This window comes from Nicotiana tabacum, chromosome 24 (genome assembly GCF_000715075.1).
Source record: "Nicotiana tabacum cultivar K326 chromosome 24, ASM71507v2, whole genome shotgun sequence".
NCBI classification, from domain to species: Eukaryota; Viridiplantae; Streptophyta; class Magnoliopsida; order Solanales; family Solanaceae; genus Nicotiana; species Nicotiana tabacum.
The window spans coordinates 8,250,729-8,394,907 of record NC_134103.1 but is presented as its reverse complement, the minus strand read 5'-3'; the positions used below and the strand labels follow the sequence as shown (position 1 = coordinate 8,394,907).

Here is a 144,179-nt window from a genome sequence, read left to right as displayed (position 1 = left end):
CTTCCCACCCCCCACCCAAAAGTCAAGAAATCGAAGCATCAATCTTGGCTTAGCTTTCATTCATTACTAAAATTAGTCTTCTTCAATTCATTCATTTTCATACTTTGTCTTACACCACCCCGCCAATCTCGCAATTCCTAACCCCCCCACCCCCCCACATGCAATAATCACACCCCTTTTTCCCTCCCTTATGTCCAAACAACTAAATTCACATTATCTCTCTCTTCCCTCTTTACATCAATATGTCTCTCTTCTTCTTCATCTCCCTTTTACCTTTTCTCCCTTCTTCCTCTTCTCTTCACTACCCTTTCAGTAAGCTCAACTTAAAACTAACTTCAACTTCATTTTCTCATCATTTTTCCCAACTGTTCTAATTTTAACCAACTAACTTAACTAACTTTCTTTTTCCCTCTTTTTTTTTTTTTGTTGTTGTTGTTGCAGATTATTCATTACATATAGATTGCGGAAGTCTTTCAAATTCAACTGACGTCTTCAATACGTCATGGCTTTCCGACCGTTACTTTACCGGCGGGTCAACCTCCGTCGTATCCGAGCCTCTCCACTTTCAACACTCACAAGAAAAAACCCTCCGTTACTTCCCCGTTTCCTCCGGTAAAAAGAACTGCTACGCAATTCCCAATTTGCCCTCCGCCGGCCGTTACCAGCTCCGTTTGTTCACCGTCTACGATAACTACGATGGGAAATCACACTCCCCGTCATTCGACGTCTCCGTCGAGGGCAATGTCGTCTTTCAATGGCGTTCCCCTTGGCACGAATCCATCTCACGCGCCGGCGCGTACTCCGATCTGTTTTTTACTATTGATGATGATGACGTGGCGGATGTTTGTTTTTACAGTATTGCCACTGATTCCCCCGTGATTGCGTCGCTTGAAATCACGCAAATTGATCCGGCTTCTTATTTAGTCAATGATAGTTCAATTTTGGTCAATTATGGTAGATTTTCCAGCGGGTCGGATCAATGGGGACCCGGTTTTAGTAACGATACGGATCGGTTCGGCCGGTCATGGCAATCGGACTCCGATTTTAGGTCTACGGTTGCGGGGGTATCCACTGGAGCACATATTAAGGCTATTTCTGCAATGAAAAATGTTGTTAATGTGGATAAAGCACCAAATTATTTTCCTTTGAAGTTGTATCAAACTGCAGTTACTGTAATTGGTGAAGGAGGTGAATATTTGGAGTATAATTTACCCGTGGACGCGAAATTGGATTACTTGTTGTGGTTTCATTTTGCCGAGATTGATGTAAGTGTGAATAGAGCTGGGAAAAGGGTGTTTGAGGTGGTGGTGAATGGTGAGAATGTGAGTAGAGTGGATATTTATGAGAAAGTTGGGAGCTTTGCTGCTTATGATTGGAGTTATGTTGTTAAGAATTTGAGTAGTGCTGAGTTGAATGTGAGGCTTGTGCCTGTTGTGGGTGCGCCTGTGATTTGTGGCCTTGAGAATTATGCTATTATTCCACCTGATCTCAAGACTCTTCCTCAACAAGGTATACTGATTTGAGTTTAGTTATATGCACTCACGATGTAAAGAGTGTAATTTCTCCTATTATAGAAGATTCCTTTCCATTTTCTTAGGGTTACCAATTAATGTTTGTATAGAGAATTACATGCAGTTGCCTTTTCAGCGAGTTGATGGTCTAAATATTTTTACACGTTCACTGTATAGAACTTAATGAAATTTAGTTTATTTCAAGAACTCGTCGCAGTTGTGTGTATTTTTGGTAATTATGTTAGTTGTGGAAGTTCCTTTCGGCAAAATTTGAACTTGTTCTTTTGCCTGTGTTTGCAGTTGTTGCTATGAAAGCATTGAAGGAGTCGCTTAGAGTTCCGGATAGGATGGGATGGAATGGTGACCCTTGTGCTCCTACTACTTGGGATGCTTGGGAAGGTGTTACATGTCATCCAACTAAGAATGGATCGCTTGTGATCTCCCAAATGTAAGTTATTCTTCTCTCTCTGTTGTACGTGGATACATGTTCAATGACGATGGGAGAGTATTTGAGCTAGCAGTTAGTGTCTAGCCTGCTTGGATATCTTAATGGAGGTCATAACTTTACTGCTAGCTTGCTACCTTTCATTATCTGATAAGGGGCACATACTAACATGTGGTGATAGCACGGCACAAGTGAGATAAGAACAATGTATAATGTGTGTGTTGATAACATTAGGGTTGGCTAGAAAACTGATGTAGAAGATCGAGAACAAAGCCATGTCTTTCTTTTAGTTGCAATACAGAGTCGCAGTGCACAACTAGAAGTGGACGGAGTTTTTGGAGCAGCTATCTTGCCAAAGTGAATTACCTATGTATGTATCTGTTCTTAACAAATTCTTGAGCCGAGGGGCTATCCGAAACAACCTCTCTACCTTCATAAGGTAGAGGTAAGGTCTGCGTACACATTACCCTCCCTAGACCCCACTTGTGGATTCCACCGGGTTTATTATTGTTGTTGTATCTGTTCTGAACAATGAAGCATAGCATGGGATATTGAGTTGAATGAAAAATGTAGAACTTGCTGCGCAAGTACCTGGGGCAGAAGATGTATGCCTTGCAGGTCTTTTGGCTATGGCTAGGTACCGTAGTGCTCTGCGGTCTTAACTCAAAAAGACATTTCGAAACATTGTTTCAAGCTTAAGAACCCAATTCCACAAAATTTTATTGAAATGCCGAGGCAAGGCATTTGGGTTTGGATGTCAATTCATCTTAATGAAGGAAAGAAGCGTCATGGAATTAATTCAGATTTCAGATCTACTAGTACACGAGCCCTTGGAAACCACTGTGGTTGGACTGTTAAAGTGTGAAATTTCCACAGCTCTTACTTGGCAAATGATGTAATCATTAATTTCAAGTTGTGTGTCAAAGAAGGAAAGAAAAGAAGTTTTCCCTGCAACGAATATCCCCTTGACTTTCTATTGTTTAATTCAATGTGATAAGTAAAGCACCACATGTATATCCTTCTTGATTCTTTTAGTTCTTTTCTTTCAGAGATCTTGGAAGCCAAGGCTTAAAGGGATATATCAGCGACCAAATTGGGCTCTTGTCTAATTTGGTAAGCTTGTAAGTATCAACTGTCAATTTCGCACCTCTTAACAGTTTATCTCTTAAATACCGGAATTTCACATGTTAATCCTCCTATGTAGTATCTAGACTTGCTCACTAGGTGGTCCTTATAAAATGATTAAGAGGTGTTCGGATACACTGAAAACATACTAGTATCTGCGTATGCTCATTATGGTGCCCGATGAATAAATACTTTCTATTGGATCATTTCAGCTGCACTATCTTCTTTTCTGCACTTTTACTGTTTGTTACCTGTGTTTTTATTTTGCCTTTGCAAATATTCATTCTACTAATCTTACTTTTTGCAACAGGAATCTAAGTTCTAATTCTTTGGGAAGTTCTCTACCGTGGGGATTGGGTCAGAAGTCTCTCGTGAAACTGTAAGACCATATATTAGCACTGTGTTCTTGATCGTGATTTTGTTTGCTTGAAATGGTCTGGTGTTTTGCATCTTAGAACTATGGGTTTTATCAAGTCCGACTTACATAAATTGTTGAATGTTATTGGAGTCCTGAATTACACGGATCCTGCCAGATTTTTCTGATTCACTCACTTGCTACTAGTTTAACAACTTGCCTCTTGTAAATTCCTTTTATTCTCTGGACCTTTTTTTGTTGAGATAAGGTCCTTTTATCCCTGGTCCTTAGATTGAAGTTTTGGTTATCAACTTTATTTGAACTAACAATGTCACTTTTTAAAGCTTGATCTTTGGACCCCTCCCAGCTATGTCTTATTGAAGTGTTTTTTTTGGGCTCCAATTTCCCTAAAACTCTCGTCTATCATAACTACTCTTGTTCAGAAATAGCCGTAAGGCCTAGTGTATTAGTCCTCTTTCTCTCTTTTGAAGAGCTAACCCCTTTTGTAAAAGAGAAAAGTGCTAGCCCCTTTTGTCAAACTGGTTTGCGGTTACATTCTTGGTACTTGAAGCTTGCAATTCGTCATTTGGAGATCTTTTGTGCAGGGATTTGTCAAATAACAAACTTACCGGATCCATACCTGATAGTCTAGCTTCGTCCACCTTGCAATTTGTGTAAGCTTCATTCTTGTTCTCCTTAATCTTTTCATGTATTTGTTGTTGGGTATTTTATTTTTTGTGAGGTACCAGTTGCTTATTGCATGATTGTTTTACAAAGCAAGATAAGTATTTGGGTTGTAAATCATTGGGATTGAACAACAACAACAACAACAACCCAGTAAAATCCCATTAATGGGGTCTGGGGAGGGTAGTGTGTACGCAGACCTTACCCCTACCCTGAAAGAGTAGAGAGGCTGTTTCCGAAAGACTTCTGGTTACTTCTAACAGTTTCACTGTTTTGCTCAGGTATTTGAATGGTAATGAACTCGAAGGCCAAGTGCCGGAGGAACTTCTCTCCATTGGGGTCCATGGTGGAGCTATTGAGTATGTCATGCTCTAATTTCTGGCTAAAGTAATTCCTTTAGTGGAATTTTAAGTTCTTCTTTTAGTAATTTTTTTTTATTTTCGAATCGATGCTACTAAACAAACAGAGCCAATTCAATGAAGAGTGTGCCTCTGCTGCTGATGTCATTAGTGCAAGAATTGAGATGCTTCCCTCTGTTAATTTCTAGTTTAGGCTGTTAAAATACCTTATGGCAAAATAGTTTAAGTTGGAGTTTGCCCTTTGTTTCATGACCTATAAAAGTAATTTTTCTGGTTTAACGCTATCGCCACAAGACTTTTTACCGATCTTCAATTATTCTATCATGCCTGCTATCTGTTACCGTAAGAAAGGACAATCTCTAGATATCTTAATTAGGTACAGGAATCATTAGTAGCTCAAGAATGTTGTTGTTTCCTTTTGTTTTTCTCTGTAATTTATTTTTAACATTTTGAACCTAGAAGCTCCAACTGATTAGTTTCTAGAGTTCACTGTCAGAATGCTTTTGTGGTTTTTAATTAGGAGGTAGCTCTGTAAAGGGGAGTCTGTTAGGAACTAGTCCTGAACTTTTTGGACTTTGTTCTAATAATCCTTTGTAGCAGCTAGTTGGTTAGTGATGAATTGTAAGATTGTGCGGGAGTGAGTTCAATATGCAAAATGGAAAATGGTTTTTGGAAGCTGAAGGGTAATTTTGTGGGCTTCATGGAATTAAAGTAGATCATAGAGGGGCAGTAGTGGAGTATCTTTTCTCCATGCAGTAATTGGTTAGACACCATGGTTGTTATAAAAAGAAGAGATGGAAGACTTCTGGTTTGATAGGACAGAGGAGGGAGAGGCGATTGAGAGATGGCCAGTACGAATATTCTTCGCAATTAGGGTTTTGCTGCACGCTTCGCCTTATAATAGAATGAAAACATCTTACAGGCTTAAAATTGCCAAATGACTCATATATTAGAAAATTTAAGAGCAAAAAGAGTAAACTTGCTCGGGGAAATATACACCCTAGAGAAAAGGTGTACGCCTTAGCCTAAAAACTCTGAAGGTGGCTATCTCCTGGGAGTCTTGCTAGGCGCAAGACATTTTACCAGAGTCTTGCCTAAAGGTGAACTGTGCATTGTGCCTCGACTAAGCCTTTGTTCCCTTAAATTTGGGAGATGGAATTCTACGGTCCATCTCTTTTTTTTTGTGTACTCTTTGGGTACTTGCGAAATTTAATAATCCAGCTTTGCATAGTTGCTTTTGAGTTTATTTATAAAAAAAGAGTTGCTCTTCGAGTTTCTTTGGAGTTACTTGACAGGAAATAGATCATATCAAAGGAGTTAGGTTGAATTCTACAAAGTTGTAATGGTGCATAAAGGGAGAAGAAGTTTATCAAATGTTTTTGACCTGCAAAATAGGACGGAATACTCAACTTTTTAATCTGTGCGAGGATTTAACAAAATTCTGATGATTAATTGAACTTGAGCTTTCATTAATGTCAAAGTTTGAATTTTGTTACCAGTTTGGTGACATATAAATTTCAGGAATAGATTCTACGAGGAAATGACACTATTATTCTGGGAAAGAAGATTTAAAATCATTAATGGTGTAGTTTGCTTTAGAGATTATTTTGCAGTAACTATGCTTGCTTGTCCTAAACAAGAAGAGTAAATCATAACACAATGGTGCCTTCTGACGAGGGGGGAGGAACGCTGGGGTTTTTGGGGGGGGGGGGGGTGGAAGAAAATAGAAACTGGTGTTAGCTACTTTTGGTTCAACTCCTATGTCCTCTAAACTCTATTAAGGAAATGTAAAACACGTAAAAACACTTTACTGTAAGCTTTGAGATCTTTGAGAAAATGATATAATATTGTCAAATTATTAGCTATTATAGTGGACGCCTCAGTTTAATTTTTTCTTGTGATAAAAATTCTACAAGGCGGGTTATTTTCTCGGGGTTTATATGTTGTTTCTTCCTTCATGTACTAGTAGTTTTACTGACAGAAAGCATATTGCTTCCACAGCCTCTCTGGTAATAAAGGGTTGTGTGGAGGACCTACCTTGCCGGATTGTCCACTATTTTGGAATAAAGATGGTCTCTCTACAGCCGGTAAAGCTGCAATTGGAGTATCATGTCTAGTATTTGTTTGCGTGGTAGTTTTGGTGGCGTACATCTGCTACAAGAGGAGGCAGAATGATTATGACTTTGGTCTTCCGCACGAACTAATGTGTAAGTGGTTTCTGGGCGATTATAACATGTTATTTTTTCCATATTTTCTTTGTACTTTTAAATCTGCATGAAGAGAGTACTTACCTGTTAACTGATTATAGAGCTACTTTATGTGACATCCTGTTTTTGAGGTCAAATTTACATTATTCTCCGTCATCAAATCTAAAAGTTGCATGAACAACATGTTTAACAAGATTGCGCTGCATCATGATCAGGATAATACGAGTTCTTAGGCTGTAGCCCAAGTAAATGTCATGCAGTACCTCTGCGTCAGCTAAAACACACACACACACAATGATGTGTGTGTGTGTGCGTATCTTCAACTGAACTGTACTTTTTTTACGGAATAGCATAATATGGTATTTCTTCAATGATATATCATAGTCATAGATGTTATTGTCATAGATTGTCTGGAATATACTTTATATAATATGGTTCATATGATGTCCACTTGTTTGCCACCATTCGTCCCCATATTCGGCTCTTTATCTGCCTGACTAACTTGAAAATGTCCAAACTTAACCAATAGGTGGCTTTTATTAACTATACTGTGGTAATATTTGTTCTGGCTTATATACTTTACCTTCACAAAAAAAAATATCTATCTTATGGCTGATGATAGAGATTCAAGTTGGTTTTGTGAGGTATGATATTTGAAGCTTTATGAATCATGGCTCTGCTCCTTCACATTTCACTTTGTCACAGATTTGTATTATCATATTCTGAGAGAAATATGCACATTGTCAATTTTGTATCTGTTACTAAAATCTTGGGATAGCAAGTTTACAAGTATTTATATTTAAAGTCTACTCCCTCTTTTTCAAATCAAATTTGTAGTTACTGAGGGTCAACTGGAACTGGACTAAGTTTTCGAAATTAAATTGAAGGATGTCTGATTTGTTTTCTTAACATGAAATTATCTATTTTCCTGTTGAATATGGTGGATGCTAGGTAATTTACTTTCTATTACAGGTTGAATTTTTCCTTTCTACCCCTTCCCTTTTTCCTTCCTGAGCCAAGGGTCTACTGAATACAGCCTCTCTGCCTTTGTACCTTCCCCGGACCCCACTTGTGGGACTACACTGTTTTTTTTATGGTTGTTGTTGTTGTTGTTGTTATACTGTTGTCTATTCTAGATTATGAACTAATCTCTCCACCTTCCACAATTCGTCTTAACAGCATTAGCTGCAAAGAGGAATAGGTATCAGCGGCAAAAGTCGCTGATGACTCTAGAAATGGAGAGCCAGCATGCCAAAGGATTTATACCAACATATAATGCAACATGACATAGCTTGTACTTGTGGGAAGAGAATGTGAATTTTGATGGTGTTCAACTTGCCAAATAGAGACAGATAGAGGACATTGATTGTGTCCAATACAAGGTGCTGAGGATAAGGAGCTTAGGGATGGGCACCAGTGCCTTAAATGATATGACTAAGGAGGAGCTTTTGACAAGGGGTCTCTAGAAATGCAGATTGTTTTGTAGAGTTCAATGTATGCTAATTTGTTAATGAATCCACCAAACAGATAGGCAAATGCCTCCATTGTATCATACCCAATTTTGGGCATTTGACAAACGTATATGATTGTGACTCAGCATTGTAATGCACATACAGATAGAGAACTTTTCTTTGTTTGGTTGATCCCATAATTGACATTATTGTGTACTGATGATATTGATTTTTACTCAATAGAAAATTGTTTGAGTCGTAAAACAGAACTTCTTCCAAATACAACAACAAAAACATTCCAGTAAATGCGTACGTAGACCTTACCCTTATTCCAGAGTGGTAGAGGGGCTGTTTCCGATAGACCTCCGGTTCAAGAAGACGAAAAGAGACAATAGATCAGTAACAACAACATAGGTCAGAAAGATAATAATACCAGCATCGTAAGAACCAGAAAATAGATGGAAAAAGCAATAACAATGAAAAGGTACTATAACGGAGGACTTCTTCCAAATGCTCAAGATTAATGAGGAAATTGTCACTAAACAGACCTCATGGTTGGATTTGTTCTTGCTTTATCTTGAAAAACATCCGTTGAGTCAGTAAAATGACCAAACCATATTAAAAGATATGAATTAGAATTGTGATTTAGGCCTAACACTTGGAGGCTAATTAATTACACACCATTATGTATATTAGGGGTGTACATGGACCGGGTTGGTTCGGTATTTATTACAACTAAATCAAACCAACTATATCGGTTTGGATTGGTTTGGTTTTACCGGATTTTTCAGGTTTTTTGTTGCATAAATATTATTTCAATCTTACTTTGTTAAATTTTTGATAAGTAAATATATATTTAGTAAAAATTAAAAAAAATGACAAATGTATGATCTATTAACATATTCTTACGGGAGAATTTTCTTAGTAACATATAGTTAATTTTTTAGTCGTATGACAATATATAACTTTTCGTTGATGTACACTTTCAAGGTTAACTGAAATTACTAATTAAACATAAAATCAATATGATACTTATATAATAATATGTTCTATTTAATTTTAAATTATCAAAATACCACTTCAAATTCGAAAAAAGATATAAGAATGTAATAGATCTTGACATATGAATTTGGGAGAACAAAGAGATTGACACATTTCACTAACACTTGATAAGAAAGTGATCATACAACCCATTATTTAAAGCTAATAAAGATAGAGCACTTCATATTTTACTAAATATTACATCCCATAAGAGAATCTTAAATATTTCTAGACATTTTCTAAAGAAAATTCTATGAAAATTTTTAAAAGTATATATTTATATATTGGTTTGGTTCGGGTTTTTTTACTCAATACTAAACCAAATCAAACCAAACCTAGTCAGGTTTTTTAATCGATTTGGTTTGACTTTTCGGTTTGATGCGGTTTTCCGGTTCGATTCGTACACCTCTAATGTACATGTGTTATTTGTCTCTCAAAATACAAGGCTGCCAAAGAAAATGTTTGTTTTTTATACTTTACTTATTCTTTTATTTTAAAAATGTCACTAGTAAAAACATAGTTGTATAAAAGCTCTCAATCTAATTTCTCATATTGGAGTAAATCCTGATTTCTACCTACTATTAACCATCATAATTCACTTTATATCTAATCAATCAAATATTTATTGCCAAAATGTTTTTTCCAGATAGAAGAAAACTTAGGGAATTTGTCAGTATATTAATTGTTCCATCAATTAAAATTATCCACCCATGGAGTAAAAACTCTTAAGAATATACAAGAAATTACAGAAATAAAGGACAACTAAATATCAATCATGTCACGTGAACAAATCGGTACAGTGAAATTAAGTTTTGAGACTAAACTACAAACAGTAAATTAGACTGTAGTTTTCAGAAACCAATGGACGAATATGAATAAAATAAGAAAAACAAGAATAATACAAAAAACAAAAAGGACTGACATGACGGAAAAAACGCGTAATGAGTTTTCAGACTCCCAAATGATATTATTGAACAAAATATTTTGGACTCCCATTATGGAACAAAATATTTAGACTCCCAAATGATTTTATTGAAAAAAATATTTAGACTTCAAATTGATATTATTGAACAAAGACTTCAAATTGATATTATTGAACAAAATATTTGGACTCTAAAATGATATTATTGAACAAGTAATACTACTGTTGTTCGGAGTGTACATAGATCAGGTTGGTTCGATTTTTATCAAAATCAAACCAAATCAACTATATTGGTTTGGATTGATTCGGTTTCGTCGGGGTTTTTCAGGTTTTTTGTTACATGAATATTATTTCAATATTACTTTGTTGAAGTTTTGATAAGTAAATATATGTTTAGTAAAAATTAAAAAAAAAAACAGATGATCTATTAAAAAATTTTATGGGAGAATTTTCTTAGCAACACATGATAGTTATTTTTTTGGTCGTCTAACAATAATTTTTCGTTAATGTACGCTTTCAAGGTTAACCGAATTTAATAATTAAACATAAAAATTAATATGATACCTAAATAATGATATGTTCTATTTAATTTATATTATGGAAATACCATTTCAAATTCAAAAAAGATATAAGAATTTAATAGATCTGACATATGAATATGGAAGAACAAATAGATTGATGCATTATTTCAATAACACTTGATAAGAAAGCAATGATAAAATCTATTATTTAAAATAAATAAAAATGGAACACTATATATTCTATTAAATATTATACATCCCATAAGAGATCCCAAATATTTCTAGATATGTTTTGTCACGACCCAAAATCCATTAAAGGTCGTGATGGCGCCAGACACCGCTGTCAGGCAAGCCAGAAATAAATACTTAATTTGGTTCTCAATTTAATATTTTTGAAGTCATATTTTTCTTCAATTAAATAGTAAAAGGTAAAATTCACAGTGTAAATAATAATATTCTTAAAAATTTCAATACAGATCAACCCGTAATCACCCCAAAACCCGGTGTCATAAGTGCATCAACATCAACTAGGAATGTAAAATAAAATACAACATCTGTCCGGAATATAAATTTGGACAGGAGAAATATAAATACTCTGAAAGAGACTTTGCCGACTGCGGGTCGTAATGTGGAATGCACCTCACGTAAGTCCCCGCATGCATACGCACCCTTGCTCGCATAAGTCCACTAGTCACATATGTACCTGCACAAAAAATGTGTAGCAAGTGTAGTATGAGTACGTAATCAATGTGTACCCAATAAGTATCTAGCCTAACCCCGGAGAAGTAGTGACAAAGAGTCGATATCGACACTCACAAGGGGTCAAATAACATCAGGTATAATAAAGAGGTAAGTAAGTATGAGGCAGAGTAAATAAATGAGATAAACAAGTATAAATCATGTGGTACAAATTCCCCCTCTTTACGAGGAATTCAAACTCTCCATTAGAAATTTCCTCCTTAACCGGAGCATATATATAGATATAGTGGATCTCATTAGATAGGTTTGTCATAACTCAAGTCGGGAAAACTCACATATACACTGGCTTCTTGCCAAATATTACGCACGATTCCATGAGGATATGATATAGGAAATGCCGAGGCGCATGACCCGATCCAACATAAATATTTAAACTGTGCACTGCCGAGGGCCGAACGACACGAACTATAGATACATCTTTCAAACTGCCGAGGCGAACGGCCCGCTCCCATGAGGGTGTGGTACATAAATCCTACCGAGGCAAACTACCCGATCCTATAAGAAGTAAAATACAAATTCCTGCCAAGGCGAACGCCCCGATCTCATAAGAAGTGAAATACAAATTTCTGCCGAGGCGAACGACCCGATCCCGTAAGAGTGAAATACATAATCATACCGAGGTGAACGGCCCGATCCCATAAGAGTGAAATACATATTCCTGCCGAGGCGAGCGACCCGATCCCATAAGAGTAAGAAGCTTTGACTGGTCCTTGACCCCACTCAAGAATAAATATGTGAGTTGTAATTAACAAAACCCCTCAATGAAGTGTATATATGTGTGTGTCATATATATATATATATATATATATATATATATATATATATATATATATATATATATATATATCACAGAAACATGCCGTAAGAGGAGTAAAGTTATTTGGTGACTATTCATGAACTCGCGAAGTCTCTATAATAGCAAGTCTAGTCTCAAGTAGAAAGATAAAATAAATAACTAAACGAGCAAGGATAATCCCTATAGTACAAGTACAACATGGTGTGAACCTAAGTCTACCTGGACAATAACACGAATCTAACTACGTACGGACTTTCGTCACCTCATGCGTACATAGCCCCAACAACAAGTTGTACACATCAATATATCACTTAGGGGTAAATTCCCCCTCACAGAGTTAGATAGGAGACTTACCTCGCTCTGAAATTTTATAACCGGCTCCAAAGCCTCTCTAACACCTGAAATCGATGCCCGTCGCTCCAAAACTAGTCAAATAAGATGCAACCCAATTAAAATATACTCTAATACTCATAATTAATCAATTTATAATAATTTCCAACTCCGCTCGAAAATCGATAAAGCAACCCTCGGGCCCACGTGCCCGGATTCCGAAACTTTTCGAAGACAAACACTACCCATAGCACTACGAACTCAAATATATAATTTATTCTCAATTTCATCCTCAAATTCGTGATAAAAATTCAAGAATACCAATTTCTAGGTTTTTCTTCAACATCCAAAATTTCAACAAATTTTCATGCTTGAATCCATGTATAAATCTTATATTTAACTCACAATATGCGGGAATCACTTACCTTGACATAGATGATGAAAATCCCTCCTTGAAGCTCTCCAAAAATTACCCCAACCAAGTGAAAAATGAGAGAAGAAGAGCCAAATCCCGCTCTTAAAACGATTCTGCCCAGCGATTTTTCGCACATGCGGTGCCTTGGCCGCATCTGCGGCAACATCCTCGCATGTGCGCATTTCCCTTACCTGGCCAAGCTCCGCATCTGCGGACAAAAAGGGACCGCTTCTGCGAGCCCATCCGCTCCTGTGACCACTGCTCTCGCACCTGCGGTCAAGCAAGTGCGCCAAAACTTCCGCACCTGCGGTGGATGGGCTGCCTTCACTCTTTCTATTCTGCAGCTCGTAGCTTGCACCTGCAGCTGGCCAAGCGTAGGTACAATTATGACAGCAACTGGGAGCTTCAGCTGTTGCTCCTAATTTCCAACTTGGTCCGAGCCTCGTTCGATTGCTACTCGAGGCCCCCGGGGCCCCGCCTGATCATACCAACAAGTTTGGAGTCATAAAACGGACTCGCTCGAACCCTTGGAACGCCCGAAACAACATTAAAACTAAGAATCGTACCCCAATTCAAGCTTAATGAACTTTTGAACTTCAAACTTCTACCCTTGATGCCGAAACCTATAGAATCACGTCCGATTGACCTCAAAATTTGCACACAAGTCATAATTGAATTACGGACCTACTCCAACTTCCGGAATCGGAATCCGACCCCGATATCAAAAGGTCCACTTCTGGTCAAACTTTCTAAAAATCTTTCAATTTCTAACTTTTGCCAAATGACCCCGAAATGACCTACGGACCTCCAAATCCACTTCCGGACGCGCTCCCAATGCCAGAATCACCATACAGAGCTATTCCTAGACTCGGAATCCCAAACGGACATCAATAATATTAAAATACACTTCAACCCAAATTTATGAAATTCTTTCAAAATGCCAACTTCCATAATAGGCGTCGAACCGCTCCCGGGTCATCCAAAACCCGATCCGGACATACGCCCAAGTCCAAAATTATCATACAAACCTGTTGGAACCTTTAAATCCCGATTCTGAGGTCGTTTACTCAAAATCACACTTTAGTCAATTACTCCAACTTAATGCTTCCGAAATTAGAATTTTCTTTCCAAATTAACTCCGAATTTTTCGAAATTAAATTTCGACCATGCATACAAGTCATAATACCTGAAGTGAAGCTGCTTAGGGCCTCAAACCGCTGAACGGTGCGCTAGAGCTCAAAACGGCCGGTAGGGTCGTTACATTCTCTCCCACTTAAACATACGTTCGTCCTCGAACGTGCTAAGAACTGCTCCGAAGTTGTCCGAAATCACTGATCAATACCTCGTGCACCTACCCGTGCTACCACAACCCAGTTGAGCACATTAGCTCGAGAAAACCTGAAAATCCTCCCTTTTATTTAGTCAAATAAGCCTTAGAGCCAAATTCCAACATCTAAAATTCTCTACCAGGTCTGTTTCCAACATACGAACACCGTATCCATCACTACATGATGTACCAACACATAATTGTATACTCTTACCGAATTCACACAATGCATCGCATTATTCACATGACCATAATGACATCCTTTGACAACAATAGCCGAACTCCCACGAATCTGATGCCCACAATACACCTCATGAGGCATATAAGTACTGTTCCAACTCTCGCAATACTGCCACGATGAAAAAGACGGGTAAAACTCATAACCACCTGCCGAATCAATGATTCGTGGAGTCTCTCCTCCGGACAGAAACCATTACCTCATTCGGGACTAAATATCGATATTTACTTTTTAATGTGCCTCATATAAATCTGACCGCATTGATCCCAGGTTCAATAATCTAGTCTCACCCAGTACAAGATGCTCAAGCAATAAGCTACCGCAGACACTACCAAAAGTCTCATATAATACCATAATGTGCCAACAAGCTACAAACTCGAATGTGATACATAAGGAAACGAACTCTGGGAAGAACTACTTAACCCATGCTCAGGTAGCAAGGTCCGCACATTTATACCACCAGTCGTTCTAATTCTGTAGAGTGAGTCAAAAATCTGCAAGTCAATACACCAAACCTCTTCCACATGACACCGATCTCAGGTGACGCTAAAGACAATACCAGCTTACTCTAAACATCTGAATTCTTCCCTGCTCATCCGAGCTCTTGACATTCTTGTCGACATCAACTGCAACCTTGATCCTCAACTTCCAATTTATTCTCAACTTGCCTTAGAAACTATAATAGTTCCATTAGTTAACGTAACGAATCCCAATAACACTCATCCCGAGTGACCCAATCCATGAGACCACATTGTCTCAATACCTATGAACCGTCTCATATTTTCCTTAAGCGCTCAATAGCATAACCAACTGGTACACCTATTCTGCAAGACCTTTCATGAATCTGGAGCTACATATTCCCTTCCTCCAATACTACACCGCATACCCAATGAAAACATAGAACATTCCAAGTCCTTAGGTACTGTACTCGGAATCCGACCCCGATATCAAAAAGTTCACTCCCGGTCAAACTTTCCAAAAACCTTCCAATTTCTAACTTTTGCCAAATGACCCCGAAATGACCTACGGACCTCCAAATCCACTTCCGGACGCGCTCCCAATACCAGAATCATCATACGGAGCTATTCCCAGACTCGGAATCCCAAACGAACATCGATAACATTGAAATACACTTCAACCCAAATTTATGAAATTCTTCCAAAATGCCAACTTTCATAATAGTCGCCGAAACGCTCCCGGGTCATCCAAAACCCGATCCGGACATACGCCCAAGTCCAAATTCATCATACGAACCTATTAGAATCTTTAAATCCCAATTCCGAAGTCGTTTACTCAAAATGTCACGGCCCAAAAATTCCACCGCAGGCGTCGTGACGGCACTTAGTCTCTAAGACTAAGAAAGCCAATTATAATCATAATTCAAGCCATTTTTTTATAAAGATATAATTTAATACACGTGTCGAAACCAACAACGAAAATAATTTTAAAAATCTCCCAAGACTGGTAATACCGAGTTACGAACTCTAACTAAATACATGGAATTATCTCGAGGATCGAATATACAGTATTGATCATACTCCAATATCTGTCCGAATCCAATATCTTCAATACCTGGCTCTGTACAAAAATATGCAGAAGTGTAGTATGAGTACACCACGGTCGGTACTCAGTAAGTATCAAGACTAACCTCAGTGGAGTAGTGACGAGGTACAGTCAAGACACTCACTAGTCACATAATTTGTGCAATATAGCATACAAAAATAATAAAAAATAAATAGCAGTGATAGCAACACCAATCAACTAGTGATTTAAACAGCAAGGCAACAGGAACACCATAAATATTACTCAAATGAATAATAAACACAGGTACAACCAATTAATCAAGTCCTTCAAAATATACGTCTTTTATCTATAAGTTTTTCAATAAAAGTCTCTAGAATATAATCATTTTCAATAAATATATTTCGAATGTACTTCCTTCAAATAAATATCTTTCCATTATAATTCTTTCAAATAAATATCTTTCGAATATAATTCTTTCAAATAAATATCTTCCGAATATAATTCTTTCAAGTGAATATCTTTCAAATATACTTCTTTCAAGTAAATATCTTTCAATATACTTTTTTCAAGTAAATATCTTTCTAATATAATTCTTTCAAATAAATATATTTCTAATATAATTATTTCAAATAAAAGTCATCATGTGACACCTCATTTAACTTTCCTGGCGTGAGAAATATATTCAACATATCACATCAAATGGCACGACAATACCTTCGTGCACTTGTCTCATTCTCACCCAATATATATATGTAGATCAAATCAATTGGCACGGCAACACCCTTCGTGCATTTATCTGTTTCTCACCGTGCTTGCATATAACAATATCAACTGGGTGTTTGTGTGTGTGTGTGTGTGTGTGTGTGTGTGTGTGTGCAAATCAAATCAATTGGCACGGTAACACCCTTCGTGCATTTATATCTTTCTCACCGTGCGTACCTATAACAGTACCAACTAGGTGGGAGAAATGCCAATAACAATAAAAGAAATAAAGTGGAGGCATAGAGGAAGCAACAACGACTATAAGTCATATAGAAAATATAGGTGCACAATAACATCTCAAGATAAAGGCATGAATGTATACACAACAAAACGATATCATAATATAATGTATGTCTCTCGTCCTCGCCAGCACGGAAACACCCTTCGTGCCATGAATATATGATAATATAAAAATAATTACGCGGCATCACCCTTCAGGATTTTACTCTCATTCTTACCTAATAATATAAATGAAATGGCACGGCATCACCCTTCGTGCTTTACACTCTCAATGGCACGACATCACCCTTCGTGCTTTACACTCTCAATGGCACGGCATCACCCTTCGTGCTTTACACTCTCAAATGGCACGGCATCACCCTTCGTGCTTTACACTCTTAAATGGCATGACATCACCCTTTGTGCTTTACACTCTTCCTTACCAAGCACATGTATATCATTAACAAGCAAGGTAGGAAGCATAAATAATATCAAGGAGAGTGTTTAAACCACAACACAATACAACAATTCATATCACAATTTGCCACTGACCACAACCAAATTCCAAATATGTAGCAGAATCAATAAATATTTCAACAAATAGCACAAGGCTTCACACAACGTATATAAAACCTCAAAACAATCAACAGAGGTGAAAAATATTCAGTATAGGGCAACACCTTCATTAATCCAAATTCTTGATAATTATATTAGCCCCTCAATTTAAACTTATTTAATAAATATTTGCAGATAAGGAATCCATCATGTATTTAATTCCAAGAAAATATCAAATCAACAAACACATGGAATTCACATAAAATCCAAGTGACAATAACACCAAATTATTATATAAAATACAAACTTGACAAATAAGGAATGAGGCTTGATAATTCAAGGATTTACTAATGCCAACAATTATCCAGTTTAATACATAAAAATGCCTACAAATTTAAACCAATAAAATTTGCACATATAAGCCCGAATATGTACTCGTCTCCTCGCGTACACGGCTTTCAATCACACAATTTTCACATAAGACTCAATGCCTAAGGGGTGATTCCCTCGCTTGAAGTTAGGCAAGATACTTACCTTTTTGAAGTGATGCCGATATTCTGAAATTGAATTCTTGCTTGAATTAACCTCCGGACAGCTCAAATCTATCCAAATTAATTGTACAACTTCTTTAAAATTCATCGAAAATAATTCCGGATAATAATACGCCAACTTAAAAATTTATTTCAAAAAGTCAACAAAAGTCAACATGGGGCTCGCCTCTCGGAACCTGACATAATTTTCATGAAATTCGAACACCCATTCCGATACGAGTTCAACCATACCAATTTTATCATATTCCGATAACAACTCGACCTCCAAATCTTAAATTTTTGTTTTTGGAAGATTTAGCCAAAATCTTGATTTATTCCATTAAAATCAATTAAACGATGAATATAATCATAGATTCATGAAATATAAATACTTTAGGATATAGAACACTTACCCCAATCCATACGGTGAAAATCGCCTAAAATATCGCTTCAATCCGAGCTCCATAGCTCCAAATATGTTAAAAATGGCTGAAACCTCGAAATATAGCTACTGCCCAGGTATTTATTCTTCGCGATCGCGGAAAATGCTTTGTGATCGCGAAGCACAACGTTTCTCAGTCCAAAATTTGCCTTTCGCGATCGCAAAGAATAAGTGCCCAGCACTTCCAGACAACCTCTAGTATAATGGTCATACCTTTTTGTACAAAACTCCAAATTGCAAATGGTTTAACTTTCTGAAAACTAGACACCAAGAACGATAACTTGCATTTGTTGGTGATCTCCCAATTCCTTATAGATTTCTAGATATAAGCTTCCAAAGTCAGCCCTATGCAACAGAGATTTCCAAACTCTTCCCAGATAGCCTATAGTTTATCCACCATAACCTTTTGTACAAAACTCTAAATGATAAATGGTTTACATTTCTGAAAGCTAGACACAAAGGGCTACAACTTTATTTTTTGTATCATCTCCAAATTCCTTATAGATTGCGAGATATAAGCTTCCAAAGCCGGGTCAGTGCAATAGAGATTTCCTCTATGCGATCGCGAAAAAGCTTCCAAGATCGCGATTCACAGTGTCCAAACAGCAAAATTGCTCTTCGCGATCGCGGACAAATGGTCGCGATCGTGATGCATGCCTCTGTGGCAAAAAACCAGCAGCTAAAAATGGCCTAGAAATGGTCCGAAACCACCTCGAAACTCACCGGAGCCACTCGAGACCCCGTCCGAACATACCAACAAGTCTCAAAATATATTAGGACTTAGTCGAAACCTCAAATCACATCAAACAGTGCTAAAACCACGAATCCTACCCCAATTCAAGCTTAATGAAACTAAGAAATTTCAACTTCTACATTCGACGCCGAAACCTATCAAATCAAGTCCGATTGACCTCAAATTTTGCACACAAGTCATAAATTACATAACGGACCTATGAAAATTTTAAGAACTGGATTCCGACCCCGATATCAAAAAGTCAACTCCCCCGGTCAAGCTTCCAACTTAAACTTCATATTTTCGTCATTTCAAGCCTAATTTAACTACGGGCTTCCAAATAACTTTTCGGATACACTCCTAAGTCCAAAATCACCATACGAAACTATTGGAATAATCAAAATTCTATTCCGGGATCCTTTACTCAAAAGTCCAACTCTGGTCAACTCTTTTCATTTAAGCTTCAAAAATGAGAATTGTTCTTTCAATTTAATCCCGAATCTTCCGAAAATCAAACCTGACCACACCCGCGGGTCATAATACATATTACGAAACTGCTCGAGACTTTAAGTCACTGAACGGGGCGTAAATTCTTAAAACGACAAGTTGGGTCGTTACATTCTCCACCTATTAAACATACGTTCGTCCTCAAGCGTGCCAGGAATATTTCTGAGGACATTAAATTACCGAGTGTGTTCTTACACACATACTCGCAGGTGATTCTATGTTCCGCAATTTAACATGGGTCTGACAACACCATCTCAGTTAAGATTATTTCTTTTATCCATACTTATAAACTTTAAAACTAATTTCTTACATCCAAACATTTCCAAAAGGCATGATTTTCACATCAACGCACGATATTAGTCTCAACTGGCTATAGCAACTCGTGCCTACGCACACATCAACTTTCTTGATAGTGTTGAAGTACTTCGAAATTTTTCCGGGGTGTTACATTCTCCCCCACTTAGGATCATTCGCCCTTGAATGAGAAGTAGAGTCCGCCCTCAAACACATAACATAACTTATCTCTTCTTTCGCACGTCTCAATCCCCCAAATTTTATTAACTCCCAAATTTCTCAGAAATTTCGGCAGAGTCTCCCCTGTAAATGGGGCCTATCCACCTGCCAGAGTAGCATCAAAATAACTCCTAACAACACATCCACAACCCAACAAAGCACCACAATGTATATATCAATAACACTAATCTCAATATTACAAGCACCACATTATCATAATGATATCAGGACATGAAGCACATCATATGTATACCCATCACCACATCTTTGGTCTTAATAGTTGTTCATAATCGATTACAACATCGGCAATTAACCTCATATTAACCAAAACCTAGTTTCGAATTTTCACAACACTGACAGCACAATGTGAGGCATGAAGACCTCATAACTATTTACCCAACTTAACGAGTCACATTTAATGCTGCCTGGACACTCACCTCGTAGGCTAATCTCAATATTTGCCTCACAATTATGGATAAATATGCACAGAAACACATAAAAGAATTATCAAATAAGCCTAACAGGCATGACTCATTAATACTATAGTACAATTAATTTTACAAAGGGAGAATTTAAACACATAAACTTTCATCACAAGGATCTTGTCCTTATATAACTTCCACCGCGGCTTGTAGCCCAATTTAAATATTTCACATCATATAAAAATGCGAGGATCTCGTCCTCAACTCCGAATCACAAGTATTTTTCACATTGTGCCAACTGAAATCTTTAATTTTCTTTCTTTCTTTCTTTCAATAAATTTCGTAAACAATTTTTTTCTCTCAACACATAATGAACTCTCACACCGGTAGGGCATATAATTCATAAAATTGAATTCAATTATTTCGAAATCACATCGAAAATCCACTGTAGAGAGTAATAGAAAGTCACATTTGGACTCATAACCCACAATAATGTACAAAATAAAAATGATACACATAGGCTAACACCATAAAATCTCCCAACAGGGATAAACACGGGAGTGGAGTACAAATTCACTAACCCACCATATGTAAAGAGCATGAAAGGAGTTCTCACCTCGATAAACGGAATCGAATCAAAATAAGAATGGCGCTCCTTTTATTATAAATTAAATCATACCTGTAACTACACCATCTAGTGTATCGGCCTCAGCCAATTCATAGCAATTATATCAACGGGTCGGGCCTCCACCTCTTAGGCGACCTCTACCCGCCTGTCCTCAACCCCTAACTAGCGATGCACGTGGAGTATTAACTGGAATAAAGCTTGTAGCCTGAGTGTTTTGATGAAATCCACCCCTCCCAAGTCTGGGACAATTCCTCTTGACGTGTCTAGTATCACCACTCTCATAACAACCCCTCTGCCGGCGCGACTGCTTATACTGAACCTCTGCCGGATAACTGGAATAACCACTGTAAGAACCCCGTACTGGTGGTGCATTAAAAGAACATATTGTAGCACCCCGAATATTCTGAATTTGTTTTTGTGACCCCGCTGGTACTGGAAGTAGAATTATTAAGAACGCGGGAATACCGCAAGCCCCAGCATCATCCCATACAAATCTCACCTCTTAATCATATACAAGTTTCGGAGAACCTTTCAATACCACATAAATATATCTCATGCCAAATCTGATATAATACATGACCCCGCAATCTGATCGTTGATAGTGGACTTACTCCCCTCACTTGGCGCGAAGCCATAGGACACATTCCGATGATCTACAATACTAACCTTCATCGCTCGTAGGACACCGGTCATAAGACACCTCAAGCTATTTATTTGGTGCATGTCATCCTCGTGAAAGTTAAACTCACTTCCTCCAGTGCCTTGGCTGCATATGTACCCTTCGCTAAATAGAAATCCCATACGAACTACATAGTCTCTAATACCACCAACTATTTCAGATCTACATCTACCTCGTGACCCTACCACGATTGTGACGATTAGGCAATTAATTAGACCTTCTTATGATCACACTTATCAACCAGATGTCAGAACCTGCTGCAACCCAATGTGCACAACTGAATGATCTCTCAATACTTCCGCATCCTCGATATGGACGACACGTTGTAACAATGGTCGAGCAACCCTGGCTCCCTTATAACCCCCTTGTAGTATCACGAATGGCGCATAGTTGATACCGAGTGCTCAATTTCATACATGAGTGGATATAAAAGAACATAAGATATATGCTTCAAGCTGAATAAATGTCGCATGATAAGGAATGAAAGAAGTGAAAATTTTTCCTACTAGCTCTGTAGCCTCTCGAAGATAAATACAAACGTCTCCGTACCGATCCGCAAGACTCTACTAAACTCGTCCGTGACTCGTAGAACCTATGAACCTAGAGCTCTGATACCAACTTGTCAGGACCTAAAAATCCCACCGCAGGCGTCGTGATGGAACTTAATCTCTAAGACTAAGAAAGTCGATTATAATCATAATTCAAGCCATTTGTTTTATAAAGATATAATTTAATACACGTGTCGAAACCAACAGCGGAAATACTTTTAAAAACCTCCCAAGACTGGTAATACTGAGTTACGAACTCTAACTGAATATATGAAATTATCTCGAGGATCGAATATACAGTATTGATTGAATAAGAAATTAATAGTACAATAAAATGGAAAGACTCTAAGGGACTGCGATGACCAAGCATTCCTACATTGAATCCTCGGGATCATACTCCAATATCTGTCCGAATCTGATATCTTCAATACCTGGCTCTGTACAAAAATGTGCAGAAGTATAATATGAGTACACCACGGTCGGTACCCAGTAAGTATCAAGACTAACCTCAGTAGAGTAGTGACGAGGTACAGTCAAGATACTCACTAGTCACATAATTTGTGCAATATAGCATTCAAAAATAATAGAAAATAAATAGCAGTGATAGCAACACCAATCAACTATTGATTTAAACAGCAAGGCAACAGGAACACCATAAATATTACTCAAACGAATAATAAACACAGGTACAACCAATTAATCAAGTCCTTCAAAATATACATCTTTTATCTATAAGTTTTCAATAAAAGTCTCTAAAATATAATCCTTTTCAATAAATATATTTCGAATATACTTTCTTCAAATAAATATCTTTCTATTATAATTCTTTCAAATAAATATCTTTCGAATATAATTCTTTCAAATAAATATCTTCCGAATATAATTCTTTCAAATATACTTCTTTCAAGTAAATATCTTTCAAATATACTTCTTTCAAGTAAATATCTTTCTAATATAGTTCTTTCAAATAAATATATTTCTAATATAATTATTTCAAATAAAAGTCACCATGTGACACCTCATTTAACTTTCCTGGCGTGAGAAATATATTCAACACATCACATCAAATGGCACGACAATACCTTCGTGCACTTGTCTCATTCTCACCCTATATATATATATATATATATATATATATATATATATATATATATATATGTATGTATGTGTGTGTGTGTGTGTGTGTGTGTAAATCAAATCAATTGGCACGGTAACACCCTCCGTGCATCTATATATTTCTCACCGTGCATACATATAACAGTACCAACTAGGTGGGAGAAATGCCAATAACAATACAATAATTCATATCACAATTTTCCACTAACAACAACCAAATTCCAAATATGTAGCAGAATCAATAAATTTCTCAACAAATAGCCCAAGGCTCCACACAACGTATATAAAACCTCAAAACAATCAACGGAGGTGAAAAGTACTCAGTATAGAGCAACGCCTTCATTAATCCAAATTCTTGATAATTATATTAACTCCTCAATTTAAACTTATTTAATAAATATTTGCAGATAAGGATTCCATTATGAATTTAATTCCAAGAAAATATCAAATCAACAAACACATGGAATTCACATAAAATCCAAGTGACAATAACACCAAATTATTATATAAAATATAAACTTGACAAATAAGGAATGAGGCTTGATAATTCAAGGATTTACTAATGCCAACAATTATCCAATTTAATACATAAAAATGCCTAAAACTTTAAACCAATAAAATTTGTACATATAAGCTCGAGTAAGTACTCGTCACCTCGCGTACACGGCTTCCAATCACACAATTTTCACATAAGACTTAATGTCTAAGGGGTAATTCACCCACTCGAGGTTAGGCAAGATATTATAAAATCACCTTCTTGCTTGAATTGACCTCCGGAGAGCTCAAATCCGTCTAAATTATTTGTACAACTTCATTAAAATTCATCGGAAATAATTCCGGATAATAATACGCCGACTTCAAAATTTATTCCAAAAAATCAACAAAAGTCAACGCGGCCCCCCCTCTCGGAACCCGACATAATTTTCATGAAATCCGAACACACATTCCGATACGAGTTCAAACATACCAATTTTATTAAATTACGATAATAACTCGACCTCCAAATTTTTAATTTTCGTTTTTGGAAGATTTAGCCAAAATCTCGATTTCTTCCATTAAAATTCTAATTAAAGGATGAATATAATCATAGATTTATGAAATATAAATACTTTAGGATATAGAACACTTACCTCAATCCATACAGTGAAAATCCCCTCAAAAATCGCTTTAATCCGAGCTCCATAGCTCCAAATATGTTAAAAATGCCTGAAACCTCGAAATATAGCTAATGCCCACGTATTTACTCTTCGCGATCGTGGATAGTGGACTTACTCCCCTCACTTGGCGCGAAGCCATAGGACAGATTCCGATGATCCACAATACTAACCTTCATCGCTCGTAGGACACCGGCCATAAGACACCTCAAGCCATTTATTTGGCGCATGTCATCCTCGTGACAATTAAACTCGCTTCCTCCAGTGCCTTGGCTGCGTATGTACCCTTCGCTAAATAGAAATCTCATACGAACTACATAGTCTCTAATACCACCAACTATTTCAGATTTACATCTACCTCGTGACCCTACCACGATTGTGACGATTAGGGAATTAATTAAACCTTCTTAAGATCATACTTATCAACCAGATGTCAGAACCTGTTGTACCCCAATGTGCACAATTGAATGATCTCTCAATACTTCCGCATCCTCGATCTGGATGACATGTTGTAACAATGGTCGAGCAACCCTGGCTCCCTTATAACCCTTCTGTAGTATCACGAACCGTTGGCACATAGTTGATACCGGGTGCGCAATTTCATACACGAGTAGATGCAAAAGAACATAAGATATATGCTTCAAGCTGAATAAATGTCGCACGATAAGGAATGAAAGAAGTGAAATTTTTTCCTACTAGCTCTGTAGCCTCTAAAAGATAAGTACAGACGTCTCCGTACCAATCCGCAAGACTCTACTAAACTCGTTCGTGACTCGTAGAACCTATGAACCTAGAGCTCTGATACCAACTTGTCACGACCCAAAAGTGCCACCGCAGGCGTCGTGATGGCACTTAGTCTCTAAGACTAAATAAGCCGATTATAATTATAATTCAAGCCATTTTTTTTATAAAGATATAATTTAATACACGTGTCGAAACCAACAACGGAAATAATTTTAAAAACCTCCCAAGACTGGTAATACTAAGTCACGAACTCTAACTGAATACATGAAATTATCTCGATGATCAAATATACAGTACTGATCGAATAAGAAATTAACAATACAATAAAATGAAAAGACTCCAAGGGACTGCGATGACCAAGCATTCCTACCTTGAATCATTGCGATCATACTCCAATCTCTGTCCGAATCCGATATCTTCAATACCTGGCTCTGCACAAAAAAATATAGAAGTGTAGTATGAGTACACCACGATCGGTACCCAGTAAGTATCAAGACTAACCTCAGTGGAGTAGTGACGAGGTACAGTCAAGACACTCACTAGTCACATAATTTGTGCAATATAGCATACAAAAATAATAGAAAATAAATAGCAGTGATAACAACATCAATCAACTAGTGATTTAAACAGCTAGGCAACAGGAACACCATAAATATTACTCAAACGAATAATAAATACAGGTACAACCAATTAATCAAGTCCTTCAAAATATATATCTTTTATCTATAAGTTTTTCAATAAACGTCTCTAGAATATAATCCTTTTCAATAAATATATTTCGAATGTACTTCCTTCAAATAAATATCTTTCCATTATAATTCTTTCAAATAAATATCTTTCGAATATAATTCTTTCAAATAAATATCTTCCGAATATAATTCTTTCAAGTAAATATCTTTCAAATATACTTCTTTCAAGTAAATATCTTTCAAATATACTTCTTTCAAGTAAATATCTTTCTAATATAATTCTTTCAAATAAATATATTTCTAATATAATTATTTCAAATAAAAGTCATCATGTGACACCTCATTTAACTTTCCTAGCGTGAGAAATATATTCAACATATCATATAATGGCAAAAACCTACATCAAGATCTTTATCAAATAGCCAAAAAACATGGTCCTATAATGAGTATGAGATTTGGTCTAGTTCCTATCATTGTTGCTTCATCTCCTCATGCTGCTGAACTATTCTTGAAAAAACATGATCTTGTTTTTGCTAGTAGACCATATAATACAGCTGCTCAATATATTGGATATAATCAAAGAAATCTTACTTTTGGTAAATATGGTCCTTATTGGCGAAATATGCGAAAATTATGTACGTTAGAATTGCTTATAAAGGAATGAATGTATACAAAACAAAACGATATTATAATATAATGTTTGTCTCTCGTCCTCGCATGCACGGAAACACCCTTCGTGCCATGAATATATGATAATATAAAAATAATTGCACGGCATCACCCTTCGTACTTTTACTCTCATCCTCACCTGATAATATAAATGAAATGGCACGGCATCACCCTTCGTGCTTTACACTCTCAATGGCACGGTATCACCCTTTGTGCTTTACACTCTCAAATGGCACGACATCACCCTTCGTTCTTTACACTCTCCCACACATGATGTTGTATCATGTGATTATTTTGAAGGTGACGCACATGCTAGGTGACGGGCGTGTGGGCATGCACCGAGGGAAATAATATAATTCAAATGGCACGGCATCACCCTTCGTGCTTTACACTCTTCCTTACCAAGCACATTTATATCATTAACAAGCAAGGTAGGAAGCATAAATAATATCAAGGAGAGTGTTTAAACCACAACACAATACAACAATTCATATCACAATTTGCCTAACCACAACCAAATTCCAAATATGTAGCAGAATCAATAAATTTCAAGGCTTCACACAACGTATATAGAACCTCAAAACAATCAATGAAAAAATACTCAATATAGAGCAACACTTTCATTATTCCAAATTCTTGATAATTATATTAACTCCTCAATTTAAACTTATTTAATGAATATTTACAGATAAGGATTCCATTATGAATTTAATTCCAAGAAAATATCAAATCAACAAACACATGGAATTCACATAAAATTCAGGTGACAATAACACCGAATTATTATATAAAATACAAACTTGACAAATAAGGAATGAGGCTTGATAATTTAAGGATTTACTAATGCCAACAATTATCCAATTTAATACATAAATATGCCTAAAACTTTAAACCAATAAAATTTGCACATATAAGCTCAAGTACGTACTCGTCACCTCGCGTACACGGCTTCCAATTACACAATTTTCACATAAGACTCAATGCCTAAGGGGTAATTCTCCCACTTGAGGTTAGGCAAGATACTTGCCTTTTTGAAGTTATGCCGATATTATGAAATCGCCTTCTTGCTTTAATTGACCTCCGGACAGCTCAAATCTATCCAAATTAATTATATAACTTCATTAAAATTCATCGAAAATAATTCCAAATAATAATACGCCGACTTCAAAATTTATTCTAAAATATCAACAAAAGTCAACGCGGGGTTGCCTCTCGGAACCCGACATAATTTTCATAAAATCCTAACACCCATTTCGATACGAGTTCAAACATACTAATTTTATCAAATTCCGATAATAACTCAACCTCCAAATTTTAAATTTTTGTTTTTGGAAGATTTAGCCAAAATCTTGATTTCTTCCATTAAAATCCGAATTAAAGGATGAATATAATCATAGATTCATGAAATATAAACACTTTAGGATATAGAACACTTACCCCAATCCATACGGTGAAAATCCCCTCAAACATCGCTTTAATTCGAGCTCCATAGCTCCAAATATGTTAAAAATGGCTGAAACCTCGAAATATAGCTATTGCCTAGGTATTTACTCTTCGCGATCGTGGATAGTGGACTTACTCCCCTCACCTGGCACGAAGCCATAGGAAACATTCCGATGATCCACAATACTAACCTTCATCGCTCGTAGGACACCGGCCATAAGACACCTCAAGCCATTTATTTGGCGCATGTCATCCTCGTGACAGTTAAACTCGCTTCCTCCAGTGCCTTGGCTGCGTATGAACCCTTCGCTAAATAGAAATCCTATGCGAACTACAGAGTCTCTAATACCACCAACTATTTCAGATGTACATCTACCTCGTGACCCTACCACGATTGTGACGATTAGGGAATTAATTAAACCTTCTTAAGATTATACTTATCAACCAGATGTCAGAACCTGCTGCACCCCAATGTGAACAACTGAATGATCTCTCAATACTTCCGCATCCTTGATCTAGACAACACGTTATAACAATGGTCGATCAACCCTGGCTCCCTTATAACCCCTCTATAGTATCACAAACCGTTGGCGCATAGTTGATACCGAGTGCGCACTTTCATACACAAGTGGATGCAAAAGAACATACGATATATGCTTCAAGCTGAATAAATGTCACACGATAATGAATGAAAGAAGTGAAATTTTTTACTACTAGCTCTGTAGCCTCTAAAAGATAAGTACAGACGTCTCCGTACAGATCCGCAAGACTCTACTAAACTCGTTCATGACTCGTAGAACCTATGAACCTAGAGCTCTGATACCAACTTGTCACGACCCAAAAATTCCACCGCAGGCGTCGTGATGGTACTTAGTCTGTAAGACTAAGTAAGCCGATTATAATCATAATTCAAGCCATTTGTTTTATAAAGATATAATTTAACATACGTGTCGAAACCAATAACGGAAATACTTTTAAAAACCTCCCAAGACTGGTAATACTGAGTTACGAACTCTAACTGAATACATGGAATTATCTCGAGGATCGAATATACAGTATTGATTGAATAAGAAATTAACAGTACAATAAAATGGAAAGACTCTAAGGGACTGCGATGACCAAGCATTCCTACCTTGAATCCATGCGATCATACTCCAATCTCTGTCCGAATCCGATATCTTCAATACCTGGCTCTGCACAAAAATGTGCAAAAGTATAGTATGAGTATACCACGGTCAGTATCCAGTAAGTATCAAGACTAACCTCGGTGGAGTAGTGACGAGGTACATTCAAGACACTCACTAGTCACATAATTTGTGCAATATAGCATACAAAAATAATAGAAAATAAATAACAGTGATAGCAACATCAATCAACTAGTGATTTAAACAGCAAGGCAACAAGAACACTATAAATATTACTCAAACGAATAATAAACACAGGTACAACCAATTAATCAAGTCCTTCAAAATATACATCTTTTATCTATAAGTTTTTTAATAAACGTCTCTAGAATATAATCCTTTTCAATAAATATCTTATAAATATACTTCTTTCAAGTAAATATCTTTCAAATATACTTCTTTCAAGTAAATATCTTTCTAATATAATTCTTTCAAATAAATATATTTCTAATATAATTATTTCAAATAAAAGTCACCATGTGACACCTCATTTAACTTTCTTGGCGTGAGAAATATATTCAACATATCACATAATGGCACGATAATACCTTCGTGCACTTGTCTCATTCTCACCCAACATATATATATATATATATATATATATATATATATCAATTGGTACGGTAACACCCTTCCTGCATTTATATCTTTCTCACCGTGCGTACATATAACAGTACCAACTAGGTGGGAGAAATGCAAATAACAATAAAAGAAATAAAGTGGAGGCACACAGGAAGCAACAACGACTACAAGTCACATAGAAAACAAAGGTGCACAATAACATCTCAAGATAAAGGCATAAATGTATACACAACAAAATGATATCACAATATAATGTATGTCTCTCGTCCTCGCCTGCACGGAAACACCCTTCGTACCATGAATATATGATAATATAAAAATAATTGCACGGCATCACCCTTCGTGCTTTTACTCTCATCTTCACCTGATAACATAAATGAAATGGCACGGCATCACCCTTTGTGCTTTACACTCTAAATGGCACGGCATCACCCTTCGTGCTTTACACTCTCAAATGGCACGACATCACCCTTCGTGATTTACACTCTCCCTCATATGATGTTGTGTCATGTGATTATTTTGAAGGTAACTCACATGCTAGGTGACGGGCGTGTGGGCATGCACCGAGGGTAATAATATAATTCAAATGGCACGGCATCACCCTTTGTGCTTTACACTCTTAAATGGTACGGCATCACCCTTCGTGCTTTACACTCTTCCTTACCAAGCACATGTATATCATTAACAAGCAAGGTAGGAAGCATAAATAATATCAAGGAGAGTGTTTAAACCACAACACAATACAACAATTCATATCACAGTTTGCCACTAACAACAACCAAATTCCAAATATGTAGCAGAATAAATAAATTTATCCACAAATAGCCCAAGGCTCCACACAACGTATATAAAACCTCAAAACAATCAACGGAGTTGAAAAGTACTCAGTATAGAGCAACGCCTTCATTAATCCAAATTCTTGATAATTATATTAACTCCTCAATTTAAACTTATTTAATAAATATTTGCAGATAAGGATTCCATTATGAATTTAATTCCAAGAAAATATCAAATCAACAAACACATGGAATTCACATAAAATCCAAGTGATAATAACACCAAATTATTATATAAAATACAAACTTGACAAATAAGGAATGAGGCTTGATAATTTAAGGATTTACTAATGCCAACAATTATCCAATTTAATACATAAAAATGCCTAAAACTTTAAGCCAATAAAATTTGCACATATAAGCTCGAGTACGTACTCGTCACCTCGCATACACAGCTTCCAATCACACAATTTCCACATAAGACTCAATGCCTAAGGGGTAGTTCCCCCACTCGAGGTTAGGCAAGATACTTACCTTTTTGAAGTTATGCCGATATTATGAAATCGCCTTCTTGCTTGAACTGACCTCCGGACAGCTCAAATTTATCCATATTAATTGTACAACTTTATTAAAATTCATCGAAAATAATTCCGGATAATAATACGCCGACTTTAAAATTTATTCCAAAAAGTCAACAAAAGTCAACGTGGGACCTGCCTCTCAGAACCTGACATAATTTTCATGAAATCCGAATACCCATTCCGATACGAGTTCAACCATACCAATTTTATCAAAATCCGATAACAACTCGACCTCCAAATCTTAAATTTTTGTTTTTGGAAGATTTAGCCAAAATCATGATTTCTTCCATTAAAATCCGAATTAAAGGATGAATATAATCATATATTCATGAAATATAAATACTTTAGGATATAGAACACTTACCCCAATCCATACGGTGAAAATCCCCTCAAACATCGCTTTAATGTGAGCTCCATAGCTCAAAATATGTTAAAAATGGCTGAAACCTCGAAATATAGCTACTGCCTAGGTATTTACTCTTCGCGATCGTGGATAGTGGACTTACTCCCCTCACTTGGCGCGAAGCCATAGGACACATTCCGATGATCCACAATACTAACCTTCATCGCTCGTAGGACACCGGCCATATGACACCTCAAGCCATTTATTTGGCGCATGTCATCCTCATGACAGTTAAACTCGCCTCCTCCAGGGCCTTGGCTGCGTATGTACCCTTTGCTAAATAGAAATCCCATACAAACTACATAGTCTCTAATACCACCAACTCTTTCAGATCTACATCTACCTCGTGACCCTACCACGATTGTGACGATTAGGCAATTAATTAAACCTTCTTAAGATCATACTTATCAACCAGATGTCAGAACCTGCTGCACCCCAATGTGCACAACTGAATGATCTCTCAATACTTCCGCCTTGATCTGGATGACACGTTGTAACAATGGTTGAGCAACCCTAGCTCCCTTATAACCCCTCTGTAGTAGCATGAACCGTTGGCGTATAGTTGCTACCGAGTGCGCAATTTCATACACGAGTAGATGCAAAAGAACATAAGATATATGCTTCAAGCTGAATAAATGTCGCACGATAAGGAATGAAAGAAGTGAAAATTTTTCCTACTAGCTCTCTATCCTCTAAAAGATAAGTACAGACGTCTCCGTACAGATCCGCAAGACTCTACTAAACTCATTCGTGACTCGTAGAACCTATGAACCTAGAGCTCTGATACCAACTTATCATGACCCAAATATCCCACCGCAAGTGTCATGATGGCACTTAGTCTCTAAGACTGAGTAAGCCCATTATAATCATAATTCAAGCCATATTTTTTATAAAGATATTATTTAATACACGTGTCGAAACCAACAACAGAAGTAATTTTAAAAACCTCCCAAGACTGGTAATATTGAGTCATGAACTCTAACTGAATACATGGAATTATCTCGAGGATCGAATATACAGTACTTATCGAATAAGAAATTAATAGTACAATAAAGAGGAAAGTCTCCAAGGACTGCGATGACCAATCATTACTACTTTGAATCCTTGCGATCATACTCCAATCTCTGTCCGAATCCGATATCTTCAATCCCTGACTCTGTAAAAAAATATGCAGAAGTGTAGTATGAGTATACTACGGTCGGTACCCAGTAAGTATCAAGACTAACCTCAGTGGAGTAGTGACGAGGTACAGTCAAGACACTAACTAGTCACATAATTTTTGCAATATAGCATACAAAAATAATAGAAAACAAATAGCAGTGATAGCAACACCAATCAACTAGTGATTTAAACAGCAAGACAACATGAACACCATAAATATTACTCAAACGAATAATAAACATAGGTACAACCAATTAATCAAGTCCTTCAAAATATACATCTTTTATCTATAAGTTTTTCAATAAAAGTCTCTAGAATATAATCCTTTTCAATAAATATATTTCGAATATACTTACTTCAAATAAATATCTTTCCATTATAATTCTTTCAAATAAATATCTTTCGAATATAATTATTTCAAATAAATATCTTCCGAATATAATTCTTTCAAGTAAATATCTTTCAAATATACTTCTTTCAAGTAAATATCTTTCTAATATAATTCTTTCAAATAAATATATTTCTAATATAATTATTTCAAATAAAAGTCACAATGTGATACCAACTAGGTGGAAGAAATACCAATAACAATAAAAGAAATAGAGTGGAGGCACACAGGAAGCAACAACGACTACAAGTCACATAGAAAATGTTGGTGCATAATAACATATCAAGATAAAGGCATGAATGTATACACAACAAAACGATATCACAATATAATGTATGTCTCTCGTCCTCGCCTGCACGGAAACACCCTTCGTGCCATGAATATATGATAATATAAAAATAATTGCACGGCATCACCCTTCGTGCTTTTACTCTCATCCTCACCTGATAATATAAATGAAATGGCACGGCATCACCCTTCGTGCTTTACACTCTCAATGGCACGGCATCACCCTTCGTGCTTTACACTCTCACTCACATGATGTTGTGTCATGTGATTATTTTGAAGGTGACGCACATGCTAGGTGACGGGCGTGCGCGCATGCACTGAGGGGAATAATATAATTCAAATGGCACGGCATCACCCTTCGTGCTTTACACTCTCAAATGGCACGTTCATCGCCCTCCGTGCTTTACACTCTTCCTTACCAAGTACATGTATATCATTAACAAGCAAGGTAGGAAGCATAAATAATATCAAGGAGAGTGTTTAAACCACAACACAATACAATAATTCATATCATAATTTTCCACTAACAACAACCAAATTTCAAATATGTAGCAGAATCAATAAATTTCTCAACAAATAGCCCAATGCTCCACACAACGTATATAAAACCTCAAAACAATCAACGGAGGTGAAAAGTACTCAGTATAGAGCAACGCCTTCATTAATCCAAATTCTTGATAATTATATTAACTCCTCAATTTAAACTTATTTAATAAATATTTGCAGATAAGGATTTCATTATGAATTTAATTCCAAGAAAATATCAAATCAACAAACACATGGAATTCACATAAAATCCAAGTGACAATAATACCAAATTATTATATAAAATACAAACTTGACAAATAAGGAATGAGGCTTGATAATTCAAGGATTTACTAATGCCAACAATTATCCAATTTAATACATAAAAATGCCTAAAACTTTAAGCCAATAAAATTTGCACATATAAACTCGAGTACGTACTCGTCACATCGCGTACACGGCTTCCAATCACACAATTTCCACATAAGACTCAATGTATAAGGGGTAATTCCCCCACTCGAGGTTAGGCAAGATACTTACCTTTTTGAAGTTATGCCGATATTATGAAATCGACTTCTTGCTTGAACTGACCTCCGGACAGCTCAAATCTATCCATATTAATTGTACAACTTCATTAAAATTTATCGAAAATAATTCCGGATAATAATACGCCGACTTCAAAATTTATTCCAAAAAGTCAACAAAAGTCAACGTGGGGCCCGCCTCTCAGAACCTGACATAATTTTCATGAAATCCGAACACCCATTCCGATACGAGTTCAACCATACCAATTTTATCAAAATCCGATAACAACTCGACCTCCAAATTTTAAATTTTTATTTTTGGAAGATTTAGCTAAAATTTTAATTTCTTCCATTAAAATCCGAATTAAAGGATGAATATAATCATAGATTCATGAAATATAAATACTTTAGGATATATAAGACTTACCCCAATCTATATAGTGAAAATCGTCTCAAAAATCGCTTTAATCCGAGCTCCATAGCTCCAAATATATTAAAAATGCCTGAAACCTCGAAATATAGCTACTACCCAGGTATTTACTCTTCGCGGTCGTGAAAAATGCTTCGCGATCACGAAGCACAACTTTTCTCAGCCCAAAATCTGCCTTTCGCGATCGTGGAAAATGCTTCGCGATCGCGAAGAAGAAGTGCCCAGCACTTCCAGACAACCTCTAGTATAATGGTCATAACGTTTAATACAAAACCCCGAATTATAAATGGTTTAATTTTTTGAAAATCAGATACCTAGGGCTATAACTTTCAGTTGTTGGTGATCTCCCAATTTCTTATAGATTGCTAGATATAAGCTTCCAAAGTCAGCCGTGTGCAACAGAGATTTCCAAACTCTTTCCACATAGCCTCTAGTATATATACCATAACGTTTTGTACATTACTCCAAATGATAAATGATTTATCTTTCTGAAAACTAGACACAAAGAGCTACAACTTTTAATTTTGGATCATCTGCAAATACCTTATAGATTGCGAGATATAAGCTTCCAAAATCGGGTTAGTGCAATAGAGATTTCCTCTACGTGATCGCGAAAAGGTTTCCGCGATCGCGATTCACAGTGTCCAAACAGCAAAATTGCTCTTCGCGATCGCGATCGTTTGTCCGCGATCGCGATGCATACCTCTCTTGCAAAAAACTATCCACTAAAAATGGCCTAGAAATGGTCCGAAACCATCCGAAACTCACCCGAGCCACTCGGGACCCCGTTCGAACATACCAACAAGTCTCAAAACATATTACGGACTTAGTCGAAACCTCAAATCACATCAAACAACGCTAAAACCACGAATCATACCCCAATTCAAGCTTAATGAAACTAAGAAATTTCAACTTCTACATTCGACGCCAAAACCTATCAAATCAAGTCCGATTGACCTCAAATTTTGCACACAAGACATAAATGACATAACGGACCTATGAAAAGTTTCAGAACTAGATTCCGACCCCGATATCAAAAAGTCAACTCCCCGGTCAAACTTCCAACATAAACTTCATATTTTTGCCATTTCAAGCTTAATTTAACTACGGGCTTCCAAATAATTTTCTGGACACACTCCTAAGTCCAAAATCACCATACGAAGCTATTGGAATAATCAAAGCTCTATTACGGGGTCGTTTATTCAAAAGTCCAACTCTGGTCAACTTTTTTCATTTAAGCTTCAAAAATGAGAATTGTTCTTTCAATTTAATCTCGAATCTTCCGAAAATCAAACTCGACCACATCCGCGGGTCCTAATACATATTATGAAGCTGCTCGTGACCTTAAGCCATTGAACGAGGCGTAAATTATAAAAATGACAAGTCGGGTCGTTACACAAAATGACACTTTAGTCAATTCTTCCAACTTAATGCTTTCGAAATTAGAATTTTCTTTCCAAATCAAATCCGAACTTCCCGAAATAAATTCCGACCACGCGTATAAGTCATAATACCTGAAGTGAAACTGCTCAGGGCCTCAAACCGCTGAACGACGCACTAGAGCTCAAAACGACCGGTAGGGTCGTTACATATTTTTAAAGAAAATTCTATATAAAGTCTTGAATGTATATATAAAAATTATATATTTATATGTCGGTTTGGTTCAAAAGTTTTTACTCAATGCCAAATTTAATATGATTCTTTTTTATCGATTTGGTTTGACTTTTCGGTTTGGAGTGATTTTCCGATTCAGTTTGTTCACTCATGATTGTTGTTATGAAAATTTTGGCATTTTCTTGCTTCATTGAATTGACCTCGTTAAATATAACAAAGTGTCCAGAAGCTCCAAATATTTGCCATATGCTTTAGTGACTTTGATTCTTTCATTAAAATGTTTGGATATATTGATAAGTAAGATATGACGATTCCAGCACATGAACTAATAAACTCCGTATAGCACGAGTGTTTTGCATAAGAGAAAAGGGTCGAATTTATTTTGTATTAATTGATTTGAGTAATTTTATTTTCCTTAATTTTTTATATAATATTATTTTTCTTGTTATGAAAAACTTTCGTTTTTGCTCTTGATACTTAACGGAGCTTCTTTAAAAGAAATTGGATTTCTATTTTGCAATTATCGGCCAATGTTATCTTCAGACCGTGAACTTCCCTTGTCCCATCATTTAGTTGGAGAAATTTTCGTGATGTTAATTCAACCTTAGCTTCATGTCGTTGATTTTATCTATATTTATTGTTTTCTTTGTGTTGAATAATTTGCTCTTCTGAATTTCGGTTTGTGACTTTCATATATCTCAAAAGGGCATTTGAATAAGTCTAAACCAAGGTTTAAAGACAAGTTATGATACATTACCAATGCGAAGATTATAATACATGTTGTTGAATGATTATTTGATGCATTAAAAAAATAGTATATAGTGTATAATTTCTAAACTATATGTTTACTCTTCAAACAAAATAAATGTGATGGCCCGATAGGTATATTATAAAATATAATCCTAAATTCTGTATTTCGAAACCCCGAATAGCTCCGTTTAGCCTTTCTCGATTTGTGTGCATCGTCCGTATCTTTTTCCGGAAGGGTTTTATGTGAAAAATTGACGAAAATATAAAATCGTGCCTTAAACCTCATTTGAGTGGACTACGGTCAACGTTTTGAGCAAACTAATTCGGATCAGTATTTTGACGGTCCCGGTGTATCCGTATCGTGATTTGAGACTTGGGCGTATGTCCAGAATCGAATTCGGAAGTCCCTAACTTGAATTATCGTAATTTGTTGAAAACTAGAAGTTTAAAGGTTTAAAGAATTCATAAATTTGACCGTAGTTTGATTTTGTTGCTACTAAGTTCGAATTTCGGTTCCAGAACTTACTATAGGTCCGTTTCAGTATTTATGACTTGTCTGCAAAATTTGGTATAAAACGGAGTTGATTTGACGTGACTCGAACGTCCGGTTAAGAAATTACATGTTCTTAAGTTTCATTGAAAATTTTATTAGTTTTGGTGTCTGATTCATAGTTATAAGTGTTATTTTGGTATTTTGATCATACGAGCGAGTTCGTAAGATATTTTTGGACTTGTATGCATGTTTGGTTTGGAGCCCCAATGGCTCGGGTGAGTTTCGGATAGGCTACGGAGTAGTTTTGGACTTAGAGAAATAGCTGATGCATTTATGTTTTCTCGTTTTGTCTGCAGATCTCGCATTTGCGAGGTTTGGCTCGCAAATGCGAGCCTCTATTTTGCGAACAATGTGTCGTATTTGCGAGTCTGGGATGGGTTGGGTAGAGTTTGCATTTGCGAGAAATTCTTCGCATTTGCGGACTCTGCATCTTCGCAATTGCGACCACTGTCCACTTGGTGCTTCTTCGCATTTGCGGACTTCTTTGGTTCTCATTTGCGACAAAATTGTCGTATTTGTGATGGCAACAGGCTCAGTGGCTTCTTCGCATTTGTGAGGGGTTAATCGCATTTGCAATCATCGCAATTGCGAACTTTGTATCGCAATTGCGATTACTGCAGTTGGGTAAAAGAGGGGGAAAACGAGATTTAGCTCATTTCTTTCAAACTCTCAACCCTAAACACCCTAGAGGCGATTTTTCCAAGAGACTTTCTTCCTAAATTCATTGGTAAGTGACCTTAATCTACTTCTTTTCAATTACCCATCACATTTCTTAAGATTTTAATGTTAAATCTAGGATTTTCACGGTAGAAATTAGGGATTTTGGTAGAATTAGGGATTATTGTAAAATTGGGATTTAGACTTCAAATTGAGGTCGGATTTAGAATTGCATTGTATAACCGGACTCGGGGGTGAATGTGTGATCGGGTTTTGGTTCGAACCTCGGATTTTGACCAAGCGAGCCAGGGGTTGACTTTTTTTACCTTTTCAATTATAATCTAAATTGAACCTCTTTCATTCATGGGTAGTTTCTAAGGCTTATTTTGAATCGTTTGGTTAATAATTTGCTAGATTTAGTTGGTTCGGAGTCTTGTTCGAAAGGCAAGGCCGTGGTTGAATCTTGAGTTGATTGCGAAGTGAGATAAGTGTTGCGTCTAACCTTGATTTGAGGGAATTAGGTTCCCTTTGAGCTATGTGCTATGTGATTTACATGTGTAGCGGTGTATATGCGAGGTGGCGAGTGTATATACAACGTCGAATTACTTGTTTCCACACTTTCCGTATTTCATTAATTACTTTATTCAATGACTTAACCGTTACATTGCTTGTCTTCCCTATTTCTTTCATTGCTTCATGTTATGCCTTGTCTGCATGCCTTAATTGCTACATGTTTTTTTGTCTTCCATGTTGTAATTGCTACTTGCCATTTAGCATTTCTTGTATTAAATTGTCCATTCCCTCCCTAATTGCTCGGATTGACTATTGGACGGAGACTTGAGGTACAACTGCTTGGCGTTCGCAATCCTGAAGTCCCCTTCTACTTTAGCTTAGCTGCGTATTTTCTTTTAGACAACTATACTTTCATTCAGACCTTTGTCTATATTATTCTAGTAGCTCGTACACTTCTAACACCAGATCTGGGGTTGTATTTAGATATTTCGGCTGTTATTACTTTTTGCACTTTATATTAGTTTATTATATTTATTTCAGTTTAATTGGTATCAGTTAAATTTGATTTGTTAAAAATGGCTTAAAACTATTCCAACGTTGGCTTGCCTAGCAAGTGAAATGTTAGGCGCCATCACGGTCCCGAGAGTGGAAAATCCGGGTTGTGACAAGTTGGTATCAGAGCACAAGGTTGCTTAGGTCTCATGAGTCACGAGCAAGCTTAGTAGAGTCTGGAGGATCGGTTCGGAGACGTCTTTACTTATCTTCGAGAAGCTATGGAGTTTAAGGAAAATATCACTTCTTTCTTACTCTGTCGTGCGATTTTATTCTATCATTGCTGATTGAACCATTCTACTCTTATTCTCTTGCAGATAGCGAGAACACTCACTGCATCTATCGCCGGACAGAAGCCGGAGCCCCCTTGTGGCAGCTACGACTAGGGGCAGAGGTCGAGACATCGGTCGCGCTAGAGGTAGAGGCAGACCTCAGCCTAGAGCTCGAGCAGCAACACCAGCAGTGGAGCCTCGGGTGGATTTCGAGGAGGAGGTTCCATCTCAGACTGTACCCGTTGGACGAGCTCAGGTCTCGGAGGGGTTCATAGCCACTCCAGTGCTTCAGGACGCTCTAGTTCGTTTGGTGGGCCTTATGGAGAGTGTGGCCCAGACCGGTATATTCCCGGTGGCATCAGCCGTCTCACGGGCTGGGGGAGAAGCACAAAATCCTGCCACTCACACTCTGGAGCCGATGGCTCCCCAGTATCAGACTCCAACAGCCCCCACAATTGGGGTAGTTCAACCGATTGTTGCGACACAGTACAGTGATAGGCCTGCCATGTCTTCTGAGGCTTTGTTGAGATTGTACAAGTTTACCAAGCTCTTTTCAGTTCACTTCAGTGGTGCACCTTCCGAGGACCCACAGGATTTTTTGGACTGTTGCTACGAGGTGATGTGGGACATGGGTATAGTTGAGACCAATGGGTCGATTTTGCTGCATTTCAGATGACTGGTTTCGCCCGGAGATGGTGGAGATATTATATGTTGACTAGACCAGCTGGGTCGCCAACGCCTATCTGGCATAAGTTCTCACAACTATTTCTAGAGAAGTTCATTCCTGTCACTTTGAGAGAGGAGTACCGCAGGCTGTTCGAGTGTCTTCAGTAGGGTAGTATGACCGTCACCCAGTATGAGACTCGATTTGTGGACCTAGCTCGCCACACCACCATCTTGCTACCTACTGAGAGGGATATAGTGAGGAGATTTATTGATGGGCTCACTTACACTATCAGGCTTCAGATGGCCAAGGAGACAGGAAGTGACATTTCTTTCCGGACAGTCGTAGATATTGAGAGACGGATCAAGTTGGTTCGCGCTCAAGAGAGGGGGCCGGTGTCAGATAAGAGGCCCCGTCACTTCAGTGGGTTTAGTGGTGCCACATCTGGAGGCTGGGGTTCTTTTGGTAGAGGCCATCCTTCTATGCCGTTTCAGTCAGCTCTTCAGGTAGCCCATGGTGCTTCGGGCGGTCGTGGTTCTTACGGGTCTTGTTCTGAGTAGCCAGCATTCAGTGCACATTCAGCTCCTATCAGTGCACCACCACTCCAGAGCTACTACAGAGACTATTCAGACCGTCAGGGTTAGTCCTCGTTTCAGCAGCCGAGGGGTTGCTTTGAGAGTGGGGGCATGATAGTAGGCTATAACTATGTAGTTTGGCCACTATTTGTACTCTAAATTGGCTGCACTTCACTGATGTTTGAGCGTTAAATGATAGTAAATTGCTCTGATTGAGTATTTTATGCTTTGCAGGAGCAATTCCGGGCTACAATGAGGTTAAGGAGCGTTTTGAGATAATATGGAGTGTTGAAGGCCAAGTAAAGGCTTATGGAGTAAATTAGAAGTTTGTTCGAGGATCTAAGGAGGTTAGCGCATTTAAAAAGAAGAACAAAGAAGAGTGCAGAAAATTGCCCAGGTGTGAGGCCGTGCACTGACCGCGCAAGTCAGGCAGAAACTGGCCAAAGTGCGCGGCCAGATGCGTGGTCACCTGCCCAGGTGCGCGGCCGTGCATGTCCTTTTGAGAAAAATTATTCTAGGGCTAAAATTGTAATTTCAGAGGTGACTGCCCTTGATGTATATGAAACCCAGCTCGCCCAAAAAGAGGGTATCTTGGTTTTTAGAAGAATTTTGAAGGCAAGAACAGGCAAGGAGCAAGATAGAAGATTCGGAAACGAGTTTTTATCTTTCTTTCTCCCTTTTTTATCATTGATGATGAATTCTTATGGTTGTGATTGTTAAAACAATTATGAGTAGCTAAACACTTTATTCTAGAGTTTGATGGAACCTCTTGGAGGATGAATCTTTGTTGCGTTTAATATAAATTTTCCATTGAGTTTTCCCTACGTGTTCAACTACGTGATTATTGTGGTTGATTGAAGGGCCCTCAATCGGCTATACCTATTTAGTGTGTATTACTTAGAAAAGGGTATATATTTAGGTAGTTGTTGAACAACATCACTCCTAACGTATATGAGGGATCAATACAGAAGGTTTAAAGGTGGGAATAGGAATAACGAAACTTTAGTGCGATCGCAGTGAGCGGTAAACAAGTGCTAGCTAGCGTAGTTTGGAAGAATACGTTTAGTAAATTGTTGTATTTCTCGGAAGAGAATTATGACACCTAAAGTGCTCACAATCGGTAGAAAGTATCTAGGCGAATTTATAGGAGAAGCAACAGAGAGGATTCCGATAAGAGGGGAAATCGCAACCTTAAACCTTTCCAATCTTGTCTACAACATTCACTTTATCAGTAGTAAAAATAAAAAATTACAGCTTTTCAATTACCGTGTTGTTAGTTAGTCAGTAATACTCAATTCATTAGTCAATATTTTTGGAAGTTGAGTACGTGGATTCTTTCTAAACTAAAAGTTGTGATTAGTACGTTAATTTTCTGTGGGATTCGACTCCGGACTTGTAAACCGGATTATATTTGCAATGACCACTTAGTCCTTTTTATAAGGCATAGTTGGGCGTGATCAAATTTGGCGCCGTTGCCGGAGATTTTAACAGTGTTATTAATTGCAGCAAAACAAAAGTTCTAGAATTCTTAGTGTTGTCAATTTTCTTCATTTTAAACTAAATACATTGAAATTCTAACGTTTGTAGTCTTGGGTGCTACAAGTGCATGCCTGAAAACTCCTCAAGAACTGGTGAATTGTTCGAAGCATTATTAGACCTGAGAAAGTTTTCAAGGCATTGAATCGTGCGAACAAGAAAGACAAACAACAACAGAACTCAACAGAACGAAGCGAACCAGACATGGAAGATGTAATAGAAAATCTAAACAACAGAAATAATGCGAATGACCAGAGTGTGGTGCCTCTTGTGCCAGAAGCAGCCTTGTATGATTGGGCACAACCCACCGCCGAAAATCTGGCAACCGCAATTGTAGTCCCTCAAATACAAGTAGAATCATTTCAAATCTCAAACAACATGCTACATTTGTTGCAGAACAAGGGACTGTTCTCAGGGTCTTACATTGAAGATCCTCAGCAGTATCTGAAAAATTTCCTATCGATATGTGTCACGCAAAGGCAACCAAATGTGACACCGGAAGCAATAAGGTTGTTGTTTTTTCCATTCTCGGTGACGGGAGAGGCTCAGACTTCGCTCAATTCACTCCCCATAAACTCCATCACTACTTGGGAGGAATTAGTCAAGCAATTTATGAACAAGCTCTACCCACCTAATAAGACTGCCAAACAAGTTGATGAGATATTGAGCTTCAGAAAGAGACCAACAGAAACACTACAATAAATGTGGGAGAGGTTCAAAGGTATGCTAGTTAAGTGTCCTCGTCATGGCATTCCAGATCAGATGTTGGGCCAAAGGTTCTACATGGGATTGGCAGACAGCTTGAAGGCCAATGTTGATGCTTCAGCAGGAGGAGCATTTTTGAGCAAATCATTCAGAGAATGCATGATCTTACTTGATAAAATGGCTCAATACTGAGGATGGATGACAAGATACTCTACGATCACTCCTGTCATTCACTCAGTGGCTTTGGACCCAAACAACTCCACAGCCAAGAATATGGCCACTCTGATGACGCAAATGAGTATCCTCACCAAAAAGATTGATGAATCAGTCCAGAAGCATCATGCACATATAGTTGACATGACTAATGGGGGATTATGTACACCATGCATTAACCAACCGTATTTATGCTCATGGAGTGCAGAAAGTGATAACCAGAACTATCAAGAAAATATGAACTATGTGGACAAGTATGGAGGACAAAGGCAAGGTGGTCAGAATTGGGGGCAGCAGAATCAGCAATATAGACCAGCACAACAACAGTATAATAATGGCAACAATCCTGAAGCTATGAGACCACACGGTCAAGTTGTACCTTACCAAAGGAAACATGGGTACAATTAGCGAAATCAGCAGCTAGCTTATCAACAACCTCAACAACAACAGATAGTAAGACAAGAAGACAAGTTTTCTGAAATTAAAGGAATGCTGCAACAACTGATTGGGTCCAATGGAAAAATGCAAGAGAAAGTCGAAGTACATGACTCAGTGATAAAAGGCATTGAGATACAATTAAGGCAGTTATCCATGGCACTGAATAATCATCCTCAAGGGACGTTTCCCACAAACAAGCATGTCAATCCAGAAGAGCAGGGCCCGAAGCCGCTTATGGCGGTGAGTCTAAGAAATGGTAGAGATCTTGATCTAGAGCAAGAAATTGCTCACGAAAGCCGACCAAATGAAACACTTGTGCCAGTACCAATCAAGGTAGATAATTCAACAACGTTAATGGAGGTGACGATACAACATGCACCAGCTGAATAAAGCAAAGAAAAAGTGGTTGCGAAGGAAACTGAGTTAGTGTAAGAGAAGGAAGTAGAAACAGTGCCCGAGCAGGTTCAAACTCAAATCACAGGAAAGAAGCGGCCTCCAACACCCTTCCCCTAAAGATTGGCCAAATATCAGAAAGATGAGCAGTATAAGAAATTCATGGAGATGTTGAAGCAAATCCAGGTGAACATTCCATTGATTGACGCCTTGAAGGAGATGCCTGGTTATGCAAAAATGATGAAGGACTTGATGTCTCGTAAGTTCGACTTTCAAGACTTGGCCACGGTTACACTAACTCAGACATGTAGTGCTGTCGTGACAAGACCCATAGCTGAGAAGCTGTCCGACCCAGGGAGTTTCAGAATCCCATACACAATAGGCAACTAAGCTTTTGCTAAAGCACTTTGTGATTTGGGGACGAGCATAAATTTGATGCCCTTGGATATCTATAAAAGGTTAGACATTGGAAGAGCAAGACCCACATACATGTTACTACAGCTAGACGACCGAACAATGAAAAGGCCATCAGGTATACTTGATGATGTGCTGGTGCAACTTGGAAAGTTCGTGTTTCCGGCAGATTTTGTCATTCTGGACTGCCGGGTTGATGGGGAGATTCCCATAATTTTGGGAAGGCCATTCTTGGCCACTAGGAGAGCTCTAATTGATTGTGAAACTGGGGAGCTAAATATAAGACTGAACAATAAAGAGATAACATTCAATGTGCAGAAATCTATGCGGCGACCCAGCGAGTTTGTTAACTGATATCTGATAGAAGCTGTGAATGTGATTTTGGAGGAGGAAGATGAGACTCTGAATGCAAAAGACCCTCTAGCAACCTGCCTCATGAACTTAGAAGAGGTGGATGGTTAGGACTTGGCGGAGTGGGTTTTGGCCCTTGAAGGGCAAGGGTACTGGAAAAGAGAGCTCGAATTCGAGCCTTTACACTTAGAAGAAAGAAAAACCCCTCCAGCTAAGCCATCAATTGAAGAACCACCACAGTTGGAGATAAAACCGTTACCGACTCACCTCAGGTATGCCTTCTTGAGACCTAACTCAGCTTTACCTATTATTATCTAATCTAATTTGTTAGATGTGCAGGAAGAATAAATTTTGCAGGTGTTAATGGAATGCAAGACTGCAATTGGTTGGACCATTGCAAATATTAAGGGTATCAATCCGGCATTTTGTATGCATAAGCTTCTACTGGAAGATGGGCACAAACCTTCATAAGAACATCAAAGAAGGCTGAACCCCAACATGAAAAAAGTGGTGAAAAAAGAAGTGATCAAGTGGTTAGATGCGGGAATCATCTTCCCCATCTCTAACGGTAATTGGGTCAGCCCATTTCAGTGTGTGCCAAAGAAGGGTGGAATGACTGTAGTGCAAAATGAGAATAACGAGTTGATCTCAACAAAAACAGTCACGGGATGGCGAATATGTATGGATTACAGAAGGTTGAACAAGGCCACCCGGAAAGACCATTTCCCACTGCCATTCATTGATTATATGCTAGATAGATTGGCAGGGAGGTCTCACTTTTGCTTTTTGGATACATACTCAGGGTATAATCAGATCTCTATTGCTCAAGAGGATAGAGAGAAAACGTCATTCACCTATCCATATGGCATCTATGCCTTTCAAAGAATGCCGTTTGGTCTATGCAACACACCCGCCACATTCCAGAGTTGCATGATGGCCATCTTTACAGATATGGTAGAGGAAATAATGGAGGTTTTCATGGATGACTTCTCAGTAGTGGGGAACACATTCGATGACTGCCTTATAAACATGAAAAGAGTATTGAAAAGGTATATGGAGACTAACCTAGTATTAAACTGGGAAAAGTGCCATTTCATGGCAGGAAGGTATAGTCTTGGGGCACCTAGTGTCAAGCAAGGGAATTAAAGTGGATCGCGCAAAGGTTGATGTAATAGAAAGGTTGCCACCACCCACTTCCGTCAAGGCAATAAGAAGTTTCCTTGGCCACGCCGGTTTCTACTGGCAGTTTATAAAAGATTTTTCCAAAATTGCTAACCCGTTGTGTAAATTGCTTGAAAAAGATCACCCTTTTGCATTTTCTGAAGATTACAGGGTAGCTTTTGAGGAATTGAAGAAGAGGCTGGTGTTAGCACCTATCATAGTTGCATCCGACTGGGAGAAACCATTTGAGCTGATGTGTGATACAAGCGACTACGCGGTAGGAGCAGTCCTTGGGTAGCGGAAAAATAAAGTCATGCATCCAATATACTACGCAAGTAGAACTTTGAGTGGTGCCCAACTAAATTACACAGTGATCGAGAAGGAGATGCTAGCACTGGTGTTCGCATTTGACAAGTTCAGGTCATACATGATAGGATCGAAGGTAATTGTTTATACTGACCATAGTGCACTCAGGTACCTAATTGAGAAGAAGGAATCAAAGACGCGCCTAATTCGATGGGTGCTACTGCTGCAAGAATTTGACTTGGAAATCCGTGACCGAAAGGGAACGGAAAACCAAGTGGTTGATCACTTGTCTAGGCTGGAAGGAAGAAGGCTGAGACAGAATAGATTGTGGAGACTTTCCCGGATGAACAACTGTTGGCTATGAGCCTGGAGGTAGCGCCATGGTATGCAGATATTGCAAACTACCTGGCAAGTGGTATTGTCCCCTATGACCTTTTCTCTGTCAAAAAGAAAATGTTCTTTCGTGACTGTCACATGTATTATTGGGATGAGCCTTATCTATTCAAGATTTGTATTGATAACATGATCCGGAGATGTATCCCCGAGATAGACCAATCTTCTATTTTGCCTGCTTGTCACGTATCCCCATATGGCGACCATTTTGGGGGAGTAAGGACAACTGCAAAAGTGTTGGAGTCGGGCTTTTATTGGCCGACATTGTTCAAAGATGCACACTTCTGGGTGAAGGGTTATGATGAATTCCAACGAACCGGGAACATTTCCCGCGGACATGAGATGCCCATGAACCCAATTCAGGAGGTAGAAGTGTTTGATGTATGGGGAATCGATTTAATGGGGCCTTTTGTCAGCTCATATGGCAACAAGTACATACTTGTAGGTGTGGACTACGTGTCAAAATGGGTAGAGGCTGCAACGCTCCCTACAAATGATGCAAAGGGGGTCATTGGTTTTTTGAGAAAGAACATCTTCACCTGATTTGGCACTCCAAGGGCAATAATCAGTGATGAAGGCACTCAATTCTGCAACCGAGCCTTCGCAAAGTTGTTAGAAAAATATGGTGTACGCTACAAGGTTGCCACCCCATATCACCCATAAACAAGTGGGCAAGTGGAAGTTTTGAACAGAGAGATAAAGAGCATTTTGACAAAGACCGTGAATTCTACAAGAATGGATTGAGCGAGAAAGTTAGATGATGCACTCTGGGCCTATCGTACCGCTTTTAAAATGTCAATTGGCATGTCGCCGTATAAATTGATATTTGGGAAGGCGTGTCACTTACCAGTGGAGTTGGAGCATAGAGCCTGGTGGGCATTGAGGCAGTTGAATCTTGACGTAGAATAGGCGGGTACAAGTAGAGTCACTGAGTTACCCGCGCTTGATGAGTTACACGGGCATCGGCCATGTGCCCCAGTATGATAGTACCAAGTTTGTATCAAGCGCGGCCCAGGAACGTTTTGGTCATAAGGCTCCTAAGAAACCCATACTAGAGAGGGAATTGATATGGGGTCCCTCCAAAATGACTGTCCCAATATATATCGTGAATTGGTTCGGAGCGGGCTGGGTATATTCTTTGAAGAACCTGATGAAGCCAATTTAATGATTGTGCGGGAGTTTTAAGCGAACTGCCCGGAACATGTGAACCATGTCTGCACGGTTCGACAGAAGAGTATGGATGCATCCATCGAGGCCATTAGGAGGGCTTACCGGTTGCCAGTGTTTGGGATAAATTCTGAAGCGGGGGACTATTATGACACCTATAGCAGAGAACCAACCTCGTGGAATTTGTTCTTTAGAATAATATGTATGCCCAACAAGGAAGTAGTGTGGATTAAGCAGGGGCGAAAGTTTCATTCGGCATCGCTTACCTTTGAAGGGAAGTGTTGGCTCTATGTCATCAATAGCCGCCTGCTGCCATTTTCTAATACCACTGAGGTGAATGGTCCCCGGGCTGCACTGATCTGATGTTTTATCACTGGCCATGATTTTGATGTGGCTAAGGTTATTCACGACAAAATGTTCATTCGTTGTCCGGTGCAAAGGTATGGGTTCTTCTTTCCTTCCTTAATCACTAGATTATGTCGTGCGGCACGTGTACCGAAAAATAAGAACTTGGATGGGAAAGTAAAAAAAGAACAGAAGTTTCAGGCTGATAAAATGGTAATTGGGAAGGATCCTGTTGCACCCGTTGAGGCAAATAACGATGAGTCTGATGCTCCAAATGAGGGTAATAAAGTGCAAGCTGAGGCTGTGGCCGCTTCGCCCCCGCACGAGCAGGTTGCTGAAGGAACATCAGTTGTCAAATGGGACACGGGAATGACGATCTTAGAGCAGGAAATGGCAGGTTTGCGTACGTCTGTCACGGACTTGGGAGCTAGAGTGGATGCCCTTGCTACCCAAAATGCAACATCTGAGAGGAGGGTTATGGCATGGCTGCGTGCACTTGGTAGGGCTTGCCATCTCGACCCCGGCACTCTCTCCGACCAGGACTGACTCTATCAGGGAAGTTTCCTTTACCTTACATTTGTTTTTCTTTGTGTGACATGGGTACATGTCGCCATTTAAGGTGTGGGGTGGGGGGATATCTTGTATTTATGTTGTATATATATAGTAATGTAGATTAGTGTTAGTTTCTTTGGTTAGTTGAATTTAAAAAAAAAAATTCAAAAGTTTCGACTTTTCTCGACGATGGATATCATTCGACGGGTTTCTTGAGGGATTAAAGTTGAGAAAAAAAAGATAAAAAGATTTTCTTTTGTTGGTAGTGTATCAATTCCCCCTCGATTTTTCTTTGGGCCGCGATTTTTTTTGAAGGGTTTCGTTTGAAAGGGGTGTAGTTAGTTTTATTTTATTTAGAAGTAGGAACCCGTGGGCTATGGGCTGAAATGAAAACAGGGTCTCTCAACTTCGTTATGCCTTGAGAATAGTGAGTGCTGTAGTGCGATGCTTAGGCTCAGTTGTTGACTCTTATATATGTGCCTTAAATTGTATGTTCTTAACGTGGCTTAAGTGCTTTGACTAGAGTGTTTTGATGATCTAATCTTAAGTGAGTCATATGCCATGTGTGTGAGGTTTGTTGTATTATGTGCATTGCATTTGATGTCTAGAATATTTCCCGTGTGTTTGCAAAGTGAAATAGTAGTTTTATTCAGTCTTGAAGGTGATATAGGCGTTTCTTTGTTGAGCCACATATGTATATTTTACCCGCCTAATTATTATGTATCGTAGTTAAGTACTTTGAGCCTGTAATCCTATTTCTTTGACAACCACATTACAAGCCTTACCCCTTTGTTTGAATTAACCATCTATTTGAACCTTTTAACCTCTCATGAGCACTTGAATTGTTATGAACTTTGTAAAAGTTAAAGTGTGGGGTAGTTGGTTTGGCTTTTGAGTGGAACTAATGAAATAAGGAGAAAGGTGCACTGTTTTGAAAAAGTAAGAGCCACTTGAATTGAAAAAGAAAGAAAAGAAAAGAAAATAGTTGTATTGCTGTGAAAAAAAATATATATTCCTTGAAGGCAGAGTATGGTTTGACATAAGTGTGGGGTTTCGACTACTAAAGTGTATGTATTAAAGTGCTTAGGGAGGTGTAGTCACTATTATATCTAAATGTATCCTACCCATCCCAGAGCCTACATTACAACCAGTTAAAAGTCCTACTTGATCCTTGACTGAATGAACTCAATTAGTAGAGTAGTACACTACGGGCAAGCTTATGGTGCATTTGTTTTGTGGCACATGACTGTCGTTTCTGAGAGTGAGTGAATTCTGTCTATCTTGAAGTTCCTAATTGTTCATGATTTTATTAATTGTGGAACAATTCTCTTTTATTGTGGGAGGGCACTTGATTCATGAAGGAAAGGTAATTCTTGACCTCTGTGTTAGAGCAAGTGAGTAAGTTGTGAATAATGCGAGATGCTTGTGAGTCAATTCTTGAGGTGAAGATGTTACACTACGGTGCTTGGTCTATTTGAAATATTCTTGGTATGATGAGTTAGGAAAGTCGCTTAGTGAGGTTGTGTCTATGTAAATGGTTTAAGTGTGGGATATTGATAGTAGGCTATAACTATGTAGTTTGGCCACTATTTGCACTCTAAATTGGCTACACTTTACTAATGTTTGAGCGTTAAATGATAGTAAATTGCTCTGATTGAGTATTTTATGCTTTGCAGGAGCAATTCCGGGCTACAATGAGGTTAAGGAGCGTTTTGAGATAATATGGATCATTGAAGGCCAAGTAAAGGCTTATGGAGTAAATTGGGAGTTTGTTCGAGGATCGAAGGAGGTTAGCATATTTAAAAAGAAGATCAAAGAAGAGTGCAGAAAATCGCCCAGGTGCGAGGCCGCGCACTGATCGCGCAAGTCAGGCAGAAACTGTCCAAAGTGCGCGGCCAGATGCGCCACCTGCCCAGGTGCGTAGCCGCGCACGTCCTTTAGAGAAAAATTATTCTAGGACTAAAATTGTAATTTCAGAGGCGACTTTCCTTTACCTATATGAAGCCCAGCTCACCTACAAAGAGGGTATCTTGGTTTTTAGAAGAATTTTGAAGGCAAGAACAGGCAAGGAGCAAGACGGAAGATTCAGAAACGAGTTTTTATCTTTCTTTCTCCCTTTTTTCTCATTGATGATGAATTCTTATGTTGTGATTGTTAAAACAATTATGAGTAGCTAAACTCTTTATTCTAGGGTTTGATGGAACCTCTTGGAGGATGAATCTTTGTTGAGTTTAATATAAATTTGTCATTGAATTTTCCCTATGTGTTTAACTACGTGATTATTATGGTTGATTGAAGGGCCCTCAATCGGCTATACCTATTTAGTGTGTATTACTTGAAAAAGGGTACATATTTAGGTAGTTGTTGAACAACATCACTCCTAACGTATATGAGGGATCAATACGGAGGGTATAAAGGTGGGATTTGGAATAATGAAACCTTAGTGCGATCGTAGTGAGCGATAAACAAGTGATAGTTAGTGTAGTTCAAAAGAATACATTTAGTAAATTGTTGTATTTGCTTGGAAGAGAATTACAACACCTAAAGTGCCCACGATCGGTAGAGAGTATCTAGGCGAATTTATAGGAGAAGCAACAGAGAGGATTCCGATAAGAGGCGAAATCGCAACCCTAGACCTTTCCAATATTGTCTACAACATTCTCTTTGTCAGTAGTAAAAAAAAAAATTTACAGCTTTTCAATTACCTTGTTGTTAGTTAGTCAGTAACACTCAATTTATTATTCAATATTTTTGGAAGTTGATTACGTGGATTCTTGCTAAACTAAAAGTTGTGATTAGTACGTTAATTCTCTGTGGGATTCGACTCCGGACTTGTAAACCGGATTATATTTGCAACGACCGCTTAGTCCTTTTTATAAGGTATAGTTGGGCGTGATCAGGGCATAGATCACATCAAGAGGTATTGCCTTAGGTTGGCGAGCAACAGATCTCAACAGGGTTCCCATGCCATAGTTCCAGCATCGGTTGCTCCACAGCTCGCTCAACCAAGTAAAGGTAAGGGTCAGGTAGCCAGAGGTAGAGGTCAGGCCGTTAAAGGTGGAGGCCAGCCAGCTAGAAGTTGTCCTAGGGACGTGGTTCAGATTGGTGGGGCCTAGCCCCAATTTTATGCTTTCCCAGCTAGGCCTGAGGCCGAGTCATCTGACGCCATTATCACAGGTATTGTTTCAGTTTGCCATAGAGATGCTTCAGTTCTATTTGATCTGGCATCTACTTACTTCTATGTGTCATCCTATTTTGCTTCATATATGGTTATGCCTCGTGATTCTTTGGGTGCTCATGTGTATGTGTCCACGCTTGTGGGAGATTCTATTGTTGTAGATCGTGTTTATCGCTCGTGTGTGGTTATTATTGGGAGTCTTGAGACTAGTGTTGATCTTTTACTTCTTGATATGGTAGATTTTGATGTTATCTTAGGCATGGATTTGTTGTCACATTATCATGCTATACTGGACTGTCACGCCAAGACGATGACCTTAGCCATGCTGGGGTTGCCTCGATTAGAATGGAAAGGGACTCCTGGCCACTCTACCAGTAGGGTTATTTCTTATATGAAGGCTCGATGTATGGTCGAGAAGGGGCTAGCTTATTTAACCTATGTCCGCGATTCTAGTGCGGAGGTTCCTTCTATGCATTTAGTACCAGTTGTTCGTGAGTTTCCAAAGGTATTTCCTGCAGATCTACCGGGGATGTCGTCCGACAGGGATATTGACTTCTGTATTGATTTGGCTCCAGGCACTCAGCTCATTTCTATTCCGCCGTGCCGTATGGCCCTGCCGGAGTTGAAGGAATTAAAGGAGTAGTTGCAAGATTTGCTTGATAAGGGCTTCATTAGACCTAGTGTCTCGCCCTGGGGTGCACCCGTGTTGTTCGTAAAGAATAAAGATAGATCGATGAGGATGTATATAGACTATCAGCAGTTTAACAAAGTCACTATCAAGAAAAAGTATATGTTGACGAGGATTAATGACTTATTTGATCTGCTTCAGGGTGCCAAAGTGTTTTCGAAGATTGATTTGAGATCTGGCTATCATCAGTTGAATATTAGAGCGTCCGATATCCCTAAGACGGGTTTTCGGACTCGGTATGTGCATTATGAGTTCCTTCTGATGTCATTTGGGTTGACAAATATCCCAACAACATTTATGGATTTGATGAACCTAGTGTTCAAGCGCTATTTGGATTCATTTGTGATTGTATTTATTGATGATATCTTGATCTACTCCCGCAGTCGAGAGGAGCATGAGCAACATCTTCGGATTGTACTTCAGACTTTGAGGGATAGCCAGTTATATGCCAAGTTTTTAAAGTGTGAGTTTTGGTTAGACTCAGTCGCCTTTTTGGGATATGTTGTATAGGTGGAGTGCATAAAGGTGGATCCTAAGAAGATTGAGGCAGTTCAGAACTGGCCTAGACCTTCTTCAGCTATAGAGATCCCGAGCTTCCTGGGTTTGGCGTGTTATTATCGCCGATTCGTGGAAGGGTTTTCATCTATAACAACCCCATTAACCAGATTGACCCAAAAGGGTGCCCCGTTCAGATAGTCGGATGAGTGTGAGTTGAGCTTTCAGAAGCCCATGACTGCTTTGACTACGACACCAGTGTTGGTGTTACCCGCCGGTTCAGGATCTTACACGGTGTATTCTGATGCATTTCGTATTGGGCTCGGTGCAGTATTGATGCAGGATGGCCGGGTGATTGCATATGCGTCACGGCAGTTTAAGATTCATTATAAGAATTACCCTGTTCATGACTTAGAGTTGGCAGCTATTGTTCATGCGCTGAAGATTTGGAGGCACTATCTTTACGACGTGTCGTGTAAGGTATTCACGGATTATCGGAGTCTGCAGTATTTTCTCAAACAACAGGATCACAATGGAGGCAAAGGAGGTGGTTGAAGCTGTTGAAAGACTATGATATCACCATTTTGTATCACCCTAGAAAGGCCAATGTGGTGGTCGATGCATTGAGTAGAAAGGCTGTGAGTATGGGCAGCCTTTTGTATATTCCAGTTGGTGAGAGGCCACTTGCTGCAAAAGTTTAGGCGTTGGCCAATCAGTTCGCGAGGTTAGATATTTCAGAGCCCAGTCGTGTTCTAGCTTGCACAGTCGCTCGATTTTCCTTGTATGAGCGCATCAGAGAGCGTCAGTATGATGATCCCCATTTGCTTGTCCTTAAGGATGAACGGAAACGACATCACTTGAACATCATTAGTACTATAGTAAATAACAATCATTTATAGTCTGGAACTATGCTTATATGAGATTAATAAGTTTGAGAAGGGGATATCACTACAAGAAAAGAAGCTTTTAGCGAGAGAAAATTTGGTTGCTAAAAAATTTAATTAAATTTTTATTAGTCAATTACGACCGGAAAAATCTGACTATCACTGGCTGCTAAAAGTTTTGACGTTAAAAGTACACGATCGAATTTGCAATTAGGTCGTTAAAATATGGTAAGACACGAGAGATAGACTTTTGAATACCTTAAACATTTCTTGAGATTGCAAATACTAATAGTAAGAATGTCTATGTCGTTTCAATTCAAGGGGTATTGGAGTCAATCCCAACTGGTCCTACAATTAAGTAAAATTCTTGTTGAAAATTGTGTTATTATCCAACTTTACTAGGTAGAGGAATACAAAACTGACGACATTGTAAAAGAATTTTTTATACTTTTAATGTAATTTAATATGTTGTAAAAATTTAAAGTTTACTTACCATTTCTTTTAAGTTATTAACTAATATGTATTATTAAGTAAAGTAACATAAAATTAACTATTAAGTTATCTGAGAACATATAAAACTTGAACTCATAAAAAATATCGTCATAGGTAGTTTATCAATAGAGTCATTTATGTGGCATACAAGGTGGTTAGATAAGTCCAAATGATATTTGCGAGCACATTTTTATCAACAAAAGCAACTTTAGTTAGAAAAATATGAGAAACTTCCTCACAACTTGCATAACATTGTGGCCCAACTTTACGAGGTAGCAAAAAGTAAACTTTCCAACTGAGCTTACAAAAAGGACAACTCAGGCTAGCTTTTGACTTATATGGCGAAAGTATTTCTCTCTTTTGAATGATACATTTTATTCCCGCAAATCAACAGTTAGAGGAGCATCAATCTCTTTCATTTTGGAAGCAATTGATAAACAGGACATAACTATTGCACAAGTTAGTATAATATAGGTTATCAACATTAGCTAAGATGTTTAGTGGCCAAACGACTCCATTAATACCTTTGGACATCTCAATAGAGCAACTTCTATTATGTAATATTATTGCTTGATTTTCCTGAGCTCTCTTGTTCTTTCTTTATTAAATTATCATTTCAAACACAGCTTCTTGAGGGTTTCATGTAAGGCATTTTGTAATGTATTCACAAATGCGATTTATAATTCGCATTTCTCAAATGCAGACTTATAAGTCACATTGAACAAATGCGACTTATAAGTCCAATCAAATGCAATAATGCGTCATCTAGATATTTGGGTGGAAAAAAAAAGCATGCACAGCAAATGACTGAAAATGGCCATAGATTATTCGCTCTCTCCTTCAGTTCCTTTCAACCTACTCATTTATTTTTGGGGTCTCCTTTCTTATTATTGGAACAATTTCAGATGAGATCAATATTCCACTAATTAAGAGTTTACCTAACAAATACCATGGTTATGGCCTATGGTATTATCAAGATGTGAAAAATAAATAATACATATACTTAAACTAAGCTCACATTCATAAGGTTACTATAGAGCTTTGACCACAACAAATAACTCAATAAAATCCAAGTTGGTAAACACTCAGTAAAGATTTCACATGTTAAGGAACTACAAAATGACAGAAGAATGGATCTTATGGTCATATACAATTTATTATACCAATTTTATACAAATTAATTTTAAATAGCATCCCTTGATTGTAGCCTTTTAATTTAGTAAATCCCGAAAAATCCTCACAATTCCTTACTTACGCAGACAAACCTCAATCTTTCTAAAGAATTTTTCTCTTTCTCTCTTTGAAATCAACCCTCTTTCTACGCTGATTATACAAGGTTTTTTTCTTCTAAAGCTCATAATTTTCTCTAACAATGGCGAGGAAAGGGATTAATTTTTTATCGATTTGAATTTTGCCATGGCTGTAGTTTGGAGTTTTTTTGGGCTCCCCCTTTTCTTGTTGGTATTCCGATGGCGGGCTAGCAGCAAATGTATATTAATTATTTGACTGGATTGTTTTGAATTGAAATTGTCAATATAATTAATAAATTTTGAAGGTGTTTGACTCTCCACAATTGACAACCATTAAAAAGTTTCGAAGTTTTGAATTCGAATTCGGATTTTTAAAAAATATTTTTTGTTTGGATTGAGTCTTATTGCAAACGATTGAGGAATATTCTATGGAGTATATATCTCGATTTTGAGGATATTTGGTGAAGATTAGATTTGATATGGCAGGATTTTCATATTGAAATTCGAAGAAGAAGCAGAAGAACACACCACATACAAAATATATACAAATCATACACAAAATACATACAAAAGATATATTGTATAAAATTTGTATTAAAATTGTATTTAAGTTGTATGATATTGTAGTTGTATCTAACTGGCAAGAATGATGTATAAAAGTTGTAGATAAGTTGAAAATAAGTTGTATACTGTATAATTAGTTGTATGAAATTTGTTTTTAGTATGTATGTTGTTGTAGATATATCAAATTTTGTATTAAATTTATATGAAATTTATTTTTAATTTGTATGTTGTTGTACCATACATTATTCTTTTCTTAAAATAGGTAATTATGTCAAAGAGAAAGAAGAGTTGCGCTAAATATGGGCTTAAAATAGGTAACACACAATTAGAAGAAGTTTTATTTAGATGAAAGGACAATTTGGACGTCGTTCCCTTCAGTTACACCCTTTCCAAGCAAAGAATCCCCTAATTTAAGGCACTAATAATGGATTATTCGAAGAGAAAAGAATTTGTAAGAAAAATTTGTTTAGGGCTGGTAATATATAAAATTTGGACAATTTTGATAAATAAGTTTCAAATATTGTATAGGAAAGAAAAAATCCATATGCTAATTAGCCCATTAGTTATTAGTCCATTAATTATCCTTCCACTTAAACCTTCACTGATTGCCTATAATAAATACACCATTATAGGTTTTGGGAAGTAAGGTTTTCCTTAACGTTGCTCAGCTAGGGTTAGCTTTACAGAGTATATTCGTGTCATCACTACATGATATATGTAGGATGCGAAAATAAAGGAGTTCATCCGTCTTGTGAGGATTCCTAACTGATAATTCAAGTTCTTGAAAAAGGGATATCACTACAAGAAAAAAAAGTTTTTTTAGGGAAAATTTGGTCGCTAAAAATCTTAATTCAATTGTTATTAGTCAATTATGACCGGAAAAATCTGACTATCACTGGTTGCTAAAAGTTTTGAAGTTAAAAGTACACGATCAAATTTGCGAACTTGTTGAAACAAAACCTTCATATATATATATATATATATATATATATATATATATATATATATATATACATGCAAAAACCCTGTAAGTTCTTCCAACTTAAAAAGAAAATGGTCCAGTAATATGGTAAGACACAGAGAGATAGACTTTTGAATACCTTAAACATTTGTTGAGATTGAAAATACTAAATATAAGAATGTCTATGTCAATTCAAGGGGTATTGAAGCCAATCCCTACTGGTCCTACAATTAAGAAGCTTCTATAAAATGCTGCTGTTTCAATATTGGCCTAATGAAATTTGGGGATGTGGATAGACTTGACCAAGTACAAAAGTATATGCTAAGTAAAATTCTAGTTGAAAATTATGTTATTATCCAACTTTACTAGGTAGGAGAATACAAAATAAATGTAAGTTATATACACTAACGATAATATAAAAGAATTTTTATATTTTTAATGTCATTTAATTTGACAGTTTACCTACCTTTAGGTTACTAACTATAATATGTACTATTAAAAAATATCACGTAAAATTAACTATTCAGTGACTTAAGCATATAAAATTTAAACTCATAAATAATAGTATCATCATAGGTTGTTTATCAATAGGGTCATTTATGTGGCATACAGGGTGGTTGGATAAGTCCAAATGATATTTGCAAGCACATTTTTATCAACAAAAGCAACTTTAGTTAGAAAAATATGAGAAACTTCCTCACAACTTGCATAACATTGTGGCCCAACTTTACGAGGTAGCAAAAAGTAAACTTTCCAACTAGTTGAGCTTACAAAAAGGACAATTAAAAATTATATTCTTAATCAGAGATCTTTAGTCGGACCTTTGAAGTCTTTTTTCTTTAGTAGCATTTTACATCTCCAATATAAAAGCACCTTCCACTTCCAACAAGAGGTTGTGAGTTCGAGTCACCCCAAGAGCAAGGTGGGGAGTTAGTGGAAGGAGGGAGCCGAGGGTCTATCGGAAACAGCCTCTCTATCCCAGGGTAGGGGTAAGGTCTGCGTACACACTACCTTCCCCAGACCCCACTAGTGAGATTATACTGGGTTGTTGTTGTTGTTGTTGAACTTCTCTAATTCGTATTTAGTCGGCCTCAATATAGATATTGAACATTAAGAGGAAAACTTAAAAAAGAGGACAATTAAATCACTTGAACAAATCTTATTATAAAAGATATAAGTTGAAACATAACCACATATATACAACAAATTAAATTAAATAGTTAGTAGTTTGAATACTAGGGAAGAAGTGGAATTTAGTCGGTAGATTTTCAGAAACCAAAGGAAGAACAATAATAATTTTGGGCATTTTCTTAACTTCATTGACCTTGTTACACGCAAAGTTTTCTAAGAAGCTTCAAATATTTGCGATGACTTTGGTGACTTTCAGTTTACTGACCATATAAATAATTCATTTATGAGCCCATGTTTCCTGAAAGATCATAGCTCATATATAAATTTTAGCTATATATGAATTCATAACTCAAACAAGGTGATAAATTCGGTACTTAAAACTTGAGTGCTGAACCATCAAATTAAAATTCCGGAGGTCTCAACGAAATTGAGTCGTTGTCCAATGAGCATGCAATTAGAATAATGTTCTCTTTTGTCAACAAAAGCGACATTAATAATAAAATGATAATTATCTTTGTGATTTAGGCCTAACACTCGGAGGCTAATTAACTACACACCATTATGTACATGTGTTATTTGTCTCTCAAAATACAAGGCTGCCAAAGAAATTGTTTGTTTTTTATACTTTACTTATTCTTTTATTTTAAAACGTGTCACTATTAAAAACATAGTTGCAGAAAGCTCTCAATCTAATTTCTCATATTGGAGTAAATCTTGATTTCCACCTACTATTAACCATCATAATTCACTATATATCTAATCAATCAAATATTTATTGCCAAAATGTTTTTTCCAGATAGAAGAAAACTTAGGGAATTTGTCATTATTAATTGTTCCATGAATTAAAATTATCCACCCATGGAGTAAAAACTCTTAAGAATATACAAGAAATTACAGAAATAAAGGACAACTAAATATCAATCATGTCACGTGAACAAATCGGTATAGTGAAATTAAGTTTTGAGACAAAACTACAAACAGTAAATTAGACTGTAGTTTTCAGAAACCAATGGACGAATATGAATAAAATAAGAAAAACAAGAATAATACAAAACAAAACAAGGACTGACATGACGGAAAGAACGCGTAATGACTTTTCAGACCCCCAAATGATATTATTGAAAAAAATATTTAGACTCGAAAATGATATTATTGAACAAAATATTTAGACCTCAAATTGATATTATTGAACAAAGACTTCAAAGTGATATTATTGAACAAAATATTTGGACTCTAAAATGATATTATTGAACAAGTAATACTACTGTTGTTAGGGGTGTACATGGACCGAGTTTATTCGGTTTTTATTAAAACCAAACCAAATCAACTACATCGGTTTGGATTGGTTCAGTTTCGTCGGGATTTTTCGAATTTTTTGTTACATGAATATTATTTCAATATTACTTTGTTGAAGTTTTGATACGTAAATATATGTTTAGTAAAAATTAAAAAAAAAAAAAAAACAGATGACCTATTAAAAATTCTTTTGGGAGAATTTTCTTAGCAACACATGATAATTATTTTTTTTGGGCGTCTAACAATAATCTTTCGTTAATGTATACTTTCAAGGTTAACCGAATTTAATTATTATGATACCTAAATAATAATATGTTCTATTTAATTTATATTATGGAAATACCATTTCAAATTCAAAAAAAGATATAAGAATTTAATAGATTTGACATATGAATATGGAAGAACAAATAGATTGACGCATTTCAATAACACTTGATAAGAAAGTGATGATAAAATCCATTATTTAAAATAAATAAAAATGGAACACTATATATTCTATTAAATATTATACATCCCATAAGAGATCCCAAATATTTCTAGATATGTTTTTAAAGAAAATTCTATATAAAGTCTTAAATGTATATATAAAAATCATATATTTATATGTCGGTTTGGTTCGGAAGTTTTACTCAATGCCAAACTTAATTGGATTTTTTTTTTATCGATTTTGTTTGACTTTTTGGTTTGGGGTGATTTTCCGATTCAGTTTGTACACCCCTAAATGGTGTGATAAAAATTTTGGCATTTTCTTGCTTCATTGAATTGACCTCGTTAAATATAACAAAGTGTCCAGAAGCTCCAAATATTTGCCATATACTTTAGTGACTTTGATTCTTTCATCAAAATGTTTGGATATATTGATAAGTAAGATATGACGATTCCAGCATATGAACTAATAAACACCGTCTAGCACGAGTGTTTTGCATAAGAGAAAAGGGTCGAATTTATTTTGTATTATTTGATTTGAGTAATTTTATTTTCCTTAATTTTTTATATAATATTATTTTTCTTGTTATGAAAAACTTTCGTTTTTGCTGATACTTAACGGAGCTTCTTTAAAAGAAATTGGATTTCTATTTTGCAATTATCGGTCAATGTTATCTTCAGACCGTGAACTTCCCTTGTCCCATCATTTAGTTGGAGAAATTTTCGTGATGTTAATTCAACCTTAGCTTCATGTCGTTGATTTTATCTATATTTATTGTTTTCTTTGTGTTGAATAATTTGCTATTCTGAATTTCGGTTTGTGACTTTCACATATCTCAAAAGGGCATTTGAATAAGTCTAAACCAAGGTTTAAAGACAAGTTATGATACATTACCAATGCGAAGATTATAATACATGTCGTTGAATGATTATTTGATGCATTAAAAACATAGTATATAGTGTATAATTTCTAAACTATATGTTTACTCTTCAAACAAAATAAATGTGATGGCCCGAGAGGTATATTATAAAATATAACCCTAAATTCTGTATTTCGAAACCCCGAATAGCTCCGTTTAGCCTTTCTCGATTTGTGTGCATCGTCGGTATCTTTTTCCGGAAGGGTTTTATGTGAAAAATTGACGAAAATGTGAAATCGTGCCTTAAAACTCATTTGAGTGGATTACGGTCCACGTTTTGAGCAAACTGACCCGAATCAGTGTTTTGACCATCCTTGTATGTTCGTATCGTGATTTTGGACTTGGGCGTATGCCCGGATTCAAATTCGGAAGTCCCTAGCTTGAATTATTGTAATTTGTTGAAAACTAGAAGTTTAAAGGTTTAAAGAATTCAGAAATTTGACCGTAGTTTGACTTTGTTGCTACCGGGTTTGGATTTCGGTTGCGGAACTTGCTATAGGTCCGTTTCAGTATTTATGACTTGTATGCAAAATTTGGTGTAAAACAGAGTTGATTTGACGTGACTCGGACGTCCGGTTGAGAAATTGCATGTTCTTAAGTTTCATTGAAAATTTCATTAGTTTTGGTGTCTGATTCATAGTTCTAAGTGTTATTTTGGTATTTTGATCGCACGAGCGAGTTCGTAAGATATTTTTGGACTTATGTGCATGTTTGGTTTGGAGCCTCGAGGGCTCGGGTGAGTTTCAGATAGGCTATAGAGTGGTTTTGGACTTAGAGGAATAACTGATGCATTTCTGTTTTCTGGTTTTATTTGCAGATCTCGCATTTGCGAGGTCTAGCTCGCAAATGCGAGCCTCTCTTTTGCGAATAATGTGTCGTATTTGCGAGTGTGGGCTGGGTTGAGGAGAGTTCGTATTTGCGAGAAATTCTTCGTATTTGCTGACTCTGCATCTTCGCAATTGCGACCACTGTCCACTTGGTGCCTCTTCGCATTTGCGAAGTATAGTTCACATTTGCGGACTTCTTTGGTTCTCATTTACGACAAAATTATCGCATTTGTGATGGCAACAAGCTCAGTGGCTTCTTCGCATTTTGTAAGGGTTGATTGCATTTTCAATCATCGCAATTGCGAACTTTGTATCGCAATTGCGATAACTGCAGCTTGGTAAAAGAGGGAAAAAACAAAATTTAGCTCATTTCTTTCAAACTCTCAACCCTAAATACCCTAGAGACGATTTTTCCAAGAGACTTTCTTCCTAAATTTATTGGTAAGTGACCTTACTATATTTCTTTTCAATTACCCATTACATTCCATAAGATTTCAACCTTAAATCTAGAATTTTCATGGTAGAATAGGGATTTTGATAGAATTAGGAATTTTTGTAAAATTGGGATTTAGACCTCAAATTGAGTTCGGATTTCGAATTGCATGGCATAATATGGCTCGGGGATGAATGTGTGATCGGGTTTTGGTCCGAACCTCGGGTTTTGACCAAGCGGGCCAGGGTTGACTTTTGTTGACCTTTTCAATAATGATCTAATTGAACCTCTTTCATTCATGGGTAGTTTTTAAGGCTTATTTTGAATCGTTTGGTTAATAATTTGCTAGATTTGATTAGTTTGGAGGCTTGTTCGAAAGACAAGGCCGTGGTTGAATCTGAATTGATTGCGGATTGAGGTAAGTGTTGCGTCTAACCTTAATTTGAGGGAATTAGGAACCCTTGAGCTACGTGCTATGTGATTTACTTGTGTAGCGGCGTATATGCGAGGTGACGAGTGTATATACAACGTCAAATTACTTGTTTCCACGCTTTCCGTATTTCATTAATTACTTTATTCAATGACTTACCGTTAACTTGCTTGTCTTCCCTATTTTTTTCATTGCTTCATGTTATGCCTTGTCTGCATGCCTTAATTGCTACATGTTTATTTGTCTTCCATGCCGTAATTGCTACTTTTCATTTAGCATTTCTTGTATTAAATTGTCCATCCCCTCTCTGATTCTATACTTATTTACTACTTGTCTCTATTTGTTTCCCTCGTATATCTAAATTGTCTTATGCCTTGTTGCTTTATAGTTTCGTATTAATTATTGTCTTCATTGAAGTAGTTTTACCTGTACATATTGTTAAGATAGATATCGTTGAGTTGGTAAGTTGAGACATCCGAGTAGTTCTAGTCTCTATGATTATTATGTTATTCTGCATTGCTCATACAATCGTACTCTTGATGTGTGATTTCTTGCAAATCTTAGTTATCAAGACATTATTTGGGGAGCAGGTTGCACGCCATAACGGAAGTTGAAAAGAATGAATTGAAAAGGTGGAATAAGGATGGACTATGATATTTATTGATCATTATACAGAGGGGTCGTGTTACGCGCCATAACAGATATGTTTAAAGTTTATATTGTGGGATCACGTAACGCATCATGACCGTTTATGTGTTTTCTATTCCTTATTGTATTGTGTTGGATTCGATACTTTCATACGAGACTCTAAGGATTGGTATTTCTGATAATTACTGATTTTCTTTAAGGATTGGGTTATTTTCATGAGTTAACTGCCTTATTTCGTTTTCGTATTTTCCTTTCCAGTCACTATTTTGTACTACGTACAGGTTATTGTAAGTGGCCCGCCTTAGGCACTTATAGAGTATATGTCACAATCCAATTTCACCTATAGGTCGTGATGGCGCCCAACATCGCAGTTAGGTAAGCCAACTAGTGAATTACACAATTATTCAATTCTTTAGAAATTATCCGAGTAATTAAACTCTACTCATTTGCAAGAATTAAGAAAATTTGAAAAATTATAAACTAGGAACATAATCAAATTCAAATTTCTAATAGTGTGTGCCAAGACCTGGTGTCACAAGCGTATGAGCATCTAGTAGATTATACAAAATTCTAAATACTGTCTCAAATATAATAGACAGAATAAAATACAAGGAGAGGAACTAGCTGCTGCGGGATAACTCATAAAGGCAACTCACCACTAGGCTTCTGGGTAGCGTGGCTGCACTCCGGTAGGTCCAGCTATAGCACCGGTCTCAGGTCCTGCACAAAGAGTACAGCAAGAGTACGTAAACAATGTGTACCCAGTAAGTATCAAGCCTAATCTCGAAGAGGTAGTGACCAGAGATAGACTTTGACACTCACTAAGGGCCAATCAATAATAATAAATAAAAATAAAAATAGAAATATTTAAATCAACAAGATTTATAGGTTTAACAATAATTTTCTTTAACTAGCAAAAATAATTAAATTCCTTCAAATGCGATAATTTCTAATTTATTAATTAACTTCACAAGCTGCAATTAAAATATCAAGGTATCGTGTAATTATTATTATTAGGCACGATTTATGTCGAGGTCGTGCGACCCAATCGAGAGTGTCGTGTGCACTGCCGAGGGATGTGCTGCGCGATCCATAGATGCATCTATACTGCCGAGGCGTTCGGCACGCTCCACAAGAAAGGAGGACATTTTCTTATGTACCTCCGAAATGAGGATATATATAAGATTAATACAAGAGGATGTACAATTTCTTTTAACAATTAAGCAATTTATACAAAAATTCAAAGCATATGAGATTTCAATCTTTTATTATTTTTCCCTAACAATACACAATATAGTTTAAATACTTTAATTAAATAAAGGATACAATTTACACACGTAATTCATGTTTTGAGTCCTAAACTACCCGGACTTTAGCATAAATAGTAGCTACGCACGGACTCTCATTACCTCGTGCGTATGTAGCCCCCATAATTAGCAATAATTATTAATTTAAATTCTCTATGGGGTAATTTTCCCCTTACAAGGTTAGACAAGAGACTTACCTTATTTAAAAGTTCACTTCCCGATCAAAAATGTCAGGTAAAACTTTAATTTGGTGCCGAAAAATCCGAAACTATCTAAAAGTTATATAAAATAATTAATACATGTTCAATAATTTTAAATTAGACTATTAAATAAATTACCCTATCCAAAATGGTAAAATTTCTACAATTCACCCCGGGCCCACGTGCCCGGAATCCGAAAATATTCGGAAAAAATCGTTACCCATAATCTAAGAACTCAAATATACAATTTCCATCCAATTCCATAATTATTTTCGTGGATAAAATCTCATTTTTATAGAACTCTAGGTTTTTCATCTAAACCCTTGGTTTTCAAGATTTACCGATTATAATCTATTCATAATCTATGTATTTAACTCAAAGTGTATAGAATTAACTTATCTTCAAGTTGATAGTTGAAATCTCCTTTCAAAAAGCTCTGATATCGCCCAAAAATGGAGAGAAAATGGGCAAAATGGTTGTTTCCCGTTCTTTAAGCTTTCTGCCAAACATGCCTTTCGCACCTGCGGAGTTGTGGCCGTACCTGTGGCTTCACACCTGCGGAAAAAACCTCACAGGTGTGAGTTTCACTCGCCTGACCAGATTCACATCTGCGTGCATTACCTCGTACCTGCGCATTCGCAGGTGCGCCCAAAATTCCGCATCTGTGGTCGATGGCCTACTCCTCTCCTTCGCACCTGCGACTGGTGGCTCGCACCTGCGGCTTCCTATGCGCAGGTGCAATCGCACCAGAAGCTGGTAGTTTCAGCTCTTCTTCCAAATTCCAAATCCCAACAAGTTTAAAATCATAAAATAGACTCGCTAGGACCCTCGAAACGTGAAAAATAACATCAAAACTAAGAATCGTACCCCAAACCAATTTGATTCAAATTAGAAATTTCAAATTCTTCAAAATTACTCCGAACACGCTGAAATATACTTATACTACTCGGAATGACACCAAATTTTGCGTGCAAGTCTTAAATCGCCATACGGAGCTATTCCTAGGCTCGAAATTCTAAACGGGCCTCAATTTCTCCAAAACCTACCTTAAGCCAAATTTCAAGAACCTTAAACCTCTAAATAGCTAGTTTTCACTATTAAGCGCCAAAACGCTCCCAGGTTGTCCAAAACCCGATTCGAACATACACCAAAGTCTGAAATCATCATACAAACCTATTGGAATCGTCAAATCCTGATTCTGGGATCGTTTTCAGAAAATGTTGACCAAAGTCAAACTTAGCATTTTAAGGCCAACTTAAGGAACCAAGTGTTCCGATTTCAACCCGAATACTTCAAAATCCCGAACCAACCATCCCTGCAAGTCATAAATTAATAAAAGAACATACATGGAGTTTTATTTAGAGGAACGAGGTTCTAAAAGTCAAAATGATCGGTTGGGTCATTACATTCTCCACCTCTTAAACAAACATTCATCCTCGAACGAGTTTAGAATTGTATATGGTGTGTTGAATAAGTATGGATATCTGCTCCGCATGTCTTCCTCGGCCTCCCAAGTCGCTTCCTCGACTAGTTGGCCCCTCCACTGGACTTTTACTGCAGAAATCTTCTTGGACCTCAACTGGCGAACCTGCTTATCAACAATGGCAACTGGTTCTTCTTCATAACCCAAACTCTTATCTAGCTGAACTCTGCTGAAGTCTAACACATGTGGTAGATCGGCATGATACTTCCGGAGCATAGATACATGACATGATACTTTCGGAGCATAGATACATGAAAAACCAGATGAACTCCTGATAGACTAAGCGGCAAAGCAAGCTCGTAAGGAACCTCCCCAACTCATCTCAACACCTCAAATGGGCCAATAAACCTTGGGTTCAACTTCCCTTTTTTCCCAAATCTCATGATTCCCTTCATCGGCGAAACTTTCAAGAGAAATATTTCACCCACCATAAAAGATAAATCACGCGCTTTTTGATCCACATAACTCTTCTATCTGGACTGTGCTGTACGAAATCTCTCATGAATCAACTTTACCTTTTTCAAGGCATCCTTCACCAAATCAGTACCATATACCTTAGCCTCACCGGGCTCAAATCATCCGATGGGCGAACGACATCGCCGACCATATAAAGCTTCAAATAGAGCCATCTCGATGCTGGATTGGTAACTGTTATTATAAGAAAACTCGACCAAAGGCAAGAAATGATCCCACTGGCCTCCAAAGTCAATTACACATGCCTGAGCATATCCTCCAGAATTTGAACTGTTCACTCTGACTGCCCGTCGGCCTGCGGATGAAAGGCTATGATGAGCTCTACACGAGTCCCCAATTCACTATGTACTGCTTCCAGAAATATGAAGTAAACTGAGGGCCTCTATCTGATATGATGGAAATTGGCACACCGTGCAACCGAGCTATCTCCTGAATATAAATCTGGGCCAACCTCTCTGAAGTATACATAGTCACAACCGGAACGAAGTGTGCCGACTTGGTCAACCTATCGATAATGACCCAAACTGCATCAAACTTCCGCAAAGTCCGCGGAAACCCAACTACAAAGTTCATAGTAATACGTTCCCATTTCCACTTCGGTATAGTCATCTGCTGAAGTAGGCCACCTGGCCTCTGGTGCTCATATTTAACTTACTGGAAATTTAAGGACCTAGCTACATACTTAACTATGTCCCTTTTCATTCGCCGCCACCAATAATGCTGCCTTACATCACGATACATCTTCGTGGCACCTGGATGAATAGAATTTCGAGAACTGTGTGCCTCCTCTAGCATCTTTTTCCCTAGTCCATCCACATTAGGAACACATAGATGATCCTGGAGTCGCAGAATACCATCCGCGCCGACAGTAACTTCCTTGGCACCGCCCCGTAGTACCGTTTCTCGAAGAACCATTAAGTGTGGTTCATCATACCGGCGAGCCTTGATCTGCTCAAATAGTGAAGACTGTGCCACAACACATACAAGAATTCGGCTAGGCTCTGAAATATCCAATTTTACAAGTCTGTTAGCCAAGGACTGAATGTCCAAAGCTAATGGTCTTTCTTCTGCTGCAATAAAAGCCAAACTACCCATACTCTCCGCCTTTCTACTTAAGGTGTTTGCAACCACATTTCCTTTGCCCGGGTGATACAGGATAGTAATATCATGATCTTTTAGCAACTCAAGCCATCTGCGCTAACTCAAATTCAGGTCCCTCTACTTGAACAAATGCTGCAAATCATGATGATCAGTGTAAACTTCACAAGACACCCCATAAAGATAATGCCTCCAAATCTTAAGAGCGTGAACAATTGCAGCTAACTCCAGATTACGTACCGGATAATTCTTCTCGTGAGGTTTCTGCTGACGTGAAGCATATGCAATAACTCGCCCCTCCTATATTAATACATAATCCAAACCAATGCGTGAAGCGTCACAATACACTGTATATATATCCCCAAACCGGAAGACAACACTAACATTGATGTTGTGGTCAATGTTCTCTTGAGTTTTTGAAAGCTCACCTCATAATCATCGGACTATCGAAACTAAGCACCCTTCTGGGTTAATTTGGTCAAAGGTGCTGCAATAGATGAAAAGCCCTCCATGAACCGACGATAATAACCTACTAAACCTAGAAAACTCATGATCTCAGTCGCCGAAGTGGGACAATGCCAATTCTGAACTGCCTCAATCTTTTTGGGATCAACTTTAATGCCCTTGCCCGATACAACATGCCCAAAAATGCTACAGACTCTAGCCAGATTTCACATTTAGAGCACTTAGCATATAACTTTTGTTCCCGCAAGGTCTGAAGCACCACTCTCATATGTTGCTCGTGCTCTTCCTTACTGCACGAGTAAATCAAAATATCATCAATGAAGACAATGACAAACGAATCAATATACGGCCTAAATACCTTGTTCATCAAATCCATAAACGCCACCAGGGCGTTAGTTAACCCGAAAGACATCACCATAAACTCATAATGACCATATCTAGTCCGAAAAGCAGTCTTCAGAACATCCGAATCCCGAATCTTCAGCTGATGGTACCCGACCTCAAGTCGATCTTAGAAAACATCCTAGCACCCTGCAACTAGTCAAATAGATCATCAATATGCAATAATAGGTACTTGTTCTTAATAGTGACTTTGTTCAATTGACGATAATCAATACACATTCGCATCGTTCCATCCTTCTTCTTCACAAATAATACCCGTGCACCCCAAGGCGATACACTCGGTCTGATGAACCCTTTGGCTAGTAACTCTTCAAGCTGTTCTTTCAATTCTTTCAATTATTTTGGAGCCATGCGATACGGTGGGATAGATATAGGCTGGGTATCTGGAGCCAAGTCAATACAAAAATCAATATCACGATCTGATAGCATGCCTGGAAGATCTGAAGGAAATGCATCGGAGAACTCCCGAACTACATGCACTGAGTCAATAGTTAGAGTCTCTGCAGTAGTATCCCAAACATAGGCTAGATAAGCCAAACAACTCTTCTCAACCATGTGTCGAGACTTCATAAAAGAAATAACCCGATTAGATACACTAACAGACGAACCCTTCCACTCCAGCCTAGGCAATGCTGGAATAGCCAAGGTAATAGTCTTGGCATGGCAATCTAGGATGGCATGATATGGAGATAACCAGTCCATGCCCAGGATGATTTCAACGTCGGTCATCTCAAGCAGTAGAAGATCTACTCTAGTTTCATAAGCACAAAATGTAATAATACAAGACCGGTAGATCCGATCCACAACAACAGAATCGCCCACAGGAGTGGACACATAAACACGAGTACTTAAGGACTCACGAGAAACACCCAGGAAATGAGAAAATGGAGATGACACATAGGAATATGTAGACCCTGGATCAAATAATACTGAGGCATCTTTGCCGCAAACAGAAATAATACCTGTAATCACTGCATTTGAGGCCTCTGCATCTGGTCTGGCCAAAAAAGCATAGAACCGAGCTGGAGCGCCAACTGGCTGGCCTCCACCTGGTTGACCTCCACCTCTAGGATGACCCCTACCCACCTGTCCTCCGCCTCTAGGTGGTCAGACGGCTGGTGGGGTAACTGGTGTGGTAATCATAGGCTGTTGACCCTGCTGCACTGGTCTACCCTGAAGCTTGGGGCAGAATCTCCGCATGTGACTAGGATCCCCGTACTCATAACAACTCTTCGGTGCGATGGGCTGTTGACTAAGAGTCTGGCCCTGGTGACCTGAATACCCACTGGAAAAACCCTGAATAACTGGTGGGCGATAATAACTCTCTGGCATAACGCTGAAATAAGGTTTCACTGGAGCACCCCGAGGAGGCGATGGTGCTGGATATGGGGGCCTGCTAGACTGCCCTCTCACGAACTGACCTCCGCCCCCAGACAGAGAACCTCTGAACTCTCCAAAATATTTGAACCGCTTATCTCTCATAACGTGCTCTCGGCTCTACTGACACACACCCTTAATCCTCCGGGCTATCTCCACGACTAGCTCATAAGAAGTACCTATCTCAACCTCTCGGGGCATAGTGGCCTGAATGCTAGTATGTAAACCCACAACAAACCTCTACACTCTCTCTGCCTCAGTAGGGAATATCATACGTGCATGGCAAGACAACTCAGAGAACCTCGCCTAATAATCGGTCACTAACATCTGACCCTGCCGGAGCTGCTCAAACTGAAACTACAACTCTTCCCTATGGGAGGGTGGAATATACCTGACCAGGAAAATACGGGTGAACCTGTCCCAAGTCATGGGAGAGAATCTGCTGGTCAGCCAAGAAGATAAGACATCCACCATCTACGGGCTCTGCCCTCTAGCTAAAAAGTAGCAAAGTCTACCCTATAAGACTCCAATATCCTCATGTTGTCCAGTCTGTCCCTGCACCGATCAATGAAATCCTGGGGATCCTCATGTCGCTTACCCCCAAAGACAGGAGGATGTAGTCTAGTCCATCTGTCCAATAGCTTCTGTGGCTCGGCGGTTGCAGTTGGTCTGGGCTCAGGTGTAGCTGCTGCCACTAGCTGGGCTCCACCCACGGGTAGTACACCCTAGGTCTGATATACAACAGATGCCTGCCCATGAGCTTGTGCGGTAGGGGTATGTTCTTTCCGGCCCGCCTGAGATGTGGCTGGGTCTGCCGGAAATAAACCGGCCTAAGTCATAGTGTCCATGAACCGCAGCACACGGCCCATGACCTCCTGGAATCCCGGAGCAGACATAAAATCCACCGGAGCTGGCTCTACCATGGGAACCTCGCCATGTTCCTCAATAATGAGATCCTATGCTGGACCCACTAGTGGTATAACTGGAACTATCCTGGGACGTCCGCATCCCCTACCACGGGCTGGAGCCCTCCCTCGGCCTCTAACAACAGAGGGTGTAACTCTTCCTTGGTCTGGAACCTCATTAGAGCGCGTTCTCACCATCTGTGAGAGAATAAGAGAAAGATATTTAGTACTACATCAATTGCACGATGTGAGATGAAGAAAGCTAGTTTTCTAACACCATATAGCCTCTCGAAGATAAGTACAGACATTTCTATACCGATCCGCAAGACTCTATTAGGCATGCTCATAACTTGTGAGACCTACGTGAACCTAAGGCTCTGATACCATGTTGTCACGACCCAATTTCACATATAGGTCGTGATGGCGCCCAACATCGCAGTTAGGCAATCCAACTAGTGAATTACACAATTATTCAATCCTTTAAATATTATCCTAGTAATTAAACTCTACTAACTTACAAGAATTAAGAAAATCTAAAAATTTTGGTAAATTAAAAACCAGGAACATAATCAAATCCAAAATTCTACTAGTGTGTGCCAAGATCTGGTGTCACAAGCGTATGAGCATCTAGTAGATTATACAAAATTCTAAATATTGTCTGAAATACAATAGACAGAATAAAATACAAGGAGAGGCACTAGCTGCTGCGGGATAACTCAGAAAGGCAGCTCACCACTAGGCCTCTAGGTATCGTGGATGCGCTCTGGTAGGTCCAACTATAGCACCGGTCTCAGGTCCTACAAAAAAAGTACAGATAGTGTAGCATGAGTACGTAAACAACATGTACCCAGTAAGTATCAAGCCTAATCTCGAAGAGGTAGTGACTAGAGGTCGACTTTGACACTCACTAAGGGTCAATAATAATAAATAAAAATAAAAATAGAAATATTTAAATCAACATGATTTATAGGATTAACAATAATTATATTTAACTAGCATAAATAATTAAATTCCTTCAAATGCGGCAATGTTCAATTTATTAATTAACTTCACAAGATGCAATTAAAATATCAAGGTATCGTGTAATTATTATTGTTAGGCACGATTTCTGCCGAGGTCGTACGACCTGATCTAGAGTGTCGTGTACACTGCCGAGGGACGTGTGGTGCGATCCATAGATGCATCTATACTGCCGAGGCATTCGGCCCGCTCCACAAGAAAGGAAGACATTTTCTTATGTACCTCCGGAATGAGGATATATATATTATAAGATTAATACAAGAGGATGTACAATTTCTTTTAACAATTAATTAATTTATACAAATATTCAACTATATGAGATTTCAATCTTTTACTATTTTCCCTAATAATTCACAATATAGTTCAAAAACTTTAATTAAATAAAGGATATAATTTATACACGTAATTCATGATTTGAGTCCTAAACTACCCGGACTTTAGTATAAATAGTAGCTACGCACGGACTCTCGTCATCTCGTGCGTATATAGCCCCCGCAATTAGCAACAATTATGAATTTAAATCATCTATGGGATAATATTTCCCTTACAAGGTTAGACAAGAGACTTACCTTGTCTCAAAGTCCACTTCCCGATCAAAAATATCGCGTAAAACTACAATTCGGTGCCGAAAAATCCAAAACTATCCAAAATATAAAATGATTAATACATGTTCAATAATTCAAAATTAGACTCAAATTCTGAGGAAATCGTTACCCATAATCTCAAGAACTCAAATATATAATTTTCATCCAATTCGATAACCATTTTCGTGGTTAAAATCTCATATTTATGAAAAATCTAGGTTTTTTATCTAAACCCTTGATTTCCAAGATTTACCGGTTATAATCTATCCATAATCTATGTACTTAACTCAAAGTGTGTAGAATTAACTTACCTTCAAGTTGTTAGTTGAAATCCCCTCTCAAAAAGCTCTGAAATCGCCCAAAAATGAAGAGAAAATGGGCTGGGCAAAAATGGTTGTTTCCCGTTCTTTAAGCTTTCTACCAAACAGGCCTTTCACACCTGCAGAGGTGTGACCGCACCTGCGGCTTCACACTTGCAGAAAAAGCCTAGCAGATGCGAGTTTCACTCGCCTAACCAGCTTCGCATCTGCGCGCATTGCCTCGCACATGCGCGTTCGCAGGTGCGCCCAAAATTCCGCATCTGCGGTCTATGGCCCGCTCCTCTCCTTCATATCTGCGACTGGTGGCTCGCACATGCGGCTGCCCATGCGCAGGTGCGATCACACCAGAAGCTGGAAGCTTCAGCTCTTCCTTTAAATTCCAAAATTGGTCCGAGCCTCGCCCAGTTAACACTCGGGGCCCCCGGGGCCTCTCCTGAACATACCAACATGTTTGAAATCATAAAACGGACTCGCTCAAACCCTCGAAACATGTAAAACGACATCAAAACTAAGAATCATACCCCAAACCAATTTGATTCAACTTAGAAATTTCAAATTCTTCAAACATACTCCGAACGCACCGATGGTGGGAAATCTGGGTCGTGACAAGTTGGTATCAGAGCACAAGGTTGCCTAGGTCTCACGAGTCACGAGCAATATTAGTAGATTCTGGAGGATCGATTCAGAGGCGTCTTTTCTTATCTTCCAGAAGCTATGGAGTTTAAGGAAAATATCATTTCTTTCTTACTCTATCGTGCGATTTTATTCTATCATTGTTGATTGAACCCTTATACTCTTATTCTCTGGCAAATAACGAGAACACGCACTGCATCTACCGCCGGACAAGAGCCAGATTCCCCTTGTGGAAGCTACGACTAGGGGCAGAGGTCGAGGCCGTGGTCGCGCCAGAGGTAGAGGCAGAGCTCAGTCTAGAGCTCGAGCAGCAACACCAGTAGTGGAGCCTCGGGTGGATTTTGAGGAGGAAGTTCCATCTCAGACTGTACCCGTTGGACCAACTCAGGTCCCGGAGGGGTTCATAGCCACTCTAGTGCTTCAGGATGCTCTAGTTTGTTTGGTGGGCCTTATGGAGAGTGTGGCCCTAATCAGTACATTCCCGGTGGCACCATCCGTCTCTCGAGCATGGGGGAGAAGCACAAACTCCTGCTACTCATACTCCGGAGTAGATGGCTCCCCAGTATCAGACTCCAGCAGCCCCGCCAATTGGGGTAGTTCAGCTGGTTGTTGCGGCACAAGACGGTGATAGGACCTCCATGTATTCTGAGGCTTTGTTGATATTAGACAAGTTTACCAAGCTCTTTCCAGTTCACTTAAGTGGTGCACCTTCCGAGGACCCACAGGGTTTTCTGGACCGTTTCCACGAGGTAATGCGAGACATGGGTATAGTTAAGACCAATGAGGTCGAGTTTGCTGCATTTCAGATGACTGGTTTCGCTCGAAGATTGTGGAGAGATTATATTTTGACTAGACCAGTTGGGTCGCCTACGCTTATCTAGCATAAGTTCTCACAACTATTTCTAGAGAAGTTCATTCCTGTCACCTTGAGAGAGGAGTATCGTAGGCTGTTCGAGTGTCTTCAACAAGGTAGTATGACTGTCACCCAGTGTGAGACTCGATTTGTGGACCTAGCTCGCCATGCTACCATCTTGCTACCTATTGAGAGGGAGATAGTAAGGAGATTTATTGATGGGCTCACTTACATTATTAGGATTTAGATGGCCAAGGAGACAGGGAGTGACATTTCCTTCTAGACGGCCGTAGTTATTGGGAGACGGATCGAGTTAGTTCGTGCTCAAGAGAATGGGCCTATGTCAGATAGGAGGCCTCGTCACTTAGGTGGGTTTAGTGGTGCCTCATCTGGAGGCTGGGGTTCTTTTGGTAGAGGCCATCCTCCTAGTCCGTTTCAGTCGACACTTCAGGTAGCCCATGGTGCTTCGGGCGGTCGTGGTTCTTACGGGTCTTGTTCTGAGTAGCCAGCATTTAGTGCATATTCAGCTCCTATCAGTGCACCACTACTCCAGAGCTACTACAATGGCTATTCAGACAGTCAGGGTCAGTCCTCATTTCAGCAGCCGAGGGGTTGCTTTGAGTGTAGGGGCATAGATCACATTAGGAGGTATTGCCCTAGGTTGGCGAGCAACAGATCTCAACAGGGCTCCCATGCCATAGTTTTATCATCGGTTGCTCCGCATCCCGCTCAGCCAGGTAGAGGTAGGGGTCAGGCAGCCAGAGGTAGAGGTCAGGCCGTTAGAGGTGGAGGCCAACTAGCTAGAAGCTGTCTTAGGAACGTGGTTCATAGTGGTGGGGCTCAGCCCTAATTTTATGCTTTCCCAGCTGGGCCTGAGGCCAAGTCATCCGACCCCATTATCACAGGTATTATTCCAGTTTGCCATAGATATGCTTCAGTTCTATTTGATCCGGGATCTACTTACTCCTATGTGTCATCCTATTTTGCTTCATATCTAGTTATGCCTCGTGATTCTTTGGGTGCTCCTGTGTATGTGTCCACGCCTGTGGGAGATTCTATTGTTGTAGATCGTGTCTATCGCTCGTGTGTGGTTACTATTGGGAGTCTTGATACTAGTGTATATCTTCTACTTCTTGATATGGTAGATTTTGATATTATCTTAGGCATGGATTGGCTTTCACCTTATCATGCCCTATTTGTCTGTCACGCCAAGACGGTGACCTTATCCATGCTGGGGTTGCCTCGATTAGAGTGGAAAGGGACTCCTAGCCACTCTACCAGTAGGGTTATTTCTTATGTGAAGGCTCGACGTATGGTCGAGAAGAGATGTCTAGTTTATTTAGCCTATGTCTGCGATTCTAGTGCGGAGGTTCCTTCCATGGAATCATTACCAGTTGTTTGTGAGTTTCCAAAGGTATTTCCTGTAGATCTGTCGGGGATGTCATCCGACAGAGATATTGACTTCTGTAGTGATTTGGCTCCAGGCACTCAGCCCATTTCTATTCCACCATATAGTATGGCCCTGCCGGAGTTGAAGGAATTGAAGGAGTAGTTGCAAGATTTGCTTGATAACATATTCATTAGACCTAGTGTCTCACCCTGGGGTGCACCCGTGTTGTTCGTAAAGAAGAAAGATGGATTGATGAGGATGTGTATAGACTATCCGCAGTTTAACAAAGTCACTATCAAGAACAAGTATCCGTTGCCGAGGATTGATTACTTATTTGATCTACTTTAGGGTGCCAAAGTGTTTTCGAAGATTGATTTGCGGTATGGTTATCATCAGTTGAAGATTAGAGCATCTGATATCCCTAAGACGGGTTTTCGAACTCGGTATGTGTATTATGAGTTCGTTGTGATGTCATTTGGGTTGACAAATGCCCCAACAACATTTATGGATTTGATGAACCGAGTGTTCAAGCGCTATTTGTATTCCTTTTTTATTGTATTTATTGATGAAATCTTGATCTACTCCTGCAGTCGAGAGGAGCATGAGTAGCATATTCGGATTGTACTTCAGACTTTGAGGGATAGCCAGTTATATGTCAAGTTTTTAAAGTGTGAGTTTTGATTAGACTCATTCACCTTTTTGGGACATGTTGTATCGGTGAAGGGCATAAAGGTGGATCCTAAGAAGATTGATGCAGTTTAGAACTGGCCTAGACCTACTTCTGCTACAGAAATCCCGAGCTTCCTGGGTTTGGCGGGTTATTATCGCCGGTTCGTGGAGGGGTTTTCACCTATAACAACCCCATTGACCAGATTGACCCAAAAGGGTGCCCCGTTCAGATGGTCGGATGAGTGTGAGTTGAGCTTTCAGAAACTCATGACTGCTTTGACTACGACACCAGTGTTGGTGTTTCCCCTCGATTCAGAATCTTACACGGTGTATCCTGATGCATCTCGTATGGCAGGGTGATTGCATACGCGTCACGGCAGTTTAAGATTCATCAAAAGAATTACCTTGTTCATGACTTAGAGTTGACAGCTATTGTTCATGCGTTGAAGATTTGGAGGCACTATCTTTACGGCGTGTCGTGTGAGGTATTCACGGATCATCGGAGTCTGCAGTATTTGCTCAAACAGAGGGATCACAATGGAGGTAGAGGAGGTGGTTGAAGATGTTGAAAGATTATGATATCACCATTTTGTTCACCCTAGAAAGACCAATGTGGTGGCTGATGCCTTGAGTAGAAAGGCTGTGAGTAAGGGCAGCCTTGCATGTATTACAGTTGGTGAGAGGGCGTTTGCTGCACATATTTAGGCGTTGGCCAATCAGTTCATGAAGTTAGATATTTCAGAGCCCAATTGTGTTCTAACTTGCACAGTCACTCGGTTTTCCTTGTATGAGCGCATCAGAGAGCGTCAATATGATGATCCTCATTTGCTTGTCCTTAAGGATGAACGGAAACGACATCACTTGAACACCATTAGTACTATAGTAAATAACAATCATTTATAGTCTGGAACTGTACCTATATGAGATTAATAAGTTTGAGAAGGGGACATCACAACAAGAAAATAAGCTTTTAGCGAGAGAAAATTTGGTTGCTAAAAAATTTAATTAAATTTTTATTAGTCAATTTCGACGAGAAAAATTTGACTATCACTGGTTGCTAAAAGCTTTGACGTTAAAAGTACACGATCAAATTTGCAATTAGGTCGTTAAAATATGGTAAGACACAGAGAGATAGACTTTTGAATACCTTAAACATTTGTTGGGATTGAAAATACTAATAGTAAGAATGTCTATGTCGTTTCAATTCAATTGGTATTGGAGTCAATCCCAACTGGTCCTACAATTAAGTAAAATTCTAGTTGAAAATTATGTTATTATCCAACTTTACTGGGTAGAGGAATACAAAACTGACGGCAGAGTGAAGAATTTTTTATACTTTTAATGTAATTTAATTTTTTGTAACAATTTACAGTTTACTTACCATTTATTTTAAATTATTAACTAATTTGTACTATTAAGTAAAGTAACATAAAATTAACTATTAAGTTATCTGAGAACATATAAAACTTAAACTCATAAAAATATCGTCATAGGTGGTTTATCAATAGGGTCATTTATGTGGCATACAGGGTGGTTACATAAGTCCAAATGATATTTGCGAGCACAATTTTATCAACAAAAGCAACTTTAGAAATATATGAGAAATTTTCGTAAAAATAGCACGGGCTAGCCAGTTTTCGGACTGGTCATTCAAAAATAACCAGCGTTTGCCAAGTCATTGAAAAATAGCCACTATTTTGCTGCAATAGAGACCGGTCCAGCATAATATACTGGAGTTCGATACACCTGTGTATAAACTTCAAGCATATTATGCTAGAACTCCAATTCACGAAAAGTTCCAGCTTAATATACTGGAGATTCGAGCATCTGTGTATGAACTTCCAGCATATTATACTGGACCGGTATACTTTGCTGAAACTCCAGTATATTATGCTGGAGTTCTAGTATACTTATGATGGAACTCCATTATATTATGCTGGAGTTCCGGTATACTTATGTTAGAACTCCAGTATAATATGCTGGAGTTCCAGTATACTTATGCTGGAACTCCAGTATAATATAGTGGAGTATTTTCCGGATTTTGAATAGTGTTTTCGTTAAGATTTATCTTTACATGAAAAATGGCTAAATTTCAATTACTTTTGAAAGTGTAACTATTTTTGAATGACCGCTTGTAAATCTAGCTATTTTTGAATTTTTTCCGAAATTTCCTCACAACTTGCGTAAGATTGTGGCCCAACTCTATGAGGTAGAAAAATACTAACTTTCCACCTAATTGGGCTTATAAAAAGGATAACTAAAAAAAATTCTTAGTCGGAGTATTCGGTTCGAACTCTAAATGTGGAGTCGATTTTGTTGAGGAGCATTTTACCTTTCCAATTCGTATTTAGTTCGCTTAATGAAAATATTGAACACCAGGTAGAAATTAAAAGCAAATTTTATTATAAAAGCAATAAGCTGAAACTTAATCACATATATACAACAAATTAAATTAAATAATTTAGTCGGTAGATTTTCAGAAACGAAGGGAAGAGCAATAATAATAATAATAATAATAATAATAATAATAATAATAATAATAATAATAACTCAAAAATATGATGGAAAACGCGTAGTGAGCTTTGAAGAGTCTTCAGTCCACTCTTTTATTTGAATCCAAACATTATTATTGAGCTAGTAGCATTGTTACTATTATTAATTTTAGGCATTTTCTTAACTTCATTGAACTTGTTACACGTAAAGTTCTCTAAGAAGCTCCAAATATTTGCGATGACTTTGGTGACTCTCAGTTCATTCGTGTATATAGCGTATGAAACCATGTCTCCTGAACGATCATAACTCATAAATTTTAGTTATATATGAATTCATAATTCGTACAAGGTGATAAATTCAGTACTTAAAACTCGAGTGCTGAACCCATCGAATATCCGATTTTTATAGAATCATCCATGTGGCATATAGGTCTCAACGAAATTGAGTCGTTGTCCAATGAGCATGCAATTAGAATAATGTTCTCTATTGTCAACAAAAACGACTTTAATAATAAAATGATAAATATCTTTGTGATTTAGGCCTAACACTTGGAGGCTAATTAACTTCACACCATTATGTACATGTGTTATTTGTCTCTCAAAATACAAGGCTGCAAAAGAAATTGTTTGTTTTTTATACTTTACTTATTCTTTTATTTTAAAACGTGTCACTATTAAAAACATAGTTGCAGAAAGCTCTCAATCTAATTTCTCATATTGGAGTAAATCTTGATTTCTACCTACTATTAACCATCATAATTCACTATATATCTAATCAATCAAATATTTATTGCCAAAATGTTTTTCCCAGATAGAAGAAAATTTAGGGAATTTGTCATTATTAATTGTTCCATGAATTAAAATTATCCACCCATGGAGTAAAAACTCTTTAAGAATATATAATAAATTACAGAAATAAAGGACAATTGAGTATCAATCATGTCACATGAACACATCACTATAGTGAAAGTTAAGTTTTGAGACTAAACTACAAACAGTAAATTAGACTGTAGTTTTCAGAAACCTCGTTATTCTCTAGAAAAAGGACTGACATGACGGAAAACGCGTAGTGAGTTTTCAAAATTATTCTACACTCTACTCTTTAACTTGGATTGGTGAAGAAAATAATTAGACCTCGTTAAATGTAACAAAGTCTCCTTTTTCTCTTAGAAGTTCCAAAATTTTCCATGACTTTGGTGAATTTAATTCCTATCGAACTTTTGGAATATATCGATACGTAAAATATGACGAATCCAGTACATGAACTAAAATAAGAGCTAGGGTAATTAAGGGCAAATCGAAGGTCCATTGGGATTGGGCATGGACGAGCCTCGGGTTAGCATTGATGGAAAAAGGACTTTTCCCATCAAATCATTAACCGGTGTAGGATTCAAGATCAGAAATTCGAGTCAAATCGACCTTCCCCTCTCATCTCAGGGTGAGGTAAGAAATTGTTTAAAATGTTCGTTGCTCAATATCTCGAATGCTCAAAAAGTTTGGCTAACTACTCTTCTGATCCAGAATGGATTTTGGGAGAAGGGCAACGCCTCACCTTGCTGTACGAAAGTGTACGTTGTTGGGACGGGTTCAAACTGGACAGAAGGGACGAGGAAAAACAAAGCCTCCCTTGATATATATTACTTCAACCTTAACTACATGTTGATTTTATCCATGTCTCTTATTTTCAGTGGTATTCGGGTCCGGTTATAAAAATGATAATTTTGTATCAAATTTATTTATGTTCAGTATTATGATTTGTGATAATGATAATGAATGTTATTGATGAATGTATTGTTGGGTTTTGAGATAGTTTTTAGAACTTGTCGATATAAGTCATGTTTCATGTTTTTTTTTTTTTAGAAAAAGAAGTGAAACATGTTTTGAAAACTTATGTCCAAACATATTTTCATCTTCAAACCAAACTTCACCCAAATAAGATTTTTCAAAATAAATTTGGGAATTTATGGACAAACGCTAGCTTAGTTTCTTTGTTTTATTTGCTCATCTTATACAAGGCTGCTATTCTCAGGTCTGGAGAGAAACTTGATATCTAATTACGAATAGATATTTATATAAGTTTTTTAAAGGGCAATCCGGTGTACAAAATATTTCACGTTCACATATAGTTCGAGGAAGAGCCGCACCTCAAAGGGTGTGAGGTAGACATCCTACCTTAATGCAAGAATTAGTGACTGCTTCTATGGCTCGAACCTGTAACCTATAGGTCACACAGAGACAACTTTAATATTTATGTAAGCTTTCAACCAACCAAAATTTAGTATCTAAATTAACTTTTCCTTTTAATAGTGTTTTTGAACAAAAGGTAGTACTTGAAGAAGTAAGTTGTATATGATCAAAATCGAGCTCACCTACGACATGACAGGCTAGGTCCGAAACGTGAAAATAAAGGACTAAAGATCGAACTCAAGTCATACTAGGCTAGAGCCCGGGGGCAGAACGTCTGCCTTCGAGAATATCGAGATTGTGATTCCGGAATCGGTCCTAACCTCGAAAGTGCTCGAAGGAACATTGTTAGCTTAGCCAACATGAGACCGAAATATCCGTGACCATCGGATATTACGGCAGGAATCTCGGCACGAATCAATAAGGAACCGACAATCAGCAAATCAAGAGATTTTTTTAACCTTTTATAGAATTGTACCTAAAGTAAGACTCCTCTAATATATAAAGGGGGTCTGATAATTCATTAGCATATTGTAACACTCATTTCAAAGTAATACATTATTATTTTTCTCTTTAAACTCTTGTTCTTCTATATCTTGATACTGATCGAAGTGCATCCGACTCGAGGGTGAGTGACCTCCCAAGACTGAAATTGTCCAATTCGTGTGATTTGAATTTACTTTATCGTTGTTTATTTCAATTGCAACTTAATTTATCACTTTGTGTCAAGTTAATCCGCATATCCTTAAAACCACTTATAAATTCAATTGTTATCCGATTTTGAAGATAAACAGTTTGGCGCCCATTGTGGGGCTAAGGACAATAGTGGTTATTTAATATAAATTTCCATAACACACACAACTTTACACTTATTTTTTGAAGTGTCTCTAATTTCAAGTTAAAACTCGAAATGTCAAACTCTCAATCATCACCCCTACATGTTGACAATGAGTCTGGCCATCACGGTGAAAATAACAACATAGTGCCCAGAGACGAGGTACCACCCGTAGTTCCCATTGTAATTCCGGTCGCGGACCCGATTGACGCTAACTCGCATGTGGCTATCAACACAAATCTGCCTACCGACCCCGAGAATAGCGTCTGTGGTGGAGCCCGATCGGCAACTCAAAATACACAAAATATTGGAGGAGACGGGATTAATTTACGGGTGATCTTCGAAATATTGCAGGATCAACAGGCAGCAATAGCGCAGTTACAGAACCAAAACCGCGCACCGAGAAGAATTGAACCCGATCCATCCCGGGAAGAACCGATCGCAGAGAGGTCGAATGAAAATGAATCGGGGACTAACCCCGAGATCATAAAAATGCTCGAGGAACTGACAAAACGGGTAGAATCAGGGGAGAAGAAAATCGAAGTTAATGACAAAAATGTGGAAACATACAATTTCAGGGTCGACCAAATTCGAGGAGCACCGCCGATATTGAAAGGCCTGGATTCCAAGAAATTCGTGCAAAAACCTTTTCTTTCGAGCACGGATCCATAGCCGATTCCTAAAAAGTTCCGCATGCCCGAGATTCCTAAGTACAATGGAACGACCGACCCAAATGAACATGTAACCTCCTACACATGTTCCATCAAAGGGAACGACTTTGAGGATGATGAGATCGAGTCTGTCTTGTTGAAAATGTTCGGGGAGCCCCTATCAAAGGGAGCTATGATATGGTATCACAACTTACCTCTTAATCATATTGACTTGTTTGCTATGCTTGCAAATTTCATCGTAAAAGCACACGCCGGGGATAATAAGGTCGAGACCAAGAAGTCAGACCTCTTCAAAGTAAAACAAAAGGATAATGAGATGCTCAGTGAGTTCGTGTCCCGGTTTCAAATGGAACGGATGGACCTACCACCGGTCGCTAATGATTGGGCCGTTTAAGATTTCACCCAAGGACACAACATTCGGAGCTTGTTGGCTTCACGACAGTTGAAATAAAACTTGGTAGAATATACATCTGTCACTTGGGCCGATGTCCATAACCGGTATCAATCAAAAATCAGCGTCAAAGATGATCAGCTTGTGGCCCCTTCCGGGTCCGTGTATCCCGTCAGAACCATCGACAGAGTCAAGAGAGACATCGATCGCGAACCAAGATCAAAATTGGGATCGATATAAGCCGTACAATGGGGACCGAAGAAGCAATGGGTCCGGACGAAAATCTATGAGAACTGAAAGGAGAAGTGATTAAGTTAGAGCAACTAGGGACTCATGAGCAAAAACAGCTTCGACAGGCCCATCGGGCCTAAAGAAGCGCGAAGATTATCAAAGTACAACTTTAACATCGATGCTGCCGCTATCGTATCTGCCATCGACCGCATCAAAGATACCAAGTGGCCTAGACCATTACAGTCCGATCCAGCCCAAAGGAACCTAACCTAATGTGCAAATATCATGGCACTCATGGCCACAGAACAGAAGACTGCCGACAATTAAGGGAAGAGTTGGCCCGACTGTTCAACAACGGACATCTCCGAGAGTTCCTAAGTGATCGAGCCAAGAACCACTTCAGGAACGAAGATTCTAATAATCAGACCGAGCAGGAAGAACCCCAGCACGTCATTAACATCATCATCTGTAGGGTCGACATTCCCTAGGGGCCGATGCTGAAGCGCACCAAAGTATCCATCATAAGAGAAAAATGGACTCGGGATTACGTACCGGAAGGAACCTTGTCTTTCAATGATGAGTAAACGGAAGGGATCGTGCAGCCCCACAATGATACACTAGTAATATCGGTACTCGTAAATAAATCTCGAATTAAGCATGTGTTAATTGATCCAAGTAGCTCAGCTAACATCATTAGATCGAGGAACAACTTGGCCTACAAGATCAGATCGTACCTACGGTCCGAGTCCTGAACGGGTTCAACATGGTATGCGTGACCACTATAAGGGAGATAACATTACCAGTGAACGTCGCTGGAACCGTGCAGGAAGCCAAGTTCTATGTAATCGAAGGGGATATGAGATACAACACTTTGTTAGGGAGGCCATGGATTCACAACATGAGAGCAATACCCTCGACACTACACCAGGTACTAAAATTCCTAACACCCGGAGGAATCAAAATAGTTTATGGGGAACAACCGGCCGCCAGGAAGATGTTCGCGGTCAATGAGATGATCCCTGCATCCACACTCTCGACATCGAAGGATCCAAATCAGATGGTCAAAGACGGGGCCAAAGAGCAATCACTGATACTAGCATCGACAGGATCGGAGGAACGAGGGGTAGACGAGGACGACGACTACAGAGTTACCAGATATTTCATAGCCCCCGGTGATTCCGACGCTACCAAATCAATGGTCGAGGAACTGGAGCAAGTCATGATAACGTAACACTCGCCCGATCGAAAAGTATACTTGGGTACAGGGTTAAACCTCGAGCTTAGGAAAAAACTCATTCAATTTCTTATAGCTAACGAAGATTGTTTTGCTTGGTCCCACCTTGATATGACAAGGATCCCGCCGTAAATAACCACTCACAAGCTAAGCCTGGATCCGAAGTTTCACCCGGTTAAGTAGAAGAGGAGATCCCAGTCTGAAGTCAAACATGCTTTCATCAAGGATGAGGTATCTAAACTCCTTAAAATAGGGTCCATTCGGGAGGTTATATACCCGGATTGGTTAGCAAACGTAATGGTAGTTCCTAAAAAGGGGAATAAATTAAGAATGTGTGTAGACTATAAGGATTTGAATAAGGCATATCCCAAGGACTCATTCCCTTTGCCCAACATTAATCGCATGATCGATAAGACGGCCAACCACGAGATCCTCAGTTTTTTCGACGCCTACTCCGGGTACAACCAAATACGGATGAACCAGGGCGATCAAGAAAAAACCTCCTTCATCACTAAATACGATATGCCGGTCAAGTCCTGCGAGCAGAGGACCATTTGAAATATTTGTAGGAAAGTTTCAGCATATTGAAGAAATACAATATGAAGCTAAACCCAAAAAAATAGGCATTTGGAGTTGGATCGGGTAAATTCTTCGGATTCATGGTATCCAACCGGAAAATCGAGATCAACCCCGACAAGATCAAAGCCATCGAAGATATCACGATTGTGGACAATGTGAAGGCCTTGCAAAGATTAACTGGATGCATAGCCGCCCTGGGGGTGATTCATCTCGAGGTCCTCCGATAAGACCTACCGGTTCTTCTCACTATTGAAGAAGAATAATGACTTCTCATGGAACCCGGAGTGCCAACGGGCATAGGAGGAACTTAAGCGATATCTGTCGAGCCCACTACTACTTCATACGTTGAAGACGGACGAACAATTGTACCTGTACTTGGCAATATCAGAGATAGCGGTAAGTGGATTTCTGGTCCGAGAAGAGGAAGGTACGCAATTTCTAATCTACTTTATTAGTAGGACCCTTGGCGAGGCCAAAACTAGGTACCCTCATCTAGAAAAGCTGGCGCTCGCTTTTCTAAGCGCCTCTAGAAAGCTAAAACCATACTTCCAGTGTCACCCCATATGTGTTGTGACTACTTACCCATTGGGGAATGTTATGCATAAGCCCGAGATCTTGGGACGGTTGGCCAACTGGGCCGTGGAAATCAGTGGGTACTATATTGAATATCGGCCCCAGACCGCCATTAAATCTCAAATTTTGGCAGACTGTATGGCCGACTTTACGCTGCCCCTGATACCCAAGGTCGAAAGAGAGTTGTTGTTGAACTCCGGGAATTTTTCAGGGATCTAGACCCTCTTTACAGATGGCACCTCGAACACAAAAGGGTCCATACTTGGCATTGCATTGAAACCACCAACAAGCAATGTAGTTAGACAATCTATTAGGACTGTAAAACTAACTAACAACGAGGCTGAATATGAGGCCATGATTGCAGGTCTCAAACTAGAAGCTTGGGGGCGGAGGTAATTGAAGCTAAGTGTGACTCCCTCCTTGTGGTGAACCAAGTTATTGGGACGTTCGAGGTTAGAGAAGAACGAATGCAAAGGTACCTGGATAAGTTGTAGGTAACATTACATTGATTCAAGGAGTGGACTCTACAACACATACCTCGAGATCAAAATAGTGAGGCTGATCCCCTTGCTAACCTGGGGTCAGCGGTCGAGGACGATGAGTTTAACTCGGGGGCGGTCATACAACTCATGAGATCGGTAGTGGAAGAAGGCCAAGCCGAGATAAACTCAACAAGCCTGACTTGGGATTGGAGAAAAAAAGATATAAAATATATGAAGACCGAAAACTGTCTTCGGATCTAAAAGAATCGAGGGCCCTGCATATGAGGCAACCCGATTTAGTTTGTCCGAAGATGGAACCCTGTTCACAAGAACATTAGATGGCCCACTCACGATATGCTTAGGACCAGGGGATACCAAGTACTTTCTGAGGGAAATACATGAAGGCACCTGTGGAAATCATTCAGGCGCCGAATCATTGGTTCAAAAAATAATCATAGCCGGCTACTACTAGATCGATATGGAAAAGGACGCGAAGGAGTTCATATGAAAATGTGATGAATGTCAAAGACATGCTCCGATGATTCACCAACCCGAGGAGCTGCTGCATTCGGTTTTGTCACCATGGTCATTCATGAAGTGGGAAATGGATATCATCGACCCCCTTCCACGGGTTCCCGATAAGGCTCAATTTATATTATTTATGACTGACTATTTTTTTAAGTAGGTGGAAGACCAGGCATATGAGAAGGTCAGATAAAAAGAAGTCATCTATTTCATTTGGGACCATATTATATGTCGGTTCAGAATGCCGGTCGAGATCGTGTGCGACAACGGGAAGAAGTTCATCGGTAGCAAAGTAAGCAAGTTTCTCGAATACCATAAGATCAAAAGAATCCTATCAACACCGTACCACCCTAGTGGGAACAGACAAGCAGAATCAACCAACAAAACCATGGGTTTCGGTATGGAAGGAAATCCTGCCTGAAGTCTTATGAGCATACTGTATGATCTCGAAGTCCAGTACCGGGGCCACCCCATTCTCACGGGTTTACGGTGCCAAAGCTCTAATACCGGTCGAAGTCAGAGAACCAAGTCTCAGGTTTCGGTATGCAACCAAGGAATCGAACGACAAGTCCATAAATACATGCCTGGAGCTATTAGATGAAAGGTGCGAAGCCGCCCTTGTTCGGTTGGCCGCCCAAAAGCAGCGGATTGATAGGTATTACAATCAAAGAGCTAACCTTCGATATTTCAATGTCGAGGATTTGGTGTTAAAGAAGGTCATGCTAAGTACCCGGAACCCGAACGAAGGGAAGTTGGGACCGAACTGGGAAGGTCCTTATCAAATTATCAAGATCACCGGTAAGGGATCGTACAAACTCGGAACAATGAACGGTGTGAAACTACCGAACAACTGGAACATAACTCACTTGAAGTGATATTACTGCTAAGGTACGACCCCATTCATTCCTTTTACTTATTTGCATTTTGAAATAACACTTGCAGGTGACCATCAAATAACGGCACAATTGTTAGACCTGAAAGCACGCGTTGCACTCTTTTTCCCTTGAACCGGTTTTGTCCCAAATGAGTTTTCCGGCAAGATTTATAACGAGGCAACAGTTAATCGTGCTAACTTAGAATTGAATGCCGGTTACGAACCGTTATCGTAGATACTGACAACAGTATTCAATGCCTCTCTACGATAAGCCCTAAACACTGGGGGCATCACCCTCGGATAACGACTTTAGCAAGGAAAGAAACTTTTCGATTGAGTGGTTTTGGATCGATCGATAGGACTTACTGTAAGGGCCAAACAGTCAAATGAATCGTACCCATATAGACTGCTCCAGACCTGACACAAAGCTTGTATACATGTGTAACTATTGCGCACAAGAATAAAAAGAAGTCTCTACCTTGCGGATAAATATCTCGCCCCTTAAAAGTTTTTTTTTCCTTTTTTCTCTTATGGAATTTTCTACATCTGATCCCCTAAAGGCATCGATCCCAATGGCTTCCTTTAATCAGGTTCAAACGATCACTTCCACTTGAGGACTGCCATTCAAAGACAAACTCGGACGGCCCAGGCTATTAGAGCCCGGGGGCAAAAGACCTATTAGACAGTGCCCGAACCTTAAAAGCTACGGCCACCCCCATTCGGGGATTATTATCTTAGGCAAGCTCGGATAACTCAAACTGACAAGCCCACTAGGAAACACCTAAACTAAAAAGGCTACGTCCATATTAAAATGGCTCGGAGACATCCGTGACCCGTAACAAAAAACAAGGCCTTGAATAATTTCAAAATCGGTGCTAAAGGCTACCCTCGGCAACTATAATCTAAAATCTTATAAGTACTTTAGGGAAAAGTTTCCGGTCATACCGAACCCCCACGATGCCTTAAATAAAATAATGTTAAAGGCAAGGCCTGTTCGAACCTCCGTACATGACCTAACTAGTTCATGCTAAGGTATTTCGATCTTTGCAAACATAAAGAATAAAGTAAAGGAAAACAAAACTCAGAATATGTCGAAGGGAAAAATGCCTTGTATTATATATACATATAGTCTTTACAAAGGCCAAACGGCCTTGACAAAAATCACAAAAATACAAAAACACAAAAAACAAAGGGAAATGTACAAGGTACTTAAACGACCTGGTCTTCACCGATGCCCGCCTCGTCGCCAGGGTCTTCGGAGTCTCCTCCACCCTAGGATCCGCTCGAACCCTCGGACTCTTCTTCATCCTCGGGATAAGACAACTTCTTGGCCTTGTCTTCGAGCCCCTTATCACTCTTAATTACAGCCGACAAGTCAAAACCTCGAGCGTGAATTTCCTCGAGGGCCTCCTTTCGAGGTTGCTGCTTCACGTGCTTGACGATATCCTTCGTTCGATCCTGGGTCGCCTCGGCATCAGCCTTATATTGGGCCACCATCTCGTCGGCATCGGATTTAACCACTATAACCACCGACTTGGCCGTTTCAAGCTCCTTGGCAAGAGTTTCTCGATCAGAGACAGCCGAACTTAGCTGAGACTGGAGCTTCTCAACCTTTTTGGCCTGCACCTCGACCTTTTCCTTTGTCGCTCAAAGTAGGGCCTCAGTTAAAGTTAGTTGAGCCCAAGCAGGTTCCTTATCTAAGGCTAGGTAGTCCATCATTCCTCTCCGTTCGTCGGTCTCGGCCTTGATAACATCCATATCATCTCGAAGTTGGTCGATCCGATTGATTTTCTGTTGGAAATGCGGATTCTGACCGTTAGTCACCGAGTTTAGCTCCCCGTCACTAACCTTAACTATTTTTAAATGCTCGACCAGGTCGGTATGCTCCTTCCGAACCACATCCAGTTCAGCTAGGAGGCTCTTAGCCTCCCATTCAAGCTACTCGCTGAGAAGTTTGTAAGTTTCTCTCTTCTTAGTGAGCCCTCAGACCTCGGCCTCAAGTAAAAGATAGTATATTATAATTATCGTGTCCATAGGGATTGGATTTAAACAGTATTATCGTAGTTTATAGCTAGATTGATATCCAAGAGGATCAACAGTTGAGATATATATGAATTCTAACTACAAATAACTAAGAATCTAAATCTATTGACTAATGACAATTGCAACAAAGGTAAGCAAGAAAGTTATCAATGGGAGAAAATATGGGTTGATATATAGGTGCAAAATAATTGTTTGAGATCTAACTCTAGATAATTCACTTCTAATATTCAAGTGAGTCTCTCGAATTCACTTAATTATCAGCATAAATGTTTAGTAGAAACTCCTCTCTCGATTAAGTCTCAACCTCAGAATATAAACCAATTTAAGCTCGGTGAAGATATACAAAAATTCGTAATAGATTGGTCTTTAGGAGAACCTCTTTCGATTATCCTCCTAACTAGGTTTAATCAAGGATTCAACTAGCATCTTTCGATTACTTAGAAGAATCTATGAACTCAACCAACAATATAGTGTAAATATATCACAAGTTATGCCTCTCTCGATTACAAGAACAAGTGAACATAGATGCACAATTAAATCTTCCAAAAACGATTCAAATACATAAAACTAGAGTTAACAAACAACCATCAATACACCAAATACATCAAAACCCAAAAGGTTCTACTCCATAGACTTGAAGTAGTTCTTCACAAATTAAACAAAAGTATAAGAAAACATAAATACAATCCAAACCCGGATCTTGAGTGAGTAAAGAAGGATGAAATCCTTGTGCTCTAGCTTCTCCCTCTTCTCCTTAGCTTTCTTAGGTCTTGGTTTGTCAAAAGGGGTTATAAAATGGTATTTTGGGGTATTTAATCCGCCCCCAAAACAAAAATAGATGAAACTACCCTTTTCGTAGCAAAATAGGACTCTTCCCAGACAGGGCATACGCGGTCGCACACCTGGGGACTTGCTCGTGCACTTGGTCGCTCATTTTGCACACCGGTCTGCCCTAAGTGCGAGCCCAATGCACGATCGCTCATCTGGGTGGTATCAGTTGGGAAAGTGTAAAACACAAAAGTTGTAGTGCGTTTAAATAGCTTTCTAACAATATATTGTGGAGCCCAAATGGATTTCTGAGCTAAAGGTTATGTATATTTTACTGGACAATGCGCATTATGCCTGCTCGATTCTTCGTTTCGTTCTTAAAGTGCACTATTATCCATTGATCCCCGAACACGATCCCAACTTAATCCTTGGGGTTTTACCCAGACTTCAAAACTCCAAAATAGCATAAATTCATTCCACAACATCTACATAGATCGTAATCACTCCTACAAGGTATAAAATACACAATTAGTGCAAAACACTAGCGATTAAAGCTCCAACTCAATTAAAGAGCAGTAAATTATAGTGCAATAAGTGACTAAAATACAGGATTATAGCCTACCATAAACACCCCCATATTTAAACCATTGCTCGTCCTCGAGCAATCAAACTACACTTCACATAGACTTTGACCTTTTTAAACAACTCTCATAACTCATCATACCAAGAATATTTAAAATACACTAAGCACGATAGTGTAACATCCTAGCCTCAAGATTTGACTCAACAACACCATGCATTTTTCACAACTTGCTCACTTACTCTAACACAGAGGTCAATGACAATACCTTTCCTTCATGAATCAAGTACCCTCACCCAACAATAGAGAGTAGTTCCACACAAAATAAAAGTTAAGAATAATTAGGTACTCAAGATAGAAAGAATTCACTCTCTCAGAAACAACATTCATATGCCCCAAAAGATACACCATAGGCGTGGCCGTAGTGTACTACTCTACTAATCGAGTTTATTCAGTCAAGGATCAAGTAATACTTTAATTGGTTGTAATGTAGGTTGTGGGACGGGTAGAATACATTTAGATATAAGAGTAACTACACCTCCCTAAGCACTTTCAATACATATACTTAGACCTTTAAACCCCACACTTATGTCAAACCATAACTCCATTTTCACATCCGTATATGTCAACTCCCAACTTCTTTAAGCATAAATACATAAACTATTTTTTTCTACATTTTATTTTTTGATTCAAGTGTCTCATACTTTTTCACAACAATGCACATTTCTCCTTATTTCAATAGTTCCACTCAAAATCCAAACCAACACCCCACACTTCAACTTTTAAAACGTTTATACCAATTTCAAGTGCTCACGAGAGGTAAATGGTTCAAATAGATGGTTAATTCAAACAAAAGGATAAGGCTTGTAATATGGTTGCCAAAGAAACATGATTACAGGCTCAACGGGGTTAACTACGATACATAATAATTTGGTGGGTAAACTATTGTAACGACTGGGCCGGCCGTTTTGAGTATTATAACCCTGTTCCCCTATTTATTGCTCAATTTATGCTTTACAGTCATTTTATGACTTACTGAGTTAGTTGGTTTGGGTCCGGAAGGATTTTGTAGTGAAATAAGACACTTAGTCTCTTAATTGAAAATTTAAGTTAGAAAAGTTAACCGGATGTGGACTTATATGTAAACGGCCTCGGAATTTAATTCCGATGATTCCAATAGCTTCGTATGATGATTTTGGACTTAGGAGCGTGTCCGAAAAATTATTTAGAGGTCCGTAGTGGAATTAGGCTTGAAATGACGAAAGTCAAATTTTTAGGAAGTTTGACCGGGGGGTTGACTTTTTGAAATCGGGGTTGGAATCCGATTCTGAAAATTTGAATAGGTCTGTTATGTTATTTATGATTTGTGTGCAAAATTTGAGGTCAATCAGACGTGATTTGATAGGTTCCGGAGTCATTTGTAGAAAATGGAAATTTCAAATTTTATTAGGCTTGAATTGGGGTGTAATTCATGGTTTTAGCGTTGTTTGAGATGATTTGAGGGTTCAACTAAGTTTTTATGATATTTTAGGATATGTTGGTGTATTTGGTTAAGGTCCCGAGGGTCTCGGGTGAGTTTCGGATGGTTAACGGATCAAATTCGGATTTAGAAAAAATTTGGGAAATTTCTGTCTTATGGTGTGATCGCACCTGCGAGAAATTGGCCGCAGGTGCGATGCCATAGATGCGGGTCATGTTGTGCAGAAGCGCTTGCGCAGAAGCGGAGGACGGGCGCAGGTGCGGGTAGCGCGCAGGTGCGATGGAATTTTCCGCACCTGCGAAGGCGCAGATGTGGTCCAAGGCTCGCAGAAGCGGAGGCAACTGGGCTAAGTGATTTTCACAGATGCGGTGTTTCACCGCAGAAGCGGGACCGCTGGTGCGAGAAATATGGCCACAGATGCGAAAGCACTGGGCAGTGTACAAAACAGAAGGGTCCGAGAAATTTTATCATTTTTGACATTTTTAAAAGCGGGTGAGGCGATTTTTGAGCGGGAAATCCCGGGAAATCTTGAGGTAAGTCACTTGTGATCATTTTCACACCATAATATTGAATTATCATCGAATAATCCGACTAGATTACGTGTTTTTGAGGTGTAAATCGGGATTTGGGCCTAGGGATTTGGAAATAAGATTGGATGATTTGGAGATCGAGTTGATGTCGGATTTTGGTAAAATTATTATGGTTAGACTCGTGGTTGAATAGGCTTTTGGATTTTGTAACTTTTGCCGGGTTCCGAGACGTGAGCCCCACGAGCAACTTTTGAGCTAAATTTCGAATTTTGTTGGAAAAATTATATTTTCTTACAGAATTAATTCCAATAAATTTTATTGAGTGAAACGAATTATTTATGGCTAGATTTGAGGCGTTTGGACGCCAATTCATGATGCAAGGGATTAGCGGAATAAGAATTTCACGGTTTGAGGTAAGTAATAGTTCTAAATTTGGTCCTAAGGGTATAAAACCCCAGATTATGTGTTATGTGAGTGGTTTTGAGGTGACACACATGCTAGGTGACGGGCGTGTGGGCGTGCACCGTAGGAATTGTGACTTGGTCAAATTCCATGGAACTATGTAGTTGAATTATCTGTTGATATCCGTACATTCTCCACGTGATAGGGAAAATTGAGCTTAGACTCGTATTAAAAATCATGTTTAGACATATGCTGTTATTATTGGTACCCACTGGGGTCATTTTTATGGTTGAATAATATGTTCAAATTATAATTTTTCACTCAGTCATGTTTATTCATTTTATATCATACCTCAGTCTCTCTTATTTATTATTGATGCATCATATCACTATTTTTGGGCTGCTTATCATGATTTCTGATAGCCCGAGAGACTGGAGAGGTTGATGACTGAGTGAGGCTGAGCACTTAATTGTGAGGATATTTATGGATCGGGCTGCACGCTGCAGCATGTTTATTGATTTATGCCATGATTGGCTTGATATAGCGCTTGGGCTGAAGGAGCCCCTCTGGGGTCTGTACACACCCCCAGTGATCGCATGTACCTACTGAGTGCGAGTACCGAGTGAGAGTGTCGAGTGATGAGTGACTGTGAGGAATGAGTGACTGTGAGGAATGAGTGAATGTGAGGAAAGAGTGAGTGAGGTTGGAGTGAATGGGATGACTGAGTGACTGTTATTCTGAGAGGATGCATTGATTTCATTATTTGCTGTATTTCAGCTGTGAAATCTTATATTGTTGAAATTTCAGTGAAATCTTATATTGTTGAAATTTCAGTGAAATCTTAATTGTTGAACTTGCGAGCATGCCTAATCTTTTATATTGGAAAGTACTGTATTTGGACTTAGCTGAGACGTTCGTCACTACTTTCAGTTCTTTATTTATTATTGTTACTTACTGATTTGGTTGTACTCATACTACACCCTGCACTTCGTGTGCAGATCCAGGTGATCCCGGATACAGTGGGTGTTGATTCTTCGGCACAGTTGATTTTTCGGAGATTTTGAGTTAGCTGCCATATTTCGCAGACCTTGTCTCTCCTTCCCTATATCATTGTTTACTATATTTGGTCTTAGACTATTATAGACAATGTTTTCCAGACTTGTAATGTATAGATGCTCATGTACTTAGTGACACCAGGTTTTGGGAATATGTTTTACCTAATATTTGTGAGAATTTCTATTAAACTTAATTATGATGTTTTCTGTATTTAGAAGAAATTGTGGTTTATTGAGGTTGTTGTCTTGCCTAGTATCGAGATAGGCGCCAACACGACAAGTTAGGATTTTGGGTCGTGACAACTATATAGCTGGCTCAACAAAGAAACGCATATATCACTTCCAAGACAGAACAAACTACTATTTTGCTTTGCGGACACACGGGAAAAGTTCTAGACATCAAATGCAATACACAGAATACACGAAACCTCACACACACACGTCACATAACTCACTCACGATCGAACTCATCAAGACACTCTAATAAAAGTAGTTAAGCAAAGTTAAGATCGTACAATTTAAGGTGCTTATACAAGAGTCAAAAACTAAGTCCAAGCGTCACAACTAAAGAACTTATTATTCTCAAGGCATAATGAAGTCAAAAGATATTGCTTTTATTTTAAAATCACAGCACAAGATCTCCTACTCCAAAAAAAAAACTAACTACACCCGTTTCAAACAAAACCCTTGGAAAAAAACCGCGGCACAAAGAAAACCAAAGGGGAATTATTATACTATCTAAGGAAAGTTATATATATCGAATGACATCCATCGTTGGGAAAAATAAAAAAATTAAAATTTTCAATCAAATGAATTACATAAACATTTATACATTCTATACATATATACATCCCTACCCCACACTTTAAATTGTGTCATGTCCTTATGACACACAAATAAAAAGAAAGAGGTAAGGATAACTTTCCTAAACATCTAGTCGGGTTTTGAATCGAAGTTGGGCCCCATCCCTCGCGTCCGAACTAATGCACACATCCATGCAGACAGCTTCTTCTCGGCCTTCCTTGGATACACCACACACTTATCTTTTTTGCTCGCCGCAGTCTTCTCTTTCTCGCCCTTCACTTTCCACACAACACTAGCAGCTAGCTTCTCCCTTTTACCCCCGTTTCTACATCCATCTCAAAAATCACAGTCTCCTCGCCCACTCTAAGCATGAGTTTTATCTCATGTATATCTAATATTTCTCTACCCATTGCTAGGAATGGTCTTTCTAGGATGAGGGGGACCTCCTTGTTCTCTTCCATATTAACCACTATGAAATCCACAAGAAATACAAACTTATCTACCCGAACTAAGACATCTTCAACTATTCCCTCGGGTATTAGAGTTGTTTGGCCTGCCAGCTGCAATGATATTTGTGCAGACCTTATCTCTCCAATCTCCTTCACTAGTTTTCTATAAATAGATAGAGGCATTAAATTAATTTAGGCACCATAATCACATAGAGACTTATCAAAATTAGTAGTGCCTAAAGAGCGAGGCATGGTAAAACTCCCTCGATCTCCATATTTTTGTGGGAGTTTATTTTGCAATATTGCACTGTAATGCTCTGTGAGCTTGACCACTAACGGTCTCTTCTATTTTCCTCTTCTTTGTGAGAATATCCTTCAAGAACTTGGTATAAGCCGGCATTTGTAAGAGCACTTCTGTGAATGGTAGGTTTACATGAACCTATTTCAGCACATCTAGAAATCTCTTAAACTGCTTGTCCAGCTTTTCTCGACTCAACTTTTGGGGAAAAGGCAACGTAGACATATGCTTGCTTTCATCATGTTCCGCCCTTCTTGATTTATCTTCCTTCTTTTTCTCAGTTTTCATCGGGCCTTTATTCTTTTTATCAACATCACCCTTCAACTGCTTCTCACTTTCTTTTTCAAAGTTTACCTCATTTTGGATCGGAGTGGGATCTTTCAACACTTGCCTACTTCTCAGAGTTACAGCCATCACTATTTTTTTTGGATTTCTCTCAGTATCAACGAGAAGTATTCCTGAGGCTCTCTCCGACATTGGAGTAGCTAAGTGCCCAACCTGTTTTTTTAATCTTAGAAAAGATGTACTCAATTCTTTGATAGGTGCATCATGGTCATCAAGCCTCTCATCTGTCTTGATAATGAAGGTTTTCATAAGATCTTCCATGATAGATTGATTCGACTGTGGAGAGTGATAATGCTGCCTCTGCTGATTTTGAAAACTTGTAGCTCCTTGTTCTTGGAATCTAGGGTTGTTTTGTTGCCATGCATTTATAGTACCCTCAGGTGAACTCCATGAAATGTCGGGGTGCCTCTAACCCATTGCATTATAGTTTCCTACAACATTCACTTCCTCAGTTAAGGCTTGACACTCATGGGTTGGGTGTCCTCTTCCATATATATCACAAGTTGCAAGGTGTACATTTTGCATCGAATCTACAGTTAGCTTCCGTATTTCTTTAGCCATAACATCAAGTTGTACTTGCGCAGATGTAGTAGCATCAACTTAGTAAACACCAGTTGATTTTCTTCTTTCCATACTCTCAGAGGACCACTGATTAGCATCTTCAAATAAGTCATCAAAAATTGTAACTATCTCCTCTGGAGTCTTCTTCATAAAAGGGCCTCCAACTGCATTGCTCAAAGTTCTACGCGAGACCAGTGTCAATCCATCCCAAAAATCCTGGAGTTGCATCCAAAGTTCAATTCCTCTATGTTGACACCTTCTAACTATCTCCTTAAACTTCTCCCATACTTCAAAAATAGTTTCATTCTCTTTCTGGTAGAAGTTATGGATTTATTTTCTAAACTTGCCCGTCTTGGGTGAGGAGAAATATCTATCAAGAAATTTTCTGGTCATTTCCTTCCATGTTCTAATTGATCCATTTGGCAAGCTTCGAAGCCACTACTTCGCATCATCTTTAAGTGAAAAAGGGAATGCCCTTAAATACACTGCATCTTGTGACACCTCATTATATTGAAAAATGTTCATAATCTCCTCGAAGTTCATCAGATGCGTGTTTGGATCTTCGTTCATTTTCCCTATGAAAACGCAGTTGCTTTGAATGGTTTGAAAACAACCTTGCTTCAACTCGAAATTATTAGCTGCAATTGGAGGTGGTCTAACACTTGACAATCCTTGATTGTAGACTAGTCTGGCATAGTCACCCAATGCTCTACCAGGCCATGGTAGCGCATTCTCGAACTGGTCTTCAATCAAGGGTCGATTTAGATTGAATCTTCGACCCCTATTGTCTTCGACAGTTTCCTCAACAACTCTATGGGCTGCCTCAACAGCTATCCTTGCAGCTGCCTCTACCTCATTTTCATCGTTATTAGCCATGTGTTCTTAGGTTAAAGGTTGTCCCAAGAACCTTACGGTAAACTCTTTATCTTTCCTCAGTTGCCGCATGTGTTTTTCAAATTCTGGTTTGTAGGGTATTACTTCTCTACAAGAAGATTGTATCATACACCGTGGACTTAACCTGTTGCCTGCGCACGAATGAGAAACCCGTGAAGAACAAAAATAAAAGTAAAAAACAAATCTTGAATTAGCACTACAAACTATTTCCAACACTATTATTGCCAATCCCCGACAACAGTGCCAAAATTTGACAGTCGCAAAACACACACTTAAATTATGATCGCTAGTCAAAGATAGTATAGTATAATTATTGTGTCCACAATGATTTGATTTAAATAGTATTATCGTAGTTTGTAGTTAGATTGCTATCCAGGAGGATCAACAGTTGAGATATATATGAATTCTAACTACAAATAACTAAGAATCTAAAGTTATTGACTAATGACAATCGCAACAAAGGTAAGCAAGGAAGTTATCAATGGGAGAAAATATAGGTTGATAGGATAGGTGCAAGATAATTGTTCGGGGTCTAACTCTAGATAATTTACTTTTAATGTTCAAGTGAGTCTCTCGAATTCACTTAATTATCAGCACAAATGTTTAGTAGAAACTCATCTCTCGATTAAATCTCAACCTCACAATATGAACCAATATAAGCTCGGTGAATATATGCAAGAATTCATAATGGATTGGTCTTTAGGAGAACCTCTTTCGACTATCCTCCTAACTAGGTTTAATCAAGGATTCAACTAGCCTATTTCGATTACTTAGAAGAATCTATGAACTTAACCAACAATATAATGCAATCACAAGTTATGCCTCTCTCAATTACAAGAACAATTGAACATAGATGCACAATTAAATCTTCCAAAAACGATTCAAATACATAAAACTAGAGTTATAATCCATAAACAACCATCAATACACCAAATCCATCAAAATCCAAAAGGTTCTACTCCATAGACATGGAGAAGTTCTTCACAAGTGAAACAAAAGTATAGGAAAACATAAATACAATCCAAACCTGGATCTTGAGTGAGGAAGGAAGGATGAAATCCTTGTGCTCTAGCTTTTCCCTATTCTCCTTAGCTTTCTTAGGTCTTGGTATGTCAAAGGTTGTTCTAAAATGGTGTTTTGGGGTATTTAATACGCCCCCAAAATAAAAACGGACGAAACTACCCTTTTCTTAGCAAAATAGGACTGTTCTTCCCCTAGTGCGCGCCCAAAGCACGATCGCGCACTTGGGTGGTGTCAGTTGAAAATTTGGGAAAGTGTAAAACATGAAAGTTGTAGCCCATTTAAATAGCTTTCCAACGATATATTGTGAAGCCCAAACACATATCTAAGCTGAAGGTTATGTGCATTTTACTGGACAATGTGCAGTATGCCTGCTCGATTCTTCGTTTCGTTCTTAAAGTGCACTATCATCCATTGATCCCTAAACACGATCCCAACTTCATCCTTGGGTTTTTACTAAGACTTCAAAACTCCAAAATAGCATGAATTCTTTTCACAATATCTACATAGATTGGAATCACTCCTACAAGGCATAAAATATATAATTAGTGCAAAACACTAGAGATTAAAGCTCCAACTAAATTAAGGTGCAGTAAATTAGAGTGCAATAAGCGACTAAAATACGGGATTATAGCCTACCATCAGTCGTCTGCTCCATGCGCCTCCTTGTTGGGATGCTCTTTCACCGTCTGAGCCTAGTTATACATGGACTCAGTGAACAAAGGAGACTCGGTGATGTCTATCATACTGAGTACTTCCTTAGGGGCATTGCCTGCATCCCGGGAAGCCTCGGCCCCGGCCTCCTTGTTGGCCTCCCTAACTTGAAGCAGATCAGTCTTGCCTATGTCTGGTTCAGAGGACACTTGCCCTTCGAGTTGCGACGACATACAAGCAATCAGATCGAAGGCTCCTTCTTCTTCTTTTTCTTCGGACTCGTCCCTCAGCCGATAGAGTTAGTCCAAGGATGGTGCTCGGACACTGGTACTTTCTTTAGATTTGCGCACCAGCCTTCTTCTTGTTTTCTTCTTCTCCGAGCTCAGAGAACCCGAAGGCCTGTTTCTTTTCTTCTCTTCATCCCGTTTCTTCGCTACTGATTGGAGGCCTCAGTTCGGCATCCTTGGATAAACCTGCGAATAAAAGTAAGGGGAGCAAGGACTTAATGATAAAGGAGGCATCTAAACATTACCTATTCAGGAAAGGAGTCTCACCATGGGAACGGGCATCCCAACGGCCCTTCGAGAGCTTGCGCCATGAGCGCTCGGAGTAGGGCATTTGTGTTACGATGCCCTAGACCTGCTTCTTGAGTCGAAGAACAGCATTCGAGACCCGGGCGATAGCTGCACCATCACAAAGCACCAATAAGAAACAAGGAAAAAAAGTATAAAATTGACTTTCGAAAGCAAAGTTATACTTACGAGATGTGTTCCACTTCTCGGCGAACGGTAAGCGCTCAGCTGGGATCAAGTCCGAAGTCCTCACTCGGATAAAGCGACCTTGCCAGCCCCCATCCCGGTCTTCATCAATACTCAAGAATGGAGCCTTACTGGCCCAGCGCACGCACTTTATCAGCCCCTCGGAAGATTCGGGGACTATATAAGCGTAGAAGATAGTCGACGGTGAACGAGCAACCATCGATTCTGCTCACGAAAAACCGTAGGAAGATCACGATCCTCTAGAGCGAAGGATGAATCTGACCGAGGCATACCTCGTACCTCTTGCAGAATTAAATGATGACCGGGTCTATTGGGCCCAATGTAAAGGGATAAGTGTAGACACTTTGATATCCCTCGACATGGGTGGTGATGGCTTCATCGGGGTCAGGAACCACCACGTGCTTGTCAACCTAATTGCAATCCTTTTTGACCATAGAGAGGACTTCTTCAGTGATTGAGCATATATATCTTGAGACCTCCTCACACCGGCCTTGTACGGAGGAAGGTTTCTCAGCCTTAAAATTGGTGGTTACCGAGCATCCTCTAGGGACGAATATTTTCAAAGGGGGTTCTGATACTGGTTCATCGACAGCAGTACGCGAAACAGTTCTTTCAGCCTCAGTAAGCTGCCACAAAGTAGAAGGGTTCTCTTTTGGGGAATGGTTTTTGAAGTCTTTGCCATTTCCTTAAAAATAGAGGAAGAGAGGAAGATGATGGAGTGCACTTGTTGGCTTGATATGGAAATGAACAAGAGTTCTTGTAAAGGATCTCAAATAACCAAAGTATAACTGCTAGAAAGTATTGAAATTTCGAAGGTACGAGGGTAAAAGATTTGAATGTAAAGTTGGAATGAACAAGAGAAGAGGTATTTATAGTATTTCAGTGGCGGTTCACATCCAGAAATGGCCGACCGGCGGCTGATATGCATTTAATGCCATTAAGACTTGACTGACTAGGACGTTTTGTTTGTTTTGTCATTTCCGTCACAGGGTATCGAAGTAAGAATCGGAAGCTCATGTCGTTTCTCGTCGTCTACTCTCCGAAAATCGAGGGGACTATCTGTATACGAACAAAATCGAGCTCACCTACGGCATGATAGGTCAGACCCGAAACGTGGCAATAAAGGACTAAAGATCGACCCCAAGTCCTATAGAGCTGAGCCCGGGGCCAGAACGTCTGCCTTCGAGAATATCGAGATCGTGATCACGGAATCGGTCTAGCTTCGAATGTGCTAGAAGGAACATTGTTAGCGTAGCCAACAGAAGATCGAAATATCCGTGACCGGTCGGATATTACGGCAGAAATCTCGGCATGTATCAATAAGGAACCGGCAATCAGTAAATTAAGAGATTTGTTTTACCTTTTATAGAATATTACAAAAAAGTAGGACTTATCTACTGTATAAAGGGGTCTTATAATTCATTTAGCACATTGTAACACGCATTACCAAGCAATATATTATTATTTTTCTCTTTAAGCTCTTGTTCTTATATATCTTGATACCGATCGAAGTGCATTCAGTTCGAGGGTGGCTAACCTCCCAAGACTCAAATAGTCTAATTCGTGTAGTTTGAATTTACATTTTTATTAATTATTCCGTGGATTTAAGTTCTAAACTTGTAGTATACACTTTACGCACAAACAATATGCTTTGATAAATTTAGTTAAAGGATTATTCATCAACTCTTTTCCTTCAAATTACTTATCTATGCTTACTTGGTTATTGTACTTATTTGTAGTTGGTTTTTCAATGATTTGATTGTAAATATACTTTTTTCAAAACTATATATCTAAACCCTTCGGGGTTGCCCAATTGGTTTGGAGGGCGATCATCCATACGGATGATCTGATATCGATTCCCCCCTCAATGCCTTCTGGGTTGAGCCTGTCGCACAGGGCTTGCCTAGTGCGGTTTACATCCCCTGTGTAGTTTGCAGGCTATTACACAGGGGGAGGTTTACCCAGTACGCACATAGTGTTCACCTGAAGGGCAGAGGCTGTGACAGGGATTGTAGCGGCTGCGGGTTTCCCCTCTTACCAAAAAAAAACTATATATCTAGCTCGACTGCTAGTTATTAGCATTGCATTATACATCCCCCACCCCACCCACCCAACACATATATTTAAGATCTAATTTAAATTATTTCAACTAATTAGTTTTGAAAGTTGAAGTACAATGTGTGAATGGAATCATGCGAGAACAAAGTTATTTGAATCCTTGTTAAATTTTCCCACCTCCCACAATAAAAGTATATAAATTAATTTATGCTACTAGCACATTAATGGGCATCACAAACGACCACATTGATGGCCAGTTCCCTGAGCAGAGACTATTGAGCAGAGGGGTTATCGGATCCATTAACGTCGATAAACTATATATATATATATATATATATATATATATATATATATATATATATATATATATATATATATTGTTAAAAACAAATATATATTTTGTTTAGAACACTTAAGATCAAAAGTTTGAGGGGATATTTTTGAGCAATTCACTCATCTCCCCCGTTATCTTCAAATACTGGGTCCACATCAATCTGCGGTGTTCTAGAAAAACTAGTTGAAAGATTATATAAGAAACAAACCAAAGATAAGAGGGAATAATGCGTGTTTATGACAAGGTAGAATCACTAAAAAACATATCTCTTCTTTTGGACTAGTTATCGTAATTTCGTGGTGTCACATCCAGAAGAATACATCATCGTTCACTTCTTCCTCATCTTATATTAAACATAAATTAATTCTCTTTGTATTAATTAAAGGAAAAAATTCAAACATTTATAGACGTACAAAACCTAAAGTAACTATATTGTTTAGAAAGCATACAAATCAAAGATCCAATTTCGTCATCAAAGTCTAACATTTTTATTTAATGTACCACATGACGAGATGGCATTTTGTATACATAAGAAAGTAGGTGAGCATATTTGGCTTATCCATTTTTATTTATATATTAAGTCATCATCTCCAACTGAAAACAAAACAAAATTTACGAGAAAATGATCTCTTATGATTACTTATAATTCGAATAGCAAATATGATCCTTTAAAAATTCTTTGTATTTTATTTATTAATTTCCCGGGGTATATTTTACTTATCTCCTTAGAAGAAATTATATAACGAAAATAACACTTGTTATGGACCACAAACCAATTAACAACGAAAATAAAACAGTTAAATCCAGGCTTTCATTTTGCTTCGGAGGCTTATATAGGTTACAAAAAATTTATGTGTATATATATTTTGTTGCATTCCCTTTAATATATATATAAAACAATTAGTGTAATATTATTTTTAATCCCTTTACTAAAATTCTGAATCTCTCACTGTTTACAAATTACAACACGTTAGAATAAAAATCATTTGTAGCATGCTTGGTCCATTTTACTAAAAAATGCGGATGGCTGCTTACACAAATAGAGCATGAGTCTCAATTGGTATTTAACTAATTAATCCTGTTCTTTCAAGATCAAAAACCGATATTTGGATCACTATAACATATAATATCGTAATTAGCTGATAACAATTATGTGGTGAGAGTGGGAAGATATGCATTAATACTGTTTTTAATACTTATTTTCCCTTATCCCCATGTTTAATTATGACATTTTTAACGTGTGTAATTAAAACCAACTAACTGAACTTTTAGTGGGATAGAAAATAAGTGATTACATCTAGAAATTACTTAAGATAGAATATTAGAGGCGGCTAAGTATGGACAAGATGGATTAATGAAGTCATTAAAAGTAGGATAACTCAAGATATTATGCGTAATGTCTACTTTTGCTGCTTCTTTTTGGTGCCTTTTCTAGTAGATACTTGGAATTTGGACTAACATTAACTAATAATAAAAGGGGTTGATCCGACGGTAAATAACATTCACTTCCAACCAAGAAGTTGTGAGTTCGAGTCACCCCAAGAGCAATGTGAGGAGTTCTTGGAGGGAAGGATGCCGAGAGTCTATTGGAAACAGCCTCCCATGGTATTATACTGGGTTGTTGTTGTTGTATTAACTAATAACAAGTGGGATAAACATTTGGGACAAAAAATTATTTTATGTGATATTATTTAATTGGACTTAAAAAGAAATGAAGAATTTTAAAAGTTATGGTCTTAAACTTACCATAATATTTCTATGAATATTTTGATATTAAAGCTAAATAAAAAGTTTTAAAGTTATTTTATTTCTAAATATATAAACATACTAATAACTTTTAGAAAGTTGGCCTCCATTTAAGATTATGGTAACTTTTCATTTACATTAGATAAAGTTAATTTTTCATAAAGGTAGTTACCACATTAAAAGCATCATTTTAAAACATCTAATGTTTATTAATGCCTATAGTATCACCTACTTATTTACAATACCCACCAATCCATTCTCCCATTCCAATTTACTTTGGATTGGTTACACTCACATGATTAGTTATGTAGTTAATCCATTAAAAGAAATTAAGTACTTGTGTAAACTCAATAATTTTCCAAATCGGATCTAGTTAATTATTGCATAATCATGGGCATAGGCTAGATTAACTTGCACAAAAAGTCCACGGTAATAATAAAAAGATGGTTTTAGAACAAAATGAAACTTGAGGGGTCATGTAATGAAATCATCTATTAAGATAACACAAAATAAATATGCAAAATTCTAGCGAAAAAGTTGGGGGCGTTTTAAAAGAAATAGTCGGCAATTATCTAGATTTACAGTCAATCTCTATCGAAACGATCAACTGTCAAGTTGTCTCTGTGGCCGATAAGTCATGGGTTCGAGCCGTGCAATTAGTCACTCATATTTGCACTAGGATAGGATGCCTACATCACATATCTTTCACAAATCCTGTTTAACAACCTGATCGGTCGTTTTGAGAGTAGTAGCTCTGAACCCCTATTTATTGCTCCCTCTATTTCATTTTTGGGTTTTGTGACTTGCCGGTAGGATTTATCTTTGACTTCGAAGTGAAATGGGACACATAGTCCCTAAAATGAAAGTTTAAATCGTAGGAATCGACCGTAGTTTGAATTGTGTGAAGACGACTCCGAAATGGAGTTTCGACAGCTCCTATAGCTCTGTAGGGTGATTTTGGTCTTAGGAACGTGTTCGAATATTGAATTGGAGGTCTGTAGGTCATTTTAGCGTTAATGGGTGAAAGTTGGAAAATTGGATAATTTTTGGAGAGTTTGATCGGGAGTGGACTTTTTGATATCAGAGTCGGATTCTGATACTGAAAGTTGGAGTAGGTCTGTAATGTCAATTATGACTTGTGTGCAAAATTTGAGGTCAATCGGACTTGATTTGATAGGTTTCGGCGTTGGATGTAGAAGTTTGAAGTTTTAAAGTTCATTAGGCTTGAATCGATGTGCAATTAGTATTTTTAGCATTGTTTGATGTGATTTAGAGGCTCGTTTAAGTCCGTACGATATTTTAGGACTTGTTGGTATATTTGTTTGAGGTCCCGGGGGCCTCGGGTGGATTCCGGGTAATTAACGGACAAAGATTAGACTTGGAGCATATGTGAAGCTTTGATGTGTCTGGTGCAATCGCACCTGCGAATTTTGGGTGCAAAAGTGGCCTTCGAGCCGCAGAAGTGAAATTGGGACTGTCCATCTGAGACCGTAGATGCAGTCAAGGCCCCGCAGAAGCGAGCTCGCAGAATCAAGAAGAGGGGCGCATATGCGAATAGAGCGCAGGTGCGATGGGGAGTTACGTACCTACGGTTGCGCAGATGCGAGGCTGAAGACCGCAGAAGCGAATGCCCTGCTCCACTGGTTAACCGTAGAAGCGGAATTTTGGTCGCTTCTGCGACACCACATATGCGGCTAAGTGTCCGCAGAAGCAGAAGTGCTTGACATAAAGTTAAATACAAGGGTTTGCGATTTTGGCTTCATTTCAAATATTTTAAGCTCGGGTTTGGCGATTTCTTGAGAGCATTTTCGAGGAATTTCTTGAGGTAAGTTTCTTGTACTTATTTTGACCAATAATCTTATTTTTCCATTGATTTCCTCCCTAGATTTTGTGTGTTTAAGGTGGAATTTGGGAGTTTGAGGCTAGACATTTAAAGAGGTTAATTTGGGAATTTAAGTGGCGATTTGGTGTCAGATTTTTGTAAAAATAGTATGGTTGGACTCGATATCGAATGGGTGTTTGTATTTTATGACTTTTACCCGATTTTGAGACGTGGGCCCGGGTCGATGTTTTAGGGCGATTTTTTGATTCTTTGCTAAAACTGTATATTTATTATTTAAATTAGTTTCGTGTAGTTGTATTCATGGTATGTAATTACTTTTGGCTAGATTCGGGCCATTTAGAGTCGGAAAATCGAGGGAAAGACATCTTTATCGATTGATTGAGCGAGATTTGAGGTAAGTGACTTGTCTAACCTTGTGTAAGGGAAATCCCCTAGGATTTGGTATTGTTATAACAATTTGTGATTTGTGAGAGCCGTGTACGCGAGGTGACGAGTGTGTACACGGGTTAGTTATGGAAATTTTGGTTCTTGCTGAGTTGTTTTCTTTTAAATTCCTTCACTGAGTTGCCTTAGCATATATAGTGATCATGATTAACCTAGTATCGCATGTCTACGTGCCTTTACTCTTACTTGCAATTTGTGCAACATTCTTAGTTGAATAACCTGCTTCCTTTGATTTGAATTAAATCTTTAACTGTAAGATTTCTTGTTGTAAATTCATTGCTCCTTCGGTTCAGTTATCTACTGCATATTTACTTTGGGACTATGAGGCACTTACTCGGGATATCCCTCTATCTTGCATATTTACTTTGGGACTACGAGGCGGTTCCTCGGGATATCTCCTTATCTTGCATATTTACTTTGGGACTACGAGGCGGTACCTCGGGAGATCTCCACCTCCCCCATGTCGTGCATATTTACGTTTTGACTATGAGGCGGTACCTTGGGAGCGCCCCTGTTGTTTACCTCTATTTACTGTGCTGATATTTTCTAAAACTCCTCATTGTTTAAATTATCTCACTCATTTCAAAATATCATAATATCTTCTGCCTTGCTTTTTTTTTTTTACCCAGTAGGGCCCTTACCTAACCTCGTCACTACTCTACCGAGGTTAGGCTTGGCACTTACTAGGTACCGTTGTGAAGTACTCATACTATACTTCTGCATATCTTTTGTGCAGATCCAGGTTCTTCCCACCAGACCAGATACCAGTGAGCTAGATCACACGTGGAGACTTCAAGGTATATCTGCCAGCGTCCGCAGACCTCAGAGTCCCCCTTTATCTTTATTATGTTGTTTTTCCTTATTCCTTTTAGCCTTTGATGTATAGAGATACTTAGTATTTTCTCTTAGAAGCTTGTGACTTATCTCTGCCAGATTTTGGGAGTTGTAATTATTAAATCGCAGTTTCTATTTATATATCATGTGTTGAGATTTGAATTCAATTTTTTATTAAGTTATTCTTCAAATTGTTAGGCTTACCTAGTCTTAGAGACTAGTCGCCATCACGATATCTTACGGAGGGAAATCGGTGTCGTGACAAGTTGGTATCAAAGGACTAGGTTCATAGGTGTTATGAGTCACAAGCAGGTTTAGTAGAGTCTCACAGATCGGTACGGAGATATTTGTACTTATCTTCAGGAGGCTATGGAACTGTTAGGAAAAGCTTCACTTCTTTGATTCCTTATCATGCAAGATTATGACTTCGTAAATTTCTGTCTTTCTATTCTCTCACAGATGGTGAGGATACGTATAGTTGGATCGGATGATCAGACACATGTTCCCCCTACTAGAGTCGTGAGACGCCGGGGCCGGGGTAGAGGCCGAGGAGGTCCACATGGTGCAACCAGGCACCCGCACGAGCTACTGCAGAGAAGCCACCAGTAGTTCCAGTTGGAGGGCTGGCACTTGAGACACATGTTACTGCACCAACCCTCTAGGATACTCTAGCCCAATTTTTGTTCATGTTCAGCACCTTGGATCAGGAAGGATTGATACCACTTGCTCCTGCCACATCTCAGGCCGGGGGAGGAGCACAGACTCCTATTGCTGGTACCCCAGAGAAGCGGGTTCATATTGACCAGGTTCCAGAGATCATACCGATGCAGTCGGTAGCTCCAGTTCAGCCCGAGGTTAGGGCAGCAGCTTCTGAGGCAGAGCAGCTCAGGCTTGAGAGGTATAAGAAGTACCACTCTCCTACTTTCTGAGGCTTGGCATCAGAGGATGCCCAGGGTTTTCTTGAGGAGTACCGTTGTATCCTCCGTACTGTGGGTGTTGCGGAGACTAGTAAGGGGGTTTCACTACGTTCTAGCTTAGAGGAGCGGCCTATCAGTGGTGGCGCACATACAAGTTGGATAGTCCAGCTGAGGCGGCTTCACTTACTTGGACTCAGTTCTTAGATATGTTCTTGAGGGAGTATGTTACCTTGAGTCTCAGAGATGCTTGGCGCACAGAGTTTAAGCAGTTGCACCAGGAACCTATGACCGTGTCAGAGTATGCGATCTGATTCAGTGATTTGGCCAGACATGCACCAGCCTTGGTTGCTACAATTCGAGAATGGGTTCGTTAGTTTATTGAGGGGCTCAACCCGAGTATCAGATTGAGCATGGCTCGAGAGTTGGATATGGATATTGTGTACCAGCAGGTAGCAGGGATTGCTAGGAGGTTGGAGGGTACGCTGACTCGAGATAGAGAAGAGAGAGAGGCCAAGAGGTCTCGAGAGTCTGGCACTTACAGTGGTACTCGTGCCCCAGCGGCAACTCATCAGGCAGGGGTTATATGGGTCGCCGAGTTCATTCAGCACTTCCAGCCGCCAGCGATGCTCCGCCACTACTAGGACCCAGGATACTTATTATGCACCGCAAGTGTATAGTGTGCCTCCTGTACGGGGTGTTTTCAGTAGTTAGTCCAGTCGATCAGGCCCGAGCCAGTCGCATCATCTATGTCCTCAGAGAGCTTATTTTAAGTGTGGTGACACTCTCCATGTGGTGAGGGATTGCCCCAGATTTAGGAGGGGTTCACCTCCACAGATTTCTCAGGAACCGCGTGCTCCACCAGCTCCTCAGGCTATGGTTACAGCATCAGCTACCACCCCACCTGCACAGCCAGCTAGAGGTGGAGGTCGGTCAGGTAGAGGCCACCCTAGAGGGGGAGGCCAAGCCAGATACTATGCCCTTCTTGCTAGGATAGAGGTAGTTGCATCAGATTCTATTATCACAGATATTGTTCTGTCTGTCATAAAGATGCATCAGTCTTATTTGATCCAGGCTACACTTATTCCTATGTGTCATCTTATTTTTCCCTATATCTGAGTTCACCTATTTATGTATCTACACCCGTGGGTGATTCTATTGTTGTTGACCGTGTGTATCGATCGTGTTTGATTGTTCTTAGTGGTTTTAAGACCAGAGATGATTTATTATTACTCAGTATGGGGGATTTCGATGTTATTTTGGGCATGGAGTGGTTGTCTCCCTATCATATTACCCTTGATTGTCATTCCAAGATGATGACATTGGCTATACCAGGTCTACCGCGGCTTGAGTGGAGAGGTACCTTAGATCGTGTTCCTAGCAAGGTTGTCTCATTTCTTAAGGCTCAACGAACGGTTGAGAAGGGGTCTGATGCTTATATGGCCTATGTGAGGGATGTTAGTGTTGAAATTCCTACTGTCGAGTCTGTTCCGGTAGTGAGGGACTATTCAGATGTATTCCCGGTGGATCTTCCGAGCATGCCGCCCGACAGGGATATCGACTTTGGCATTGATTTGTTACCGAGCACTCAACCCATTTCTATTCTACCTTATCGGATGGACCTAGCAGAGTTGAAAGAATTAAAGGAATAGTTGCAAGAATTTCTCGACAAGGGCTTCATTCGGCCCAGTGTGTCACCTTGGGGTGCTCCCATCTTGTTTGTGAAGAAGAAGGATGGTTCTATGAGAATATGTATCGATTATCGCCAGTTGAACAAGGTTACAGTGAAGAACATGTATACATTACCCCGTATTGATGACCTATTTGATCAACTTCAAGGTGCCAGAGTGTTCTCTAAAATCGACTTGCGTTCAGGCTATCATCAGTTGAAGATTCGGGAGCCAGATATCCCGAAGACTGCTTTCAGGACTCGATATGGTCATTATGAGTTCCTTATGATGTCTTTTGGGCTGACCAATGCCCCAACGGCATTCATGTACTTGATTAACAGTGTATTCTAGCCCTATCTTGACTTTTCATCATTGTGTTTATTGGCGACATTCTAGTGTACTCCCGGAGTCGAGAGGATCATGAGAAGCACCTGAGGACTATGCTTCAGACCTTAAGAGAGAAGAAGTTATATGCAAAAAGTTTCGAAATGTGAATTTTGGCTAGATTCAGTGGCCTTTTTGGGTCATATAGTATCGAGTGAAGGGATCAAGATCGACCCTAAGAAGACTAAAGCAGTGCAGAGTTGGCCTAGACCATCCTCAGCTACAGAGATCCTGAGTTTTCTTGGCTTGGCAGGGTATTACCGTCGATTTGTGGAGGGTTTCTCGTCTGTCGCAGCACCTATAACCAGATTAACCCATAAGGGTGCGTCGTTCAGGTGGACCGAGGATTGTGAGGAAAGCTTTCAAAAGCTCAAGACTGCTTTGACTGCAGCCCTAGTGTTAGTGTTGCCTACTGGATCGGGGTCTTATACAGTGTATTGTGATACATCGCGCATTGGTCTCAGCACGGTGTTGACGCAAGATGGTTGGGTGATTACCTACGCATCTAGGCAGCTGAAGGTGCATGAGAATAATTATCCCGTACATGACCTTGAGTTAGAAGCTATTGTTCATGCCATGAAGATCTGGCGGCACTATTTGTATGGTGTTCCTTGTGAGGTTTTCACTGATCACCGGAGTCTATAGCATTTGTTTCAACAGAAGGATCTTAACTTGAGGTAACAGAGATGGTTGGAGTTGCTTAAGGATTATGACATCACCATTCTCTATCATCCCGGGAAAGCCAATGTGGTGGACGATGCCTTGAGTCGCAAGGCGGGAAGTTTGGGCAATTTAGCATATCTACCAGTAGTAAAGAGGCCTTTAGCCTTAGATGTTCAGGCCTTGGCCAACCAGTTTATTAGATTGGATGTTTCCGAGCCGAGCCGAGTTTTGGCTTGTGTGATTTCTCAGTCTTCTCTTTATGATCGTATAAGAGAGCACCAGTATGATGACCCTCATCAATTTGTCCTTAAGGATACGGTTCAGCACAGCGATGCTAAGGAAGTCACGATTGAAGATGACGGTGTATTACGGATACAAGGCAGGCTATATGTGCCTAATGTAGATGGTTTGCGTGAGTTGATTCTCCAGGAGGCTCACAGTCTGCAGTATTCCATTCACCCAGGTGCCGCGAAGATGTATTAGGACTTGAGGCAGCACAATTGGTGGAGGCGGATGAAGAAAGACATAGTGAAATATGTAGCTCGTTGCCTAAATTGTCAACAGGTGAAATATGAGCATCAACGACCGGGTGGATTGCTTCAGAAGCTAGAGATTCCAGAGTGGAAATGGGAGTGGATTATAATGAATTTCATTGTTGGGCTCCAGCGAACTCAGAGGAAGTTCGATGCAGTTTGGGTGATTGTGGATAGATTGACCAAGTCATCTCATTTCATTCCTGTGGTTACTACTTACTCTTCGGAGCAGCTGGCTCAGGTTTACATTCGCGAGATTGTCAGGCTTCATGGTATACCGGTATCTATCATCTCTGACCAGGGTACACAATTTACATCACAGTTCTGGAAAGCTGTACAACATGAGCTGGGTACTCGTATGGAATTGAGTACAACATTTCACTCTCAAACGGACGGACAACCCGAGCGCACTATTTAGATATTGTAGGATATGCTTCGTGCGTGTGTGATTGATTTTGGTGGTGCTTGGGATCAGTTCTTTCCACTTGTGAAATTTGCCTACAACAACAGTTATAAGTCGAGCATTCAGATGGCGTTGTATAAGTCTTCGTATGGTAGACGGTGCCGGTCTCTAGTGGGTTGGTTCGAGTCGGGCGAGGCTAGGCTATTAGGTATAGACTTGGTTTAGTATTCCTTGGAGAAAGTTAAATTGATTTAGAATCGACTTTTACAGCCCAATCCAGGCAGAAGAGTTATGCGGATAAGAAGGTTCACGAGGTTGCATTCATGGTTGGGGAGCGGGTCTTGCTCCGGGTTTCGCCCATAAAGGGTGTCATGAGGTTCGGAAAGAAGGGTAAGTTGAGCCCTAGATATATCGGGCCTTTTGAAATTCTTGAGAGGGTTGGAGAGGTGGCTTACAGACTTGCACTACCACCTAGACTCTATGCAGTACATCCAGTATTCCGTGTTTCTATGCTCCGGAAGTATCACGGTGATCCGTCTCATGTGTTAGACTCCACCTCAGTTTAGTTAGACAAGGATATATCCTATGTTGAGGAACCGGTGGCCATTTTGGACAGGCAAGTTCGAAAGTTGAGCTCAAAAGAAAGTCGCGTCTCTGAAGATTCAGTGGAGGAGTCATTCGGCGGAGGAGGCAACTTAGGAGACCGAGCATGATATGTGTAGCCATTATCCTCATCTTTTTACCACTTCAGGTATGTCTCTATACTCGTTCGAGGACGAACGTTGTTTTAAGAAAGGGAGGATGTAACGACCCGGACGGTCGTTTTGAGAGTAGTAGACATGAACCCCTATTCATTTCTCCCTATATTTAATTTTTGGGTTTTGTGACATGCCGGGAGGATTTGTCTTTGGTTTCGGAGTGAAATGGGACGCATAGTCCCTAAAATGAAAATTTAAGTCATAGGAATCGACCGAATTTGAATTTTGTGAAGATGACTCCAAAATGGAGTTTTGACAGTTCTTATAGCTCCGTAGGGTAATTTTGGTCTTAGGAGCGTGTTCGGATGTTGAATTAGAGGTCCGTGGGTCATTTTACCGTCAATTGGCGAAAGTTAGAAAATTGGATAATTTTTGAAAAGTGTGACCAGGAGTGAACTTTTTTATATCGGGATCGGATACCGATTCCGGAAGTTGCAATAGTTCTGTAATGTCAATTATGACTTGTGTGCAGAATTTGAGGTCAATCGGACTTGATTTGATAGGGTTCGGCGTTAGATATTGAAGTTTGAAGTTTTAAAGTTTATTAGGCTTAAATCGATGTGTAATTCATATTTTTAGCATTTTTTGATGTGATTTAGAGGCTCGACTAAATCCGTATGACGTTTTTGAACTTGTTGGTACATTTATTTGAGGTCCCTGGGGCCTCGGGTGGATTTTGGGTGGTTAACGGACAAAAAATGGACTTGGAGCATAGCTGAAGCTTTGTTGTGTCTGGTGCAATCATACTTGTGAATTTTGGGCCGCAGGTGTGGCACCGCAGAAGCGGTCTTTGAGCCGCAAAATAGGAATTGAGACTGTCCAGTTGACACCGCAGATGCGGTCATGGCCCCGTAGAAGCGAGAAGAGGGGCGCATATGCGAAGGGTGCACATGTGCGATAGGGAGTTCTGCATCTGCGGTTGCGCAAAAGCGGAGGCCCAGCTAAATTGGTTAACTGCAGAAGCGGAATTTTGGTCGCTTCTATGACACCGCAGATGCAGTTAAGTGTCCGCACAAGCGGAAGTGCTGGAATTATTTTAAATGCAAGGGTTCGCGATTTTGGCTTCAATTCAAACATTTTGAGCTCGGGTTTGGCGGTTTCTTGAGAGCATTTTTGAGAGATTTCTTGAGGTAAGTCTCTTGTACTTATTTTGACCAATAATCTTGTTTTTCCATTGATTTTCCACCTAGATTGTGTGTGTTTAAGGTGGAATTTGGGAGTTTGAGACTAGGAATTTGGAGAGTTTAATTTGGGGATTGAGTGGCGATTTGGTGTAGAATTTTGGAAAAACGGGTATGGTTGGACTTGATATCGAATGAATGTTCGTATTTTGTGACTTTTATCCGATTTCGAGATGTGGGCCTGGGTCGACTTTTTGGGGCGATTTTTCGATTTTTTATTAAAGTCATAGATTTATTATTTAAATTAATTTCTTGTAGTTCTATTCATGGTATGTAATTGCTTTTGGATAGATTTGGGCCATTTGGTGTCGGAAAATCGAGGAAAAAATATCTTTATCAATTGATTAAGCGAGATTTGAAGTAAGTGACTTGTCTAACCTTGTGTGGGAGAAATTCTCTTAGGATTTAGTATTGTTGTAACAATTTGTGATATGTGAGCGCCGTGTACGCGAGGTGACGAGTGCGTACACAGGCTAATTGTGTAAATTTTGATTCTTGCTGAGTTGTTTTCTTTTAAATTCCTTCACTGAGTTGCCTTAGCATATGTAGTGATCATGATTATCCTTGTAAGAGAATTTCCTTCACTGAGTTGCCTTAGCATATCGGTTGATTAAGCGAGATTTGAGGTAAGTGACTTGTCTAACCTTGTGTGGGGGAAATTCCCTTAGGATTTGGTATTGTTGTAACAATTTATGATATGTGAGTGTTGTGTACGCGAGGTGACGAGTGTGTACACAAGCTAATTGGGTAAATTTTGGTTCTTGCTGAGTTGTTTTCTTTTAAATTCCTTCACTGAGTTGCCTTAGCATATGTAGTGATCATGATTAGCCGAGTATCACATGTCTAGGTGCCTTAACTCTTACTTACAATTTATGCAACAAGCTTAGTTGAATTACCTGTTTTGCCTGATTTGAATTAGATCTTTAACTGTAAGATTTCTTGCTGTAAATTCGTTGTTCCTTCGGTTCGGTTATCTACTGCATATTTACTTTGGGACTACGAGGCGTTTACATGGGAGATCCACATGTCTTGCATATTTACTTTGACACTACGAGGCAGTTCCTCGGGAGATCCCCCTGTCTTGCATATTTACTTTGAGACTACGAGGCGGTTCCTCGGGAGATCCCCATGTCTTGCATATTTATTTTGGGACTACGAGGCGGTACCTCGGGAGATCCCCCCTCCCCCATGTCGTGCATATTTATATTTGGGACTACGAGGCGGTACCTCGGGAGCTCCCCTTTTGTTTACCTCTATTTACTGTGCTGATATTTTCTGAAATTCCTCATTGTTTAAATTCTCTCAGTCATTTCAAAATATTATTATATCTTCTGCCTTACTTATTTATTTTTTTTAACTAGTAGGACCCTGACCTAATCTCGTAACTACTCTACCGAGATTAGGCTTGGCACTTACTGGGTACCGTTGTGGTGTACTTATACTACACTTCTGCACATCTTTTGTGCAGATCGAGGTTCTTCCCACCATACCAGATACCAGTGAGTTGGACCGCACGTGAAGACTTCAAGGTATATCTGCCAACGTCTGCAAACCTCGGAGTCCTCTCTATCTTTATTGTGTTGTGTTCCCTTATTCTCTTTAGACTTTGATGTATAGAGACACTTAGTATTTTCTCTTAGAAGCTTGTGACTTATTTCTATCGGATTTTGGGAGTTGTAATTAATTAATCGCATTTTCTATTTATATATCATGTGTTGAGATTGGAGTTGAGTTTATTATTAAGTTATTTCGCAAATTGTTAGACTTACCTAGTCTTAGAGACTAGGTGCCATCACGACATCGTACAGAGAAAAATCGGGATCGTAACATCATGCGTGAATGCGAGATACTTTGTACACCGTACTACTCTTTGCCTTCTCTCGGAATGAGCTAAAAGCTACTCATTTGTAAGGAATATTGGTAATTTCGTACACAACAATGGAAAAATAAATAAATAAAAAATAAAAAATAAGTTACGTTTCTCTAACCCAAGTATAGTGTACTTATACGGTCTTCCAAATACGCTTACATGCAAGATATTTAATTAAGTCTTTTTATTCTCATAAAAAAATCAAATATTATGACATGGAAAATTCTGACTTTGATATCGAGAAAATCTTCCAAAAGTAAGAATTAAAAAAAAAGGATTTTTACTGTACTTACTAGTATAACTGATGAGGTTTTAATATTTTATTTTAATTATCAGGAAATGGGGCCAACGTAAGTTACTAAAAAGCCCACATCAAACGCAGAAAAGGCCTGAAAATGAAACCCAACCATTCAACGCGCTTTCGTTTGAACAAATTGCACGCTCATTATGGGCCCATAGAATGACTCTCAAGGATGTTTTCCGTACAGAAATAGTCAATTTTCTAATTTTTAATCGGATAAAAAGTGTCTTAGGATTGGCTAAGTTGGTTGGATGAATGGTTTTCCACGCGGGACACATGGAATCGATTCCCTTTACAAGCAACCTCCTTATAGCGGCTCATTAATTTGAAGTAGTTAAAATTAAAGTAAGAGCACATATTACTTAAGCAGAGGCGGGGCTAGTTTATTAAATATTTATTATTAGATAGACAAATGTGTATACAAATTATACATGCTTTGCATTAATTAGTTTGACATTAACACCAAATGCAAGTTATTTTTAGAGCTTCTGACATAATTGGTCGTTCGACTGAAAAGTATATCACTCGCTAACCCATTATTTTATATTATAACTTGTAGCCAAAAACAAATAACATATGCTAACCAATAATTAGTTTTTGAGCGGCCCTTTGTCCCTTCTTCACTCTCTAGTCCTTCACGTAAAACTCAACAAAAATTAATCTTCACCTCCTAAAATGTGAAATCTAAATGTTAAGACTCGCAAGCCGTTGACGAACTAAAAAATACAAATATGTTTTTCTCTGAAGGGGTAAAAGTTTTCTCCTTTGAACGTCTGTGAGAACCTCTTTTCTCTATTCAGTTCATTGTTGGGTTTCTTCTTCTCCTCTTTTTATTGAGGTATTTTTTCAATTTCACTAGTTGAATAATTAATCTTTCTTTATTTTTCATGGTCTCTGTCACTTTCTTTTACTGGGATTAATGACAGATCTACGTATTTTGTGCTTAATTCTTTGGGTTTGGCTCATGATATGGTGGTTTCTTATCTTGGATATGAGGGTTTTGAATAAAAGAAAGTTTGTGTTTGGTCTAGTCTGTTTAGGGTTGGTTATACTTGAACTTGGGTGTTAGGAACATGGATGGAAAGGAAATATTTTTTTAAATCTGGAAATGAAATAAATTTTCTATTTTAAATTGGAATTAATTTATCTTTTGAAATGCTTTATACCATATCGGCGCATTTTAGCCCATCGATCTAATTTTTCAAGTGTCACTATACAAAATATATACTAACTAGACTGCCACTACACAATTTATTTATAAAATAAACTGTCACTATACAAAATATATACTAAATAGACTGTCACTATATAAAAAATATACAAACAAGATTGTCACTATATAAAATATATACTAAGTAGACTGTCACTATACAAAAAAATATATAAACTAGACTCTCACTATACAAAAAATATACTCCCTCCGTTTCAATTTATGTGAACCCATTTGACTGGGCACAAAGTTTAAGAAAAGAGAGAAGACTTTTAAACTTGTGGTGTAGAATGAAGCATATATATTTTCTGTGGCTATAAATCATTGCATAAAGATAAATTATTTTCAAACAAGGAAAGAGGTCATTCTTTTTGGCACGGACTAAAAAGGAAATAGGTTCACATAAATTGAAACAGAGGGAGTATAAAATAGACTGTCACTATACAAAAATATACAAAATAGATTATCACTATAAAAAAAATATACTAAATAGACTGCCACTATACAATTTATATATAATAGATTGTCATTATACAAAATAGACTGTCACTATACAAAATATATAATAAATAGATAATTCGGGCTATTAGATGTAATATGTTTGGGCCGGGGGCCATTTCGTGTCAATTAGTAAAAATATGAGTTATTAAAATTTTGAGGGGCTATAGAAGATAGTTTTCTCTTATTTTTACCCTGACAGGCCTTTTACCTTATCACGTTGAAAATACTTCTAGTTTTTATTTTGCACTATTCATTTTTAGATAAATTGTCACTATTGAGTAGTAAAACATGACTGTTTCCAAATGTTCAAGATTGTAGAAAATTCTTATGGTTGGATGGTTTTGTTTACGTTGAAAAAGAATCAATAGAGTCGTGAAATTCGACCAAATCCTAAGAGGAGATGAAATAAATGAATTAGATTGTAGATGCATAATTTGATTAATTAGTACACAAAAAGGGACAAAGTCAAAAGAGTGATTAATCAACTTAAAGAATACCAAATTAAAGAGGTTGGCTAATAGCGTAATGCAAAGAAAGAGTTTCGCACTGTGAAGGGTCATGGTCGGGCAGGATGGATAAGATCCTTTCACCTTAATCAGAGGTCTCGGATTCGAGCATTGAAAATAAAAAATATTTTAGCACGGAATGCTTATCCCTTTAATGAACTTTACGCGAGCGAAGACTGCCTTAGTAATGTGAGTGCTAAATACGGGATGAAAAATAATATAAAAAAAGAAAAGAAATAAGAAGATTTCTTGCCCCAACAAAAGTCTAATGGTAATTAAAGATGGGATCTTAATGTGGTTTTCTACTTGACACCACTCAAATATCAGTAAGCTAATAGGACCTATGCCTCCATTTGAATCTGGAGTCTTTATTGCTAAATAATAATTGACTTTTTGCATTTAAACTGATAGATATTTATAAGGACAACGGTGATTAGCGTTGTTTTTCAAACTCTCCCGATACACGAGGACTGTTAGTTAAGGCTATTATCACTTTTAATCTTCAGTACAAATTATTTACATTCAATAGTCAAAACAATATATATAATTTTCATAATTTTTGTATATAACATACAGAATATATATGTATACGAATAAAAATCGGACTCATGATACACTTCGACCTCCAATAGGGTAAAACAAACTCGAGATATGATTGCGAAGGATCGAAATCGAAACAAAGGTTTCGTCGAGTCAGAATTCGGGAGTACGTTGTCTGCATTCGAGAATATCGGGGTCATGATTCGAGATCGATCCAAATCCTGAAAGATTTCGGAAGACATTGTCGGGCAATCCAGCACGACCAACATAAGGCCATAATATCTGCAACCAACCGAATATCGCGCCGTGAATCCCGGCATGTATCGATGAAGAACCGGCAATCAGTTACATAGAAGCTTTTTTACCTTTTATAGAGTTGTACTTAGAGTAGGATTCCCCTACTATATAAATGGGGGTCTAATAATTCATTAGGCACATGATAACACGCATTTCAAAGAAATATATTATTATTTCCACTGTTATTGTAAGCTTTTTCACTCGTTCATCAAAATTATCCATTGTGAGCCCAAATCGAGGGTGAATGCTTCATCAAGGCTGGAATCATCCTCCTCGCGTGGTTTGAAATTATTGTATCTTTACTTGTCCATTCACTACTAAAAACGGCAAATTTCTGACCCAAAAAAGTAGTCGGAAATTTCCAACGGAATCGGTCGGAAATGGCATAAAAATATATTTTTCAATTTTTATTAATGTTTACGGCAAATATTCTGTCTACAACCGTCGCAAATTTTGGCGAAAAATATCGCGAAGGCATTTGCGACCAATTCGGTCGGAAAAATTAAAAATAAAATAAAAAAATTAAAAAGTTGCGATCGATTCGGTCAGAAAAATTAAAAAAATATAAAAATAAAAAGTTACGACCGATTCAGTCGCAAATATTTATTAAAATGAGGTCTCACTTCGTTGACCTCATTTGCGACCAAATTAGTCGAAATTCTTTTATTTTTTTAAATTTTCGAACGATTCAGACGAAAATAGTTTATAAAAACCCCTGTCCCCTTTCTTTTTCTTTAATTCTTTTCTTCCTTCTCTCTTTTCTTTCTCTCCTTGCCGGAAACCCCCTCCCCCAGGCATCAAGGTGCTCCGACGACAACCCTCTTTCTCCGGCGACACCTCTCTCACTCTCTCTCTCCCCTCTCGCAGCCAGTTTTCCCATATCTCTCGATTTTTTCTTCTTTATTTTTTTTGCTAAGCCTCGTAGAGAAAAACACATTGTTTGTTGAAATTGATATTTGTAATTTTCGTTTTTTCATAGTATCTTTGTTATCAAAATTCGAAAAGTCTGAAAGAATTAATAGTGGAACAAGTTTGGGATGATTTACTAAAAAAGAAGAGAGTAAATTAGTATGCACTTTTTGATTTTTGTTTTTGTGCAACTAATTGTTATTCTTATTATATTTTTATTACACTTTTCATGTTAATTTGGTAGTTGAATCTAGGTTTTAGATTGTTGTAGAAGAATTTGATTGAATCTAGGTTTGAGATTATTGGTTGTTTTATTTGGCAGATGGTATAGTTAAAAATACTGCAGAATTCTGCTAATTTATTTTTCAGATCTGGAGCGGATTTGCGACTGAATCACTCGCAAACAATTCCCAGATTTGCGACCGATTCAGTCGCAAATTATGAAATTTTGATTTTTTAAATTTATTTATTCTCAAATTTTACGACCGATTCGGTCGGAAATTTAAATTATGTATTCATTTTATTATTTAAATTTGCGACCGCATCGGTCGAAAATTTACCGACCAATTCAATTGCAAATCTCTTATATTTAAGTGTGTCCTTATTTTTCAATTTGCAACCAAATCCGTCGGAAAGTTCCGACCGATTCGGTCGCAAATTATTTGCGACCATGTATTTTTCGACTGACCTTTTTCGATCGGTAATCTGTCGGAAAAGCTCGATTTCCGACCGATTTGATGGTCGAAAATTTGCCATTTTCTAGTAGTGATTTTAACTCAATTTATCATTTTGTATCAAATTAATCTGTATATCCTTAAAACTACCTACAAATTTAATTATTATCCGGTTTAAGGGTAGACAGTTTGGCGCCCACCGTGGGGCTAAGGATAATAGTGGCAATTTGATACAAATTTACGTAACACACCCTACTTCACACTTATTCTTTGAAGTGTCTTTGATTTCGGGTCTAAGTTTAAAATATCGAACTCCCAATCCGCCCCTTTAAACAAGGATGCTGAATCTGGCCATCATGGCGAGAACAACAATATGGTGCCCGGTAATGAGGTCCCCCTATAGATCCCAACGGAATTCCGGTCGCGCACCCGATCGACGCCAAGTCACATGTGGCCATTAACACGAATTTGCCCACCGATCCCGAAGAAGTTCTGCATGCCTGAAATTCCTAAGTACAACGGAACAACTAATCCAAATGAACATATGACCTCGTACATGTGCGCCATCAAGGGGAACGACTTGGAGGATGATGAGATTGAATTTGTCCTGCTGAAAACGTTCTGAGAGACCTTGTCAAAAGTAGCTATGATATGGTATCACAACTTGCCCCCCAATTCTATTGACTCATTTGCTATGCTTGCAAAAGCTTTTGTAAAAGCGCACGCCGGAGCCATCAAGGTCGAGACCAGGAAGTCGGACCTTTTTAAGGTAAAGCAAAGAGATTACGAGATGCTCAGGGAGTTCGTGTCAAGGTTTCAACTAGAACAGATGGACTTGCCGCCGGTGGCAGACAATTGGGTCGTTCAGGCCTTCACCCAAGGACTCAATACTCGAAGCTCATTGGCTTCGCAACAGTTGAAGCAAAATCTGGTAGAATATCCGGCTGTAACTTGGGCCGATGTGCATAACCGGTACCAATCAATAATTAGGGTCAAAGATTATCAGCTTAGGGGCCCTTCCGGTTCTGTTTATCATGTTCGAGCTAGTGGCAGATCCAAAAGAGACATTGATCATGAACCAAGATCAAGTAGAGATTGGTATCAACCGTACAACGATGATTGTAGGGGTAACGGGTCTAGATGAAATCCTGTGAGAAGTCAAAGCAGAAGCGATCGAGGTCAAAATAATCGATGACGCATGAGCAAAAACAGTTTCGACAGGCCCATCGGGTCTAAGGAAGCGCCGAGGTTATCGGAGTACAACTTCAACGTCGATATTGCTGCTATCGTGTCTGCCATCGGACGTATCCAATTAACCAAGTAGGCTCGACCTATGCAGTCCGATCTATCCCAAAGGGATCCCAACTTAATATGTAAATATCATGGCACTCACGGCCACAGAACTGTGGAAGTAGCCTGGTTATTCAATAACGAACATCTTCGGGAGTTCCTGAGCAATCGAGAAGAAACCCATTTCGGGAATAGAGATTCTAGTAAGAAAATCGAGCAGGAGGAGTCTCAACACGTCATTAACATGATCATCGGTGGGGTCGACGTTCCCTAGTGGCCAATGTTAAAGCGCACCAAAGTGTCTATCACGAGGGAAAAATGGACTCGAGATTACGTACCAGAAAGAGCCTTGTTATTCAATGATGAGGACGTTGAAGGCATCGTACAACCCCCACAATGATGCACTGGTAAAATCTGTACTCATAAATAAATCTCGAGTTAAATGTGTGTTAATTGATCCAGGTAGCTCGGCCAATATCATTAGATTGAGGGTCGTGGAACAACTAGGTCTACATGACCAAATCGTACCTGTAGTCAAGGTTCTATACAAATTCAACATGTCATGCGAAACCACTAAAGGGGAGATACTATTACCGGTGAACACCACCGGAACCATTCAGGAAACAAAGTTTTGCGTGATCGAAGGATATATGAGGTACAATGCTCTATTCGGGAGACCATGGATTCACAACATGAGGGCAGTACCCTCTACGTTGCACCAGGTGTTGAAATTCCTGACTCCATGAGGAATTAAAATAGTTTACAGATAACAACATGCCGCAAGGAGAAGTTCGCGGTCGACGAGGTGATCCCGGTATCCGCACTTTCGACATCGAAGGGTCTAGGTCTAGTGACCAGAGACAAAATCAAATAGCAATTACCGATACCTGCCTCGATCAAATGGGAGAAGAAGGGGACGAATGAGGGCGACGACTACAGAGTTCCCAGATATTTCATAGTCCTCGAGATTCCGACGCCACCAAATCAACAGTCGAAGAACTAGAGCAAGTCATATTGTTCGAACACCTTCTTGAATGTAAGGTACACTTGGGCACGGGGCTAAGGCCCGAGTTTAGGAAAAAACTCATTTAATTATTTATAGCTAACATAAATTGTTTTGCTTGGACCCACCTCGATATGACAAGGATTATGCCGAAGATAACTACTAACAAGCTAAGCCTGCATCCGAAGTTCCATCCGGTCAAACAGAAGATGAGGCATCATTCCTAAGTCAAGCATGCATTCATCAGGACGAGGTATCTAAACTCCTTAAAATAGGGTCCATCCGGGAGGTTAAGTACCCGGATTGGTTAGCAAACGTAGTAGTAGTCCCTAAAAAGGGAATAAATTAAGAATGTGTGTAAAGTATAAAGATTTAAACAATGCATGCCCTAAGGACTCTTTCCCTCTGCGAAACATCGATTGCATGATCGATGCCATTATCGGTCATGAGATCCTCAGATTTCTCGATGCCTACTCCGGGTACAACCAAATTCAGATGGACCCGGATGACCAGAAAGGAACGTCATCCATCAATAAATATGGTACCTACTGCTATAACTTAAAGCCCTTCGAACTAAAAAACGTCAGTACTACTTATAACGCCTAGTAAATCGAATGTTCGAAGAAACAATAGGAAAGTAAAATGAGGTTTACATTAACAATATGTTGGTTAAATCCATGCGAGCAGAGGACCATTTGAAATATTTTCAGGGAACTTTCGATATATTGAAGAAATACAATATGAAACTGAACCCGGAGAAATGCGCATTCGGAGTCGGGTCTGGGAAATTCCTCGGATTCATGATGTCCAACCGGGGAATCGAGATTAATACAACTAAAATCAAGGCCATCTAGTACATCACCATTGTGGATAACGTCAAGTTCGTTCAAAGATTAATCGGGCGCATAGCCTCTTTGGGTCGATTCATATCGAGGTCCTCCGACAAGAGCCATCGGTTCTTCTCAGTATTGAAAAAGAAGAATAACTTCTCGTGGAACCCGGAGTGTCAATAAGCCTTGGAGGAACTCAAGCGGTACCGTTCGAGCCCACCTTTGCTTCATACTTCGAAGGCAGACAAACGGTTGTACCTGTACTTGGCGGTAATCGAGATAGTGGTAGGTGGAGTCCTGGTTCGGGAAGAGGAAGGTACGCAATTTACTATCTCTTATGTTAGAAAAACCCTAGGCGAGGCCAAAAGTAAGTATCCTCATCTAGAAAAATTGGCGCTCACTTTACTGAGCACCTTTAGGAAGCTAAAACAGTATTTGCAATGTCATCCCATGTGTATTGTGACTACATAGCCATTAAAAAACATTATGCATAAGCCCGAGAACTCGGGACGATTTTATCAAATAGGCCATGGACATCAGCGGGTACGATATCGAATATCGACCCCGAACCGCCATCAAATCTCAAATTTTGGCGAATTTCGTGGCCAACTTTAAGCCGGCCCTAATTCCTGAGGTCGAGAAAGAGTTGTTATTGAACTCGAGGACCTCTTTCAGAATCTGGACCCTCTTTACGGACGGTGCCTCGAATGAAAAGGGGTCTGGACTTGGCATCGTGTTGAAGCCACCGACACGTAATGTAGTTAGGCAATCTATTAGAACTGTAAAATTGACTAACAACAAGGATGAGTATGAGGCCATGATTTCAGGTATTAAATTGGCTAAAAGCTTGGGGGTCGAAGCTATGTGTGATTTCCTCCTCATGGTGAACCAAGTCAATGGAACATTCAAACTCAAAGAGGAACGAATGCGAAGATACCTGGATAAACTATAAGTAACATTACATCGGTTCAGGGAATGAACTTTACAACATGTACCTTGGGATCAAAACAGTGAGGCCAATGCTCTTGCTAACTTGGGATCGTCGATCGACGACAATGATTTCAACTCATGAACGGTCGTACAACTCATGAAATCGGTAGTAGGTGAAGGCCATGCTGAGATAAACTCGATAATCTTAACCTGGGACTGGAGAAACAAATACGTAGATTACCTGAAGACCGAAAAACTTCCGTCAGATCCTAAAGAATCGAGAGCTCTGCGTGCGAAGGCGGCCCGGTTCAGCTTTTCCGAAGACGGTACCCTATTCAGAAGAGTATTCGATAGCCCACTTGCCATATGTATGGGAACGGGAGACACCGAGTATGTTTTGAGGTAATTCTACGAGGGCACCTGCGGGAACCATTCAGGAGTCGAGTCATTGGTTTGGAAGATAATCAGAGTCGTCTACTACTGGATCGACATGGAAAAAGACGCAAAGGAGTTCGTGTGAAAATGCGACGAATGTCAAAGGCATGCTTTGATCATCCATCAGCCCGGAGAATCATTGCATTTGGTCTTGTCACCCTGGCCGTTTATGAAATAGGGAATGGACATCATTGGTCCCCTCCCTTGGGCTCTCGATAAGGCTCAATTTATACTATTTATGACTGATTATTTTTCTAAGTGGGTGGAAGCCTCATGTCGCCCAAACTCACACCACAAAATTAGGTAGTGAGGCTGTCGAAGCAATAATAAAACCCAACGCAAGTTGGGGTCGAAGCCTCAGGGAGTTAGAATTGGGATTAGATATATATATTTAGTGTAATTGTATGATATGCCTTAGATTATACTTCCACATTCTTGTTTGTTGTGTCTACTTCTACTTTAAACTATTGATTGCAATTATAAAATTAGAAGACATATTTTTTGGTTTTGGTCGTTTTTCAAATGATAAAAGATCTAGGGTCGTGACTTCCACCTAGGCGGTTACCTAATGGGTTGTAAACTCTTGGGCAAGTTTGATTGGTCGGGGTTGTAATATAGCAATCACACGCAATTACCCACTCTATACCTCTAGGTAGTTTGAGTGATTTTGCCCAATTTGGCTTTCTCAAGTCCAAATGGGTATTGCACAAAATAAGTGATAAATGCTCAACTCGGGTTTTACTATCTCTAGATTCAATCCTTTAATTGGGGCTATCAATTTCTTGAGTTCGCCCCAATTTCTTGTTAGCCAAGTTTTCCTAGACTTAGTCTCTCTTTCTCAAGTAGTGATTAAGTCAATTAGGCATGAATCAATATTTGCAACCATTAATTCTTGAATTCAAGCAAGAACTAGGCTAAATATCACTAACCCAATCACAAACCAGTCCTAAATCAAATACCCATTAAGTATCCACACTAAGGTTGGGCCACAACCCTAACTAGAAATTTAGCTATTCGTAAAAAATGAAGAAATACAAGAAGAAAATAAGATAGAATGCATAATAATTGATTAGAAAAAGAAAATCTAATGTTTAGAAGCTAATCTAGTACAATATTATTCAAAAACAATAAAGAAAAATGACTCAGGTGCTCTCCCCAAAACATAACTTGCCCTAAAAATGACAAAAAGTTTTATTTATACTAAACTGAAAATATCTGATAAAACTGCCCATGCGGAGGTTATGCGGCCGCATAATTCTGAGTGCGCTCCGCACTCTGAACTTGACTGGTCAACTGGTCCTTCTGCATTTGCATAAAAGTGGGATGCGGCTGCACTTCATCTAATTGTACGGTCCAGACATTTCTGAGTGCGGCCGCACACTTGACTTGGGCTGGGACTTGGACCTTCTTCTGCGGACCACATAATTATGAATGCGTCTGCACCTTTGAATACCGCAGCCACACAATAATAGTGTGGTGCGCATAGCTTCAATCAAGGCTCTCTGATTCGAGTCGTTAGCGGGCCGCATAATAGTGAGTGTGACCGCACTTGGCATCCTACGGCCGCACAATAATGGTGCAGTCCGCATTTCTTCAGCTTGCCTAAAAATTCCAAATCTCTGAATCTCTCTTATGCGGCCGCACCAAAATTATGCGGTCTGCATACTCTGAAGCATCAGAGGCCGCACACAGTATTGTGCGCTCCGCACTGTAAGCATTTTTGCCTTGTTTTGGTCTTTGTCCAATTTTGACTCCTTTTTAGTTGATTTTCACTTCTTTGTCCAATTTTGACTCATATTTTCCTCCATTAAAGTACATTTTATTAGTTCCCAGGAATACCTTTAAGCATTTTTTTAAGCTAAAACGCAAGTAAAAGAGAGCAAATTAGCGGTCAAAATCCCTACTTAGCAACTTTCCCAAACTTAAGCTTTATCTTGTCCTCAAGAAATTAAAGCAATTCCCACCTCCACTAGAAAAAAAGGATATTTCAGCTGGCCTAAGGTGAATCAATCACACATCAATTGGGGCCAACATTTACCCACAACACGTATGAATTATCAACAATGCAATGATTTGACTCTTTTGAGTACAATAGTTCTAATGTGACACTAGAGTATCAAGAGTTGACTTTATTCATCAAAGAGGCTCTCTCTTTCATGTATGTCTTGTGGATCCCAAACTCATCCTCCTCTACTCTTCACTAGCATATCTCACTTTAGAATGCAACACTCGATGCAAGGATTGTGAAAAGTTTGCTCAACTCTCTCAAAAGAATGCCACAAGTACGGCTCAAAGTACCATAAGCTTGCCCCTTATGTAAATCACCACTAATGTAAGCTCACTCAACTTGAAATCATGTAGGGCTTTTACGGGATGCAATGAAGGCTTTTGGACTAAGGTAGGACCTGTTGGAATAAAATGGTTTCATCTTTCCTTAAGCACTCCATTTTCTCTTTCGCTCATACTTGCCGACTCTTTGAGTCAATTCCTTTTTCCTCGGGGAAACTAGAGAGACGTAACATCACTCTTTCTTGGTCATGACATTTATTTATTTTTCTCCTTTTCTATTTAATCCATGCCCTTCATCATTGTTTTCTTTGAATCCTTCAACTTTATACCTTATTTACTTTCTTTTTGGCATTTTTTTCTTTTTTTATTCTTTTTTTCTTTTCTTTTCTTTTCTTTTCATTTCTTTGCCTTCCCTTTTCTTCCTTTCTTTCTCTTCTTTGTACCTTTTTCACTTTCAAACTCCTCGTCTCTCCCCAAACGTATGCTTTTGCCAATTGTTTCTCAAGAATGCTAAGGAAAGATTGGGTGCCAAGAGAGGGTCATTACAAAACGGATAAAGGCTTGTAACGTGGTTATTGAAAGAAAGAAGGCTTAGGCTAAAATGGGTTGACAAGGGATATCACATTGGTAGGCTATGAAATATTTCAAACTTCAAATCGGATCAAGGAGAGCCTACAATCATTTCTCAAGCTAAGCTACACTTAGAATTTCGCCTAGAAAAATATTCGGGGAAAGTTCTAGACTATTAGCACGGGAACTTGGACTTACAATTCAATACCTCCCCTTTCACGCTGCTGAATTGCTAAAGAGGCTGGAGTCAAGGGCCCACAATAACCCTAGTTAAGATTGAGAATCACAAATGGCTCGACTGAACCACTCGATTACTGTTTAAGTCAACACAAGAGTCAAAAGGTCACAACTAGAGCTATTTTATGCCAACAACTTTGTTTTTAACCATAAGGTTGGGGGTAATATGTTGGTACCACGTGAAGCATGCTTGAGATCTTTTTATTCATTACTACTATATTTTCCTAAACATAAAAGAAAACGGATTCAATCCCTTAAGAAGGTTGTCACGCCATCCATCGTTGGGAAAAGTCACCCGATTCACACAAAATCCATCTTTGGAAAGAACCGTGGCATTAAGAAAACCAAAGGCTTATTGATCACTCAAACGTAAAAAGAAGCTAACAAATAAAAAAGAAACTATTAAAGTAAATAAGAAGTTATACTACTAAGAAAGACAAAGTAAAGAAGCTACGAAATAAACTACGGAAAGCTAGATAAATGAATATACAAACCAAAGTAAAATGAATATATACATAAGGGAGATTGAATATATACATCAAACGAATGAGAGAATATATACATACCAAAGAGAAAATAAAGATAAAGGAAAAATAGTATGAGAGTTATTATTGGCCACATGTCAATGTCAATCAATCAAAATAGACCACCCCCCCGAATAAAAATAAGCATTGTCCCTACTCCCCAATGCTTAACAAAAATAAGAACATGGAAGGGTGGAGAGTTAAGATAACTCCCTATGTGGTCTCAGTCTGCATGGGATCCGCAGCAACGTCTGTCTCCTCTAGTTGTATCTCATCATCACCTGGCTGAGGGACAACAGGTTTGCTGAGCATCTGGATCATCTCCTCAGCGGTATGGGCAGTCGCAACTGGTTCCTCAGACTGGCCGGCTGCTATATGTGATGACTCTGGTACTGATGGTGTTGAAGGTGCTCCCTCCATAAGTAAGTCCAGTGGTAGATCTCCGGCAGATGCAATTTTAGTAACCATTTTCCTCAACTTGTCCACTGACCTCATTGATGCCTAAGACTTCCGCATCTTCTTTGCTTGATTTCCCAACTCCTTAATGACCTCCCCATGTGCCACTAGAGTCTCCATAATGGTCTTCTGGTTGTCCAGAATCTTCTTCAATATTTCCTCCACTGACGAGGGTATTTGTGGAGCTGCTGGGGCTGCTGACAGTGTTGTAACAGCACTGGATATGTCAGACATCTTTGAAGTAGCTACCTGCATCCAGTTGTTGAGACTTGCCAATGTCTGGGAGACTCGCAGTGCAGTTTATGGATAAATGGATGAAGATGGCACTGATAATGACATTGATAATGAAGCTGGTGGTCTAGAAGATGACAGTGGTGGTATGGTTGTTATCCCGGTGGAAGGACCGGCTGTTGTGGAAGGCTCAGCAACTGAATTAGTAACTACTATCGCTGGCTCTTCAGACTGGCTAGCGGAGGTAGTTTCCTTACCCTTGAACTTCGGGTTGTCAGCACCATGTAAGTGGTACCATGAGAAAGGCTTCTTGGCCTTTACTTCTGTATCATATTGCCTCGGCTCCACCTTTTGATCTTTGAAGTATTCTGTGAGGAAGTTCGGGTACGGGTATGATTTCTCATCTTTCTGGACAGCTAATGTGATGTTGGTGGACATGATGGCACCAACATTAATCGGATACCCATCCATAATCGAAGCCATCAGGACTGCACAGGGAAGTGGGAGGATGTTCTCATTTAGACACGGATCAATGCGGCTGCACACAAATGTTTGCCACCCTTTTGCTTCAAAGTTTAGGGTGGCACGAACTATGGGAACACCTGCTGTAAGCCACAGGGTTGTTGATCCTCGAATAGCCAAAATCTCAGCTAGGCACGGGCGATCTGCATCACCCATAGCCATCTTTTCCAAGTATTTGGTTGCCTCCACTTCTTCAAATCCCACATAAGAGTTCAAAACACAGGAGTCAAATTGGACTTTCAGATTTCGCACTTTTGTCACCTTGGTACGCTTCTTAATGTGAGCCACATTGGCATAAAATTCTTTAACCAAGAGCTCATTTGCATCGAGGGCGCTTTGGGTGAACCATTTCCATCCTTTTCTCTCCTGGAAATGGCTATGACATTTGGGTTATGCTTGTCCAAATCCTTCATCAAGAATTGTCGCTCAAGAGTGAGCGATCTCTGGGGCCACCACTCTCTAAATATGTTGAAGGGAGTCAAACTGACAAATCTGTCTTCCCACATCTCTATTTTCCTCGACCTCTCTAACCCCTCCCCCCTCCCCCCCACACACAGTAGCATCACCCCCTCTACCATCGTCCGGGACATCATCATCATCATCATCAACAACAACATTGATTGGTGCAGCCGGGACATGTGAGGAAGAGGGCTCAGAATCTGAGCTACCCTATTCCGAACCTTCGGAAGAACTAGAAACGAAAAATGACTCATCTACCGAGTGGAATCTACCCGGGAGTTGTTATGATTGGGCCTCCGACTGTGCTTGCACAGATTTATCCTCAGAAGCTTCCCCAGATGGGAGATACTCACTGGTCTCGGAGGGGTCAGGAACTCTGTTGGAGGTTTGTTTCTTATCTATGGTCCTCTGAATGGCAAGTGGTAGGTTACTCTAGCCTCGACCTCGACCTCGGCCTCGGGAGGGTTCTGCCCTCCCTTTTGATGTATCTCCTCCACCACGTGATCTAACCATTGTCTGCAATTCATAACAATAAGAATCAGTTAGAGTTCAGGTTCATAGGACATAGATATATGCATGACAATTGCAGACCAGTTGTAGAAAAACAGAAAAGGAAGTGCGGACCGCACAAAAGTGAGTGCGGACGCACACCCAAAAGTGCAGACCGCACAATTTTGAGTACGGTCGCACAACCAAAAGTACAGACCATACAATATTGAGTGCGGCCGCACAGCCAAAAGTGCGGACCGCATAATTTTGAGTGCGGTCGCACAGCCCCAAGTTTAGAATACTAAGCTCTCTGATCATTCATCAGTGCGGACCGCAAAATTTTAATGCGGCCCGCATATTTTTGAGTGCGGTCCGCACAATTCAAGCACATAGAGGCCCTAAGATAAAGGACTGCTGACCGTACAAAAATGTGTGCGGCCGCACAATTTTGATTTTCACGGGCAATAAACTAGGGTTCATACAATATTTTCACAATTTAGACATGGTATGCACAAATTGACAAGCTTAGTGGTCTACCCAGTCCATAATTAACACATATGAGGCTACCCACATGATTTTGAAGCACATATTAAGCACATTTGACATTTATAGGCCTAAAAATAACTAACTAATCAAAGAAAACAAGAACACAAATTAAGAAGAAGGAGCAAAAATCTAACATGGATTGAACATACCAGTAGTGAATGGTGCAGGTGAGAATCTAACTTGATGAAATGAGGGAAGATTTAGAGCTAATGGTGTATGCACTGTGCTTGCTCAGGGCTTGAGCTTTCAGAGAGTGTAAAGTGTGAAAAGTTTTGAAAAGCCCTATTTATAGGTTGACCCATCGGGCCCAGAATTTACCTGAGTGCGGACGCACAATTTTTAATGTGGTCCGCACTCTTTACCTATATCTAGGAAGACTTTCTGCGGTCCGTACAAGAATGAGTGCGGCCGCAAAATTTGTGCGGAGCGCATAATTTTGTGTGCGGACACAATTTTTTAAGGAAATTTGACATGCCAAACTTCAGAGACCATGCTTTTTTGATCATCAAGTATTGCGACCGCACACAGAATTGTGCGGCCACAGAGTGATTGTGCGGTCCGCATAATTTTGGTACAGTCCGCACTCCTGTGACACTTAGCCAGTTTTTCTTGCACAGACCCTGCAATGCAAACTTATTCCTGCATAAACTTCAAAACTAGTTGGCACAAAACAAAGCTATTAACAAATAATAAAAACAAGAAAAAGAAAAACATGCATGGGTTGCCTCCAAAGAAGCGCCTAATTTAACGTCTTAGCACGACGCAGATTACCAATCATTTGAAATGAAGAACCGCCACAATGTGGCCATCATCAACCTTGCCAAGATAATGTTTAACCCGGTGCCCATTGACTCTAAACACCTCATCATTCTTATTTTTCAAATCTAGAGCACCAAAAGGGGTTACTTTCACCACTTCAAAGAGGTCACTCCATTTTTACTTCAACTTGCCAGGAAACATCCCTAACCGGGAATTGAACAATAGCACAAGATCACCCTCTTTAAATTCTTTATTTTGGATGTACTTGTCATGGTTGTACTTCAGTTTCTCCTTGTAAAGAGATGAGCTTGTGTAGGCATGATACCAGAATTCATCAAGCTCATTCAATTATGACATCGTTAGATTTGCCCCGACATCCCATTCAAGGTTCAACTTCTTCAAAGCCCACATGGCCTTATGCTCAAGTTCAACCAGAAGATGGCATGCCTTCCCGAATACTAACCGGTATGGAGACATCCCGATCGATGTTTTGTAGGCCGTTCTATAAGCCCAAAGAGCATCATCAAGTTTTCTTGACCAATCCGTCCGGTTGGCATTGACTGTCTTTGACAAAATACTCTTTATCTCCCGGTTGGAGACTTCAACTTGTCTGCTTGGTTGAGGATGGTAGGGAGTTGATAATTTCTGAGTAACTCCATACTTTGTGAGTAAGGTATCAAAAGCCTTGTTGCAAAAATGTGAACCCCCATTACTAATAATGGCTCTTGGGATACCAAACCTCGTGAAGATGTTCTTTTTCAAGAATTCCAACTCACTCCTTGATTCATTGTTGGGCAAAGCAATGGCCTCAACCCATTTAGATACATAATCCCTAGTCGTTTGCGGGCCGCATAATAGTGAGTGAGACTGCACTTGGCATCTTGTGGCCGCACAATAATGGTGCGGTTCGCATTTCTTCAGCTTGCCCATAAATTCCAACTCTCTGAATCTCTCTTATGCGGCCGCACTAAAATTATGCGGTACGCACACTCTCAAGCTAATCTGACAGGGCTTTTTCATTGTTTGCGGTCGCACACAGTATTGTGCGATCCGCACTATAAGCATTTTTGCCTTGTTTTGATCTTTGTCCAATTTTGACTACTTTTTGAGTTGATTTTCACTTCTTTTGCTCGTCTCCAAATATTCCTGCACGAAAGCACATTTTATTAGTTCTTGGGAATACCTTTAAGTATTTTTAAGCTAAAATGCAAGTAAAAGAGAGCAAATTAGCGGTCAAAATCCATACTTATCAAAGCCCGAGCTTTTGAGAAAGTCAGGGAGAAGGAGGTTATTGATTTCATATGGGACCACATAATATGCCGATTCGAAATACCGGCCGAGATCGTGTGCGACAATGGGAAGCAGTTCATCGGCAGCAAAGTGAGAAAGTTCTTCGAGGACCATAATATTAAAAGGATCCTATCGACGCCCTATCACCCTAGTGGAAACGGGCAAGTAGAGTCCACGAACAAAACCATACTCCAAAACCTCAAAAAGAGGTTGACCAAAGCCAAAGTGAAATGGAAGGAAATCTTGCCTGAAGTCCTATGGGCATATCGTACGACCTCAAAATCCAGTACCATGGCCGCCCCATTCTCGTTGGTCTATGGTGCCGAAGCTCTTATATCAATCGAAGTAGGAGAATCGAGTCCTAAGTTCCGATATACGATCGAAGAATCAAACGATGAGGCTATAAGTACGAACCTGGAACAGTTAGACGAAAGGCGTGAGGCCGCCCTAGTCCGGCTGGCCACCCAAAAATAACAGATCGAAAGATATTACAATCGGAGAGCAAACCTTCGACACTTCAACATCGGGGATATGGTGTTAAGAAAGGTGACACTGAGCACCCGGAACCTGAACTAAGGGAAGCTGGGACCAAATTGGGAAGGTCCATATCGAATTATAGAGATCACCGGCAAAGGATCGTACAAACTCGAAACGGTGAGCGGTGAGCGGCTACCGAATAACTGGAACCTAACCCATTTAAAACGATACTACTACTAAGGTACGACCCCATTAATTACCTTTATTTAAATATATTATGGATTGGACTAACACTTGCAGGTAACGACCAAGGAATGATCCAACTATTAGGCCTGAAAACACGCGTTGCACTCTTTTTCCCTTGAAGCGGTTTTGTCCCAAATGGATTTTCTGGAAAGGTTTTTAACGAGGCAACAGTGGATCGTGCTAACTTAAAATTGAACACTGACTATGAACCGAAGTCAAGGTTCGCATCAACAATATATGATCCCTCTCTAAGATCGGCCCTGAATACTGGAGGCCATCACCCTCGGGTAATGATTTTAGCAAGGAAGGAAACTTCATGCTCGAACAAGTCTGGGCTTGGTGGATAGGATGTGTAAGGGCAAACGGTCAAATAAACCGTGCCCACATAGACCACTTATGCCATAACATGAAGTTTGTACACATTTGCAATCTTGTATGTTGCATAGAAATAAAAGAAAGTTTCTACCTTGTAGATACATATTTTGTCTCTTAAAATATTACTGTATTTTGTTCCTTAAATACATCGGGCCCAAGGGTCACCTCTGTTAGAATCCAAGAGATCACCCCCGCTCGGGACTGCCGTCATGGACAAGCATGGACGGCTCGGGCTACAAAGCCCGGGGCACAAAACCTATTAGGAAGTGCCCGAACTTTAAAGGCTACTGCCATCCCCATTCAAGGACTGTTGTCTCGGGCAAGCCCGGATGACTCGGGATAATAAGCCCATGGGCAACACCCGAACTTAAGAGGCTACGACCATCCTAGAACGGCTCGGAGACGTCCGAGATCCGTAACCAAAATATAAAGCCTTCAAAATTTCTAAACCGGTTCAAAGGCTACCCTCGGCAAAATTATAATCTAAAATATTTTAAGAAAATACTTCAGGGAAAGCTTCCGGTCATACCGAGCCCCCACGAGTCTTAAGCAAAATTATATCAAGAATGAGCATTGTTCGAACCTCCGAACAAGAACTAATTATTACGTGTTAAGGCATTCAAAATCTTTGCGATCGTAAAGAAGGAAGCAAAAAGAAAAAAGCTTGAAATTTGTCGAAGGGAAAAAGCCTTGTATGTATACATAAGTTTTTACAAAGGCCAAACGTCCTCAACAAAATACAAAAGTACAAAATAAAAAAAAATCTACAAGGCACCTAAGAAGCTCGATCTTCGTCGGAGCCCGCCTCGTCACCGGAACCATCGGGGTCTTCCCTATCCACGGATCCGCCTGAACCCTCGGAATCTTCCTCTTCCTTGGGGTACGCCAAATTCTTGGCCTCGGACTCGAGCCTATTAACATCTTCAATCTCAGTTGATAAATCGAACCCCCGGGCATGAACTTCCTCGAGAACCTCCCTCGGGGACTGCCACCTCACATATTTGACGATGGCCTTCAGGTGTACCTGAGATGCCTCAGCATCAATTTATACTGGGCCACCATATCTTCAACATCGGCCCTAGTTATTTTCGTCGTTGACTTCAAATTCATCGATCAAAGTTGGGCCTCCGTCGAGGCCAGCTGCTCCCGGGAGATCTCTTTTTTCGAAGCCAATCGGTCCATCTTGCCCTTTCACTCCTCATCCATGGCCTTGACTTCATCCATCTCAGCCCGGAGTTGGTCGACCCAATCAACCTTCTGCTAGACTTGTGGATTCTGACCGTTAGACACCGTATCTAGTCCATCATCACTAACTTCAAAGATTTTTACCTATTCCAATAGGTCGGCATGTTCCTTCTGAGCCCCGTCCAACACGGGTCGTAGGCTCTTTAGTTCTCCTTCACGTTGTTCGCTAAGAAGCTTATACATACCTCTTTTCTGAGCAAGGTCTTTGACTTTGGCCTCGAATTGGCTCAGCTCATCCCGGTACCGGAGGAAGGTTTCATGGTGGAGCACCGAGGCCTGCAAATAAGAGAAAAGATATCAGAATTATCAAAAATTAGTTCAAATATTAGAAGAACTATCGAGAATTATCAAGAATTACCCGGTTCAACGCATGTTGTGCTTCGTTGAACAGGCATAGCGCGTCTTCTTCGGTTACCAGACATCGGAGGTAACTGGCTATCCCTATTAGGGCGAAAAGGATCCGGCATCCTCGGGAATGATGATAATGACAGTACGCTTCCGACCAGGATCCGTGCTCGGAGCGGGGAACAGATTGGTTAATCTCGGGCTCGAGCTCGACTCGCTAGCCTCCGAAGGTGGACTTTTCTTTGGCACCACTAAGTTACCCAACCTGGTAAAATCCTCTAGGGCGGATGAGTCTATACCATCAAAAAAGCCTCGGAGGGGATCATCCGCTCTATGGACCTCCTCATGGGATCGCTCCTTCGCCGTTTGGGCTTCATCAAACATTGATTCTATGAACGAAGGCGATACCGAAATATCTATAATGTCGGGCTGGGCAGGACCGGCATCTCACGAGTCCTCGGCCCTTACCTCGGCATCAGCCTCGCGAACTTGAAGAAGATTAGCTTTAATCGTTTCCCCCTCAGCTGCCACCCGTTCCTCGGGGTCAGATGGCACATGGTCCATAAAGATGTCATCCTCATCGGGCTCTTCTCTAAGCCGGAAGAGTGATTCTGAGTCAAGCACTTAGGAGCTGGAGGTTTCCTTTGGCTTACGAACCAGGCTCCTTCTCATTTTCTTTTTCTCTGAGCTCGGTGAACTCGGGGCTCTTTTACTTTTCTTCTCCCTTGCTGTGGCTCCGGGCGGTCCCGAAGCGGAAGAATTGGCAGGTAGGTCCTCGTCCCCAACCGATGGCCTAAGCTCGACGGTCTTAGAAAAACCTACGAAAAGGAAATAAAGGAAAAATAATAAGAAAGTAATACTAAGAGAAGAAGCCTAACACAACCTGTTCGGGAAAAGAATCTTACCATGGGAACGGGCCTCCCAATAGCCCTTCAAGAGTTTGCGCCACCAGCGCTCGGAGTAGGGCATCTGTGAGACAATACCTTCGACCCACTCCTTGAGTCGAGGGACATCATTTGGGACTCAAGCAATAACTGCACCATTACGAATACCAATGAGAAAAGGAGATATGAACACGAAATCAACATTCGAGGGAAAGTTTTACTTACGTGATACATTCCACCTCTCGGGGAATGGTCTGAATTTGGCCGGAATCAAATCCTAGCTCCTCACTCAGACAAATCGACCCTGCCATCCTCGATCCCGTCCTCATCGATGCTCGAAAATTGGGGTTTGCTGGCTCGGCGTGCAAGCTTTATCAACCTCCCCCCCTCCCCCGAAAGATTTGGGGAATGTATAAACAGAACAGATGATCGATGGTGAAGGTGCATGAATCGATTTTATTCACAATAAATCGGAGGAGGATCACGATCCTCCACAGTGAGGGGTAAATTTGGCCGAGACATACGTTATACCTCCTATAGAAGTCTAAGATGACCGAGTTTATCGGGCCCAATATAAAGGGATAAGTGTAAACACTCAGATATCCCTCGACATGGGTGGTAATGGCCTCTTTAGAGTCGGGGGCCACGATGGCCTTGTTGGCCTAGTTGTAGTCTTTTCGGACCATAGGGAGGTCCTCTTCGGGGATTGAGCAAATGTATCTCGAGGCATACTCACGCCGACCTTGTACCGAAGAAAGCTTCTCGTCCTTGAAGTCGTCAGCGATCGAACAACCTCCGGGAATGAACATCTTCAAGAGAGGTTCAGGAGCCGGTTCATGGATAACCACGTTAGCAGCGGTCTCCCGAGGTCGACCACATCGGAAGTAGTTTCGGCAGTCGTTTGGGAAGTAGAAGCGACCTTTTGGGGAACAGATTTTGAGGTTTTATCCATTGTTATAGGGGAAAGCTTGAAAGAGATAGAGAAAGGTTGAAAGTTGGAAGCTCAGATGTGTTGGCTTGAATAGATGATGAGTAAAAATTTCAAAGGAATCTCAAATAACGGAGGTAAAAATACTAGAAAGTGAAAACGAGTAGTGAAATCTTGAGGGTACGAGGGTAGATGGTTTAATATAAAGTAAAAATGAACGAAATAGGGGTTATTTATAGTGGTTCCGCGACGTTTTTCCTCCAAGACAACCGATCGGCGGCTAACGTGCATTTAATGCCATTATGACATGACTGACGAGACGTTTCAGGCTTTTTGTCGTTTATGACACGATGTATTGAAGAAGGAATTGGGATGCTCATGTCGTTTCTCGTCAGCTTGCTTTCCGAGAAATGAGGGGACTATCTATATACGGGTAAAAACCGGGCTCATGATACACTCCAGCCTCCAATAGGGTAAAATGAACCCGAAATATGATTGTGAAGGATCGAAATCGAAACAAAGGTTTTGTCGAGTTAGAATGTGCGGGCACGTTGTCTGCCATCGAGAATATCGGGGTCATGATTCGAGATCGATCCAAATCCTGAAAGACATCGAAAGACATTGTCGGGCAATCAAGCACGGCCAACAGAAGGCCGTAATATCCGCAACCGGTCGAATATCGCGGCCTGGATCCCGACACATATCGATGAAGAACCGACAATCAGTTAAACAAAATATTTTTTACCTTTTATAGAATTGACTTAGAGTAGGATTCCTCTACTATATAAATGAGGTCTGATAATTCATTAGACACATGGTGACACGTATTTCAAAGCAATATATTATTATTTCCATTGTTATTGTAAGTTTTTTCTCTCGTTCATCAAAATTGTCCATTGTGAACCCGGATCGAGGGTGAATGCTTCACCAAGGCTGGAATTATCCTCCTCACGTGGTTTGAAATTATTGTATCTTTACTTGTCCATTCTAACTCAATTTATCGTTTTGTATCAAATTAATCTGCATATCCTTAAAATAACTTACAAATCTAATTGTTATCCGATTTTGAGGGTAAATAATATATATAAACAAAAAATATATATTTTTCGGCTTGATAACGGTTATACAATGTCATATTTCCTAAATATTTTACGGTAAAAAAAAATGATATAATAGGTAACGGTTAGCAAACAAAAATAAAATTAAGAGGTACTCCCTTCTGTCTATTTTAATTGAATTTTTGGCCTTTTTTGTTGTCCATAATATTTAATTTTTTCAGATATCAAGAAGGAATTAACTCATTTTTTTCAAAGTTGCCTTTGGAGTAAGGAGCCTAGGAGTATTTGTTATATTTTCAATGAACAAATTAAGATTAATATGGTTAATTTTATTGTTAATTAAAGCTAAAAGGTAGATTTTTTAATATGTGAAAACAATAAAAAAAAATCTATTAAAGTGGACCGGAGGGGTTATTAACAACGGCTTTTTTCACTTTTAGCTCGTACTAGAAACTATTTGTATTCTGTAGCCGAAAAAGTGTATAAAATTTGTATAATATTTATGTGTGTGTGTGTGCATATATATATATATATATATATATATATATATATATATATTACGACCAGTGTTTTAAAACGGCTATACAGTGAGTCGGTCAGTAAAGTTTGTCACGGCCCAAAAATTGAAGACGATCCAATACCCCTCTACCACATATTATTTCTGACTATTTGGGTGAGAAAATCACAAATAAAATGAATGGAAATGGCCATGGATTTTTAAAAAAAATTAACCATAAAATGGAAATCTTCCTACCTTCAGTTCCTTTCAATCTACTCATTTATTTGTCTTTTTTCTAATTCCAAATATGTCAACTTGGAAAGAAGAGAGCGTGTGAAGACTTGGTCATTGGAACAGTTTAATTTAGATGAGAACACACTATTCTACTGAATAAGACTTTACCTAACAAAATGCCATGACTATGGTATTATAATTATGAGAACAATAAATAATAAGACATTTAGACTAAGGTCATTTTCAGACAGTTGCTATTGAGCTTTGACCCTAGCAAACAGCCAATTAAATATCAAATCCAAGTTGATAATACTTTATACATTAAAAGTTCTGTTGAATACAGATTTTTAGATGTCAAGTGCTAAATACAATTACTTTCTTGTCCTGTTGAGTGATTTTTCCACTTCCTGTTGCACCTCTTATAATTAAATATATTCCCCTTTTTTGACTTCAAACTTTGAATTCAAATTCAAAAACTTAAGATTTAAATAAAAGGGTTAATTATATGCCAATTGTTAGTTGGAAAGATAAAGTATTAGATAGTGTCAGAGTTTTTCTGTTGTAATCTGCTGATTAAGCAAGCATTAAGATTTATTAAATTTGATTATTGCTCACTTAAGAAGTGATGTAATTAGTACAGCCATGTCCTGTTCATATTACTGCATCAAATTGTCAACAGAATATTAATAACTCAATCACATGGTTAGCATTTAATTAATTACTTGGATTTTTGAGTTTAATATGAAACCTAATTATATTATTTTTCCACATGTCGTCGTTGAAGTTGTATTCTTGATCTACGACTTCTTTTCTATTTAACCATAATAAATTAACATAATTTGAGGCATACATTGGATCTGAGTGAAAATTTCTAAGGTTTCAAAAGATTTTGAACTTGTACAAATATATCAAACAATACATAGAAAATTACAAGCTGAACAACTAAATGACAATCTTATCACATGAACAAATCCTCCAATAAAAAAAAAAGATTAAGTTGACCAATAACCCACATAAAACAAATAGGAAGAAGTTGCACTAGCATTTAATTTGTTAGCCTGTGGATTTCAAAAACCATGGAAATTAAGAACAAGAATAACAAGAAATAGAATAATAAAAATAGTTAACTACTACAATAAAAAGTTGTGGCAGAGTGATAAGTATTCATTCATCCTTAATCAAAAGTTTCGGGTTCGAATTTTAAATATAGAGTCGACTTTGTTATGAAACGCGTTAGCTAGCCCCGAGTATGAGATTTTACAACGCAAATCTTATTTTAACCTGACCCTAATGCGGATATCGAATACCAGTTTGAAACTGAAAAAAATACAAATAGTTAAGTGAAAAATGATGGAAAACGCGTAATGAGCCTTTCAAGAGTCTTCAGTCCACTCTTATAATTTGCATGCACGAATATTCAGACTCAAAATAATATTACTGCAGAACAAGTAGTAGTAGTAGTACTGGTATGAATTATTATGACATTATATTCTCTCTTGACTTCATTGACCTCGTTACACGTTACAAAGTCTCCTTTTTCTTCTCTTAGAAGCTCCAAAATATTTGCCATGATTTTGATGACTTTATTTCCTCCATATATCTTCAATTAGAATATAGGACACAAATCATATAACATTAACATATCCAAGATTGTTAAGATTGTATAAACAACTCCCTCTTGCCACTACTTTTAAAGGGTCATATACACTATTATTGTTACAAATGGTTGTCTTATTTCAGTTTGTGACCTAGCTACCTCATCTAATATAATTCTCATTTTCCCCCACTTAAAAGCCAATTAACTTATACTACAAATTGAAGTCATAATAAATCCAAATAAATAAAAGGAGCCACTATAAGTCATGAATTCGAGTCGTGAAAACAGCCATTAATGTTTGTATTAGGGTAGGCTGTTTACATCACATTCATAGGGGTGCGATCCTTTCCCACCCTGCGTGAACGCAAGATGTCTTGTGCTTTTTTTTTTAATAAATAAAAGGAATGGTGGTTAAGCATACGCCAGATGTTCCAAAACCCAAGAGACTCTACTAGGCAATTGCAATCAAAGTAAAGCAACAAAAATGCTATGAAAACAAACAAAAAATGGTATGTGCAAGTAGTAGTAGCTGAGGGTAACAACCTATGATAGTAATACAAATGGATTTTAGCAGTACAAATGGAAATGGAAAAGTAGTACAATAGATAAGGATTGACAATATGATGGAAGCTTATCTGCCAGCGAAAGAAACAAGTAAGAAATCCAACACTAGCTATTTTACAGATTTGTCCAATTTCAACAAACCCAAGTGGCCAATTGATTTTGACTTGTTAACCAACGTTTTTCGTTTGCCATGTCGGCAATACAATGATATTATCATTAAGTCTTAGTTGAAGTAGGCGCAAACTGAACCCACACAGAGGCGAATTCAGGATTTAAATTCTATGGGTTCAATTTTTAAAGTTTTTAGTATTGAACTCATTATATATTTAAAGTTATGGGTTCATATATACTATTTTTGCAATTTTAATGAATTTTTACATATAAATTTTTACTCCATATCAAAAGTTATGGGTTCAATTGAATCCGTCGATAATGCACTACATCCGCCCTTGCACACACGACGGTTTTCAAAAAGTAATTATAGAAGATTTTAGCTCCTCGCAAGTCGTTTGGTACGATGGATAAGCAAAAATAATCACGGAATAAAAATTTAGTACTGTCTTATTTCTTGTTTCGTTACTAATCTTAGATAAATTAATTATCTCATGATCAACAGTAGTATCAGGATAACTTATACCTACCAGAGGGTGGAATAGTAATCTCAGGATAAATTATTCCAAGATAAAGCAATAAAATTGACAATCTAATGATTAATACAACATATCAAACAGTCTAGAAACCAACGATCCACTATAAATTAAGAATTTAATGTAGTTCAAAGAGTCATATATATATATATATATATATATATATATATATATATATATATATATATATATATATATATATATATATATATGGTACTTTTTTTTTATTTTATAGACAATTACTTGTTATCTTTAGATAGTTTGATTATGCAAAAAATGTTTTATGTGTTATTAGTGAATAGAAGTTAAACCCCTATTAAGTATATAAGTACATTTTTTTTATATAAGCATAATATAGTACATGTTGTCCTCAGGTTACGCATTTTCCTGGTCCCATCTTTAGTTGGACAATTCCCTTGAGATATTCTATCATTCACGGATTTTATTTTGTCCATGTGACTTTAATTTTCTGTGTTGAATAATCTGCTCTTCCGAAATTTCGTCCTCTTTTACTTAAAGTAAATACAAATTTCATGTCGACATTGAATTTTATGGACACAAGTGTTACAAGAAAGACGATCAACAGAGCATGAATAATATCACAAAATACAAATAACATGATTAATTTGACCATGATTTTCTTGTTATTTAGTTTAACACCTAAACTTCATTAATTTGGACCTGCATCTATATGAGATTAGTAATGTTGAAATGCAGATAGAGTGCGATAAATGATATCTCCATGTAGGGTGTAGTTAGAGTGTCATTTACGGAGTTACATT

The 144,179-nt window shown here is 38.9% G+C and overlaps 1 protein-coding gene and 2 pseudogenes across 1 annotated transcript; all 3 read left to right on the top strand.

The window, feature by feature from the left end:
* Positions 1-99: 99 nt before the first annotated feature.
* Positions 100-8,401, top strand: LOC107831680 (receptor-like protein 4). Its single transcript, XM_016659467.2, has 9 exons — positions 100-312; positions 442-1,509; positions 1,812-1,959; positions 3,006-3,077; positions 3,392-3,460; positions 4,042-4,110; positions 4,402-4,479; positions 6,481-6,686; positions 7,866-8,401. The coding sequence occupies exons 1-9, from the start codon at positions 243-245 to the stop codon at positions 7,970-7,972; spliced, it is 1,887 nt and encodes a 628-aa protein (XP_016514953.2). The 5' UTR covers positions 100-242; the 3' UTR covers positions 7,973-8,401.
* A 40,586-nt stretch (positions 8,402-48,987) lies between these two features.
* LOC142178006 (uncharacterized) lies at positions 48,988-113,498 on the top strand (annotated as a pseudogene).
* Positions 97,765-97,863, top strand: LOC142178713 (small nucleolar RNA R71; annotated as a pseudogene).
* Positions 113,499-144,179: the final 30,681 nt, after the last annotated feature.

What these genes read in the sequence shown, in the direction of transcription:
- LOC107831680 (XM_016659467.2), top strand. Translation starts at nt 243, where the DNA reads ATGTCTCTCTTCTTCTTCATCTCCCTTTTACCTTTTCTCCCTTCTTCC. An exon ending in CAGAAGTCTCTCGTGAAACT is followed by an intron (nt 3,461 to 4,041) that starts GTAAGACCATAT and finishes TCTTTTGTGCAG; the next exon opens with GGATTTGTCAAATAACAAAC. An exon ending in TCGTCCACCTTGCAATTTGT is followed by an intron (nt 4,111 to 4,401) that starts GTAAGCTTCATT and finishes TGTTTTGCTCAG; the next exon opens with GTATTTGAATGGTAATGAAC.